We start from the raw sequence: 123,452 nt of genomic DNA, 5'->3' as shown, positions 1-123,452 counted from the left end.
CACTAGGCAGGACCCCTTGGCTGTGGCAGCATTGCCCCCGTGCTCAGCCTTTGACCCCGCTACGTAGGTCATGTGACCGGTGGCCATCGCTATGGCTCAGATGAGACCAGTCTCCCCGCCCCCCACCCAGGCGTGCTTTCTGTGACCCTTGAGCAATTCTGTGTTGTAGACAAGACACCTGCTGTGCATTTCCTCACTTAACCTTTACATCTACCCTGAGGGGTCTGAGAAACTTCAACCCGATTGTACAGATGGGAAATCACAGTCCGTGAAGAGAGGCGACTTCCCCCAGGGACAGACTTAAGTTGGGGGCCTGGGTCCAGCTGATCCCAAACGGATTTAGCAATTCTGTTCATGGCAACCATGACAGGGGCCACCATCATCTGACACTGAGGGGGTTTTCAACTGTCGCACAATCATGAAGGCTGTTGTAGTATAATGTTCCATTTGCTTCGAGCATGGTCCAAATCTTTCCCTTCTGGAAAGCTCCAGGAGCAGCGCCGCTGGCGCAGAAGGCGCATGTGCTTTGGAGGCTCTTAAGATTTACATGTATCAATCGCCCAGTCACCTTCTAAGAGGATTAGTCCCATGGAGACACCCCCTGGCGATGCCAGTGGAAACTCCTTCTGGCAACCAGTACCATCCACTGGTAATCGGGCTGCGTGGGAGGTAATGAGCACGCCGTCCCCGCAGGGGGTTAGGTAAGGGCCCTGTGACCCTGAGCTCAGGCTGCTGGAGTCAAGAGGGAACTTGCATTAGCTGCAGGTGAGACTCAGGCATCTTAAGGAACCACCTAAGTCTCTGAACCTGTTGGGCTAAGACTGAAAGTTCTGATTCTCTCCCCTTCCTCTTCTAAGTTCCCCCCTTGCTTCTTACTTCTGCCCGCACTTTCCCAGGTACCTGAATTGCTCCCAGAGCTGCCTCCCACGCCGGGGATCTCCTGAACAAGGGTGCTCAGGGCCAGGCTGCGCTGGCCTTATCTTTGAGTGATACAGGATCACGGTGGTGAAGGGGACTTGCTCAAGGTCACACACAACTGGGTGCCAATCCCATCTCTGCTTTTTCCCAGTGGGTGCTTCAGGGGCAGGTTGTGTCACCTCCCTGAACCTCAATTTCCCTATATAAAATGGGGATGCCCCCACAGGGCTGTTAAATGGAACAGGCATGGGGACACTCATTATACATGTAAGGCTTCAAATAGCGTCATTGCTTCTTTTTATTGGTTTGAGGTTTGTTCATAAAAGGCTGAGGACAGAACCTGCCTGCCTGTGGTGCTGTAGGCAGCTTCCCACCTGGTAGGAGCTGAGGATCCTTTCTCCTCCTACCTCCAACATGCAGCTCCCCTCTGCTCCCTAATATACTGCCTGGATATCCACCACTAGTCACCTAGGTGGATTAAGGCTGGTGGCAGATTGCGTTTTTCAAACACAGACACATCAAGAGCTCGCGTATTATTATGTGACACAGTGTCACTTGTACAGCTAAGTCATAAAAGGCAAGACGGCTTCTGCCTTGTGCCCTGGAACTGTCCCCCGGGTCCCTGAGCTGCCTCAGGTCCTGGCTCTACCATGTGAACGGTCCAGCTGCCCGAGGCCGCCATGCTCTGAAGAAGCCCGGAGATCAGCTCACGCAGAGGGATCCCCACGGAGACACCCAGAGACCCTGAGAAGAAAGAGAAATGGCTAGGATGTCCCCGCCACTCCGGCCTAGCCGCCCTTTGACGGCACCCACGTGACAGCCCTGGGTCAGGGCTGCCCATCTGAGCTTGTCCCGAATTCTTGGCCCACAGAAACTGTCACAGATAATAAAACAGCATAGCAGGCCTCTAGATTTGGGGGTGCTTTTTTACGCAGCAATAGATAACTGATACAAGCATGAAATTCTTCTTTCAAGGAAAGTAAATCAACATTTTCAGCTAGTGAGTGCCAGACACTGGGTCGGGTTCTTTCGCCCTCGGCACTACGAATGATGATAATAATAGCGCTTCCATTCCTTCCGCCTTTGTAGTACCAAGCAATGGGCTATGGGTTTTACACATATAATCTCAGGGCATCTGGAGCGCAGCCCTAGGAGTGGCCCACAGGTGCCATCATTAGCCCCATTTTCCAGACGAGGCTCCAGAAGATGCGATGACTGTCCAGAGTCAAGCAGCCAGTAAATGGCAGAGCTAGGATCTGGACCTGAGCCCGAGTCGCTGCTGGGGCTGCTCCTGTGATGTCAAAATGGCCTTTTTCAGATGAAAATAGGCCCTAACACTGGTCACTGTCCACCAAGGCAGGGGCAAACCAGGCTGTGTCCCAGGCCACACGTGTCTCCCCTCTCTGTGTCCACTGGTTCTTTTCCTTGGATCTCCCCAGGTTTCTCCGCACAGGCACTCAGTCTGCTCCCCTCTCCCGGCCCCTCCCTGGCCCCAGGGAGACAGGGAAGTGGTGATCTGCCTGCCCAGCTGACCTAGGATGACATCGAGTCCTCACCCTGCCTGGGCCCCTGAGTACCAGCACCAGGGCTCCTCAGGGAAGGAGGACTTAGGCTCCAAACCCAGCAGTCCTGGCGCTACTTCCCCAGGCAGCAGGCGACCTGGGGAGCAGCTGCCCTGGCGCAGGATCTTCTTCCCACACACCAGGCAGAGCGTCCGTGTTCCGGCTGGCTGGCCACAGGACCAGCCGGGCCTGCCCTTCACTGTGTGGGGCTCCCAGCTTGGTAGGGGGCAAGGGCAGGTAAGTCCCCCCATGGTAGGAATAATAGCAACACCAATGCCTTCCGTTGAAGGGTTACTTACTCTGCACCGGGCCTGGGGCTTGGGTTTATCCAGGGTTGTGTTTCATCCTGCAAGGACCCCATGACATGGGCACTATTGTCATCCCCGTTTGACAGGGAAGAAGACAGGCTCAGAGAGTCTAAATGTTTGCCGAAGTTCACACAGAACCCCCGTGCTCAGAGTTTCTCACCACGTCCTGTGGGGAACTAGAGGTGTGCTCTCCCTACAGGTGAGAAACCTTGGAGGTAGAGGGGCAGGGAGGAGGGTGGGAGACCACCTGGAGGCGGTGGCATTGGAGCTGGGCCTGCAACACTAGTAAGAGCTCGAGTAAGAGCTTGTCTGGAGGAGGGGAGGGCTGCTCTCCGGGCAGAGGACCCAGAAGGAGCAGAGGTGTGGCCGCGTGTAAGGAGCAGGGTGTTCAGACAGTGGGGGAGCCCTTCCCAGGCCAGAGCCAGAGCCGGAGCCGGAGAGGATGCAGGGGGCGGGGAGGGTAAAAGAGGAATCAGGAAGGGGCGCCAGGTGAAGGGCCCCAGACGCCAGGCTCAGAGCCGGCCTCGGTCCCGCAGGTGGTGCAGGAGGAAGCAGGGGACGTAGAGGTGCTGGGATTAGACGTGCCAGTTGTGGAGGCAGGTGCGCGGCTGGAGGGGCCGCCGGGAGGAGGCGCTGGCTCGCAGCTTCCTCACCCTGTTCCAGCCCCCGCGCTCCCCCCAGGCCAGTGGCAGGGAAGGCAGAGACGACCAGAACTTTCCTCAGGAGCCTGGGAAACGGGAGAGCGGGACCGTCATCGCTCAGGACGAGCAGATCACTAACTCCCCTGTCTTGACCGGTGTGCCTTACTCCTCTCTGAAAAGTGATGCTCCAGTTTGGGGGGCTTCTCCAATAGAGGCATTTCTGGCGGGACGGCGGGGACACTTGTGGGTAGGGAGGGGCCCTTCTCACCTGGGACCGCCTCCAACACTCCTCGTCACCATCCCTGCCTAGAGGCAGCCCGGCGCCTTCTCACCTACCCCTTTTTCGGAAATAGAACCCCTTAGTTTCACCCTCTAACTTCCCCTCTCTGGCCTCCTGCTGTCTTTACCCGTTTGGTTTCAGCTCCGCTTCTGCTTTACCGGCGAAAGCAGAACCGATGGGCAGCGGGCTCCGACGCGAGCGGCGGATTTAGACCCTCGGGGCCTCCGCACGAGCCTGTGCCTTTAAGGAAGGGGCGGGGCGAGCCCCAAGGGGCGTGTCCTCGGGCCTGGGCGGGGCGGGCCCCGGACCAGCTCGCCGACCAGTCCCGGAGGCTGCAGCGGGCGGGGCGCCCGGGCGGGCGGTGTCGGGGGCTGGAGGTCAGGCGGCGCTGACGAGCGGGCCGTGACGGGGAAGGCCGCGAGGCCCGGAGAGGTCGAGGTTCGGAGGTTACGGGTCCGAGGCCCTGCACGAGGTAAAAAGAGCCTGCCTGCGCGCCGGGGCGCTGCGGGAAGACCCGGCACCGGAGTTCAACTTCTCCACATCTGTTGGGACTAAGAAACTGAGCCCATCGATGGTCTGGGGATCGCGCACCGAGAAAGTGCAGCCGCGGCGGCCACGGAGGTCCCGATTTTCTGCGTCTGCAGAACTTGCGAGCGTCTGAGCGCTCGGCACCGCTTGGGCGCACCGAAGGCGCGCGATAAAAGCCCCCTTGCGAAGCATTCCCAGACCTACGCGGCCAACAGGGAGGAGACTCGGGCTGATCCTCAGGCTGGGGGCGCTAGAGGCGCGAGCACTTATTGAACCCTTACTGGATGCTCTCATGGGCCAGCATTTGTCTCCATTTTACGGAAGAATCGGGGGCTCAGAGAGGCGACGGGATCTCCCCGAGGCCGCACAGCTCGCTCAGTGGCTGGCACTGTATGGGGAACCGGGAGTTTCTGGTTGCAGGTCAGCGCTTCCAAGTCGGTGACAAGCGAAATTCCGGAGACCAACGAAAGAGGTGAGAGTCAACAGGTGAGGGTAAGGTGCTGGCACGGCCTCTGCCCACTTCTCTCCTTTTCTCCTCCTCGGGGCCTCCTGCCGCTGCCAGGACGTTGGGAAACAGCCGCCTGTGCAAAGGATTGCAACAACAACAACAACATCAAACGTTTTCTGGGCTGTGTTTTCCTATGGCAAAAATAAAACATGCTCCTTTACAACGTGTGGAAGAGCCAAAAGAAGGAAATGCATGTGCCAAATTTTTTTTTTTAAAGTTTAATTTCTTTGGAAAGAAATGAAGTCGTTTTTGTCCTGGTGTTGCAGGGGGCCGTTGGCGGCGGCAGAGTCCAGCCGAAGTCTGCTAACCGGCTGTTTGACTTTGAGCAATTCACTTCCCTCTGAGCCTCGGTTTCCCTGTCGACAGCGCCCTGTCGACAGCGCGGTTGGCTTTTGTGAACCTCCCTGCTGTATGACCTGGGGCAGATTATGGGTCCCTCCTCAGAAAAGGGGTGGGGACAACAACCTGTTCGGAGTTGTTCTCAGAGCTCCTCCAGGGAGGCGAGGCAAGAGTGAGGAACCAACCTGGCTCTTTGCCCCAGTTTGCTCGTCTGTAAAGGAGGAGGAGTAGCCTTGCCCCTCTAGGCACCTTGGAGAGATTGAATGAGGTCATTAGTGTTAAGAGCTTGACTCACAGAACAGCAAGATTGCTTAGTAGCCTCACACTGGTGGCCCGGAAGCCAAGTCCCCTCCCAGAAGTGCATTCTCCTTGTTCTGAGGACTTGCAGAGTCCCCCTCAGCGCCTTCTTCCTGTATTTCTCTCACCCAGCTGGGCCTGGAGGCAGCAATCTGGGTTCTGAATCTCAGGACCATCCCTTCCAGCCTCCTATTCTGACTTCAGTCTAGGGGGGAGGGTCCTAGGTTTCCATGGAGACATCTCCATGGCACAGGAAGAAGGGCATATCTAATCTGTTTACTGAACAAGCTGGGTGGGGGGGGCGGCCTGGGTTCCTCAGGCAACTTCCATCCAGAATGTGGGTTTCCCCGTTGGTTTCCTCTGGTGGGGCGAGCGGCGTGGGGGGAGGGCAGTGTCTTAGCTGAAAAAGTTTTCAGGCCCCTCCTCCCGGGTCTTGGGGTCTTCAGTGACACTGCCTCTCCTTCTCACCCCAACCTGCAGGTGGCTGGAGCTGCTAGCCGTTTGGGCCTGGAACACTGAAGAAGGGGAAGCAGAGGGTGAAGAGCAGGCCCCCAGGGGCTGATGGCCAGCAGACGACTGAATCTGCACTGGGTGCTGTGTTCACTCTGTGCGCTGCTGATGGTGGAGACAGTGCCCAGGACCAGTGGCCTGGCTACAGGGGCCCACACCAGCGCCCCATTTCCAGCCTCGGGTGTGAACCAGACCCGCGTTGTAGACGTGAGTATCCAGGCAGGAGGCTGGAATCATCAGGTGGGGGTGTATTCATCCAATCCACAAATATTTATTGAGTACCTACTATGTGCCAGGCACTAAGCTGACCCCTGGGATAAACCAGGGAAGAAGAGAGACAAAGATCTCTGCCCCCACAGAGCGAACAGTCTTCTGGGAGGTCAGATAAAGAAGTAAACACGTAAAGTTCAGGGGGTAAGATGCTGTGTATAATAGGATCGAGTGGTACTGGGGAGGTGGAGCTCTAAGGGGGAGGGTGTATTAACAACTGTTTCAGATTGGGTGGTCACAAGTGGCTTCTATGAGGAGGTGACCTTTGAGCCGAGAATGAAGAAAAGAAGCCACTTGTACGGACCTCTGGGGGTAGAACATTCCAGGCAGAAGAACACAGCTAGTGCAAAGTCCTTGATGCAAGAACAAGCGTAGTGTGTCCCTGTACCTGTGAGGAGGCCAGAATGGCTGGGACAGAGTGAGTGAGGGGAGGAGAGTTAAGAGGTAAGGGTGGAGAGGTAGTGGTGGCCAGATTATAAAAGGCCTCATATGCTGAGGCTAGGAGGTGAGGTTTATTTTACGATAGTGGGGAGCCAACGGAGAGTTTTAAGCAGAGAGCTGCCAAAATCAGATGTATTTCTTCAGGGGAGCTCTCTGGCTTTTCTGGGGAGACTGGATTGAGAGGAGCAGCAGGGGCAGCAGTGCGGAGCCCCCCCCCCGCAGCGATCAGATGAGCGCTGGTGGGGGTGTGGGAGACCGGAAAGGAGGGGTGAGATTTGGGATGAATGCCGGAGGCACAGCGAGTGAGATTTACGGGTGGATTAGACAGAGGGGCGTGGTGGTGGAGAAGGGGAGTCAAGGATGACTTCAGATTCCCGGCCTCAGCCCCGGGGGGACGGTGGAGGTGTGCGCTCGGCTGCACAGAGGGGGAAGCAAGGGGATCCCTTGGGTGGAAGCAGACAGGTTTCCTCCCAAGGCAGGGAGGGTGTGGGCTGTTGAGAACTTGCCTCCTTCCGTCCCGAGGTCTGTAAGGGGAGGAGCGGTCAAGGTGGGTCTGGAGGGAACGGCTGAAGGCGGGGGACTGCTCAAGACGAGCCCTGGAGTCCCCTGCAGCTGCGGGGGGCTGGAGTTCTGCCTTGTGTCTTCTTTGGCGGGAGAATGAAATAACACTCCTCCCCGCTTGTCCCCATGGGCTGACAGTGTTTAGCACCCACGCCAACTATATGGGGCTGCAGGGTGCTCTCATGCCCGCCCTCTGAGGCGTGTCATTCATGATCAGATCACCCTGTGGGGTTCCTTTCCGCAGAACCCCTTTTATCAGCCCCCAAGACCAAAGGCGTTGCCTAAGCAAATGCATGGCATGCCATGCAAAGGGCTAACATCCATTAGAGGGCTACTCCAAGCCAGTAAGAAAAAGGAACCATTCCAGCTGAAAACAAACAAACAAACAAAACCCTGGTTGTTCGAAGAAGGAATACCGACGGCCATGAACACAGGCAAAGAGCGCTTCACTTCACAAGTAATCAGACTTGCCACTGACCCTGGAGGTCTCTACTCCGCTGGCCTGAACCGGCGGGTGGCAGCTGGTGTAGACGCGCTCGTTTCCCATTGCCAGTGGGAGGGGGTGTGGGCCCAGGGCTGGGGAAGGCACTCAAGATACCCCTCTACAGCCAGCACTGCCAGAGCCCAGCCTGTGTCCTTGGACCCTACCATTTTGACAGGCTTCTGTTGACTTCTAGTTGCCAGTATCTTTTTCCAGAAGCACCCCTAAACAAGGGAGGCAGAAATGCCGGGAAACCCACCCCTCGCCCCCAGCATTCCTCCCTCATGACCCACAGCGGTGGGTGGATAAATTAATTCCCAGCTCCCTCTCCTGCAGGACGACTAGCCCAGGGCGGGAACAGCCTCCCTGCAGCCCTCGCTGGCTGTGTTCCCTCCCTGGTCCCACCTCCCTGTTCCGGGGTTTGTATCCCATACACCTCCCAAATACACCGTTTACCTATACAGACATACCTCAGAGGTATTGCGGGTTCAGTCCCTGACCACTGCAATAAAGCAGGCAAGGCAATAAAGTGAGTCATGTGAATCTTTTGGCGTCTCAGTGCACATAAAAGGTAAATTTATATTGTATTGGATAACGGTGGTGAAAAAGTTTGAAATATTGCAAGAGTTACTAAAACGTGACGCAGGGACACAAGGTGAGCAAATGCGGGTGGGAAAATGGCACTAATAGGCTTGCCCTACACAGGGTTGACCCCCAGACCTTCCATCTGTGAAAAAGGCACTTATGCAAAGTGCCCTAGTGTGAGGCATGCTTGTAAATTTTTGTCTCTGGGCTGCTTCTGGAGGAACCCAGATTAGGATCTGCTTTGACTCAGTACTTTCACTTCTAGAATTCTCTCTGACGAAATATTTTCACATGTGTTCAGAGAGTCATGTGCAAGGAGATTCATTGTTGGTATTATTGGAAAATTAAACACACCCAAATGCCCACTGGTGGGGAAATGTAATTGCCACTATGTATCTTTCATAGTATCAAATATACTTTGCTGCTGTGGAAATGACTACGGTGCCCTGGCCGGGGAGCTCAGTTGGTCAGAGCATCATCCCAATACATCAAGGTTGTGGGTTTGATCCCTGGTTAGGGCACATACAAGGAGCATCCAGTTAGTGCATAAATAAGTAGAACAACAAATCAATGTGTTTTTCCTTCTCTCTGCTCCTCTCTCTAAAAATCAATAAGTAAAAAAATTAAAAACGTAAGACTACAGAGAGGCAAGGGGGTGTGGTAGGAAGAGTACGGGTTCTAGAGTCTCCGGCAGCCTGGGTTCCAGCCCTGATTCTACCGCTGCGTGGAGCCAGGACACTGCCTCAGTCTCCTTACGTGTATGATGCGCTTGTTAATAGCGCCTTCCTCACAGGGTTGTTGTGCAGGATTAACTGAGGTACATTTAAGCTCCTTGCACTGTGCCTGCCAGGTAGAAATCACTCGGAATGTTTTTGACTTTTATCACCCTTTTCATCATTGTGGATCAATATCTTAATAGAAAGCAAATTGCAGAAATAAGAGATTTAGGAGGGATCCGTTTCTGTAAAGCAAACCAAACAGTAAAATAGTATACACATGCAAATGTTATCACACTGAGAAATGTCTGTAAGGGTACGCTTCCAACCGACCATGGCAGGACCTCTGGAGACAGGTGAGATTCTGGAGGGCAGGGATAAGAGGGAGGAACTGAGAAATCTTGATAGAGTTTTTGTTTTTGTTTGAAACAAACATATTCATGAATTGTTTGTGTTCATTTCTTTTCAAAAAATTACTTTTAATCCTCACCTGAGGATATGATTATTGATTTTAGAGAAGAAAGGAGGAGAGAGAGAGAGAGATGTGAGAGAGAAATATCGATTGGTTGCCTCCCGTACATGCCCAGACCCGGGATCGAACCCACAACCTAAGTACGTGTCCTGACTGGCGGAAAGGCGCCCTGGCGGCCTTTTGGTGCATGGGACGATGCTCCAACCAACTGAGCCCATTGGCCAGGGTGCCTGTGTTAATTTCAAACACAAGTTTATATTTAAACAATTAGAACGTGCAGCTGGTCCTTGGAGGGTAGGAGAGGCTTAGGGGCCAGGCCGAAGGAGGCTTTCCTCAGCTGCTTAGATGGGCCTGGGGTAGCCACCCTCAGAGTGTCAGCCCTTGCTGTCCCCCCCAACTCCCGCCTTTCCTCTCTGCAGTGTCGTGATGTGTGCAGCCTCAATGTTTCCGACCGCTGTGACTTCATCCGGACCAACCCCGACTGCCACAGCGAGGGGGGCTACCTGGACTACCTGGAAGGCATCTTCTGCCGCTTCTCCCCCAACCTCCTCCCTCTGGCTGTCACCCTCTATGTGAGGCCCTGCCTCCGGGAGCTGGTGGGTGGGCTGGTGGTCCAGCCTGGACTTAACGTTCCCTTCCCCCTCGGCCCCTCACCCAGGGTTTCTGGCTGCTTTACCTGTTTCTGATTCTGGGCGTCACTGCGGAGAAGTTGTGAGTTTGGCCGTGGGCTCACGTCCAGCTTATAGATGGGCACACAACGTCTTGGGAGGTTGACGTTTGGGCAACCCTAGATTTGGGGGAATGGTGGGAACAAAGGTCACTCACTGTGGGAGCCTTACCATTTGCTTTTTCTCTGTAGCTTCTGCCCTAACCTGTCAGCCATTTCCACCACGCTCAAGCTGTCCCACAATGTGGCAGTATCCTTTTGTCTGGAGCCTGCGCCCTGGGGGGAGCGGGGGAGGGAAGGGCGTGGCTGGGGTGCCTGGTGGCAGCACAGGGCCCCGGAAAGGGCTGGGCAGGCTGGGGCCTCTGCCCTGAATGCCCCCTTGACATGCTCTCCCATGGCGTCACCTTCCTGGCATTTGGGAACGGCGCGCCCGACATCTTCAGCGCCGTGGTGGCTTTCTCGGACCCGCACACAGCCGGCCTGGCCTTGGGGGCACTGTTTGGTATGAGCAGCCCCGGCTGTGGGTGGGGGGACAGCGGAGGAAGCGCAGGGTGGGCTGAGCTTGGCCCCCTCTCCTGCAGGCGCGGGCGTGCTGGTGACGACCGTGGTGGCGGGCGGCATCGCCATCCTGCGTCCCTTCACGGCTGCCTCCAGACCCTTCCTCAGAGACATAGTTTTCTACATGGTGGCTGTGTTCCTGATCTTCTTCGCACTGTACCTCGGCAGGGTCACGCTGCCCTGGGCTCTGGGTGAGCAGCCACAGGGCCAGGACTGGGTCATCCAGAGCTGGCGGAGGGTGGGGGGCAAGGGGACAGGAGGCGGTGGCCAGCGGGGCACAGGGCTCTGTTGGTTCCAAGCAACAGAAACCCTCCTCAGGCCAGCTAGAATCGAAAAGGGAATTTTCAGTTCAGATGACCGGAGGGGGCGGGGCTGAGCCCGGGGTGGCGGGGCGGGGGGCGGGGAGGGGGTGTTCAGGATGGTGACAATGTCAAATGTCACCAAGCAGTGGAGCCGGATGCTCACTGCTGCCGCATCAGGGCGCCAGCCGCATACACATTCCTTTCAGGCGGTTCAGGGGACACGGATGGAGGGACAGTTGGCAGAGGGCTGAGGAAGTCAGCAAGGCACTCTGAGATGCTCAGACACCCAGGAACCGCCACAGCGGAGCCGCCTCCCCACATCTGAAGGGACAGGGAATGTGGCGGCTGGAGCCTACTGCGGGCTGGAGGCCCAGAGCTGGTGCCGTCCAGCATGAGCGACAGTCACAGAGGGTCACAGGCCCTGCTAGAGATGGGGCATCATGGCAGGAGGGAGCGGGAAAGAAACATTCCGGACTCTTGCCGCCTGCTCCTTGGCTGCCAGGCCTCCCAGGACACTGACCCTTAGCGCCTGGATGGGGTTCCTGGGGGCCACCGTCTGTGCCGGGCATTGCGTCCGTGACTGCTGGACGATTGTGGCCTGGGAGGGGACGGGAGGGTGCATCAGGGCAGGGCGAGGGGGCCGCAGGAAATGGCCGCTGACCACCGACGCCGGCTGGGTGAGCACAAGGGGCCACCGCTCGGGCACCAGCGACGGAACTGGTAGCCCCTGCCCTCTGGGCCCTGCAGCCAGGCCGCCGCTTGGTGACAGCCAGCACCCTTGTCTGCAGGGTACCTGTGTTTGTATGTATTCTACGTGGTCACTGTGGTTCTTTGCACCTGGATCTACCAGTGGCAGCGGAGGAGGTCCCTGGTCTACTCCATGCCTGCCACCCCAGGTGAGGGTCTGTGTGGGACCCCAGAGGGCCAGGGAGCCGTCACCCTTTGCGCCCTTCGCTGCTGCCTTACGTCTCTGGAGGTCTTTGCCGTTGCCTGTCTCCCCCTCGTACTTTTTCTGCTCGGGTTACCAAGGTCCCCGCTCGGTGCTTCGCTTGTGCTGCTGAGGCCCCCTGCCACTTGCTTTGCCCAAGTTTACTAGCTACATCGTTGCGTGTGAGTTAGACTTTCTCACTCTGTAGGAATTCCTGAGCATGCCTGGTGATCACTAAGAAATCCAAAATAGGGAGGGGCTGGCCCCTTGCACCCTGCCGGCTGCCCAGAAGGGCCCCACTCTGCAGGCGGGGGAGGGGGCGGGGGGGGGGTCTGGGCGCCCTGGCTGGCTTGTGTGGCACGTCCCTCTCTCCTACAGAGATGCTGTCAGATTCCGAGGAGGAGCGGGTGTCTTCTCCTACCAACAGCTACGACTATGGTGAGTCCAGGGCCCTGTGCCCCGCCAAGGGTGAGGGGTAGCCGGCCTGGGTCGGGGGTGCAGAGGTTTGGCTGCCCACCAGCCTCCCCCCTGCCTGCACCTCGGCTGAGCCGAGGGCCGGCTTCAGCTGCCCCCTGCCCAGCGGTGGGTTTTTCCTCCTCCCAAGGGTCGGGAGGACTGTAGGGGGGGAGAGGCTTTCCTGAGGCTGAGCCAGGCCGGACACCTGCCCCTCCCCACCTTGCACACCCAGGGGAAGAGTACCAGCTGCTGCTGCTGTACCAGGAGACCACGGCTCAGATCCTGGTCCGGGCCCTCAACCCCCTGGACTACAGGAAGTGGAGGAACAAGCCGGCGCACTGGAGGGTCCTCAAGGTGTTCAAGGTAGGACGGGGACCCTGGCACTGGGCTCCTGGCTCCGTGGCAGCGGCCACTCAACCTTCTCTAACTCAACAAGGGGGAGGGAGGTCCGCTGAGACCCTCTTGGAATTACATCACCTGGGACTTGATGGGGAAACTGAGTCATGGAGCTCACCTGGGGCTCTCGGAAGGAGAGCATCTGCCCAGGGACAGAGACGGGGGAGGAGGGGCCCCGCCCGACTGGGTGAGGGCAGGGAGCTGGGGCTGGGCTGAGGGGCTGGGTCAAGGTGAGTTCCAGCGGGAACAAGGCTGAGTGTTCCTGACCACCTGTCGCTTCCCCGGGCTGAATGTCCCCTGAGGTCTGCATGTGAGCAGGACGGCCCAGGCCGGTGCACACAAGACCCAGCTACGGCTGCCTTCCACCCACCAGGCCAAAACGTCAGCAGCCTCACCTCACGGCCCTTCTCTCCTGCTGGAGAGAACTTGGAGGCCTCCGTCGTGTGTCCATTTTCGGCTTCCTCAGTCCCGGGGCAAATAATGGACTATGTTTGCACCCTGCGGTGGCTGTGGCTGCATCATGACCTTGGGCAAGTCCCTTCGCCTCCCTGAGCCTCAGCTTCCTCCACTGTAAAATGGGGATAATGATAGTGCCTTCCCTCTGCATGGTCGTATCAGTAAATTACTGCTGCAACAAGACTGCGTAACAAATGACCGCAGAATCTCATGGACTTACAATGACAATAGTTTGGATCATCTGGGGTGACTATTTTCAGGCTGTGGTCAATGTTCAGGTCTGGGGCCAGGGGGTTCTTGGGACTGTGCCGTTTTCCTGACAGAAGAGACCAAGGCAAACTTCACACGCACATTTTAAGCCCCTGTTCACATCACATTCACCAACAGCCCTAGGGTCAAAGCAAGTGACAGGACCAAGATCAACAAAAACAGGGCAGGGAAGTATATCCTGCAACTTTCTAGTCCCTTGACAAAATATGTGGGTGTTTAATTCTGTTACAGGAAGGGATTGAGGAATTGCAAATGGCATCCACACTACCACAGTGGATGTGACAATTTAATAAACTTGTACATGTAAAGAGCTGAGTCTGGTGCCTAAACACTCCATCAACGTTATTACTACTTTAGTAATTGGCTAAAAACAAGGTGCGGAGCCTGTTGGCGCTGGCCCTGTGTCCCAGCGACACACACCCTCCGTGTGGCTTTAGAGAGGTTCCTCATCGCTCTGAGCCTCAGTCTCTTCGTCCGTAAGGTGGGCAAGTAGTCCCCGTGCATGGGGTTGGTGTCAGCATTCGCGGATGAGGTGCTGTGGCCAGCTGAGTAACGCCCTCCCCGAGGACGCCCCTGTCCTGAACCCAGAGACCTGTGGACACGTTACCTTATGTGGCAAAAGAGACTTTGCAGACGTGAGGAAGGCCCTCGGGACGGAAGGATATCCTGGGTTACCCAGATGGGCCCAGCGTTAGCACAAGGGTCTTTGTAAGGAAAGAGGGAGGCAGAGGGCAGACCCCGAGGAGATGTGACTGCAGAAGCACAGGTTAGGGTGACGGGGAGCCAGCAGGCGCAGGCAGCCCCTCAGAGCTGGGAAAGCCGGGGAAACAGACCCCCCTCCTCCAGCCGCCAGGAGGAGCCAGCCCTGCTGTCGCTGTGGTTTGAGACCTCTGTCCTGCGGCGCCAGAAGGGAGGGCGCCGGTGTGGTCTGAGGGCGCCTGTGTGCGGCGACACCTTAGGGCAGCCGTGGGAGCCCGGCCTCTTGGCCCAGTTCCCGCAGCAACAGCCATGTCCTTGAGAGGCTGAGCTCAGCCGGGTGCGGCCAGCCCAGACCTGGGTCTCCCTGGTGACACCGTCCTGCCTTCTCAAACCTGACAGCTGCCCGTGGAGTTCCTGCTGCTCCTCACCGTCCCCCTCGTGGACCCTGACAAGGAGGACAGGAACTGGAAACGGCCCCTCAACTGCCTGCACCTGGTGATCAGCCCCCTGGTCTTGGTCCTGACCCTGCAGTCGGGGGCCTGTGAGTATCCCCTCCCCCTAACGTGCCGTGGACAGGATTTCGTGTATTTAGCCCCCCACATAAAGCTCGCGCCCACGGATGTTTGCACGCCAGTGAGCCCTGCTAAAACGACGGAAGGAAAGCCTTGTGGCCCGTATCCGGGTCGTCCCACCACCATCCGTTGCCCGTAAGACCAGTACCGACTCCAGAGTGGCGAAAAGAGTGGTGTGTGGAGACTTCTAGAGTGTCCTGCCTCCCTGCAGGCTTTCCTCCTGCTGGTGTTTTAACAGGACGCCTCTGGAACCTTCATAACTCTGTAATGGATTGGTCTGCGGAGTGGGCTTATCAAGAGAGCAGGTGCCGGCCGGGCTCCAGAATCCACGGGTGCAGTGTGACTGCGCGGTTCAGCCCGTGCAGCGACGCCCATCCATTGGCCGTGCCTGGCCGGAGGGTGCTGCCTTAAGCTCCGTTGGACAGGAGCATCATGGTCGATTAATGATGTCTGCCGTGGGTGTGGGGCAGGGTCAGAGCGGTGAGCAGTCCTAGCTCTCCCCATGCTAGTTCTGTATAAGAGAGAGCTGGAGAGGGTCTGTTTTTCACACACTTGTCTTTTATCTCCTGTGTGCTCCTAGCTTGGGGGCAGGAGCTGTCTTTAATTCCTCTCTCCCCGTGAAGTGCCTGGTCCAGGGCTGGGCACATGGGAGGTAACTCTTATATCCGAACAACTGAGTGTATGTGGGTTTTATCCATGGGTCTCACCCTCGGACCTCCTCAGTCATTCTGGGGGGGCCTCCAGGCGGAGGTGTCCAGCTGTAGCTGTGGGGAGCACCAGTTCCCTTTCTTTTCCTTCCACAGATGGCGTCTATGAGATAGGTGGCCTCTTTCCTGTCTGGGGCATCGTTGTGATCGTGGGCACAGCCTTGGCTGCCGTGACCTTTTTTGCCACATCCAACAGCAAGCCCCCCAGGTTCCACTGGGTAAGAATTCTGGGGTCTCCATGCTGGGACGGGGACACTGAGGTCTTCCAGATCGATGTCCTGTCTGAGTCTCTGGACTAGTTAGGCCAGTAATCACTTTCTGCAATGACAGGTCTTTAATGCCACTTTTGAGGGTTATTGTACCTCTTCAAGGTCCTCTTCTTCTTCTTTTTTTGTAACAGCTTTATTTTATTTAGATGTAATTCACATACCATACAAGACATCCATTTGAAATGTACAGTTCGGTGGGTCCAAAATAAATGGACCCATGTAGTTCAAATCCGTGTTGTTAAAGGAAAAACTACATTCTTGATCCGTAGTTGGATCGCCGTGGGTACGCTGTAGTTACACGTGGATTTTCCACTGCCCAAGGTCAGCGCCCCTAACCCCTGCGTTGTTCAAGGGTCAACTGTATATTCACAGAGTTGTACAGTCATCACCCCCCAAAAAATCGCATATCCGGCAGCCACACCCCATCGTCCTCTTCCTCTGTCCCCTAGCCACGGCCAGTCTGCTTTCTGGCTCCATAGATTTGCCTGTCCTGGGCATTTTATATAAATGAAATCCTACCATATGTGGCCTTTGGCGGCTGGCTGCTTTCACTTACTAGGAAAATGTTTTCAAAGTGTGTCCACACTGTAGCATGTATTAGCAAGTAGTGCTTTTTCATGGCTGAGTAATATTCCGCCATATGGCTGTAGTGCATTCCATGTATCTTTTCATCTGCTAATAGACATTTAGGGATGTTATGAATAGTGCTGCCTTGAACAGTTGTTTAAACATTGTTGTGTGAACATACCCTTTCATTTCCCTCGGGCGTATGTTTAGGGGCAGCACTGCGGAGTCCCATGGTAATGGCGTGCTGACCTTGAAGACCTTCCAGACTCTTTTCCGCTACAGCAGCCGGGGTGCACCTGGGTTCCTAACGATCTCAGGCCGGTGATGGAACTGTTTGATCTTGGTGGGGGCCTTTTCCCATTCTCTTCACTCTGTAGCACTCAAGGGAATTTTTTAGCAGTTTGTCCAGAGACATTTTCTTAAAAAACATACTTAAATTTTTTTTTTTTACATTTCCATTTTTACATTATAGTTTTTTTAATAAGAAATTGGGGGTTTTATTTTTAGAAACTCAGAATGGATGTACCACTCCAAAGGGGGTTGAATTTTCAGCAAATTGATCATTTAAAAATATGTTATTTATTTTTAGAAAGAGGGCAAGGGAGGGGCAAAACATCAACGTGCAAGAGAAACATTGATCAGAGGTCTCCCGCACCCTGTGCCCTGACCAGAATTGAACCAACGCCCTTTCGCTTTGTGGGATCACACCCAACTCACTGAGCCACACTGGTTTAGAGAAATGGTTTTCAGTCAGTGTTTCTAGCCAGTCTCTGAAGTCCTGACACGCTGCAACAGCGAGGTACCTTGAAAACACTGTGCTAAGTGAACACGTGGTCACAGAGGACCGCATATTGTACAAATAAATGAGGCCATTTGTATGCCATGCCCTAGACCAGGCAGATCCAGAGACAGGAAGTAGAGTGCAGGGGCTGGGGTGAAGGCTGGGGGGATGGGCGTGCCTGCTAACAGGGAGTTTTGTTTTGTGGTGATCGGTGGCGTTTGGTCCATAGACTGGAAATCCGCTGGAAGCTACGCGAATCTCTTCTTCACAAAGTAACGTTGAGCTAACGTTTTACTGAGTACTCACTAGGTGCTCGACTCTAATTTCTTTGCATCTATTGGCTCGTTCTGTGCTCACGACCACCCCATGAGGTAGGTACTGTTGTTGCTGTGTCTCTGCTGGGGGCCGGTCCGGTCCCATCCGCAGCCTGTTCCCTCCCCAGGTCTTTGCTTTCCTGGGCTTCCTGACCAGCGCCCTGTGGATCAACGCAGCCGCCACAGAGGTGGTGAACATCTTGCGGTCCCTGGGTGTGGTCTTCCGGCTGAGCAACACAGTCCTGGGCCTCACGCTGCTGGCCTGGGGGAACAGCATCGGAGGTGACTCGGGGCTGTGGGTGCGCACGTGAGCACAGCCACATCCCTGCCCTTCGCTCCCCGAGCCAGAATGGCCTTTGGGTAGGGGCGGCCAGGGCACTTGCCCTCAGCGTGTGCTGAGCGCCCACTGTCCTCTTGGAGTGACCATCACTGGGCATCGGGGCTGCCCCTGAGCCGGGAATTAAAGGAATTAAGGAGGGAATTGCGTCTCGCGGGACGCTGTGGCCGCTCACAGCAGCCAGCCAGCTAGCGCCACACCCAGGGGGTGTCTCCCCACGTTGGGTGACCCCCGAATGACGGTGGGTAAGAAGGAAGGAGGGAACAGTCCCGGGGGCCGGGAGAAGCCCCTTCCCCTCACGGCCCCTCTCGTTTCCACGCAGATGCCTTCTCCGATTTCACGCTGGCCCGCCAGGGCTACCCACGGATGGCGTTCTCGGCCTGCTTTGGTGGCATCATTTTCAGTATCCTTCTCGGGGCTGCCTGAGTCTTAGCACCAGGGCCGCGGGCTCTGAGAGCCATGGCCGCTCCCCCCGGGATTGGCTCTCACTGTAATGCTGGGCCCGGTGATGTGGCCGCTGGAGCCTCCGCTTCCTCATCTGTAAAATGGGACTGTTGAGAGGACCGACCTCAGAAGGGTTATTGGACGGGTTGAATGAGGTGGCAGAAGTGCTTGGCACCTGGTCAGCGCTGAGCGGCGGGCAGGTTTCCTTCAGGGCTCCTGTGAGAAGCAGATGCCCCCACGCTGGGCTGCCCTGAGCCTGTGGAACACCCTCGCCCTCTTGCTTATAGACCGCGGTCTACAGATGTCAGGAGTGAGTAAGCTTCTTCTCAAAGGGCCAGAAATGAAATAATCGTAGGCCGTAGGGCCTCTTTGGCAACCACTTACCTCTGCCACTGTCGTGGGAAAACGGCCGCAGGCAGTACCTAAACAAATAGGTGTGTCTCTGTTCCAATAAAATTTTATGTATAAAAGTGAGCCGGGGGCCTGCTGGGCCTGCACGCAGGGTCAGGGAGCGGGAGCTGCGAAAAAGGAAGACCTTCCAGACGAGACGGCCTTGGGTTCCGGTGCCCACGCAGGTCCCGCAGACCTCAGGGCTTTGCGCACATCTGTAGATGAAAAACAGGTTGCGCTGAAGGCTGATGAGGAAGTAAAGCGCCCACGACAGGCCTAGCACATGGCACATACTCAGCAAGTGGTTGAGATTTTTGGTTGTGAAATAAGGTGATGCTATTTAACGGCACTAAAGGGCCGCTCTCCCTAAGCTCCATGACAAAGGGACAGAGGGGCCCGTGGGGGGCAGGGGTGGGGGGCTGCGGGGCAGGCGGCCGGCACAGCGCGGCCAGAGTGGGCGGGGACCCTGCAGGCGGACCTGCGGGACCTGCCGTTGGAGCTCCCCGCAGCCCTTTTCTTCCCGCTGAGAACTGCTCCTGGCTCTGGGCTGACCGCCCAGGTTGGGGTGGCAAGGGGGTGCCCTACCTGGAGCAGGCCCTCAACAACCCCTAGAGGTGGCCTTGACCTGTGCTCTATCCCCAATCCCCCGATGGGCCCAGGGCAGTCACTTTATCTCACCCAGCCTCAGTTTCTCCACCACCTGAGTGCTTACCAGGTACTGAGCATTTCAGTCACCTCATTCGATTCTCAGATTGAATGCAAATGCGTACTGGACACTCAGCTTCTCAGAGGTGCTGAAACTGGCTAGTGTCCCTCAGGTAGGGCTTTGGGGGCGTGGTGGGGGGATAGGTCATAAAGAAAGCTGTGGGCTGTGTGGTCAGGGCCATGTGGTGGTTGGTGGTGCCTGCACGTTTCCTGAGCCAACTGCAGATATCCTGGTGGGAGTGGGGCTGGGCTGCCTGCTCCACATTTCCAGGGGCCACCCGGAGGTCAAGGTGAGTGGCCAGCCCTTCTGCCAGGGGCCTCCTTACGATGCTCTCTCCTGTTCCTTCCGGTCCCCCGTCTTCTGGACCGGAGGACCATTCACACCTGAGCACTGGACACTTCCTGGGAGACTTGTCTAAATTTGTGAGAAGTCTGATTTGTGGGTTACCTATAACATATGTTGCACGTAGGACTGAAGAATGTATTCCTTACAGATTCGTAGAGCAATGAGACGTAGCTTTGGGGAAGGGGCAAGAAGCCCCTGGATTCCGGTGTAGATCGCATCTGTTAAGTCTCTCGCTGTAGGACTTGGAATGAGTTAGGACATCTCTGAGCCTCAGTTTCCTCACCTGTGAAATGGGGTTGATGACTGCCCCTGACCCCACCAGTTTTCTGGATAAGCACGTTGAGGTCAGGGCCGGGCTGAACGCCGTATCCTGCCACGGCCCCGGCAGGGCGGGCCGGCAGGGCAGCTGAAGTCGCCCTCTGTCGAAGGCAGAAGGCAGCCCAGGAACGGGGAGGGCCCAGCAGGTTCAGAGAAGGTTCTGAAACACATGGAGGGAAAGAGGTCCTCACGCTTCAAGGGTATCTGAGAATTTCCTGGGGCCCAAGAGACTTCCGGACCCAGGATTCCAGGGGGTGGGGGCTGGAAATTTGCATTTGAAAACAGGAGACTGAGGAAGGTAAGACAGCCTTCTGAGGTGGAAAAGTTCAGATAATACCCGGGACTGGCAGGTCATCTAAATGCACAGGCGATACAGGTGAGTCCAGACTTTCTAAAGAAGCGATCAAGGTGGCTAGGTGAACTTTTTCTATTTTAGAACGTTGCACAGGGCAACTGCACCCCGCGCAGGGCCGCGAGTGTGCGCCCCCTGCCCCAGCATCTCCGCTCCTTGAATTCAGAGGCCGAAGGAGGGGGAGATTAAGATGGGGAGGGAGGGGGTCTAGTGGGGGTTTCTGGGCTCGGCATGGGAAAGCGTGTCAGCCTTGGAATGTCCCGAGGCTGACAGATGGCCTTGTGGGTGGGAACAAAGCCCCCCGCCCCCCAGCCTCTAGGTCAGGGCTGTGCAACCTTCTGGTGTGTCTGGGCCACAATGGAAGAAGAGGAGTTGTCTTGGGCCACCCATTAAATACACAAACACTAACGAAAACTGATGAGCAAAAAAAAAGGTCCGTGCGTAATTTTTGTGGTATCTACCACTAGAGATAAGCAAAGAAGTTCTCACATCATAACCCTAATTATGCAGCGGCCCTTTCCATAACTTTTTAAAATCATTGAGCAGGTCCCAAGTTTGTGATCACTAATATAGAAAACATTTAAGTAATAAAACTTAGTATGAAACTTAGCAATAAAACGAAGTAACATTTTAAGTAAATTTACAGTTTTGCATTGGGCCGCATTCGGCCACCCGGGGCCACAGGTTGGACACCCTGCTTCGGGCCTTGGACAGACCCTTGTGGCTGACTTGTAATTAGCTGGCAGGAGGGCCAGCCTTCCACAGTAGCTGCACCCAGAAGCAAATAGAGACTTACCCAAGCTTGACAAGTATGCTTTTCTCAGAGGTGAACACCCTCTGCAAAATTTATGTATCATCTTCATGGGTTTAATGGTTCCATGGTTCCTTTTGTTATCAGTTCTCAGGCGGTTCCAGATCATGGGGCTTTAGGGTGGGCCCCCTGAGGGGCCTATTTTTTCTTTTCTGGTGTTCCTCGTGGACAGCGTGTGTGTGTGCGCATGCACGTATGCATTCCAGCACTCCACCACCTTGGTGTTGAGTTCAGAACATACTCCTGCTGTTAATGAAGACACCGGCATCATAGAAGGTTGATGGCTACGGAGAACTGTTGGCTGCAAAACACAGGTTGCTCTTAACCACTCACTGTATGAGCCCAGTTCTCAGATTTGAGGCACAGGTCTGCACACATGTGTATCCACACAATGTGTCACTGTATGGGGAGCTAGGACAGGGTATTGCTTACAAGCTGGGACTTCCATTTGGGCCCTGTCACTTAACACAGGTTCCTCACCTATGGACTGGGGGTTGGGAAGATGAAAGGCTGTAAGTGTTAGATATATCCTCCGTCTAGAAGGCGGAGAGGTGGGTGGGACAGTCTCAGTTCATTTTACTTCTCTGTATCACTTGAGAATTTTTCAACAACTTCATGTTATATACGTGTGTATATATATATATAACATTGTGTTAGTTTTCTAGAGCTGCCCTAACAAACTACCAGCACGCAGGTGGCTTAAAACATTGAAGGTCAAGGCAGGGCATGTCATCCACGGGGCAGGCCTTCACTGGGCCCTAGCCAGGGGCTCTCGAGCATCAGTTGGCTGTTGGCCGCAGTGACTCACCTCTCTCCTTTGTCCCCTTGCCCCTCAGCTGGAGCCAGATGGCCTGTTGGTGTGGATCTTGGCTGGCGCCCTGGGCCTCAGCCTCGTCTGTTCCCTGGTCTCGGTCCCACTGCAGTCCTTTCAGCTGAACAGGGTCTACGGCTTCTGCCTGCTCCTCTTCTACGTGAGCTTCCTGGTGGTGGCCCTGCTCACGGAATTTGGGGTGATTCACTTGAAAAGTGTATGAGTGAAGCTGTTTCTGGGACCACCTGGTGGTCAGGAGGTATCACTGCAGGCGATGAGGTAGAAGATGGATCAAGATGAAGATGGAGGACTAGAGGCTGGAGGCGCCTTCTGCAGAGCTCGAGGCGCGTGCACGGCGGGAGAGAGCATAGCTCTCTCTGCTAAAGGCTCCCAGGCGCTGCTGCGGGCAGGGATGAAAGGTGGACCTTGTGCCTGGGACTTTGGAGACTGGGCTTCGTTGTGGGTGGACAGTTCCAGACGGTAGACTGAATTCTCTTCCAGAGCCTCTTGAAGGTTGAGGGTCAGGGTGAGGGGGTGGCTGGACTGGTGTTAGACGACTTGCGAAAAGTGTCCGGGGCTGGGGGCAACTACAGAGGCCCAGGCCCCTCCCCGTGTATGTCCCCTGCTGCTTTCCTGCATCTTCTCAGGGCTCAAATAGCTGCCAAACCCAGGTTTAGGGAGCTCGGGGGGCAGAGGCCTCATGTGCCACGGGCCAAGTTCTAGAGCTGCGCTGTCCAACAGATACGGACTGTGAGACACATGCCTAATTTTGAATGTTCTGGTTGCCATGTTAATAAAGCCAAAAGAAACAGGTGAGCTTTTCATGGTAATCTATTCGATGGAATCTAGTGGCTCCAAAATACCGGCCCTGGGTGCTGGCCCTGTTCACAGCTGCCCCACTGGACAGCACAGCCCTAGGCTCTGCCCCTGGCTCTGCGTGCTGGCTCTCAGCAAGCTCTGCACACCTCACCTCATTTTCCTCTTCTGCAGAACAGGAGGGAACTTGTGCCTGGGGCCTACCTCGGGGAGGGGGGTGCTGGGCTGGGGTCCCAATGCCTGCAAATTCTTGGGAGGACAAGGAGTCCCCACCCCACCCCCAGCACCTTCTGCCACCAGTGACCTGCTTCGATAAGCACCTGAAGGTTTGCCCCATTGCCTTATGTTGGCAGTAACGGGATTCAATTCTTTTTTTCCAATGAAGCATTATTAAATATTTCAAGTATACGGAAAATCACACACTGCTGTCTCTTACCAGTTCTCCCTTACCTGGGCCAGGTGACAAAGGGTTGGTTCCAGGGCTAAAAGCCCTTGGGTCTGATAGTTCAGCTTTGTGGCACGTCTGGAGGTGGGGCTGAGCTGGGGTCAGAAAGGCCACAGATGGGACGTCCCCACATCCCCCATGATACCAGAAGCCACAGAATGGCACCTGGCAGATGTCACGAGGCAGCAGCCGCACTTACAAAGCAGAGGCGCTTTATTAATATGCCAGAAGTTCAGGACACAGTGGGTTTTCTAGGAAACAAATCACCAATGTACAAAACTTCAGGGTTGTTCCCGCTATCCGTACAAAATGATTGTCGCATGGTGTGGAATAAGGCTGGGTGCGGGGAGGGAAGCAGGGAGGAGGGGCTGGATGGCGTCCCACACAAAGTGGGGCAGGGGCACAGGGCCGTCAGGGCCCCTGATGGGTTGCTTGACCCTGGGCACGTTGGCATCTCAGCTTGGCTTCACTCAGCTGACATGGGAATGAGGGCATCTGAGCCAGATGATGCCCTGGGTGACACCCAGTCCCTGCTCCATGAACCTATGTGCAAGTTTGGGGATCAACTTGACGAGGCCAGAGGTGGCCCTGTGGGGACAGCTGTTCTTGGCCTCAGTGACGAAGGAGCCAACCAGGGGCTGGAGTCTGGCCTGTCAGCACGATGGGCCCTTCGCATTCATCCCGTCTGAGCTAAAGCCAGGGCCTTTTCCAGGACAGGGTTAGGGGGACTGACCCCGAAGCCCCGCTTCCTGGCACCAGCCCTCACCCTGGGGGGGCCTTGACAACCCTGGTGCCCTCCCAGGTCTGCAGCCCCTGGGGGGGCGGGGGCTGGAGCGAGGCCTCAGGGGCTCAGGTCGGTGGACTCCCACTTCCAAAAGGCCCACCGCAGGGCACAAGGTGCCCAGTGTGCAGGCAAAGCTCCTTCTCCGGGCAGGGGCAGGGGTTCTGGCTGGGGCTTGGCGCCAAGCCGCCGTCATGGCTGCGGCCCTCCAGAGACGGACGGCAGCCTCCTGATCCCTGTGGGAATCTGGGCGATCCCTTGTTTCCCCAGAGGGCTGTGCTGTAACAATGAAAATGGCCGCATGTCCCCCCTGGGGAGGGGCAGGGCCTTGTAGTGCTGGCTGTGGGGATTGGGCTGGCCTTGGACACGGCCAGGAGGGTGGGGCCAGGTGCGTGCTGTACCCCCAGGCCAGGCCCCGTCCTGCCAGGAAGAGGACTTGGCGTGCGGAACCTCTGTCCCCTGACATCCTGCGTCACAGGAGGCAGTGCCAGCAGCTGGAGAGCTAGGGCTGGGCTGGGGCTGCCCCCGCCTCCCCGCTCCCCTGCCCCCTGACACCATGAGAGACGGGCAGCCCGGGGGAGCTGAACTGAGCTCCCTCTTCTGACCCTGCCTGTGGTGCCACCATGAACACACTCACCGGGGTGGCCACCCCCAATGGCCTGCCCTGGATTCGGCTGTCGGTCCTCACCAGCCACACTGATCTCAGGGACCACCACCCCCCACCCCGGGTGCCGGAGGCACTCAGGGAGCTGCACCAGCCCCTCCTCCCAGAGAGGCCTTGGCCAAGGAGCCAGGGGCCCAAAGGGTCCCACGGCAGGGCCGCCACAGGCGGCTGTGCTCTCCGCTGTTCCCAGCGGCGGACTCCAATGTCCACCTGCGATGCGCCCGCGTTGCCTTCAGCGGAGCCCTGAGTTAAGCAGCGTGCCTCGTTGCGGGGGCCGGACAGCCGCAAGCAGAAAACGGGAAAGCCTGTTTCAGGAGTCGGGCTGGGGCACAGCTATGGGCCGGCCCCTTGCCTGCCTTCCTCCTCCTGCTGGGCCTGGACTCCAAACGAGGCCACGTTAGGATTGTCAGCAACAAGAACCAAATCCAATCCAAAAGGGGTGTAGACAGAGGCGCACAGAGCCGGGGCACGAACTGCGTCCGTGCGATCTGTCGCTGCCCAGCCCTGGCTGGGGTCTGACCACACGCGGTAATCACGCCCCTCAATTCCTCTTTCCATTAGGGCCGAGGCACGGGTCTCCCAAAGGAACGTTCTGTTACATGATCATATATAGAAACACGAACCCCGATGGTGTGGGTTCTTTCCTTCGTAAGTGGTTTTGTCCTTAAAGCAAGACACAGACCCATGACGTGACCACAGGGGAAGTTAGTGGGGGAGCTGTCAGCGGAGGCGAGTCCTGAAGCGGCGTCAGGAAGGCGGCATGGGTGTGGCCGTGGCCTAGGAGGGCCGGCCCACTTTGAAGACGGGCCCTGCAGAGATGGACAGACTGTTCCAGCGGTCCTCTTGTCAAAGGGCCTTCCGGAGCTTTCTGTGCTGGGAAGGGCTCCTAGGGGCCTACCGCCCCTTCCAAGCAAACTGACTCCTGGGGTTAAGGACAACGGGGTAAGGTGGCTACAAACCAAACCCGACCTGGTCTGTCTTCCTTTTTCTCTATATAAATAGGTGCATATATATGAATATGTGCATATGTATATATACACATATTTCGATACATCATAGTAAAATAATACTATTGTGTTATTGCATAGAAGAGATGGCTTGCGTGCGCTGCGGTTAGGTGATGGTCTGGGAGCGCTGGCGGCCGCCTGGGGGCTGCGGGGTGGCGGGGGTGCCGCTGCCGCCGTCCCGCTGTCGCTGTTGTTCCTCCTGCTTCCGGGCGTGCTCCTCGTACCACTCCTACAGCACAGGGCGGACGGGGCGCTGAGCGGCCGCACCCCCCGGCCGCCCTGCAGTCCCTCCAGCCTCCGCCTGCCGGGGCCGGGGGGCCATCCAGGAAGCAGGAGCCAAGGCTGCCAGCCCCACCCAATGGGGACTGAAAGGTCTCCTCACCCCCAGAGCTGCTGGGAATTCTGAACGTGGCCCCAAATAGAAAAATTACAGTCATCAGCCCCGAATTGGTGAGAGGTTTGCACACCGCCTTGCACAGTGGGCTTGGCACATGGCAGATGATGACAACACCCTCTCCTTGTGACTGGGATCCTCTGCTGTTCACCATGGGCGTCCCTACCTCCCCTCGGGTCAGCCCTTTGAGCTGAGCGGCAGTTGTCCTCGTTTGAGGCTGAGGCTGCGTAAAGCCGGATGGGCGGCGGCTGTGCAAGCAGAGAGCAGGGGAAGGACACAGCCGCCAGATCAGGCCGCCATCTGACACTTTCAGGGACTCAGGTATTTGGGTATTTAAGAAATTACAAACTATACCGTAGGTTTTGAAAGGCACCCGAACCACAGAACTTTAGAGCTTAAAAAACACTGCGGGGGCCTAGTTCTGTGTCCCTTCGTCTCACGGAGAGGAAACTGAGGCTGGGAATGGACGGACGGGCGGAAGCCAGGGCACAGACAGGACAGCTCCTAAGTGCAGGTTCACACGCAGTTGTCTCCTCTGCTTCCCGAGGCAGACAGTCCCCCTTTCGCAGGTGCGAAGTCACTGAGTGACTTGCCCAAGGTCACGGAGCCAGGAATCAAACCCAGTGTTCATGACACCGAAGCTCATGTTAGTTACACGTCCCTGTGACACCCCGTTCAGCGAGCCACCGCATATCTGTGGCCCTCATGTTTTTACAGAGAATGCGGGGTTCACGTCAGGGTACCGCAGCCTCCCAGCCTTGCGGGCGTGAACATCGGTCACGACTGCCCCAGTGACCCAGGGTTTCCCCTGGGAGGGTGCCAGGAAACAAGGCATAATGGCTGGCAAGGGAGACCCTCCTCGAGCCTTGGGACCCCGAGGTGGGAGGAAAGGCCCAAAGCTCATCCACGGGCGGCCGCTGGCCCATGGGCTCTGTCCGGGATGCAGAGAGCCAGCCCTCATGGCCCTGCAAGATAGTTTACTTAGCTGCCAATGCAGAAAGATGGGGAGATTTGGCACCAAAAAAAAGGAAAAAAAGAGACTTCTCCTTTCTCTTAAATTAGAAAAAACCGAGTCAAAAAAAAGACCTGCCGGGCACAGCAGGCCTTATTCCCGTTGGCGACGTTTGCTGGGCCCAGGAGGAGGCCGCGTCCTGGCCCGCTCCCCAGGGCCCCGTGGCCCTCTGCCAAGTACGTCTCCTGTGCGTGCACCTCAGGGCAAGAGACCGAGATGGGGCCCTGGAGACCGCACAAGTGGCCGGGACATAAACGGAAGACCAGACAGGAGAGGTGACTATGCAGGGAAGGGCAGCCCCCAAACCCGACTCCCGACACCACTGGTAGTGGTCCCAACCTGCAACCCCGCGTCCCCCCACCGAGCCTTCCCTGCTACTTAAGGTGCGGCCGGAGCGCCGCCCCTGCCCGGGAGCGGGAGGGCCCCTTCCAGGCAAGGACCTGGGTGGTGTGGTCGGGGCGCGCCTACCTGAATCTCCTCTTGGTACATCTTCAGGCTCAGATCGCTTTTGGTCCTTGATCTCCGTCCCAGAAACACCACGGCGTTTTGCTGTGGACGAGCAGAGGCTGCATGCTCCACGTGTGGAGGCCTGGTCCCCACCCACTGCACTGGCCTCGCCCAATCTGGAGGGGATGGCTACACCCCGTGGGGGAGGGACCGCACTCAGCTACCACCCACCCCCTGACCAGACGGGGCCCTGTTGCTCCTCACCTCGTTTCTCTCCATCTGCGAGAGGATCTTGAGCAGTCGGGTGACGTCCGAGGTGGCTCCCCGCGCCTCCCGGTACAGCTTGAGGACAGCCAGCAGCTCGTCCTTGGACATTTCCTTCTCAATGGTGATGCCATCATCAACTGCAGGGGGCAGGGAGCCTGGGCTCAGAGCCTCCAGTTTGGCCTGTCCTGGGTTAGCCATCCTCCCTGCTGTCCCCACAGGGGTCCTAAGTTAAGGTTCCCTCTCTGAGGGACACGTCCTCAGCACGATATGCCCTCTGCCTCCTGCCGTGAGGAATTCTTGCCCCCCACACCCACACACCTCTGCCTTGGACTGTGAGGACCCACGGTCAGGCCAGCAGCTTCCAGGGGACAGGGGGTTTCGGGAGGGAATCTGAGCAGTAAGAAAATGGTCAGCCAGCCTGATACGACAGACTTGGAAACAGGGAGTAGCAGGTATGTGGCTGCTTTGACAGAGGGAAGAACAGAGGATCAGTGCGCAGAAAGCTATGCAACCTGGGAAAAGCGAGGCAGTCAGAAAGCGGGGATCGTTGAGTTGCAGAAGGAAGTTTATGGGCTCTGTAGTCTTCAAGATTTATACCCTTTAAGCCCAGAACCGTGGTTTGAAAATGTTATTTAGAAATGTGGAAATGATAACTAAAAGGAGAAAGAGCTAAGAGTGAGAAGCCTCTGGGAGATGGGACAGGAGGGACAGACGGCTGCTATGTCCACAATAAGGCCGTGTCTGCTGTGTGATTCTTCTTAAATGATGGCATGCATTGTTTTTCTTTAAAAACTGAGACCAAGAGCATGTTTCTGTCATTAAATATTTGAAAATCAATGGAAATGAGGTATCTAGAAAGATAAGCCAGATACATAAGCTGAGCCGTTGGAAGACTGGACAACCAGACAGCTGAAATGCCGGACAGCCCCCAGCTGACCCCTGGACGGACAGCCAGCCAGCTAGGCAGCAGGCCACGGATGCCCCTGTTCCTGGCACCGACCTTCTGAGTCCTGGTTCTTGCGGCTGAAGTTCATTCGGAAGACAAAGGCCTCGAGGATGAAGGCGACAATGATAGTCATCACCACCTGCCAGCCAGAGAGAGGGGGTCAGAGAGAGGGAGGAGTGAGGGGTGTGAGCTGCTTTGGGGCCTCGCCCCTCAACAGAGCCACTCAGATGTGTCCCCAGTCCTGTCCTCCCTGAGCTGCCATGACCAATGGGCAGAGGGGACTGGAGGAAGAGCACCTGTGGCCCCAGACCTACCATGGTCACGATGTAAAAAGTCATGAAGTAGAGGCGGCTCCAGTGGGAGGTCTGCGAGGTGACGCCTTCCTGCAGAGAGGGAAGCGGCCAGTGAGCGGGCGCCTGGGCGGGGGGGGCGGGGAGGAGGTCCCTGTCTCGCCAGGCTGATCCGTGGCCCCTGGCACTGCCAGGCTTTTTGCAGACCCTCCCTGATCTGCCTTTGGTTGTGAGAGACACAGGACAGGGACCTCGGTTTCCTGGGACTAAAAATTCCTCTGTGTTGTGTTTGGCCTGGGTGGCCCCCAGGACAGTCTTTGTGCTAAGTAGGGGTAGCCCTTGGAAGAGTTCAATGAATTGAGAACCAAAACCAACAACCCTTGCCACGCTGTTTCTTGATTGAAAAGCCTCTCCCAGTGGAGGCCAAAGGACAGAGACCCAGAGGCTAACTGGCAACTCCTGGCCGCTGGGGATGTGTGGGGAGCAGGGACGGAAGCCAAGTCCAGCCAAGGGGGGGCTCCTGCAGCCACGCTGCGGCCTCCCACCACCACACCAACCCTGTGTGCCCCGGGACCCCGCCCCTGCAGGCAACGGGGAGAGCAGCGTACGCCACACTGGGCGAGAGGCGACCCAGGGCTGGCCTCAGACGATGGTGGGAAGATGCCCCCCACCCCCCAGAACTGTCCGAGCCCTTACCATGATGATGTACCAGTTGTTGACAACTGTGAGCTCAAACAAGGTCACTGCCAAAGTGAGAGGAACAAGAAAAGCACCTTGATCAGACTCACTTTTTCAAAGTGAGTTTCAAGTGGCCTCTCCCCAGAGATCCTTCTGGGTGCCATGCACCTAAAGGATGGGGTCCCCATCTGCCAGCTTGGACTGTGAACACCAGAAAGATCTGCCAAGGCCCTCCCTGAGTGCCCGCCCCATGGGGAGCGCCACCATCCTGCCCGTCCCCTGAAGGGCGAGCCCTTTGCCTGAGCAGCCTGTGATGGGCCAGGGCTGGAGGCGAGCGCAGGATACTGCGGAAAGAACACACAGACCTCCGCCAGCGCAGATCTGGGGTGCCGTGAGGCTCTCCCCTCCTCCAGAAGCTGTGCCTGGCAGGGCCGCTTCCCTCACAGAACCCGGGGCAGAGCCGTGTGGCCTGATTCGAGCAATGCAAGGGCACTGTGGCAGGTCCATGTGGCTGGTTCCCACCCTGGGACTGCGGCGTTGAGACAAGGAGGTGGTTCCTTAGCATAGACCAAACTCCTCCCAGCATAGCATGAAGCTCTTCTGCTCCCTGACACTGACAAAGTACCAGAAAAGGGATAACCCTGGCGGCTGAGTGAGCGCGGGACCTGGCCTGGCCCGCACGCCTGAGGCTGCGCACACCACGCGCTCCCTCCGGGCCAGGGAGGACTCGTGGACGCGTGGCAAACAGCTGGGAGGGAGAGGCCGCGGACAGCTCTGCTCTACTACCTGGGACCTGCAGCGACGAAGGCTCGGGGGCATCCTGCCTGAGACTTCTGCACTCACCAAAGCTGTTCAGGATGTTGTCAAAATTATTCAGATAATAGTAGCCTTCCTCTACAACAGTCCTGTTGCCCACGGTGTGATTGAGCCAGCGGTAGGAGTCTGCCACTGTACTTGTACTGGCCAGGGACACAAAGGGGCAGAAGGGATGGTCACAACACAATCAGTCCCCTTGACAGAGGCCACAATGTTCAAGCAAACCAAGGTCTGACCACAGAGCGCTGTCCTGGCCCAGCCCGGCTTCCCGCTCAGCGCACCTCCCCGCCCCGCTGGCTCTCTTGGCGGTGTTTATGGCTTGAGGGGCTCCTCAGCCCGGCCCCCTTCTCTACCTCCACTTGGCATTTTCTCTGCCCTGGCTAGGTCTCCGCTCTCCGAGCTACTCTTGCAGGACACTGCGGGGTGGGAGCGGCTGCCCCGCCTCCGGGCCTCCCCAACCTGGGGCTTGCCCTGGAGGCCGGGCGAGGGGCAGGCAGTGACCTGGGGAGGGGAAGCTCCTTGTCGGGCTTCTTCCTGCACCTGGCCCTGGGTTCTAATATTGTTGCTTCTGTTCCAAGAGCAGATTTGCTACTTTTATTTAAATCTTTTATAGTTTATGAGTTAAAATCCAGGCTGATGCTTCTAGAAGTCTGGTAGTTGGGCCCCAGGGGTGTGTTCGGAAGGCAGGGTGCTGAGCCTCTGGCCAGGCACACACTGTCAGGCTTGCGGGGTCTGGACTTTGCACTTCTAAGCAGCTGCCCTGGTGATTCTGAAAATTTGTGACCCACTCTCCTAGGCTTCTGCTTCTGAGTTCAGCCTGACACTTAAAACAGCTACCAGTGTCTCTGGAAGGTGTTTCTTTATCAGCGTGTGAGGCCACGAGGACCAGAGAGTAATGAGAACCCCGGATGAAGAATTAGTGGCAGAGTACACTGATTTCATCCTGGCGGCTTGGAGGAAGGGAGGAGGGGACGGAGAGGTCATGGGGGGCTGGCTCCCCACTCTCCATCCCTGGCCCCACAGGTCTTCCCGTGGGTGTCCGTCTGTCTTATGCTAACTCGCTGCCCCGGTTGATGTTTCCGCCCAGGTCACCAGCTGCCCCAGGAGAGACATGGCAGGAAGCCCTGGGACTCTGGCCTCGGGCCGCAGGCCACGCTGGGTTCTCAAGAGGCCTGTGGCTCTCGGCCCAAAGGGTAAGCGGACAGAGGCCTGGTGGGAGTGCAGCTCTGCACCCTGCGTGGGGACAAGGAAACCTGCCCAGACACCCTCACCACAGGGAGCCTCTCTACTCGCAGGTCCCCGATTCAGCTACCGCCCTGAGCTGAGCCTGAGAGTAAGGCAGGGCGATTGCGGGGGTTCCACAGGTGCTGTGACTCAGACAGGCCTGCGCCTGGGGTCCCTGAGGCAGAGAGGGCCCCATCGGCTGGGCTGCGGTGGGCAGCCCGTCCAGGTGCTGATCCCCTGCACACGCAGGCAGCCCGGGACTGGGCCGGCCAGGGGGCCTGCGGCGTACTCACTTGCAGCAGTTGGGGTAGAGGATTCCACAGAAGAATTCCATGCCCACGATGGCAAAGGAGTAGTAGAAGATGAGCAGGGTGAGGGCCAGGCTGCGGAGGAGGGTCGAAGGGACGGGGTGAGCCAGGGCCGGGCCGGAGAGCCCGCCTCGTCCGGCAGCCCGGCCTCCTCAGACCCCCGGGGCTGACTGTGGAGAGGCATGCCCCTAGCCAGGTTTACCGACTGGGAGGTGCCTGCGGGGAAGGGGCCTCGTGGTTCAGGTCTGGGGTAAAAAATGTCTCGAAGGAGGACTCTCTGAACAGATGCCCCTTGACCAGAGATTCGCCCCTTACCTGTGAAGGTAGACTCACAGGTGACCCCTTACCTGTGAACGTAGACACAGGTGGTAAGTGAGTTGACAGCTCCCTGCCCTCCCTACTAAATATTTCGGACAGGTCAGTGGAGGAAAGTGCCAGGGAGACCTGTGGTGGTCAAGAGTTCAGTCTCCTCGAAGGCCCGTCAGACCCTCGACTTCAGTCCTTTCCGGGCCTCCTCCTCGCCCCCGCCGCTACCGCCCAGCTGCCCGCCCCTGGGGGCGCAAGCCTCAGGGTGCCTGGCCCTGGGGCCCAGAGGCAGGGCAGTACCTGGCCATCCGGGGCAGCAGCTCAAACATGGTGTCCAGCACGTTGCGGTAACGCTTTTTCAGCTTGAACAGCCTGAGCAAGGGAAGGAGGCCGGGTCACCTACAGATGCCGGGTGTGGCTGCGGCCGCATCCACCACAGCCCCAGGTGGAAGACGGCACAGGGCCCGCTCATCTGCAGGCTGCCCTCACTCAGGTGACTTGCGCCCCTGGCGAGGACATCAGGGCTGGGCAGGCCTGCCCCTGAAGGGACACCGAGCCATGCTGTGTCTCAGTGTCTTTCTCAGGTGAGGGGGAAGCAGTGTGGCTGTTCACTACGGTTCACAAATGCAGCCAGGAGGCTCAGAGCGGGCGAGGCCTTGCTCAGGACAGCGCAGCACAACTGAGGAAGAAGGGAACAACGGCCCACACGGCAGAGGGGCTGGAGCGTGGCGGCTCATTGGCAAAGGAAGGACGGCGGTGTGTGGGGAGCTGACATCTGCCTGGCTGCCCACCACCACCAGGGCACGGCAGCAGGCTCTGCTACAGAGGAACGCCACGACCCGCCCCCACCCCCGCCTCTCTTCCCAGGAAGCACGGGATGGCACAATGGGCATATGTGGGATTGCAGGTGACAGCTGAGAAGAAAGCCAGGCTCGTAAAGACACAAAGAGCTCAAGATCCCTAAGAAATGAAGGACACCGCCCCGGAGCCCTGATTTACTGAGTCCCTACAATGGTCCCTGGGAAAACGGTAAGACCAAGTCAGGGTTTTTCTTGACAAGAGGCTGTTCCAGAAATGCAAGGGAGGCCCTCAAAAGTCCCTTTGAACCCTCAGAGGCTGTGCCTTCTGGTTTGTGACTGTGAGCACATGTGTTTCTGTGACAGCACCAAAGGCCACATTCACGTGAGCCACGTTTCTCTTCCAAAGTGAGAGGTGGCCGGTCCCAGTGACACAAGACAGGGGCGCCCAGGTGCTTCTGCAGGGGGTATGGCAGTCTCTGACCCCAGGCTTGTGAGTCTTCCGGCTCTTCCTGGTCACTTCCCAGACCAGTCCCCAGGTGTTCCCCACCCTCCCCCTGCCCGCCTGTCCCCAACCCCTGCCCTGCGCGTCACCTCAGCAGCTGGAGAGGACGCAGAACCACTATGAAATAGAAGGGCTCCATGTTGAAGGCCAGAGCCAGCAGTCCCAGGAAGGCGAACGCTGTGACGGAGAAGTCAAACCTAGGAGGGAGAGGGAGAGTGGTCCAGTGGTCCGGCCGCGGCCTCTCTCACCGCGGCTGGCGTCTCTACCTGTTCTCTGCTTGCCCTGCAAGGCGCCCATGCCAACCACAGCAAAGCCGGAGCACGACCAGCAGGGTTCCGTGGCCAGCCAGGCGGGACACGGCTTCCTGCCACCCTGGGGTTTCTGAGGGCAGTGTGGCCAGGTGCCATCACAGCTGCATCTCGGGGGTCATAAGCGCCTGGCCCCGCCCCCCTCACCAAGCTCCCACACTGGTCTAACAGCTGGCACTGGTCGCACTGGTGACAGTCTGCCCTGATGAGGTCACCAAGGTAGGGCGCAGGGTTGGCAGATGCCACTTGGGGACCAGGGGCCCCTCCAGAGACCCGGGGCGCCCTGCCCTGCTCTCCTCTGTTTATTAGCTTGTTTCCCTCTCGCAGCCCAGACCTCGTGAGTGCAGCCCGATTTCACGGGCGAGTTAACTTTAACAGGCAGTCAGTGGCCTCCTGAGGTCTCAGGGGAACAGGGAGAAAGAGCCAAGTGAGAGGGCGGAACTTCCTTCTCTATGGGCACCATGGTTTTGGGGGAAAGAAGCTTGGCTGTCTTGGGGGTGGGGCACAGGGAAAAGGACTCAGGAAGAGCCCGCAGGCCTCGGGACCCTTAGGGGTCACGCGCAGAAGGAACTGGCATGGGTGGCCCAAGAGAGTGAGACCGGAGCCTGACCCCTGGGGAGTCCCAGAGCCACAGGCAGAGCAGCAGGAGACAGAGGCCGTGACCCACCCTCTGTATCTGCAGACCTGGCGTGTGTGCTGTGGGTAGGTAGGGGAGGGCTAGTGGCTTTCATTAGCATCTGAGGCGAGTGGAGAACCATGAACTTACAGATTCCATCCGGAGGACAGGTATTCAACAGGGCCCAGGCCGGCGACCTTCAGGAACAGCTCCACCCCGTAGACTGTGGACAGGAGCAGGCCATCAGCAGGTGCCCGCCACGGCCTCCCACACTTGGCCCGGCCCAGCTCCCTCTTTGAGACCCTTCCCCCTCAGGCTGTGTGACCTCCAGACAGCCGCATCGCACACACGGCCACTGTCAGAGTGCACGTTCTAGGAGAGGGCCTGGCCCACAGGCTGGCCAACTAAGGTGACTTGCTGAGAAGAGGCACTCCCTCCCCGTCCCTGGGAATGGCCCAGCCATTCTTCTGTCCACCTACAGGTCCTTCCTGCACCTCCCCTGTGCCAGGCAATGTGCTGGGTGCTGGGCGTGCAAAAGTGAGCAATGCAGAGCTGTGCCCACTCAACAGGGCTCCGAGTGTAGATGGGAGGAAGGAGTGTAAATGGGTCCTGAAGACACATTTTGCTCAGGGGCATAACCGGAAGAGGAGGAATGTCGGTCAGTGCAAAGGCCCTGAGGTGAGCAAGGGTGTGGGGCACTCGGGAGCAGGACCCTGCTCCGGGGGTGCAGGGTGGGGCACAGGGGGCAGTACTGGCAAAAGATGAGGACAAAGAGAAGGCTGAAGGGACCCCATGCGGCCAGGCGATGTGAGCACACCCAGGAGGGAGGCTGGATCTGGGGGACAGAGGAGAACGATGAGAGACTTGGAAATAGGGGCAGGATGGAGCCAGACACAATTTCTGCTGCTTCTTGGTAAACGTCCCTGTTCTAGAGCCATGAGGGCCTAAACCAAACGAGAGCTCTCCCAGCCTGAAGCTATGTCACAGACTTACTAGTCAGAAAGACGAGGTAACTCCACGGCACGTGCTTGGAGAAGAAGTTCCCGCCTGCAGGACAGAGAGGCAGCAGCTCAAGAGGCAGGCCAGGTGTGCCCACCGGATGGGCCAACCCCCCAGCCAGGCTCACCTTTCAGCATGAAGGTCTCCACGAGGACCCAGACCCCATTGACCGCCACCACCAAGTCTGCAAGAGACAGGCCCACAATAGATAGAGAACACACAGGCAGGCATGAGAGTCAACAGGCCGCACCGACAGCCCATGGCTAATTTCTGGGCAGCTCCGGGAGCTTGGGAGAGTGGCTGTTCCATGCACCCCAGTGACAGGTGACTTCTTTCCCCTTAGCGCTTTCACCATAGGAGCTAAATCCATGGGTGGTTTTGCCTAGAAAAAGCTACGGATTTCTACAAACACCCTCTATGTCACTGTGCGGATACCAGTTAAAATGTTTTGGTAAGACCTGCAGATCATTCTAAGTCAGTACAAAAGATGGACAATATACAAAGGGTTTGCGTGTTAGAAGCATTTGTTTTTCCTTAGAGATGTCTGATTTTAAAATGACTGCAGAGTTAGCAAAACGCACGTGCGTCTGGCCTTTCACCCCAGTGAGACGCCAGCAAAAACACAACACGACGTACATGGGAAGCTGTTCACATGAGGACTACCTGGGACAGCACAACACCAGCAACAACCTAAATGATCAGTAGGGCACCGGTTAGATAACCTAGGATACGGTCATGGAAAGGTGTACTGTCCACTAAAAAAGAAGTGAGGGACACCTCCATATATTATTATGGCGTGGTCTCCGGGATATACTGCTAACTGAAAAAAAAGGTGGGAAAAAGCGCGTAAAGCATGCTATCGTTTAGGTAAGACAGGGAGACATGCATATGTATGCATCTATTTAGTTTTTTAAAAAAGTGGAAGTATAAACCACATAAAAAGTGACCTCTTGGAGGAGGCAACAAGATGTAAACGAGGCTTCTTTGAAAGATCTGACTTGGAACCGTACAAATATTGTACAGAATTATAAAACAAAATTAAATGTAAAAAGCAATCTCTAAAAGTTAAAAATAAAATGAAATAAAGAAACCTAAATGTGCATTCAGTTGGTGACATCCCGACACAGAGGGGAACCATTCCAGGGGACCTGAAAGCACAGCGCTCTGCCTGTGATCCCTGGAGAGGTGTTTCTGGTCGCTACAGTGTCGGGGTTGTGTGGCATTGCTTCTCAGAAGCTGTTACGTGTGTGCTGTGGGATAAAGCAAGTGAGCAATTGCGTCAGTGTTGCTGGGAACCAGGATTTTAAGACTGTGAAGCTAGGCCCTGGCTGGTGTTCAGTCAGTGCTCAATCAGTGGGCTGAGCGCTGGCCTGCGAACCAAACGGTCACTCACTGGTTTGATTCCCAGTCAGGGCACATGCCTGAGTTTCGGGCCAGGTCCCCAGTTAGGGGTGTGGGAGAGGCAACCAATGGATGTTTCTCTCCCTCTCTGTCTCTCCCTCTTCCCATCTCTCTAAAAATAAATAAATAAAATCTTAAAAAAAAAGACTGGGAATCTAGACAGAGAAGGAAGCTGAAGTTAGGGGGAAAATCCATAGTCCTGAGTTTGAATTATGACTATCAGGATAAACTCATAATACAGTTTATCTTTAAGAATACCAAAACCCCACCTCTTTCCAGGAAAAGGCCTAGAAGCAATAATGAACTCCAAGCAACGAGCATCTCCAGCACCTCAGACAGTGGCCGCTAAACACCATCTCCTACTACGAGGACCAGAGCTCCTCAGAGAGACTGACTGTGGTCAAGCCTCTAGTACTGTCCACGAGAGCTTTCCATGACAACGGAAATTTCCTTATCCGTGCTGTTCCATTGGTAGGCATTAGCCATCTGTGGCTGCTAAGCACCTCAAATGTGGATACTTCAATTGAGAAACTGAGTTTTTAATTTTTTTAGCCTAAATGTAAATAGCCACCTGTGGCTAACAGCTGCCACACTGGACAACACAGCTCTAGAGACAACTACCGAATTACAGGAAATAACAGAGGAAATGCAAACGCGAGACTGAAGGACAAACAATCCTTTTTCTTCAACTATGGATTTCAAGAGGAATGAGGGAGGAACCTACAGATTAAAACGGACATGAGTGACATAACCACGCATCACACTCTGTGGTTCTAGAACGTTTCCAAAATATGCAGGTCTAGAGAGCATGTCATGAGCTGGAGGAAGGGGGCAGGCGCACCAGAAAGGCCGGCCACTGCATGGGGATTCAGTTGGCTGATGGGCCACAGGTGCCCGTTACGCTCCCTCCACTTTTCCGCGTGCTTGGGGTTTTCTACAGTGCCAGGTCAAAACCACGACTGCAGGACCAATCTCCTGCCTCCCCACCTTCTGGAAGAGTGAGACTCAGGAGGACAGGGAAGCAGAGCTGTGACATTCTGCACTTACACATGAAATACTGAAAGGCTTTGGACTTCACGAGGATGTTGATTCCTATTGGAAGAGAGGAAACATTAGCATCCACGTTTCCATATGCAAGTACACCTTCCCTACTACCCCGTGCATGCATGACAGGAACCAGGGTATTTATGCCCAGGGATGAAAGGGAAGGGCCTGTTCTGGGAGCGACACTCAGGCACCTGACCACAGGTGCTCTGGGACAGCCCGGGCACCGGGAGCCGGGACGAGACAGAACGAAGCGTTGCGCCCACTGCCGAAACCTGCGTTATTGCCGGCCTCGGCCGGGGACAGTTTACTCATCCAGTTGAGGAACTATCATCCCAGGAAAACTGAAAACCCTCTAGAGAATATGGACTAACAGCTGTGCCCAAAGCCCTGGCTGTGGGAGAAACCACAAAAAAGGATGCGCCACCTTTACTCATGGTCACAGGGCCCAGACCCCGGCTTCAGGCTTCTTGCCTGAGAAACTCCCTGCGAACTAACCACAGCCCCATGGGGAACCTCAAAACAGGCATTAAATAAGGGGGAGACTATTATAAACAATACGGGCACTCTGATTTAAAATGTTCGAATTTTATACTGTGCAAGGGATCATATACATGAGGTATATATAACCTGCCACAGGAAAACGGGCAAACTACACTGTTCGATAGAGAGGCAGGTTTCAGAACGTAACACATAACTCAATCCCACGACTGCTTTTAAAATGTGCAGGAAAAAATAACCCACATCACAAGGGAACACATTAGAAAAGGAAGCGTGGTTATCTCTGGGCGGGAAATTTTCATTTTCTTCTAATTACCAGATGTAGTCCATTTTCTTTAATAAATAAATAGTCCACAAATGTCCTTTGGTTCAGTTTTTAAGTTACCAGTTTCCTTCCTAGTCCAGCACTTGATTCCCTGCTGGGGTAACCGCATGTTCCCTGTCTCTTTTACACACACAGACATTCACTGCCCCCTCCCCGACAAGCATGCTCTTCCAGTGCTCGTCTGTGGTCTCTGGAAACTTCCATCTGTCCCCAGCTGCCAAGACATCATATTCAGGTGAACCTTACCTTTGAAGATGAGGAATGCTGTCCTGGGAAGCTCATCAAACCAGTGTTCTCTATTTCTCTTTGCCTGGCCAGGAAACAGGGCCGTAGGAGAGGATGTTAGGACCAGTGCTAGGGCAGTGCTGGTCCAGCCAGGAAAGAGATGGACCTTGGGCGCCTCTCAGCCTCACGGCCCCATGAAGCCATCTGCCCGCTCCCTCCCTGGTCTCACTCATGTACTCACCTTCCACTTCAAGGCGGCGACTTCATAGATATCGTAAAAGTCCTTCAGGCTGTCATAGCAACATGAAAAGGCAAAAAAAAAAAAATCAGAATGCCCCCACTGAGCTTCACTTCTCTCACCCACCTGCCTGCTGTGACCTGTGGTGACCTTTAAGGGGAGAAGGTGGGAAGGAGGACAGGACATCTGGGGGTCCCGGCACATTAGCGGCCAGGGCATCGGGTCTCCTCCTTTCTCTAATGGCTTGGTCTACTCTCAGTGACAGCTCCATTCCCCCGGGGTGACTAACTCGTACATGGACCAGGAGTGAGCCCTGTTAGCACAGGACTTAACGGAACAAATGGGCTGAGAATGTTCCTTTCCGTGGCCAAGAGGTGGCCAACTTCTGTTCGAATTGAGAAGGGTTTGGTCACCAGCAGTCAGGAGGAGAAGACTGCCCCTGGAGGTCTCGGGCCAGCCCTCTGAGGCTGCACAGATTGTGTGCGCACGCGCGCCCCGACTCTGCAGGGCTGCCCACGGTCAGCCACCCTGCCTCTCTCCTGACAACGGAGGCGAGCAGCGGGGTCAGTCCATTTCATCATCCGATAGATTCCGTTTTTGTCACCTTGGCTTGAATTAAATTTGAGTGGACTTTTGTGACTTGCAGAGACTCCTGATGAATATGGTCTACATGTATAAGAATCTCAAAGAAAACTAAAGTCTCTAAGGGGCTCTTTGCCCACCCACCTCCCAATGCCCTGGCACTCCCTGGCCCCCTCTCCTGAATGCGTCATTTGGCCACAGTGCCCCCACCTGGCCTGCGCTCTTACCTTAGCAGAGGTGTGTTGCTCTGATTCAGGGCCTTGAAAGTAAGATAGCGCTCACCCGCACTCATCCGGGGCTTGTAGAAGCGCATCAGACCTTCAAACTGCCTGTAGGAGATGCCGGCAGGCCTCTGGGGGACAGGAAGGATGGCAATATCAACACAGGAAAATACAGAGCCCAGACTGTCCCCTCCCTTGGGGACAGCTACTCTGGGTGCCCAGCACAGCTAGGAATCCAGGGTAGCTGGCTCCTTCTTGCCCTCCCAAGGGCAGGACTCCTGCCAGGCTTAGGGGCTGCCCCTGGCAAGGGAGCGGGAGCAGGGACCAAGCCCCTCCCGGCCCAGCCCCGACTCCTCCTTACCCGCTGGCTGATGAGCAGGCGGTAGGCGTGCTGGATGGCGGTTCGCTTATGCAACAGCAAAGACTTGAACTTCCGTTTTTCGATGTCATTGAAGGTGTCGAACACCACGGCCAGAAGCTGTGAGGGAAAAGCAGAGAGACCTGGCTCCCCTGCGTGGCTGGAGCTCAAGGAGTCGGGAGTGTACCCTCTGCCTCCAGAGGGCGCTCTTCAACACACCCCTGAGCTGGGCTTGGGGTAACCCTCCTCCCTGCCCCTCCAGGTGCAGGAGTTTGTCTCTAAGTCTCAGCAGGGGAAGGCCATCCATTGCCACTTGTAAATTTCCTCCCTTCAGATACATGAAGACATTGTTCTTACATTTTCCTGGAAACTTCTCTCCACCTACAACCTGTCCCTGGCTGGGCTGGGCAGCCTTGTAAGGTGAGAAGGAAGCAGGGGGGAGCACGCTGGGCTCTAAGCCCAGGTCAGCTCTGTATAGTGGCTGGGGGAGGCCGTGTGACCCTCCTGTGGCCTCCTGACCTAGGAGCAGGGAGGAGCATCACATGCCAGATGCTGCTGCCTCTGCTCCGTCCCCGCTCCCTCTCCTGGTGGGTCACAGCTTCATGCACTGGCCCTGGGAATCAGGGGGGTAAGGCGCCCTGCCCTTGAGGGGGCAACATCCTGAACTGCTGAATTCCAAGGTCACCATGTTAACAACACAGCCTGCATTCCCAAGGGGCACTGGCAGGGAGGGAGCAGAATCTGAAAGAAGTTGTTTTAGAAGCACTTTCTTTTTCTTTCAAAAATATTTTGGGGGAAACTCTTTTGTCCTTTCAACCCCTTCAGATTGCACCTGCCCCTCCATTTTCCCCCCCTTTAGATTAAGAAAAGGTCAGCAAACATTTTCTGTAAAGAGCCAGATAGCAACTATTTTAGGCTCTGAAGGCCAGATGGTCCGTGTTGAAACTATTCAACCCTGCAGTTGTAGCATAAAGTCAGCCACAGAGGATAGGGAAACAAATGGGCGTGGCTGTGTGCCAATAAAACTTTATTTACAAATGCAGGCTTTGGCCCACAGGCTGTGGTTTGCAGACCCCTACCCTGAATTTTGACAACAAATTAAATCAATTATACATAACACATCGTTATGTTTCAAAACTACAGGATATAAGAGCTGTAATAAAGAGATATCCAACATATTTCTTTTTGGTTTTGAGGAATTAAAAAAATATTTTTCCTTTTTAACTTGTGAATTTTTAGATTTCACACGTCTGCTCCAGAGACAGTGTTTTCTATTTCTATACCAGGCCTGACTATGACGACTGGTGCGAGGACGCTCTTCAGAAGAATAAAAATAAACACAGGACTCGATAAAGGCCTCGCCCTGATGATTCTGGCTCTGGCGTACGGTCTTGGCCCCGGCCGGATGGCGACGGGCTGACAGGAGGGGCACGCCGGGTGGCGGGCTGCGTCTCCTTGACCGCCGCCAGAGTTCCCAGGGTGCACAGGGCTTCACGTTCTCCGTAACCGAGTGCGTCCTGCATTGAATTTTCTGATGGTTCGTGATAAATGGGGTGTAGGCACACAAAACCTTCCAGGGCGTGGGTGTGGTGGGACTGAGCAGTTGAGAGCAGGGCTGAGACTCAGACCAGCTCACCTGGCCACCCAGAGCAGTGCAGCCATGAGCAAGTCGCTCTGTCCATCTGGCCCTCAGTTTCCTCATCTACGAATTGAGAATCACAACAAGACCTCCAGGGTTGTTGTGTTACATCACGAATCCACTTTGCATGGTGCCTGGGTTCGGCTCTGTAAGAGCCAGCTTTTATAGTTATTATGTTATACGCGTGCTGTGAGAATGAAGAGGTCCCAGCAGAGCCCTGGCTTAGACTCTAGCACTACCAGCAGCGAGGACAGTAATAACCCAGGGAGGTGGCTCGGCACCCCCAGCCCCTGCCACGGCAGCCCCTCCTTTCCCATTCCCGCAGCGCCCGGCACCGTGCAGGCTGCTCCGGCGGAGCCGGGGACATGGCCACTCACCAGGTTCATGATGAAGTACAGCTCGATGGAGAGGTACACGATGAAGAAGACGCAGGACCAGGGGTTCCGGGAGTAGGAAGGCATCATCACGTCTGGGAAACTGCGTTTGTGGGGAATTACTCGCAGGGCCCCGTGTCTGCCCGCATCCGTCTTCTCTAAGGGCACCTCTCTGTTTCCCACCCCTTCTTCCCCGGCTCTCAGGCGCCAGGCCGCTCTTGTTCCTCACAGTGCCCCAAGCAGCGGGCTGGGCACTAGCAGAGGGCAGGAGCCAAGCAGGGCCCAAACTTACTTGGCTGTGGTCAGAAGGACGAACAGACTGACGATGCTGCTCTCCAGGGTGCTGAAGTACTGTCCGGGAAAGAAGGCAGAAGGACACGCTGGCGCCAGCCAGAAAGGCTGCGATGGGCCACCTGGAGCGCCCTGCGCCTCTCCCTCCCCACCCCGCCAACCCTTCCTCCTGCCACGGAATCCCTGGGGGATGGCAGAGGGATGAGCAAACGTGGAGGAAGGACTCCACCTTCCTGAACTCTGCTTCTGGCAGAAGCAAACACATGACTTTGGGGCTTTTCTCCCAGAGAATCACATGTGTGCACAATTAGCTTGACTCCTTCACTGTAATCTCAAAACGTTCCCACGTTCCAAATCTGACCCTGGAAACATGACTCTCAGGATAGAATAACATGCCCCTTAATGCTCAAGGAAGGAAATGGCTCAAGTCTGAGTGACGGGGACCTTCAAGGTCCATAGCAGTGATGAGAAGCCAGGCAGGGCCTCCCTTCCTCATGTAGGTAGGGAGTCAGTCCAGCCACCTTGCCAGAGGGGAAAGGCCTCACATAAAGGAAGAAACAGACAAAACACGGTGATTACTTACAGGGTCTGAAGGATTAGGGGAGAACAAGTAGAAACCTACAAGGTAGTGGAAAACAGATTGGAAAGAGCGTTAGAGCAGTGGTCCCAAATCCAGGTGTTGAAAAGACTGGACCAATAAACATACACGAGAGCAGTGGGCCGGGGGAGACGAGAGGGAGTGGTGGGCCTGCGGGGCTCCGAGGAGCGCGCGCTCTAACGAGAACAGGTGCTGCTGCGCACGGGCTACGCGCAGCTCTCTGCAGATACGGCCTGAGTACCATCACGTCCAGCATTAAAAGGGCTAGAAATCTGTATTTTTGTGTAAAAATCCAATTGTAAAATGTCAGCTCAACATTTCCAGACCAAACCAAATCATCCATCAGCTGGATTTGGAATCCAGATTGCCAGTTTGGAACCTCTGGTTGTGAAAATAGGATGTGATGGCCAAGTAATAATTCCAAAGGGACTCCCTTGTTCCCCTACAGCCAAGGGTCCTGGGGTGGGAATGCCACTAATTTCCTCCCTCTCAGAATGGGCTATTCCCCCGAGTCCTTGAAATCCTGTAGGAAAAATGAGACAGTCTGGCCTCAGGGGAAGTCAGCCCTACCTTGGAGCACAAAGAAAGTTCCTCCGAGAGTGGGTGGAAGGGAGGTGGAAGAGGTGCCAAAGGCTTAGGACAGAGCAGTCACAAAGGCCGGGGGCAGGGGAGCCAGCCTTAGAGTCAGAGCACTGTGGTTCCACTGTCCTCACCACACCAGGACTGGAGAAGGGACCTCAGGCCTCCTCGTCGTGTTCTGCGGCCCTCGCCGTCTAAGCCCTACATCTGCACAGGACTGCTGCACAAATATGCGGCCTCATCTGAAGAGGCGAGGCCTCCTCAGGGTTAGAAAGGCCATGACCTTGTTTTCATAGCTCGTGATGCTGATGTGTGCAGACCCTAATGTACTCTGTACGCCGGAGAAACTCTGACACGTGTCTGCCAGGAAACACACAAAGGTGTTCACTGTGGGGTGACTTGTGACAGTGAAACATGCCGCCCACAGGACAGGTGAATAAATCTGGGTATATTTACTACACTCCAGTGAAGAGGAAGGAGTGCCATCCACATATGTCAGCATGAATGCAAGTTATATACCTAGTGTTGAGCAAAGGGCGCCTTGCAGAAGGGCACATGCACATTATGTAATCATTTATATAAATTTTTTGCAAATATGTAAAGCAATAACAGAATGTACGTGTTGCTTAAGGAAACATAAGTATAAAGTGAAACTATATGGACCTGCATGGCAGCGCTGAGCTTATGATGCAGGTAGTTTTGGGGGTAAAACTGAGCTCATGAAAGGCTACAAAGGGGGCTTCCACTTAACTTCTAGCTCTTCATTTCCTAAGTTGGAGTCCCTGGGTATTTATATCATTTGTAGAACCTTTCCAAATTTCCAAAACTGTCCAAGTACATTTTCCTCCCCGTGACTTTGCTTCCAGAGACCGCCTGGTCCCGGGGCGCAGAACTCACCAAGGATGGCGAAAATGATCATGAAGAAGAGCAGCAGCAGGAGGATGTCCATGAAGGGCGGCAGGGACTGGAAGATCTGCCGAAGGTTGCTGGGGAGACACAGGGGCCAGGGAGGGTGAATGAGGCGCAGCCGGGGGCGGGGCAGGGTGTGGGTACGAACTTACAGAGCCTGGGATCTGATGCTCCTGACTCACAGAACACTAAATCCCATTGCGCCCTGGCTCGTGGCATTACACATAGTGCTGTCCTGGACAATTTCCACTCAGTGGGTGACAGGGAGAACATAGGCAGGTATCGCTCAAACAGCCACCCTTCCTGCCTAGAGAACTCAGGCAGGCAAGCGCCCTGCAAGAGAGGGAAGGAGCAGCGGAAGGCCCAATGCTTGGCCGCAGATGCAAAGGCAGCTTCCACGAGAAGTGGGTGTGTGAAGACAGTTCAGGGCTGCCTAGTCTTCAGACACTTGTGCCTGGTTTTGAGGATGGGCACAAAGAATGAGCTGCTAGCCCATTCTTATCAACAGTGCCCCAGTCACAAGATTTTCCAGATGGAGCCTTCAAAGCTAAGTTGAACTCCAGGCTGGTGGCCTGGTTTGAGGGCAGTCCCCCGGTCTGCGGGGAGGACCAGGACAGGCTGCTGAGTCATGTGGACTTTTTGCCAAGTTGTCTGCTTTAGGTGCAGCTGCTGCTGTGTTCGGGCATATAATGTGCTCAGGGAGAGCGGCCAGCCCCAGAAGACTGTGAGTGAGATGGGACAGGGCCTTGGACCTGGAGTCAGGATACCTAACCTTCGGGTGGAAAGCCACCTCCCTCTCTGTGTGGATATGAGGGTGCTTAGATTCTCCCAAGTGTGGGATGGATCACAGCGCTACCTGACTCGCGGGGCCCAGGGGCCCAAGCCAGGCCCAGACAACAACTGTCGGAGCAGCTCCCGCCGCAGGCCTTACCGCCGGACGCCACCGCAGTACCGACAGTCCACCAGGAAAATGCAGCGCAGCGCCCTGGTCACCCGCATATGGGACGTCTGCCGCACCAACACCACGATGGCCTCGATGAACTGCACCACCAGCACAGAGGTCTGGGGGCGGAGAAACACAGAGCGCCGTCAGCTCCTCCACCCAGACACCCTCCAGAATACCCCGAACGCAGGGCTGGCCAAGGGCCGCCCCTTCTCCCCGGGCCCGCCCCCAACACCAAGCAGCCCGTGCGGCACAGATGTGCCGTCCCTGGAGACTGAGCCCAAGGCGAGTGCGCTCAGGAGCTCCTCAGGTGGTGTTCACAGAGCAAAACTGCCACTCTGCCCGGCCACGTCTACCCACCCCCTCTTTTCGGCTCTCCTGACTCCCACCATGAAGACCCCTGAGGTAGGTCTGCAGCATAGCTTGATCTCCGATTCCTCGGGCACTTTCTCTAGACAACTGTGTGTGCTTTTTACACTGCTGAGTGCCACTCTGACACATTCCTACCTGTGCTTCTCTCTGCTGCACAGAGAGAATGTGTACAATACTGACTGCAGATCAGCCAGCACAGACCTGGGTTTGAACCCCATTCTCCCTGGGATTTAGACCCCATTCTCTGCTGTCTGGCTAGATGTGAACTAGGAATAGTAATGCATCTCCCGCAAAGGTTACTGGTCCAGTGGTCGGTGCACCCCAAATACCAAACCACATTAGCTACGGTCAGCCTCACCATGAGTCCCAGAGCATGCAAGGGCCAGGGACCCAAGGTGACACTTCTGAGCACAGGGGGATTTGGAATTGAACTAAAGAGACAGGCTTGAAGGTGACCCAGGAGAAAAAGGCTGTAAGGAGATGGACATATCACCTTGACCATAGTCCGTCTGTGCCGGACGAAGGTGTGGAGGCCCAGCCACCGCAGCTTCATGCAGAGTTCAAAGACGACCACCGTCAGGGCGAGCAGCTCCAGGGTCGCGTGGACCTGCAAGCAAAGGGCGTGGAGACGTGGCATCAGTGGTCCCCTGTCCTCCCCACCGTCGATCACACCCGCCTGCCTTTTCCTCTGTGGTTGGAAAGGTGGGTGGGACCGCGATCAGGGGTGCTGCCCCCCTGGAGCCAAGGTGTGGCCACTGGTCCTAAGTAAGGGAGGCAATCAGACGGCACCCTCCCTGGGATTTCCAAGGGAGCAGAACCACAGAGAGACTGAGGCCCTCCTCGCTGCTCCCGAGGCCTCTGTGGCCTCCCAGGGCCTGTCTGTTTTAAATCCATTCCTGCTGCCTGCCCTTCCAGAATGCTCACCTTCAGGCCTGCATTATCTCAAGGACAGTTTCTGGTGCTTGCCCCCCAGAGAGGAGTGGCTCCCAGCCATCCGGACACTCACATAAATGCCAAGCCGGAGCGCAGGGACGGCGGGGGCCTCGCACAGGGACAGCAGCAGCAGCAGGAGGGCCGTGGACAGCTCCATCAGGTAGAAGAGGTGGTTGTGTGCAAAGAGGTAGGCCGCCAGCGCTTTGGCGTTCTTGGGGTGGGTGAAGAACTTGTCGTTATTCTCACCTTCCTGAGGAAACAAGAGCCAAGTGGGCTGGCGAGCCTCTGAGACACAGCCCCACAGATGTGCCGGGGGCCAGGAAGACAGGGGGAGCCTTGGCGGATGAGAGAAGATTCAGACCAGAGACGGACGATGATGGAAATTCAGAAGTACTATAGGCACAAAACCGTGCAGCAGCCAAGCCTCGCCCCGGCCTGCTGACGGGGGCTACAAAGACGTGCTGCTTCCTAAAACCACTCGGAGGAATCAAAGAATAAAAAGTGCACAGAAAGTAGAGAAGCGGGTGCACATGGGCCCTTGAGAGGCCAAATCCTCACTCTCAGAAATGCCTGCAGAATGTAAAGCCCTGGGACCTGGGGCGAAATGTTCCGGGGTAAACAAGCACGGGCCCCTCATTCCTCCTTGGGCAGCGCTGAGAAAGTCCCTTCGCCTTCTCCAGCTAGCGACAAGGTAACACTAGCCCTTCCTGACGGGGCTCCCGTAAGACATTTAGGATGGTGTCTGGTGCACACAATAGGCGTTTAGTAGATGTTTGGAAGATGAACCATTTTTTGCAAGAGATTGCTTGTCCAGGCCCCAGCCCAGCCCGGTGACTGTTCAGTAGCCAGGAAGTGGGGAGCTCTGACCTTGACTGTGGTTTGGAGAGGAACTGTGAGCAGATCACTTCCCTGAAGCCGGATACGTCACTACCCTCATTACCAACAAACAAAGACAAACCACAGACTCAACAGGGCCAGGCCCCACAGAGGGAACAAACAGCCTGGCAGTCAGACAGAGGGCAGGCTGGCAGGCCTCGCTCGCGGTCCTGTGATCTGTGCAGGGCTGTGGTTTCTCACCACTGCCGCTGTGGCCGGGGGACACCCACGGTGGCCTGGAAGCTTCTGGTTTGGATTACTCAAAAAATGCAATTCTTGGAAAATCTCCCCGCACAAATAGCCAGGAATAAAGGCCCGACTAGAGGAAACTACTGATGCAGCGGGGCAGGGGGCGTGGGATGGGGTGGCCCTGATTTTAACTGTGGGACTTGGAACTGCTACAGAGGAGGTGGAGGGTGAGAGCTCCACCAATAAGGCCAGAGTGAAATATGACCCACGTCACTGGATTCGGATCCAGACCCTAAGGAGAACACTGGCCTTGTTTCCTGGCTGCTGATCACGAACGAGATTAAGAAAAATAAGAAGGCAGGCCAGTTGTACGTGACTTCCAGGCCTTCGCTCTCTGCTCCCTGGGACAGAAGTCCACACAGAAAACAAGGCCGTCTTGGAGGCACTGTAACTGCTGAGCTCGTGGCTCCCAAGAGCGAGGGGAGTTAACAGATACACTGTGTGAAAAGAAGCTGCAGGGACTAGGCATCCTTAAAGCAGTGAGGGGCCAGTTACGCAGGTATGCCAGCGACTGGGCTCAGGGTCCGTGTCTTTCGGCTCAGCTGCAGCGCAAGAAAAGGAAGACCATCTGACCGCAGCTAAACCTGAGTTTCTGCTTTGATTTTTTAAAAAATAATGCATTTTTGGTAAAAATCATTCAAATAATTCACAGGATTATGAGGTTGTAAAAATTCCTGCTAAAGAAAATCCATCAGCTAAAAATTCCATCAGCTAAAGATAATCACCTTTAATACTGAGATAAACAACATTCCAGATATGGGTGGGTATCTGTGTAAATACACATACATACACAAGTATGTGCTGCTATATACATATATATATACCTACACATGTGTTTGCGTGTGTGCGCATAAGTGTTATACAAAAGCAGTCACGTTACACCTGCTGTTCTGTAACCTCTCTTCCTACAACTGCATGGTTTATTTGCAAGCAGATACATGTGGCAGGGTATAGAAACAAGGCAACAATGTATAAAAGAAAGAACACTATTGGGAGGCTAGGTAGACCGGGTTTAAATCCACACTCTGCAACTTCCTAGCTGGGTGGCTTTGGACTCATGTAGCCCCTGAGTCTCAGTTGCTAATCTATAAAGTGGGAGATGATCACACCACCTCCGGGGACTGTTACAAAGATGAGCCAGTGTCCACTTAAAGTTAAATATTGTTATCACTAATATTCCCACCTGCTTACGGAAAGAAGAAATTATCAGGTTTCTGAAATCTCCCAGCCCATTCTAGTTCTGGGTTTTGACCCATGCCACACTCTTATCCTGTGCCTATTCAACCTGGGAGAAGGTGACAGAGCCTGTGGCGGCCCTGGGCGACCCTGCCAAACCAACAGGCACTCCTGAGCTTAGGACGACGTCCCTAAAACACTCCTACTGCCTAACCCTGAATCAAAACTCATTGTTGAGGAGCAAAGCTGCGACACTGTGTAAAACCTAGAAACACACAGTTGGCCAAACAACCGTCAGATGAATGCCTGGTTTTAAGTAAACTTTAAAAAAAATAACAAAACAAATAGTTGCAATGGAAAGCTACTTCGAAGAAAAAAAGATTAGGAATAATTATCATTCAAATAATTTAAGAAAAATTCCAGTTCCTCCGCCAAACCTTATTCAGTGCACACCGGAAACTGAAATCGTACAGTGGCTGATGAAGGCGGCAACGTCACACGCAATGAGACTGGCAGGGAAGAGGCAATATCCCCTTTGGAGAGTGCTCAATACTCTACATCAACGGCCCTAAAAAATGTGGATTCCTTTCACCCAGCAATTCCACGTCTTGAGTCTTTCCTAATAAAATAATGCTAGGTATTAAAGACAGAAAGAGAAATCGCTTGATGCATAGATTGTCCTTGGACTGTAATTTATAATAGGGAAATACAAAATAAGGGAAAATATCCAACCTTGCCAGGATAATTAAGTAAATTAGTATATACTTGTCTAATATAATTATAAAATTCATTAAAACTTTTTTACAAGAGTTACAATAATGTGAAAAAAGCTTATGCTACATGTTATGAAAAAAGCAGGCTATACAACTATAGATACCACACAACTAAAATTGTCTTAAAAAAACACATAAAATCTATGTGTTCTCCTTAAAATAAATGTTGACAGCGCTTACCTTAGGTGAAAGGTTTTTTACATTCCCTTTTTACCTAAACTTACTGTAACAAGCATGTATTATTTGTATAAAAAAGGCGTATTTTTATTTTAAAAAAAACAACACCCAAACACAAAACAGGAAACACAAGAGCAGCAGCAAGTTAAACAGGAAAGAAGGAAAGACCCCTAAGCTCCCCGTGCCAAGGCAGCAAACCCTTGCCACAGGAGGAAGTTCGTGAAGGAGACCTCCCTCCTGAGAAGTGGCCTCTCAGTGTGCCTCTGGGAAGGAGGGTGAGGCAGAGAAGGCCAAGTGCACAGACTCAGGGAGCCTCAGGGGAAGGTGAAGCCACAAACTGGGGTCACATAAGAAGCCCTTCCAGTATGGGCATCATCAGGGGGCTCTCCCCACCGTACAGGTGAGAAGCTCACACGCACAGAACCAAAGCTGGAGCTGAACTTCTGGGCATGTGTCAGAGCCCCAGCTCCCCTCCTCCGCCCACAGGCGCCGAGAAGGGCCAGGCCCTGACCCAGCGGTACTCACCTGGAGGTAGATCGCTGCCTCTTGATAGTTCATCTCCCAGTTGTGTCCAGTGGGGCTCGAGGGGAAGCCCTCACCCTCTGAGCTCAGGCTGGGGGCCCGGAAGTCGTGGATGGCATAGCTGCCTCCGTCTGCATTGGAAGAAGAGAGAGGTTCGTGTACAGCCCAGGCTTCAGAGAATACAAGCACCGTTCACCAGAAGAGTGGCAGGTGCCTCGCGTGCTCAGACACATTTGCCATTACTGCTAGGTCAATGCTCCATTCCATGCGCTAAGATGGCAAAAATTAGTATGGCTGGTTAAAAATATTTTTCTTTCTCTTGTTAAGTGAAAAAAGCAAGTGCAAAAGAGCACATGCATCTTTTGTGTAAAAACGGGAAGAAACAAGAAAACATACAACTATCTACTTATCTTTACAAAAAAAAAGGGAGAGCTAAAATAGAACTCAAAGAAATTGGGTACCTACAAGAGAAGTGGGGAGGAGAGTAAAAGTGCCACTCAAAGGAAGTGATCTTTTTGTTTACTTTTGGAAGCATGTTAATATTCCACTCAGTGCAAAAAATAAAATAATTGGACTTGTCCCTTGGTGCAGGGTCCTCTGGTGCTGCTGCCTGCCACCACCAATGTCCGTTCCGCGCTGCCCCATCTGCCTACGGAGAACGTTCTTTGGCGCTGGCTGACTCCACCCCTAGCTCCCAGGCAGGTGACTCGGGTGCACCAGGAGCCCTTCACCTTGCCCTGGACAGGGCTGGGTTCAGGCATGGCGGCTGCCCCAAGTCCAGCCGGCAGCTGCCGGTGGCTGCCGCCGCCACCACATGGGGAAAGCCTGCGCCAGGAGGACGCCAATGGAGAACAAGATGGTAACAGAGCTTCCCAAGCTGCCCCCACCCCTGGGATCAGGCTCTGCCCGAAATCCACCTCTGAGCATGTCCAAAGCCTGATCCCATAAAGCTCCCTTTATACTTATGCCTGTTTGTCACAACACTCAAGTGTCTCCACTGATACGTGGTCAGCAGTGTCACCAAGAAATGAACATCTGTTAAAGCTTGTTAATTTATTAGGAAGAGGAATATCTACATTAAGAATCTGGTTCCCCATAATCCACACTCCTCATAACCCCTCGACAGGAGGATAAAGAATCCCATTTCAATCCTCTTCTGTGGTGGATCTTATTTTCCACAGACAGCCACGGTATTCCCTTTTGTCCCCACGCTCTTCTGGAACCTTGCGGCTTCTCTACCAAGAGGCGGAGCCTGTGTCTCCGCAGAGCCTTTGCGGCGCCTTGGCCGACGGAGGACATAATGCTTATGACTTCCGAGGCTGGGTCATAAAAATGCTTCCACCTCCTTCTCTGGGGGCTCTCGCTCTTGGAACCGTGCTGACGAGAGGCCCACAAGGAGAGTCGGGGTCCCTCGTCCACAGCGCAGCTGAGCGCCCAGCCGACAGCCAGCACCGACTTGTCCGTCAGCTGAATGAGCCATCCCCGCGCCAGTCAGGTGTCCAAACTGACACCGCAGGGAGCAGAGAAGCTGCCCCCCCAGCCCTGCCCACACAGCAGGTTCACGAGCGAAGTAAACGAGGGTGTTACCATAAGGCATAGGTTTCAGGGGGGGTTGTTACACAGCAGTAGATAACATACATATCTAAGGACTTTATAGCAATCGACCCGTTTAATTCTCACAGCAGTCCCATGAAGACGGTAACAGCATCAACCCCACCTCGGACTTGAGGAAACGAAGGTGCAGAAAGGCTGAGGGCCTCTCTGGCGCCGCGCGACAAGCGAGACACGGGGCTGGGAGACCAAGCCGGGCTGGTTAGCTCCTAAGAAGAAGGCTGCATGCCTCCCTCTTGAGAATCGGAAACTGAGAAAGATGACAGGGCAGTGCTAAAAGGACCCAAAATTAGCAGCAGGAATCACTGAAATGGAGTCACAGGGAGGACGAGGGACACCTGGCTGCTGCTTGCGCTCAGGATGCTGGCCCTTCTCTCCCCGGGGCCAGCGTTCCCCAGCTCCGGCCCCAGCGCCCATTTCTGAAAGAACTAAGCCGTAGCGCAGAGAGAAGGTCAAACTACCTTCCTCAATCTGCTTGTGGGGACCAGGGAAGCACGAGCCAAAAGGTGACTCGGAAGCAGCCCCCGGCAGGCAGCTGGGCAGTGCCGCCCTCTGGTGTGCCCGCGCCCCGTCCTCCGTGACCTTCACACACCGCTGCCGGGGGCCGGGCCACAGCAGGCCCAGGGAACACCGTAAGGGTGCCGGGGCGGGGCGGCTGCCACGCGCTGGCACAGATGGCAGCGGACATCAGGGTCACTTTCCCAGCACCTCCTGCTCCCTCCGCCCTTTCCCAGGTCGTTAACTGGCCGCCTTCCCCACCTCCCGGGGCCCACCGACCCGTCCTGTCAGAGGCTGCTTTGGCTTCCCCTGGGAGGTCACATCATCGTCACCCTCTCTCTCCCTCACGCTGCTCTCTCCCTCCTGGGGTTGGACGCCACCCCGCCCCCCTTCCCCACAGCACGTTTATTTACTTGTGGGCCTGCTGAGTGCCCGTGAGGGCAGGGACTTTAGTTTTGTCCACCGAGGTGTCCCGAGAGCCCAGAACAGTGTCAGGCACGATGCAGCAAGTGCTGACAAACATATCTGAAGGGAGGCTCTGGCACAGTTCCGCCAGCGGCTGGAGGGCACAGCAGGCAGGCGTGACACGCAGGGCCCGGCGGGTAGGCTCCAGCCCGAGTGCAGGCGCCCGGGGGTGTGAAGAAGGGGCTGACGTGGCCTCTGTATTTTCTAAAGATCATCCTTTTAAGGGCCTGCTAAAGAGTGACTATTTTGTATAAGGGTAATTCAGAGCAGAGCCTTCAATAGAAAAGAAAGGAAAACTATGACCGGAACTGCTGAGGGGAAAAATAGAGAATTCTCCCCTCCAAGGCGGACTTTGTTCAGGGCTTCTAACCATTCAACCTTGCACTTGCTCAGAACACAGACCTTGGCTTGCTGACTAGGTACCAAAAGGCAAAGCCCAATAGCTTGTTTGTGGCTCTTATGTGGGGAGAGGGCTGAAAGGCCCTGGTGACAAGGGAGACTAGGACCACGGGGAGATTTTCAAGAAAGCCGCACATGATTTCAAAGAGCCCCCTTCATGCCAGGCCTGAGCGCATTGAGGGGTTACAGAAAGGGCGCAGAGGGAAGGCAGGGAGCCCCGGTCCCTCCCATTCCTTTCATTCGTGGCCTCAAGCAGAGGCGGCAGCCCTGCGGCCAAGTTCAGAAGCACTCTGAATGCACCGCCGGAGGCGGGGCTGGGGGCCCCGCGTGGGGTCCCCTTCCCTGCCCACTTTCTCTGTTTCCCACTTCCTAGGTTGGCAAAGTGGCCAGAGAGGCAATGGACATGCTCCAAATCCCAAGTGCTTTATTGCTGCAGTTACAAGGAATGCTTAAAGGCTCAGCCGTCCCCTACAGGGAAAGGACAGTTATGGCCCATAAAAGAGAGGAAGGCAGGGGGCAGGTGGGGCGGGAGCTGGCCTCAGGGGCTTCCTCAGAACGAACTCCCTTCAAAGCTGGACGTGAAATCTATAGGGGACCCCCCCTGACCCCGACCCCCTGGTCACCACGGGGAACAAAGTTCCAGGGTCTGTCCCCACATCCCCATTGAAGCCCGCTGGGTCTGCGCCAGGTCGTCTGCCTGGGAGTCTCAGAGCCCTGTGACTGTTAGCACCTACCTGCCCCGGTGACCTGCAGCCCTGCCCTGATCTACTCTCGCCCACCTGGGCCGAATCTGCACTTCCTGGGAGAAAAAGTCCCTAGGCAGATGATGGTGCTGGATTCTCTCGGAGCTTTCCCTGCTCAGGAGGAGTCCTGGCCACCAAAGTGGTCAGGTGGGCTCTTGCCACAGCCCCCAGGTCCAGCCCCATCCTGAGTGCTGGACCGGCCCTCACTCTGGCGACTGTCAGAGACCAGAAAGAACCAGCATGGGCGACCTAGGACCCCGGCACCGTCCTTACCCGGGGCAGGGCGGCTTCTCCCAGGAGCGCTGGACGGGCAAGAGGGAGGCGCACCGCAAAGGCCCTGCTCCAGGAGACGGCATGGCCTTGCCACGGGGCTGTCGGGGAGCTGGCCCTCCGCTGCCTCCTCCAGGAGCATGGCAGCCGGCCCTCGCCTTGGCATTTCTGCCTCGGCAGCGGGGCTGGGAATGGAGGGAAGAAGCAAAAAGCCACGCAGCAGTCAGGAGGGCAGGAGAAGCTGCTGTCCTGGCCCGCACAGCAAGCAGGTTTCTCCACTTGCAGGAGGTTTCAAAGGGCCAGAGGAGGCTGACCAGGAACATTCTTGGCAACCAGGAAGTTCCCATTCTGCGCCTCTGGGGAAAGTTCCCCAAAAGGAAACATCTTGTTCTGCACTCCTGGTGCCCTGGGCAGAGAGCACTCCTGTGAAAACCAGCCACTTAAGATTTATGCAACACCCACCTTTTAACTACCCTCCCCAAACCCTGGCCATCAGCCCAGGGAGGTGAACTGAAATTACTGGCAGGAGAAGAAACTGGAAAAAAAAAAAACAAAACAAAAAAAACAACCAAACAAGCAAAAAACAAACACCAAAACCTGAACTGACAGGCATTAGAATACAAAACAATAACAGAAACTCTGCCTCAAAGTATGAGAGAAGTTCCCCATCCAGAGGACAGGCAGACAAACCAGAATGACCTGTTTGCACAGATGGCAGCGCTGATGTAACAGGGCCCAGACGCTCCCTGCAGAACAGCTGGCTGCTTTGCATGCAGCCTCTGAAACGGCCCTGCGGGGAATGCAAGGGTTCCATTCGCTGGAGCACAGCATGCAGCAGGGTCCTGGTGGTGCTGGGTAAATAGAAACAGTTTCCATATGCCAGCCATAAAGCCGCACGGGGAGGACGGGGAAGAGCCGGCAGGGGGAGGGCTTCTGCGACCCACCTCCCACCCAGCGAGTGTGGAGTCTGCTGGGCTGGGTAAGCCACCGGGGCCTCTCGGTGGGGCCGGGACAGGACGCTGCTTTGGATAAAAAGCCTTTGAGGTCCTTCCTCTCGGAAGGCAGCTTGGATCAGAAAGAACGCGAGGCAATGATCGCCCTGGACAGGTTTATACTGAATACGCAACTCACTCCCTTCCATTCTTTCTCTTATGTGTACACAACCTCACACACACTTTCACACACACACACACCCCCCCCCCACACTGTACCACACACAACCCTGCACATCCTCTTCAAGACAAAAGGTAGCTCTGTTCATCCAAGTTCACTCCCAGCTGTACCCCTCCCCTCGCCCAGCTCACAGTCCAATCCCCGGAGCCTCAGTTTCTTCATCCATTAACTGGGACCGGTGCCAACCGTGCTCTGGGCATGGCATAAACAAATGTCAGTACCCACACAGCTCTTGGAGCCCTCCGGAAGCCCGTGCCCACCAGAATGACAACGAGCATTCGCCAACCGTTTGCCAGGTGTCGCTGAGAGCCCCACTCCATGGGAAAAAGCTTGAAGAGGGGAGGAAAATAAACCAGAGTGACGCTTATGAGTGTTCCAGGCACGGTGTCGCCACACTGCTTCTGTGCCTGCTGGCTCTGCAAAGCCCCCAGATAAAAAATGGGCAAGAGACACTGTGCCAAAAGAAAGCAGAGCCCACGTTTCCTTCTGCTCAGGCCTTCTCTTGCTGGTGACTGGCTGCAAGACGGTGTGGGAGGTAGACCCACATTATCCACACATGTTAGTAAAGGCTGCAAACCCGGCAGAGTCCCGGGCCGATATACCAACCTCCAGAAAGGGGAAAACTGACACAGCCCTCCCAGCTGAATCGCTGGACTCAGGCCCAAAACCCGTCTTGCCAACAGCTTAAGCCAGAGGCAGAAAGGAAAACCAAACAGCTCACCTGGGCTGGTCCCATGGGTCAAGCACTTTTCTAGAAGGAGGGGGTCTGGTCTGAAACTGGTCAGGATAATGCCCGGTGACCTCCAACTTTGTTTCCCACCAGCTGACAGGTTCTAAGTGGCCAAATCCAGAGGGATTCCCTGTAGAGACATAAGGCTGGCCGTGGAAGGGCCCTGAACTGGCTAGAAAGCTGAGAGCAGTAACTAAAGAGATGAATGGAAAGGCAGGAGGGGCTGGGAAGTGAGGTCCCCTTAGGGAGCCCGGGGAGTGATTCCTGCCGCAGGTGCCCACTCCCCCAGTGGCCACACGGGAACCTCCCACCCTGAGGTTGCGAAGATGACCTCGAGAGCATCTGTCTAGTCTTAAGAAAAAATGCAACAATTTGGGAGAGAAAAAGGGGAGGGTGAAGTTTACAGAAGCTGCCTTTCCAGATGCAAATAAGCATGGTTTACTTTGAGGAGACATTGATTCAGCACCCACTGTATGCCAGGCATTGTGCTACATGTGGGATTTTGAAAACGTAAAACCATGAATTTTGTCCTCACAGGGTTCACTATCAGGAGGCAAAAGAAGAAATGCGATTCCAGTGCATTAAAGTCATTTGTTTGTTACAACAGCCTAGAGAAGGATGTGGCAATAGCTACCTTCCACTGGGGCCAGTGGACAGAGGCAGGGAGGGATTCAGGGGTGATGTCTGCGCAGGCTTTTGAAGGATGAAGAGGTGTCACGAAGTGGATAGGGTGGGGCCTTGAACTGGCTAGAAACTGGGGATACATTCCAGAACTGGGGAAGAGCATGCACAAAGCACAGAGAAGCAAACAGCAGGGCATGCCTGGGAACCCAGAAGGTTCAGTAATCCTGAAGTTTAAAGAGCCAGAGATCAGGCTGACATTCTGGGAATGGTAACGGGTACAGCTCACACTCAGCACTTAGTGGGCACCAGACAGAGTTCTAAGGGTGAAAAAAGCCCTGTGGACCAGAGACTGTCATTCTCCCCAGTTTACAGAGGGGAAAACTAAGGCCCAGAGAGACTAAGTGATTTGCCCAAGGTCACAGAGCAAGGAAGTGGCCAAGCTGAGGTTCAAGCCCGGGTAGCCTGAGCACTCAGCCTCTTCCCCCGACCTGCAGAGACAGCAGGTGGCTGTAAACCACGTTAAGGAGACTGGACTTGAACCAATGGGTTCTAACAGCAGGGCACTTGGACCACGTGCACCAATGGGAAATACGCAGCCAGGATGGTCAGTCTTGGTTAGCGTCCTCGTAATCCCATCGACAAACATCCTGCTTGGGCACAATGCGCGTTCCTCACCCAGGGGAGCCACAGTGAGCTCCCATTTAAAGGGCACTTAATCTGAGGAGCCACTGGGATAATTTCTATCATTTAACCCTCCTCACCACCCTTTACATAAAGAGCCCTAAATTGTCACACCCTCCTCTGGCCTGTGCAGAGAGGGAACAAGTGGTTTGCAGATGCCCACAGGTAACTTCACAGTAAGGCAGGACCTGATTTCTACCTTCTCTAGACTGTGCATTTCAAGGTTTCACTTGCAATTGTACTTCCCATTCCTGTGCTGCTGGGCTTACATGAAACAAAAGGCTTTCATTCCCACCAGTCACTCAGCGCACAGTATTTACTGAGCGTCTACCACGTGCAAAGTGCTTCAGGTGCTTTGAAAAAAACACTTGTAAAGACTACGCACATCTCAAAGGCCCCACGCTTCGGGAGTGTGCGCGTGTATACACACACACACACACACACACACTCAGAGGCATGCAAGCTCCACTCTGTTTACCCAGTGAAGAGTGCAGCACCTGTGCGAACATCTGTCCGTATTCACTTGGAAGCATCAGAAATGCTAATTGTGGACACACGGGGATGGGGCTGGGAGCAGCAGAGGAGCAAACGGAGATGAAAGGTATTTTTCACTGCACACGGGCACTCCCTGGGCCCCTGCACGGGGTCAGCAGACCAGCAGTGCTAGAGGAACAAGGCTAGCTGGGAGCCACGCTCTCCATGCAGCCACTGATGGGCTGCTGATGCTGTCCGCTCAGCACGGCTCAGAGGTCCGCTCTAGCCCCTACCTGGGAGCAGCCGGATTGTATAAACACCGGCCATGCCCCAGCACCTGGATCTTCTGCCGCAGCCAGTGGTTCTGCTCAGAAGAGCAGCGACAAGGAGGCACAGGCCCCTGGGGAAGGGACCGTTGGGAGGAAGTTTACATCCTGCAGAGAGCATGGTGGCTGAGGTGCGCCACCTCTCCAGGGACCGGGCTTGCCTGGCTGCGGCTCCCAGAGGGGCCGACAGGGCCTGACAGCCTGCGTGGTCAGCGGCCAGGCCGTGGGCTCAGCTTCCTCTTCCTTGTCCTCAGGTTCCCTTTCCACTGAGTGGGGGAGGCAGCCCAAAAGAGGCATCATGAATAAAGAAAAATACAAGAGAAATCCAGAAAGCTGTCCTAAAGAGGGGGCAGAAGACGGAGTTGCTGGAGTTGAATTATCTCTGCAAGGCACCCGCATGGTGGTCAAGGAAGTTAGCATATTGTTCCCCTGTTGGCCACAATCAGATCTTTAAGAAAATGCAAAAAACAGCTAATGTCCCTTAAGGAGAGGTCAGAGAATTTAATAAAAGGAAGAGGAAGCTCAAGTTGTCCATTCAGAGAGTCCTTAGATTACCTACTCGAGGGCTCAAGAAAGGGCAACTTTACTGCTATGGTGAAAATGGAACTCAGATATTTTAGTATTATTAGAATTTCCACTTACTGAGTTGGTGCTATGAAATGTTCTATGCAATTTCCCATTTAACCACTTAAAAAAATTTTTTTTTTAATTTATTGATTTTGGTGAGGTGGAGAGAGAGAAACATCGATTTGTTGTTTTACTTATTTATACATTCATTGGTTGATTCTTGCATGCGCCCTGTCTGGGGATCAAACCAGCAACCTTGGCTTATCAGGCAACATTCTAACCAACTGAGCAACCAGGCCAGGGCTCCCACTTAACCTTTATGTCAACCCTAAATGGAAACATTCTTATCCCCATTTTACAGATGGAAGAAACTGAAACTCCAGAAGAGACTGAAGCTCAGCTCCTCGTTCAGGGTGGCACAGCTACCAAGAGGTGGTGCCAGAAATTCAGCCCCGCCCTTTGCAATAGACAATGAGACCGGAAAAAAATGTTTGAATGCTGTAGAGTGTCAGCAGATAGACTCACTCCCCAAACACACACACATTTCTAACAACCTGACAATTCTCCCAGGCCACCCCATCTCCAGATCTGTGAGCCTGACAAACCCTGAGACAGTGTCTGATCCAACAGGAAGCAGTGCAAAACGACATGCGACAAAACCAAATGAGCCAACGTGCCTGAAGGCTGAGGGGACTTGGGTTCTGTTAAAATCTGAGCCCTGCCGAGGCGACCAGTCTGGCTCCAGGGTGCGCAGTAAAAGCTGTGATTCCAGACAACAAGGCAGTCTAGCCAAGTGTGAACAGCCGAGCCCGCAAGAAGAGGGGACCCTTGAGAGTCACAGAGAGAAGACATCACGCTTGTCGACGACCACCCACAAGTGAAAGCCAACGCATCCGGCAGCTTGGAGTGGCTCCAAGCCATTAGCCAGCACGGAGCACAGTCGCTCTGCCCGAGCTGATTTTCAGCAAGAGCTAAAAGAAGTAAGAAAAAAAAAAAAACCAAAAAAACCCCAACCTAACAAAAAGGGAGATTAGCAAGACAGAAAGGCAGCCTACAAATGGTAGGTGGCGGTGGCGGGGTGAGCTCATGTGTGAGGGAAGGTGGGAATCAGCCACCTGGGGCCGAGCGGGCAATTATGGGGCATGTGCAGGCTCCTGGAGAACTGCAAAGCCCTAAAATCGGAGACCAAAAAGCAGGCCCCTCCTGGGCTACTTCTGACCTGATCACATGTGAATGAGTCTCCTTGTCATCCCAGATGGCTCCAGGGGTTGGCTTAGTTATGACTGAAGAGTCACTTGGGACCCTGGGTGTTTTTAAAAACTGGTGACTCACTCCCAGCTATGTTATTTGACATCTATTTATTAAGTGCTCAGGGTATGTGTAGAAAAGACATGGTCCCTGTCTTTGCAAAACTCATACAACCAGAGAGAGGCACAGTTATATAAAATATCAGAACTCAAGACAGGAGCACCTACTCAGGTATTACATTGGTTTGGGCGCTACACCTTCCTTTTCCGTCCAACCCGGCCACTTCAAGTGGGCATCACAGAAGCACAAGAAAGCAAGCCACAGTCGGGCCCTCGCCAGGCAGCTCAGTGGGTTCGAGCATTGTCCTGATCGGTGGAGCTGCAGGTTTGACCCCGGGTCAGGGCACATCCAAGAATCAACCAATGAGTGCACAAACATGCATAAATAAGTGAAACAACAAATCAATGTTTCTCTCTTTCTCTCCCCCCTTCCTCTCTCTCTCTCTCTCTCTCTCTCTCTCAAATCAATCAATACATTTTTTTAAATCCACGAACATTAAACATTGATGGAAGGGAATGTGGCTTACAAAAAACCCACCTCGACACTGGATGAGCCACGGGCTATTAATCATACTATGAAAGGATGCTTTGCCAAACTCAGTCCGCCTGCCCATATTTTAAATTTTCTACTTCACCAAAAGTCCATTTTCTCACAGCCCTTGGGAATCCATCATGGCACAAAGCAAACCCTGACTCTGTACAGAAGACATTAATCAAATCTATCGCGTGTGGGTGCTGGGGGCGAGCAGGACTCAGCACACGGACTGCAGACACTGAGGAGCAAATAGTGTAGTTAGAGAAGGACCACACCCTGGCCTGTTAAAAGGGTTAGGGACGCCCCTCGGAAAGGAGGGCAAAGGTCTTCAACTGAAGTGGGGACAGATCGGAAGCAAGGGACAAGCAGCCCACAGGTTTGGTAGTGAAAGTGGTTTAACTAAGAAAATAAATGACATTATGTGATTATTGAATAAATGAGATTATAGGCGCAGACCCTGTTTTAGGATGTTTGACTACTGGTTCTGATTTCCGGGGTGGAGTAAAGGAATGGAGGACAGTCTGCCAGGAGTGTAACTCAGGCGAAATGTCTCATGACCTGGAAAGTCTGGGGCCGCTGCCAGGTGTCCGGGGCCAGGCAGGGAAGGTGGGTCTTCGTCTTCAAGGGCTCTGTCTGTCACTCGATCCAAGAACTTGGCCTGACTCTCACCAAGTGAGCAGGTCTAAGTTTATGGTTTCCTTATCTACATGCAGAGGCTAATGAAACTTTCAAGGCCACTAGAGCCCGGGCGGAGAAATGCTCCCCGCACACAAGGCCTGACAACAGAGGTGGCAGGGCTTTGTGACCAGGGCGCCCACCGGTACGCGCAGGCCATTAACACTGGCTGACTGACGCAGCCCACGGCTCCACCGTCGCCTGTGCGGGCCGCTCCCTCCCCAAGCCGCCAACGGCACATCTGAAAAACAGGGATAAATCCCATTACTTCCCAAGGCCATCATGTAGGATAAGCCCCCTACAGACACAGGACTGCACATACCCTTTATGACTGCAATTGGTCGCTTGCTGTCTCTAGTCAGAGGGTAACGAGACTGGCTCTGAGGGCTTTGAGGAAGACTAGTAACACTTTAAGGTGGCAGAGAGAATAGTCTGATGTGCGGTGACTGGGTTCCCCGCCAGGCCAGGGAGCAGGGGCGGAGCCCCAAGAGCTCTCGTGGGAGAGAGTTGTCAGCGCTCCAGATACAGGCTGGAGCCACCAAACCTTCACCTAGGAGAGTCCCCGAACACAGCTGAGTCCTCCACGGAAAAACAAAACCCCTAAGGCATGCCTTAAAACACAAACAAAAACCCCGCTGCAATGTTATGCTATTGCTTGCTTGTCCAGCTAAAATAGACTGAGAAAGAAATCCAAAATTTTTTTTTTTACTTTGTGATCCAAATACTCTCCAAGATCTGGATCCAACCGCTCATCCTCCCCTTCCAACCCAAGGACCACGCCCACCCGCCCACCCACTCCAACACTTCCACGCCCCTGTTCCCCGGCTCCTTCCTGTGGGATGGTCTTTCACTTCTTGTTCATCTTCTCTTTAAAGACTCAGAACACTCAAGTATAATCTAAAGGCTCTCCTGACACTTCCCCATCCCTGGATGGTGCAGAATGACTCCATATCCTGTTCTGAGTTCCAGCTCCTTGGGAAGCCTCTCCCACCTCCCCTGCCCATGCGTGCTCGCCCCTCCTCCAGATCCTTCCACAATTATAACATACACCACAAATGCAGCATGTCACATGCTCACTTGTCTCCCTGCCAACCAGACTGTGAAGCCATAACCACACCTGCTCCGTTTCTTGGAACGTCCACGGTAAGCACCAATGACCTAAGTTGGTTATGCCGTCCCCAAAACAGTCTCCAGACAAGTTCTGAGGTGGGGCCACCTGCTGCTGGGAACCTGTGACCTTGGGAGGTGCCCTCTCCAGAAACCTCAGCTGGCCTCCTGAGTCTCAGGCCCTGATCCAAGGCTGGTCCTCCTTTGTCCTTCCCTTCCCATTCCCAAATCTTGACTCCTGCTGAGTTCCCATTCTCAGCCCAAACTGTCTTGTTCCAACCACCATGATGTAAAATTTAGCCAGAAGCCTCTGGAGCGAAGAGTTGGGAAGGGCACACATTGAGGAGAAAGCTGCAGATTTCCTGGTGGGGTAAAACTGAGGCTGTCCTTGCGGTGCTTTTGTTTTGTTTTCCCCACTTGCTCATGTCTTCTAGTTTCTCAGTGATGATCCAGTACAGCTTGTACAATGAAACCCCAATGGTTTTGCTAGTTTTACTATAAGAAAGGGAGGTCTACGTACAGAACTCCAATTTAGAACAATTGCCTTATAGAAAATAAAAGTTTAACTAAAAATAAGAAGATGAAGATAAAGATGGATACCCGCTTGCTTTTGGCAAAGCCAAGCCACCCTGAAATTCTGCTGCTTCCCCAGAGCTTTCCTTCCTGGTGTGCAGCACGTCAGTTAAGAGCCTGAGTCCTGGAGCCGGAAGACATGGGTTCAGCGCAGCCACTGGCACTTCTTGGCCGCATGAGCGGGGTAAGCTCCAACCCCAGAGCCTCAGTTTCCTCGTCGTCTGATGAGGGTAATGGAAACACCCGCTGGGCAGATCCACAAGGGGGACCCAGTGAGAGAGACGGCACAGGAAAAGTGCCTTGGACACTGCCTGGCACATGGTAGGAGTTCATCTGAGCCATTATTTTTCTTGTACATGACCTTCCCCAGCTCAGACTAGAGGGAGAGAGTCGGGAAATGTCCAGATCAGGGAATTCACGGGCAAAGGGTTGAGAATGGGGAGCTGCCCTGTGGGCTCCCCGGGCATGAAGGTGGGATGGGGGCCGTCTCGGTCCCTTGGTGCTCCCCCTAGAGAGCAAGGACTTCCTTCCTGGGCCACTGTGCTGTACTCTAAGGCAGCCCTGGGGAGGGCACTGCAGCCAGAAGCCATCAGAGGCACGCTGCTGGGTGCCATCAGAACCTTGCCACGCTGCCTCCCCGGCTTGGAGGCTGAGAAGTTGAGCGTTCTGGCTCATGAAGCACTCTCAGAGCACATGCGAACTCAGACCCCCCTCAGGCGATGGGGAAAGAGCAGTGCAGCGGGCGCTCCCGCCAGCACCCAGCTGTCACTGCTGCCATTTTGACACGGCAGCTATCTGCATGTGGAGGGCAGAGATGGCATTTCATGGCGGGGGGCCCGAGGCAACAGACAGGATCCCCCATGAAGACACGGAGGGCCGAGGAAGCGAAGGGCTTCAAGTTTCGGTTATGAGGCTGGAACCCAGCATGCCGGGTGCTTGCTCATTTTAATTGGTGCCTCCACCGGCCTGGTGACACCCGGCAGTCTGCCTTGGCGAGGCCCTAAGAAAGCCAGGGGAATGACTCCGGCGGAGCCAAATGCCCACGCTCCGTGGGAGGCTGTGAAAGTCTAATTGCTGTTCGGTCTCCAGCTGCCATGCTGTCTCCGCTTCCCGGCTGGGCGGGGGCCCCTGCTGGGCCAGGAGGGAGGCACACAGGAGTCGGATCTTGGCCTGGGTTCAGGACCCCTGCCTGTGTGCCATGGTATCCCAAAGCAGCCCAGTCTCTGGCCACGACAAAAACGCTTGTGACTAGTCAAGCCCTTACATGGGCATCACCCACATGCGCTCACTAAATCTCCCCACAGCCCTCCTGGGAGATGCTCTCCGATCCCGCTGCACGGACCAGGAGGCTAAGGCTTGGAGAAGCCACGCCCCAGGCTTATCTAGGGTGGGAGGCCTGGCGCTTGACTCCAGTGCCCACAGGCCCGGCCACTCTACCACCCAGGATATCGCAAGCGACCAAAGCTATGCAAGTCTCTCAGGCTTAACTCTTAGGCAAGTACGCTGGGGACACTGGGTCAGGGAAAGAAGCACAGGCACAGATTTATGTGACAGAGCCCACCTGGGGGTGGGTCATCCTGGGACACGCGCCCCACCGCTCTCTCCAGCTCGCCCTGGCTGCATCTGCCCTTGGCCCGGAGCGCTGGCGCCCCTCAGGTGCGCCTGGTGCCCGGGGCTGCACGGACACTCTGGAAGGGGAGCCCGAGCGCCACGTGCTGGTCCGCCTGCAAAGGGACAGTGACTTTCCGCATTGCTACACACCACCCCGGGGTCCAGGTAACTGCCGCTGGCATACCAGACATCAGGATGAAGGAGGGAGATGTCCTCTTCTGCTCCACTACCTTAAAGCTTATCCAGGCGTGGCTTGTCACCTGCTAACCATGAACTACCAGCATCAAGGTAGCCCATGAGACTGAGTGCCCTGGTCAGGCCTCTGCCACCTCCCTGGTCCCCGAACCCTTTTTCACCCAGAAGAGGGCACAAAGTGCAGGCCCATCTTAGGCAGCTGTTGAGTTTAAGGGCAACGAAAAGGCAAAAGTTGAGTGTGACCCGAATTCCCTCGTAAAATCTCTTGCATTGCCCACAACACTCAGACTGGGTCTAGTGGCCATCTAGACCACAGCCTGACGCCCAACCTACGGGCCATCTCTAAACTGCACTGTCAAAAGGCCAGCCCCGCTGAACTATGTTCAAGGTTATTCCTAATTGCAGGCTTTAAATACCTCTCCTCATACCTGCCTCCTTTATCAACCTGGCGTCTCCTGCCTATGAGTCACTCATTAGCATTTGGGCAGCCACCATTATAGCCCGGAGATGTTTGAGTCTTGGAAAAATCCATCCTTGTCCACATAAGGGAAAAAATATATCCCAAACCCTCCCGTTTCCGTCAGGGATAATGCCCCATCATACGTCATCCCTAGATAGAATCAAAGGTCACGGGCAGTGCAGCCAGATTCCCAGGTACCTGCATCTGAATAAAGGGCGGGAGTGTTATGGGCTGAATCACGTCTTCCTGCAATTCCTATGTTGAAACCCTAACCCCTAGGACCTCAGGATATGGCTCTACTTGGAAACAGGGCCTTTACAGAGGTAATCAAGGTGAAATGAGGTCATATATATGAGCCCTGATCCAATCTGACTGGTGTCCCTGTAAGAAAAGATATAAGACACGGGCACACGGACCAAGGGGCGAACGTGTGAGGACACAGTGAGAAGGTGGCCCTCTGCAAGCCAAGGAGAGAGGCCTTAGAAGAAGCCATACCCGCTGACCCCCGATCTTAGACCTCCAGCCTCCAGAGCGGGGAGATGGTAACTTTCTGTTGTTCAACCCCCCCAGTCTGCGGCGTTCTGTCACGGCAGCCCAAGTAAGACAAGGAACAAGTCGGTACGGAGCCAGAGGCGGCGGCACTGGTGACAGCTGCTGGGTTAAGGCGGGGGCCAGGCTGGATCAAGGCTCTCGCCCTTAGAAAGCTGCTTAGTTCCCAGCGCCTGGTGCCCAGGCAGCGCCAGCCCTGCTGAAGGCTTCTGCCTGCATGGGGCCACCTCCTTACTACCCAACGAGTTACGCCAGCCACAGGCTGGGGGCGATGAGGGCCGCTTCTAGGACAAGCAGCTCTGTTGGGAGACTGAGACTCAAACCACGGGCCAGGAGAAGAGGCAGGAGGGGCGCTGCCCGCCTCTGACTAGGACCCTCAGACAACAGCCACTCCCGGGAGATACACGGCTCCAGAAACCCACCTAGATTTATTTTCACCGAGACTTGTTGAATGTATCACCGAGCTGGGTGATAACCAAGATGAATGGAACTCAGGCCCGAAGGTGATCAGATGGCTAAATAAGTAATTACCACACAGTAGGCTACTTGTAATAATGGAAGCCTAATCAAGATATCAAAGCAGAAAAGGGCAGTCATTAGCCCTGTCAGAGGGGGAAGGTTCAAAGGATGGGATTATCACCAGCAGGATTTTCAAGACAGAACTGAAGCTCAGGAACAAGTAAGAGGCTGGGAAAGGCATTCCACACCGAGTTACCAGCCAGGCGGAGAGGTTTAAGAAAGCACGGGCGATCACAGAACTAGAAGCAGTGTGACATTGTGGGCTAAGGCAGGAAATGGGACAGGTCAGGTCAGAAGGTGCAGGAACACAGGAGTCTGGCCTCCATCCTGTAGGGGACAGGAAGCTTCTGGGGAGCTTCAAGTTGGGGAAATGACCAGGTCGTATTTGTGTTTTAGACAGAATGCTCAGACAACAGGGAAGGGGGACATGGGAGAGAAGGTCAATGCCAAAATCCGAGCACGAAATAACAAAGGCCTGTACAAGGGCAGGCCTCCTCTGCCATCTCTTCCTTCCTCAGCGGGCCCCGCTGTTTTCCCAGCCAGGCTTGGTGCATTACACCCACTCATTCCTGGAGGTTTTTAGCAAATGTCCCAGTAAGAGGGTGAGACCAAACTGGGGCACTAACGCACTGTGCAGTTTTATATTTTGTTTCCCTTTTTTTAGAAGATCTTATTTATTTATTTTTAGAGAGAGGACAAGGGAGGGAGAGAGGGAGGGAAATATCGAGCCCTGGTTGATATGGCTCAGGAGACTGAGTGCCAGCCTGTGAACCGAAGGGTCGCCGGTTCAGTTCCCAATTGGAGCACATGTCTGCGTTGTGGGCCAGGCTCCCAGTGAGAGGCAACCACACATTGATGCATCTCTCCCTCTTTCTCCCTCCCTTCCCCTCTCTCTAAAAATAAATAAATAAATAATTTTTAAAAACAAATATCAATATGTGAGAGAAACAGCGATTGGTTGCTTCTCGCACACCCTCAGCCTGGGCTGACCTACAACCCAGGCATGTGCCCTGACCAGGAATCAAACAGACAACCTTTTGCTTTGTGGGGCAACGCTCAGCCAACTGAGCCATACTGGTTAGGGCTATTTTGTTTTTCTTAAGAAATAAACCCACCCTGGCTGGTGTGAGTCAGTGGGTTGAGCCCCGGCCTGTACTGAAAGGTCGCCAGTTTGATTCCCAGTCAGGGCACATGCCTGGGTTGCGGGCCAGGTCCCCAGTTGGGGGCATGCAAGAGGCAACTGATAGATGTATCTCTCACACATCAAAGTTTCTCCCTCCCTTCCCCCAAAAATAAAATAAAATTTAAAAAGAAAAGAAATAAACCCAAATAAGCCACCAATTTCACCAAGATAAGGGAAGTCCCACCAGCGGCCTACCCAAGGTTAGCTTCATTTTTTTTTTTTGGAATATTTTCCACTCACCAAGCTCTGTTTAAAACCTGATCTTGACACAGAATCAGGCTGCTCTTCCCATGTTGATCCCACAGGAGAGCTGGACACCCCGCCATCAGCTCTGATACTTCGGACTTCAAAGTAGCACCCACCACAATGTTCAGGATTCCAATTTCGAATCTCAAGCCTCTTTCCAGAATGACCCACACTCTTAACACAACAAGGGACCTCCCTTGCAGTCCATTCCCTTGTTAAAGGCATATGAAGAAAAAAAGAGAAGGAGGAAAAGAAGCAGGAGAAGATAAAAGGGAAAAAGTGTGGGGGAAGGAACTTGGGATTCAGACAGTCGTGCGTTCAAATCTCTGCTCTGCCACTTGCCAGCTGTGTGACATCAGGCAAGTTACTTACCCTCTCTGACTCACTGCTTTCTCCTCTGTAAAGCAGGGGTAATACTGCCTACCTTGCAAAAGGATCTTACTTAGGATAACAGATGAAAAAGAGCCTAACACTACGTTTTCAAGCTCTAGGGCATTTAAGAAGATGCCTGAAATCAGAGTCACTGCTTTCTCAGCCCTGGTTGGCATTCTAACCTTCCTGCACCATCCAGCCCTGCCACCCTAGATGGCGTGAACATGCCGAAGCAAGGAGAGGCCCTTGTGCAGGGAGCCAGGCCTCCCACGGACTCCCATCCGCAGAAACACCGCTCTCCTCATCACTCCCAAGGGGAGCCTGCGGAGGTCCCTGCGACCCAGCTGTATTCTCTCTGGACAAGGGAGACAGGACCCTGGACCCAAGTATCTTCACTTGTGACCTGGAGGGGAACAGTACCCCTCTGTCCTGGCTCAGGCACAGAGCTGGTGGCTCAAACACCTATTTGCTAAGGAGACCCTAAAGCGTTAGTCACTGACGTCTTAGGACCCTCCATAAAAGGCAAGTTATTTTAAGCCTCTTCTGGACCCAAGGCCTGAGCAAATGAGGCAAATGGCTTTGGGACAAGCACCAGAAAGGTTTTTAAGGCCTCTCATTCTGCCAGAAACACACTTAAACTTTAAAAAATTTAAAGCTCACCACCTCTCTTGGGCTCACTTTGTGCTAGGCTATGTTTTAGAGGAAGACAAAGCAAAACCCCAAACCCTCAAATCAATGGATCACGACAAGTGTTTGCCCCCTTCCACCTCGTCCTGGGCAATGCAGGGATGGAGCCCCAGTGGGGAGAAGCAGCTCTGCCTTCCTGCCAACAGTTTCTGATTGGGACAGATGGAGGCCAGGGTTGAGATCTATTTCTTTTTTTAACCTGGAACAGGTCAGGGAAGCTCGCCAAGGAGCAGGTGTGCCAGAGGGCCCCCCACCCCGCACTGAGCATCCAGGGGCAAAGCCAGGGCGCCTCAGGTGCAGAGGGAGGCGAGTGCCCCTGGAAGCATCCCTAAACTGGGGGTGCAGGATTAGGACCCCCCAGTCTCCCAGAAGTTTGTGTCAGAATCAGGGAGTCAAACAGAGTCAAGCATTTGCGTATACGTGTCTACTCTCAGACCACCAAGCCCACTACTCACCCCCTGAAGTTGCCCCCCAGCCCCCACGCCAGTCCACCCCTCCGTCTTACTTCTGCTAGGCAGCTCCTCTTGGCCCAGGCCATTGGAGGGAGCCAGGGGGCCACTGCCACCTTCATCCAAGGTCAGGATGAGGGGAACGTCGTCATCTAAATTCATGGCCATGTTCTTCTCTCCTGTTGTCCTCAGGATGTGATGCTCAGGACTGTAAAGAGTCTCTTCTTTAAGCTCCCTTTCAAAGCCACTGGCCCAGAGGTGCTTCTCAGAAACTCCTCCATTTGAGGCATCTTCTAGGATTTGGGAATAAAAAGAAAAAAGACAACTGTTAAAACACAACCACTACTGATGAAAATGTTCTGCAGTTAGGTAGTGGTGACGGTTGCTTAATCTTGCGACCACACTAAAAACCACTGAACTGTACCCCTTAAAATGACGGAGTATTGCAGTATATAATAGTGTGAAAAAGTGAGGGAAAAACTCTGCAAGGACCAATACCGAAGTTAATGGTAATTCTGTCTGGAGATTGAGATTATGACTAATATGTTCTATCTCACCCCTCTTGGTACTTGTTTGTTTGAGAGTTTTCTAAAGATTTTAAAGACTTAAAAAAAAAAAAAACCCCAACAATTAAAACAAGAGTAGATAATACTCAATGAGTGCTTACTACATACCAGGGACTCTTCTTGCAATTTTTAAGTAATGCTGATTGAAACTTCGTAATAGGTAGGATTCGTATCCCCCATTATAGCGGGGGAGACTTTAGGCTCAGAGAGGTTAAGTAACTTGCCCAAGAGCCTGCAGCTTGAAAGCCAAGCCTTGGACTTTGCAGGCTGACTCCAGCCCCGTGCTTCTAGCCTCGGCACTACAATTCCCCCAAGTCCACGTCCCGGTATCTAGGCAGCACTCAGCCCCATGACGGGTAAAGAGTGAGTGCGACAGGTCATCTACACTTGCCCATAGCATCCTCTGGCTTCCAGTCACCCAGCAAAAGCCTGAATCCTGAGTCCCCAATTTAAAACACTCAGAAGAGCCTGTTACAGTTCCTATTTATACACATTCCCATTTCCGCTGGGGAGGACCAAAAGAAAAGCCAGCACTCAGCAGATCTGATGGCAGACCTTTGAACTTGAAAACAACAGCAGGTTCCTTCCTCTGTGGCTCTCGGGCTCAGCGCACTTTGCCTCCAGACTGACCCGCTGAATGGCAACCCTGCAATTTACGTCTTTCACAAATCATCAGACTAATCCCAAGCAGGCCCTTGGGCGTCAGTGTCTTCTTAAAACAAGGCAGTTACAAGTGAGAACCCGTCCGCTGGCTGCTAAGCCTGTAGCTCTCTGCCCAACAAACTTCCTCCAAGATTTTTTTTACATTTCCTCCAGATCTTGGAATTTATTTTGCTTTTAAATCTGAGTATCGGGGACACAGAAGAGGAAATCCCCAAGTGAGACATGACCATTTGTCTGTCTTAAGAATTTAGGTTTTATTTATTTTGTGTTTTTTTTTTTTGTTTGAAACTTTTACCCCTGAGATTTCCAAACATACTCAAAAGTAGAGCAGATATGTAAATGAACTTCCTTGTAACTTTCACTCAGTTTTGACCATTAAAAACATTTCACTATTCTCTACTGTACTTATTTTGAAGGTGGGAGAATCTACTCACCCCCTCTACTCCTCAAGAAGTTTCCTAATTTTATCATTATTATCATTAGTGGCTAGTGGGTTTTATTTTAACTGTTTAATATGTGCCTATTTCCTTGCATGCATTGCCTTAGCTCATGGCTGTCAGCCGGGGTTAGCTTGCCCCCTTCCCAAGGGACACTAGCATTTCATGGAGACGTTTTTTCTTGTAACTCAGCGGAGCAGAGGGGTAGAGGCCAGGGTTGCCGCTCAAAATCCTACAAGGCACAGGTGAGACCCACCACAGCAGAGAGATCGGCGGCTCAGAGCCTCACTAGCGCTGCTGCTGAGAAACACCCACTTCACAGATGAGGAGACTGAGGCTTGGAGGGTTCGCTTCACCTGCCTGGTGTAAGTAAACCACGGCGAGGTGGTAGAGCCCAGACTTCAGCCCAGGGCGTCGGAATCCAGGGGCGCCCCGGCGCCGCCGGGCTTAACCCAAACCCTATGCCCCCTCCCAGAGCCAGTCCTGCGACCTGAGTTCATCCCAGCCCATCCATTCACGGAGGGAGCAGCGAGGTCCGGAGCGGAAGGGACTTGCCCAGGGTCACGCAGCGCAGGGCTGGGGGTCCCAGCCCAGCGCTCCTCCCGCGAGGCTGTACTTCTCGCTCTCCAGAGGGCACAGGAGGAAAGGGTCACCCCCGGGACAGGTCCCAGGAGAGGGCCAGCAGCCGTCACGCTGTCTGCGCGAGCAGCCCTGTCCGGCGCGAGTCTCTCGGCGGGGTCGCCTGAGGGCGCCAAGGCGAAGAGCTAGTGAGGAAGGAGGGGAGGGCAGAGGAGCGCGGCTCAAGCAACACGTGCGCCCAGCCCGGGTCTGGGCCCCACGAGGGGGTCGTCCCAGAAAGCTGAGGACGGGAGAAAGGGCGCCAAGTCCCGGCTTGGACTGGAGGGAGAGAAGCGCGCGGTGACTTCTCCTCCGGCCCGCCCTGCCCGCGCTTCCTATACTCCAGTACCCAGCAGCAACCCCTTACTCCTACTCCGAGCCCTCTGACCCCTGACCCCTGCCCTCTCCTCAGGCCATCCCTCGCACCCCTTAAATTCTTACACGCTGCCCCAGCAACCCGGATCGCGCGCCAGGCTCGGCACCGTGCAGCCCAGCCTGCCGGTGGCGCCGCCGTCGAAGCCCCGAGCCTGGAGCTGTTGCAGCCGCCACCTCCACTTCAGCCGCTGCCACAACGGCAGCTGCGCCAGTTCTCTCATCCACCGCCTACTGTCCCCTCACCCCGCCGGCCCTGCCTCTTTTCCCCTTAGCCGCAGCCTATTCGCTAGTTAGGCTGTCATGGTGAGCTCTGATTGGCCAAACCTCAAGTCCTTCCCCAGTTTTTGCCCTCTGCTAGTGCAAGACTCCTAGTCCGCCTCCTAGGGAAGGGGCAGGACTAAGAAGCTCCGCCCCCTTACCCTCCTGTTCTCCGCCTTACTCTCTCAGCCCAATGGAGAGGCAGTCCAGATCTTTCAATTGGTGGAAAGTGAGAAAAATGGTGCCTCTGATTGGTCAGGCCTCGAAGTGGGAGGAACTGAGCAGAATTGAATGGTGAAAAGGAAAATCAATCAGGCTCCAAGTCCCGCCTTCCGAGGTTGGCGGGTAACCTAGCAACACAGGCACCACTGGAGGTAACTTTGGGTAGAGAAACCTGGAGCCCTCAAAGCAGGTGAGTGACCAGCAGGGGAAGAGCTGAGGATGGGGCGGAGATGCGGAATGGCATCTAACCTGCTAACCTGTGGCTCTGTGAGCAATCAGTAGCCCCCATCGCGACCCCGACCCCGTCCCCGCCCCAGGTCCCTGCCCTCCAGCCCCAGCCTACAAGGACCCCTGGACATCTTCGCTGTCCCTTCCTGTACCCTGTCCCTCCGCTTATCATCTTCATGGTCCCGCTTCCTCATCCCTAAAAAGTGGAGTCAAATGCAGTCACCTCGTAGTTAACTATTCAAGTCAAACATGGGCGCTGGGGGCGAGAGGGTAGTCTCCAAGTCCCCTGCCATTTCACCCAATGGCCGTATATTCCCGGGTAAGTAGGCAATGAAAGGCATCTCCATGGGATGAGTGTTCGAATTAGTCATTTTGATTATGCCGTTTTTTGCCTTTTGCGCCAACTTTAGAACTTAATTCCCATCCCTATCCTTAAAATGGGATTTCATTCACACACCTAAGACGCAGAGTTTCTTGTGAAGGTTACATGAGGTTAGGCAATAAAGAGCTTAGCTTGGAGCTCAGGAACATACCTTAGTAAGTGCTCAGTGAAAAGTAGTATTTTTCCCCCTAACACACATCTGTCCTCGACTCTTCCAGCCTAAAGTAGCTCCCACCGAGTTAGCTCTTTCCATACCTTAAATAGTCATATATTCAACAAGTTTTTGCTGAGTGTCAATTACTGAGTGCTGGGGTGGAGCAATCAATCAAAGAAACTTCGTTCCTCCCCTCATGGAACTTGTCGAAATACTAATGTACAGAAAAATGTAAATTACACCTGCAGAGATTCACTCCCAGAACGATGGAGTCAGGAGTCAACAAATCCTCTCCTCAGAAAGCAGTGAGGGCAGCTGTGATGGCTGCATTTTCTAACCAATCCAGTCAGGGAGACTTTGTTCCTTAGTCTCCTTGTAAGGTGTTCAAGAGGAAGTGAGAATAAAAACTGAGATAACCAGGCCAAGGACTGAAAGTGGTGGGAAAGTCAAAGATGAGAAGGGGCGAATTCTGAGGTCACTGTTCCTGTCTTGTCTGAATATAAAAACGCTGTCAGCAGAAGGCAAGAATCTAGCACACCGTTCCCTTTTCCAGGTGTCACCTGCCACTCCGAAAGCCTTTTGATTGAAAGCATCTGTAACAGAGGTTGCGGGGTCATAGCATTAATCTCCCCACCTCCGAGCTGGACCGGCTACCCAGGGCATCCCAGACAGAGCCCTGCCCTGGCTCCCGGAGGAGGTGTCCCTCTGGAACACATTCCAAGCATATGCAGTCCAACATAAAGGCCAGTTTTAGCTTGGGTTTTCACTTGGTTTGCAGGAGGAAATTGTATTAAAGGGGTTAGTCTTCCGTGCCTCTTCAATTGCTAGGTACCGCCATATACTTTCCTTTTTCCCTAGGAGAGAAGAGCTCAGGGCAATGAGGCCAATGTGCTACCTGAGTCATGCCTGAACTTATTATACTACTTCCCTTTGAAGAGGGCTTTTAACTCACGAAAGGGCTTCCCGTATATCAAATCATCCCTCCTCCACCCAGCTCCCTTTGATGTGGCTAGGACAGGTGTATCACCAGGTGCCAGAGAGATAAAGAACTTGCCCAGACTTATTCCCAGAGCCACTGACAGGGGCAAGTCATGCACCCAGGTCTCCCAACATCAGCTCGTAACCTCTGATCTTGATTCTGTAACTGGTGGTAGCTTCATTTATTTATTTATTGATGAGAGAGAGAGAGATTGATTTGTTGTTCCACTTACTTATGCATTCGTTGGTTGATTCCTGTATGTGCCCAGACTGGGGATTGAACATGCAACCTTGGTGTATCGGGATAACACTCTTAACCAACGGAGCTACCCGGCCAGGGCTGATGATGACTTTAGATGGCACAGATGTCAGCTCATCAGCTAGACCTGGGCCAGACTTGGACAGGTGTTCCTTTGAACCTGGTTGGAGCACTAGACTCGGGATGGGGAGGCCAGGAGCTTTACAGCAGAGCAAGGCCGTTGTAACCTAGACCAGTACTTCTCTAGACCAGGGGCACCCACCCCCCACACTCCCACCCCTTCGGGGACATTTGGCAAGAAACTGGTAGTGGGAGAAGGATGTTATGGCTTGGAGTAGGTGGAAGTCAGGGATCCTGCCAAACATCATACAATGCACAAGACAGCCCCCACAAGAAAGAATTATTTGACCCAAAATGTCATTAGGGTGGTGGTTGAGAAACCCTTTTCTAGACTGGCATTTTCATGCAAGGCAAACGCTACACACACACACACACACACACACACACACACACACACCCGCCCCCGCCCCTTCCCCTCAGGTCCTAGTTAGTGGAACAGAGGACAAAAATGACTACAAATCAAGATCATTTGAAATACAGAGAATCAGAATAAAGTATCTCTTTGAACTTAGCCCTCAGATAATAGCAGCAGGTAATATCCTACAACCAATCCACTGCCCTTAACACGAGGGCTTTTGAACACAGGTTGTTTTTTAACCACAAACCAAAGACATACATTTATTTTCCTCCTCAAGCCAGCAGACACATATTTAATTACAAATGAATACTCACTACATGCCATGCCCCCTAACAGTTTTTATTCTCTTTCATTTATTTTTTAACTGTCAAATTGATTTCATTCACTGAAGGGGCACAACCCTCATTTTAAAAAAGACACTTCTTCCCCTAGCTGGTGTGGCTCAGTTGGTTAGAGTGTCATCCTTAAGTGAGAGTTCGCAGATCCTGTGAGAGGCAGCCCATGGATGTTTCTCTGTCACATTGATGTTTTTCTATCTCCCTTACTTTCTCTCTATAAGCCATGAAAAAATGTCCTCGGTGAGGATAAAAAATAAAAATAAAAAGGACACTTGTCAACATAGTCTGTCAACCAGGAAAAGCTACTGTTTTGCATTTTATAAGGTTACAACTTAAATATTTTTTAAGTAGGGGACATTTATTTTAGAAGAATTCTAAAATTCACTCACAGAAAAACATGAAAAGGCAGAAACCAGAAAAATTAAAAAGAGAAATAGGAAAAAGGAATAAACAGTGGTTCCATTTTTGGCTCCTTATAAACCTTTCTCACAAAAAATCTTTGTATGTACACTATTTTAAGGGAAAATACTATCTTCTAATTTAAGAAGTATCCAAATGTTAATATTAAATTACATCTCTTTTGAGGTCATAATAAAAGTGATAAAAGCTAAACATTATTGAACCAGGACTTTATTTCCTGCTCACAGCAGTTCCAGCAGGTGTGGGTCCCCTCACTGTCCCCATTTTGCAGATAAGAAACCGAAGCGTATAAAGCTTGACCAACTGCCTAAAACCAGCAGTGAGGAAATGGGTGTAACCAAACAGCAAGAGGGGTCCTGCGCCTGCCGCCACCCTCTGGGCAAAATTCCAGCGGCAAAGGTTTGGTCATAAAGAAAAGGAGTCTCATGCAAAGCTTCACAATTTTGGAATAACAGCTTTCCACAGGCTTCTGGTCACTTAAGCCTATCCATAGGGCTAGACGCTTTAACTCTTTAGTCAAAGCTTAATCACTTAAACCTGTCAATTAAGGCTAAACTCTTAACACCTGAGTTCTATCAGTCCACCTCTTAGTTTTAATTATCTTATTTCTATAGGGTTAGTTTACAAAATAAAATAATCTAAAATACAAAAACTACATAATTTTGGAAGAATGGCAGGCTCCTGCCTCAGAGGTCGTTCCCTCTAGGACACCCAAAAAATAATGGTGCCCCCTTCCCCCCGCCAGGCCAGCCCGACCCCAGGCTGGGCCTGGAGTTCCTTCCCACCCAAAATACCTTGTTTGGAAACGCAGGCAGCTGTAGCACCACCATCCAGCCACCCTCAAGGCAGAAGCCAGGGAGCGCCTGAGAACCAACACATCCAAGGGCCCAAGGACCCTTCTTTTATCTAAAATCTTCTGGCCCATAATTCCAAGCGCTCTGGAAGCATTCAGCACCTCAGCCAATCCCGTCCCAGGCTGTTTCCCATCACCTGGGCAAACTCCTCCTACTCCTCCCTCCCTACTGCTTCCCAGTCATCTGCTCAGATCTCTCTGTATCATGGGGAGGCCCTGGACTTGAACTCCAAATTCATCTGACACCAGAACCCACAAACTTAATCCCTGTGCCACAGGCTCATGTTTTTCTTTCCCACTTCAGAGATGAGGGCCCAGAAGTTCAAGCGAATTTGCTCAGGGCTACAGCTGTGGCCATTGGCCGGCAGAGAGATGTTCATTGCAATGAGCATTTTAGAAATCTGTCCCAGGAGCACGTTCTCTCCCAACCTCGGTCACTACTCAAGCGTCCTGTCTCCGAAGCCCTGGATAACATTGGAGCCGCGGCCACAGAGCCATCACCGCAGTTGAGGTCCCATCTGTTCATACCTCCAGCATTCACTGCTACAGCCCCCGCCTGGGAACCATTTGGAAATTCAATATAATCCCCACAATATGGGTTCTCAGAAAGGGCAAGAGAGGATTGGGGAATAGTTCAAAAGCAGTGATAGTAAAAATACAACTAAACTCTGAAAAAAACCCAAATTGGTTTTAAAGCTTTTATTTTAAAACACAAAGCCCTGAGTACAGGGATGGGAAACGGCTCACAGGCCACACCTTGGCCTGCTATTAAAATGTGGCAGTATTTTCTGGTTCTAACTCAGGCCATCACTATTTTGTGAACCAACATTCTCCTATTGTGCCAACATCTCTCTGTGAGAAAGCGGGCCTATCGGGAATTCTGGACTTGCCGCCTCTTCATATGGAGAACCTATTATTGATAGATACTTGTGACAGCAGTCCTTGTCATGAATTTTATGCCCCTTTCTAGCCCCTGTCCTCCTTGGAAGGCTCAGAGAAAGCATCTCGAGCTCTCCTGAAGAAGGCTAGATGTGTGGTTTGCCGGCCGTTGGGGGCGTCCTGAGGCCAATGGAAGATTTCTGTGCTCAAATGCAACTTCTACCTGTTGACTCAATTTGAGACTATTTTGCATCTATGTTCATGGGATGTATTGATCTGTACTTTTTCTTTCTCGTAACATCTTTGTCTATTTTGGTATCAGAGTATTGCTAAACTCACGGGATCAGTTAGGAGGGATTCCTTCTGCTGCTGTTTTTTGGAAGAGGTTGTAGAGAATCACTATAATTTCTTCCTTAAATATTTGGTAGAATTTACCCGTGAAATCATCTAGGCCTGGTGCTTTCTGTTTTGGGAGGTTATTAATTATCAATTCAGTTTTTTTAAATAGATATAAGCCCATTCAGGTTATTTCTTTCTCCATGTATTAGTTTTTGGTAAATTGTATCCTTCGAGGAAATGGTCCATTTCATCTAGATTATCAATTTGTGCCATACAGTTGTTCACAACATTTTCTTATTGCCATTTTAACATTCATGGGACCAGTAGTTATGACCCTTTTTCCCTTCATGATATTAGTAATTCATTAGTATGTCTCTAACATCTCCCTACCACTTGCTAACCTTGCTTTTTGACTACAGATCTCTGGTCTCAGACTCATTATTCCTGCTGTGATAGTATCTAGGTAGAATGGAATAATATCAGGATGTAGACATCCTTATCTTCTGCTTAAGGGAAGTGATAAGATCTTGTAGTTACAGAGTGGATACAAAGTTTCCCTTTTAATGAAAAGTACTTAAGAATGAAAGTATGTATACTTTACAAAGTTAAGTTGATAATAGCACAACTTGGGCTCTAGAGCTGGCAGGAATCACGCAGTGGCGTGCTGATGAGAGAGACTTGGGCAACACTGAACTACAACTAGCCTCGCAAAGGCCTCTCTCCTGACCCCTGCGGTGTGGAGTCATGCTGCCCGGTGATCTCTGCGTCGTGATCAGTTACGAGGTGTATCTTGGTAGTCGTTGAGAATAAGTCCCAAAGCATGTGAGTGATGGCCTCAAAATATACAAATCCATGAGAGATGATACAGAGCTTCCCCTAAAATCATTCAGTCGCTCTCACTCACTTGCATTCAGCCTGATAAGCTTTCTTAAGGAGAAAGGGATGGGATGACATCTCTCTTGTTACAAACTGTGTCTAATACTAGGTGTCCCCATGAGAACATGACACCAATAGGAACACCTTGTGGCAGTAGACAGATCAAGTTGTGTGTGTGTACACTTCCATACATAAAACAAATGCAAACATTCATACTGTAGTTGTTAAGTAGATTGACTGCTATAGGAACTGAATCTTCAACACATCTGCTCTCTAAGTCCCTGGTTGGCCTGACTCATTGAAAAGGGACCAGCAAAGAATCATTCCACTGTGTCCACCACAGGAGTCAATGTTGACATTGGAAGACTGGGCGGGACAGTGGCTATGCGGGCGGGCTCATGGGACAGACTGCCGTGGCTGGAATCCCAGCTCTATCGCCTACTAGCCCTGAGCTAGTGAGGACGTCTAACCTCTCTCTTCCTCTGTCTTCTCATCTACAGAATGGAGGTAAGGAAAGCTCCTACCTCATTAGGGTCATGAGGAATAAAGGAGTTAACTCATGGAAAGCATTCAGAGTAGTGTTGAGCACATACTATGTGCTCAAAAATCAGCTAATATTAAACTGACATTCCTTAAGGTGAGATCCCTCCCCCTGTGCACATACATACTCCAGTTTTCTTAACCCCCTCTGACTTCTCCATGCACCAGAGTTGGATTCATAAAGCTAGATTTTCTTCCTCTTTTTCTCCCAAGGGGAAAAAAATATAATTTACATCAACCCTTTTTTTTTCCTTCAAAATGTTCAGAGAGTGAAAGTAATAAAATATCCTACCAGCCCACTTGAATGAAGACGAGGCATAATTTGCATGATAAAGATATATTTCCATTTATAAAGTTCATCAGCAGAATTAATGACAAATAAAGGGAAGATCCAATTAAAGTTCCCCATCTATTAACAATCTTGCTTCAACTCTCAGGGCAGGAATTTTCAAAGGAGAGGCTGAAGTTGGAAATGATTTAAATATTAAGGTTGGTGGCATTAAAAAGGACACGAAATGATCATATTAGAATTCAAGGAAAAGAGATTTTCCAGTGATTTTTGTCATCAGAGTCAGACGCATTTTCCCCCAATCCCAGTTCCACAGGCGTTTTCTTGTTCACCCAAATGAGCTGTCAAGAGCTGATGGGCGTCATCATAATCAAAGAAAACAAGTTTGCCCTTTAAAGCATAAGAGGTAATTTGGCTGAAAGCAAATTGGAAACATTTCATAACACGTTGCATTTCCAGCCGCCGTCCCTGAAGAATTCGGGAGTTTTGATTTATGCCTGGGAGCTTTGGGGGACAATGGGAAGACGTGCATGCATTAAGCACTTTAGTCACATCTGTCCTGTGGCCGTGGGGCAGAGGTCCTTCATCCTCAGAGAGGGTGGTCCGTGGCTGCCCAGAGAGCGTTCTTTTTGGGAAAAGCCTTGATGGAATTCGCAAGACTGAAAAGGAGCCGGCTTTGGGCGGGGATGGCAGAGGTGCCCCCCGGGCTGGGCGCTCAGTGGCCAGAGGCTTCGGATCTGGGACCGCTCTGGCTGGCCCGGAACAGGGCAGCCTCTGCGCCCGATCGGGCTGCCTGTCTTCCCAGTATTTCGTCACGTGGGGTGTTTCTTGGATTCCCTCTCCTCCCCTCTGTTTACACTTCGGTTTGGAGGGCTTGAAGATCTCCTCTGTGACTTTAGATAGCACTTCCTTCTCCTTTGCGTTTCTCTCTCCCTCCCCACGGGGCTCCCTGGAGCCCCCTTGATCTTGTGTTGTCAGGTGTCTAGACCATGTTCGCCAGCTCGGGCTCTTTGATTGCGAGCACCGGCAGCGGACCCGGCTAAACAAGATGGCGATGGGGAAGCTGAGGACTAGGCCTCAGCCAGGAGCGCAGCGGAGGGGGTTCTGGGGACGTCGGTAGCACGTTCTTCAGGGACCCACCACTGGCACCCATCGGCCCCCACCCTTTCCCCACCACGGTCTCTTTTCAGAATTCCCAGTGGAGAGAAAGCAGGTCCCACCAAGACTGCGCAGGATGGGAGAGACGACGCGTTTCTCCAAGGGGAGCTGGGCCGCTATCACCCGACAGAGAGGAAATGGGTTCTAGGAAGGCCGGGACGTCGGGTCCACTGTCCAGTCCACTGTCCGCTCTAGTTATGGCAGCCTCTGGGCGCTGAGCACCAGGTCCAGAGGGCATCTCTCTCCTTCCCACCCAATGCCTGTGCTTCTTGCAGAACTCCGTGGGTTTCAAACTGAGCTCTTTGTCCTCCCTAGCAGACTTCCTCCCCCAGTTTCCCTAGTGACTCGAGGGCCCCAGCATTCTCTCCCAGCCAGCCGCGCTCCAAACTTTCTCTCAGCAAGTCCTGTGATCCTTCCCTCTTTGGATTTTCATTGGCTTGAACTGCGCCTGTAGCCACTCCTCACAGTAAAGGAGGCTGAGAAGGGGAGCAGGAAGTATTTCCAGCCTCTACACTGCGGGCAAGCAAGAGGGGAGGGGCGTGGGATGGGGGAGGGCACCTGCTTAACATTCTGACAACCTGTCGTGAGAATTCGACCAAGGCTGGAAGCCCAGGAAAGTCTTCCCTGAAAAAGTGGCGCTTGAACTGAGATCTGAGTATGAGGAATTAATTTGGCAAGAAAGAGAGAGAGGTGCATTTCAGGAAAACAAAACAAAACAAAACAGGAAGTACAAAGGCCCTGAGATGGAAGGTTTATAGTAGCTCAATTTCTCTTCCTGCCCCCAGCCTTCCCCTACAAATCATCTGTACAGCAGATCTTTTTCAAAAATCTAATTTTATCTTGTCACACTTTTCCTGCCGTCACTCCAGTGTGGAATAGGCCATCATCTCGTCCTGTTCTGTGACTACAACTTTATTCCCTTCCTCCTGCGGTTGTCGGCCCTTCACATGTGCCTGTTTTATATATCCCGAACTAGGTTATAAACTGTGGGAGAGCAGGAGCCAGGCCTCGCTTCTCTTTCATATCCCCAGGGGCTCAATAAAGACCAGAACAGATGACTCTAGGGAGCATCTTTACTTCAGGGAGCAGGAGCAGATGTAAGCAGGCCAGTTAAGGAGCCCTTTAATCATCCCAGTGAGCGATTACAGGCCCTCAGTGGCAGAGAGGCTGCTGGGAAGGAAGGATATGGATTGGGAGCCTTCAAGGAGAGAACACAGGTGGAACTAGGTGGCAGATGGGACATGGGGGTAAGGAGGAGTGAGGGGTGGCACTCAGGTTTCTGACTGTTGCAGCCAGGATGGCTGGTCATCAAGACAAAGGATAAAGAAGGAGCAGGATGAGGGATGGGCACGTGGTGGGGTCCGTGTTAGACATGCTACGCCGGGAGCCCGGCCCATCCTGGGCAGTCGGCGTCCGTCAGACACACCCGGACCTCCAGCGGGGCCCAGGGACTCAGACTGGGGAATCACTGAAGTCCTGGACTTGGGATTTCAGTTTCCCTAATAATATTAGGGAAATAATAATATTAGTTACTGTTGCTTGAGCACTCACAATGTCCAGGCCCTGGGCCGGAAGCTTCCCATCCAATCTGAAGATCCCCGTCCGATGGCCGATGAAGCCCAGGCTTAGGGGGATTTTAGATAACCAGCCCAAGGCCCCCCAGCAAGGAGCTGAACCCAAGTGGGGCCACAAAAAGATGGTTCTCTTAGCCATCATGCCAGGTAGGCAATGTAAGTGACTGATCTCTGATTGCCCCCATAGATTTTTCTGAAGCAGTCTTTTAAAAAGGCTTTTTATTTTGCCATAGATGTAACTTTACAGAAAAGTTGCAGAGTATGGAATTCTTGTGTGCCCTTCATTCAGCTCCCCCTACTGTTAATGGCTTACATAACCAGGGCATGTCTGTCCAAACTAAGAAATTAACATTGATACAATGCAGTTGACTAAACTATCCACTTGATCTGGATTTCACCTTCCAGAATCCAACCCCTGATGCAATGTACACATTGTATTTTGGAGGCATTGTTCATCCCACTCTGATTTTTAAAATCCACAGTTAGCCCTGGCTGGTGTGGCTCAGTGGTTGGACGCAAACTGAAAGGTCGCCAGTTCGATTCCCAGTTGGGGCCCGTGCCTGGGTTGCGGGCCAGGTCCCCAGTGGGACGCGTGCGAAATACCAGGGCAGGTGTGCTGTGCTGGTCCCAGCCCTGTTTGCTCTGTCCCTGTCCTGCTCTGCAGCAGGCTGCCTTGCCCAGGCCCCCTTGTCAGTTGGTTCCTCAATGGCTTTGACCAATGGGAGACCCTGGTATTAGATTGGGAGGGTGGGACTTAGGAAGAAACCAAAGCATTTCTTCCCTCTTTGCATTGGCTCCGTTTCTGGCAGTGGTCACAGGCCCTCTGGTACTGCAGCTCCTCCTGGACAGGAAATGACTGTGGTTCCAGCTTCCGCTTGGTGGCCACAATCCTGAAGCTCACCACCTCCTCCTTCGGAGTGGCTTGCTGCCACTAACAGTTGCTGGGCTGGGATGAAGGGTGCACCCCACCTTGCCCCAGGTGGCCTCTCAACTCTTCCATCTCCTGCATTTAAATACTTAGAATGACGTCAGCATCCTGGTGGGCCCCGCCTGACCCGTGTGCCCAAGACCCACCTCCACACTTGGCTCTCCGGCCTTTGTAGCCCAGACACAAAGCTACAAACTGCTTCCAGTGAGAAGTTCTGTATAAATCTGCCAAGCGCCTAAGGTGAATCCCCAATGTCAAGTTTATGGTTGCTCTGGCCGAATCAGCCATGCCAAGGTCTGCACAGCCCTACTAACCGCTACCTCTTTCCTTTTTCAGGATATCTAGGGACACCAAAACAGGAGACCTGTCTAGTCTACCAACGTCTCAATTTTCCAGGGCAGACACAGAGAAGGCTGCTCATAAGATGGCTTTGGACATCCTTGCTGTGGGCGCTCTCTACCAAGGCCCTAACATCAACAGAATAAGGCCTATGGCAGAGGCATCCAAAAAGCCGGGCTCCCCGCTTAGAGCCCTGGTCCCCTCTAAGACCAAACTCACCACCATTGAGACCAAGAGGATCATGTCCATACTGGATGAGACCATCCACAAGGTGGAGCTGGTGACCCTCCTCTCCTGTGTGACATCCAATAGAGAAGATCTGGAGGGAGGGCTGGGAAGGGACATTGCGAAGGCCGTGAGGGAGCATGAGGACCTCTGCCAGGCCCTGCTGGGCAAGGTCAGTTACCTGCGGGATGAAGAGCGGCGGATGCAGGAGGAGGAAGAGTTCGAGGACGAAAGGTGGTTCCGGGACCGCCGCCTCTCCCTGGAGCAGCAGAAATCCCACCTCCTGTCACTAATGCAGCAGATCAAAGAATCCACCAAGAACGTCCTGCGACTCTTGCTCGGCAACCCACAGGCTGCCCGGCTCTTGCAGATGCAGGCACCGGGGAGAAGCGCAGGAGCCCAGAGCTTTATCGATAGCCTGGTAGAACTCCGGGGCTTCCTGTTTGAGAAACTACTCACTAGTCCCATGGAAGCTAGGGACAAGGCTCAGTTCATACAGGATGTCACCAGACGAAACAAAAGGAACCAAGAAACCATTGCTGCTCTGGAGAGCGAAGTGGCGGCGAGAATGAAGGACAGGGATACAGAGGTACGGCTTGCAGGGCTGGTCAAGTTACGGAGGGAGCCACGCCGGGGAGCCCGAAGCTGTGGGCAGTTGGGTTTTTCCCCCAGTGACCTGAGTAGATGTTTTCATTCATTTGTTCCATAAATATGGTTTTGAGTCCTTAGTAGGTGCCAGGTCTCATAAATAAGCCCACGTGGTCCCAGACTCCTGGAGTTCACAGCAAGGAAGGTAGGTCTCAGAGAGCTGATTTAATTAGTTTTGAGACATGCAATGATGGGTAAGTATAAGACTCTATAAGGGAGGGCTACAGGAGGGCTGAACAAGGAAGGTGAAACCAAGGCGTGAAGAATGAGGAGGAGTAAGCCAGGCAGGTGAGAGAGGGCGGAAGTTTCTGGGCCTGGCTAGGCACACTTTTTCTTTCTTTTCCTTTCTTTCTTTCTTTCTTTCTTCTTTTTTCTTTTCTTTTCTTTTCCCTCCCTTCCTTCCTTCCTTCCTTCCTTCCTTCCTTCCTTCCTTCCTTCCTTCCTTCCTTCCTTTCTTCTTCCTTTCTTCCTTTCTTCCTTTCTTCCTTTCTTCCTTTCTTCCTTTCTTTCTTTCTTCCTTTCTTCCTTTCTTTCTTCAAATACATTTGTCTCCAGGCACACTTTTTCTTCCAAGGTCTGGATAGTAAATATTCTAGGTTTTGGAGGCCAGGCTCTCTCAGATGCAACTGCTGAACTCAACTCTGCCATTATAGTGTGAAAACTGTAAGCAATCTGTAAACAAATGGGCTATGTTCCAATAAAACTTTATTCACAAATACAGGCGGCCAGCCAGATTTGGCCTGTGGGCCTTTGTTTCCAGGCCTCTGCCCAAGGCCTGATCAGCCTCTGAAGTATGTGTACAAAATAGCCCCATCCTCTTCCCTCATTTCTATTTGTGAATGAACTGAGGGCAGGGGACAAGCCAGGCCCTCAAGAAAGAGCGGGTGGCAGTCGTGCACCTTCGTGCATCACGCTGTGTTTCCGCCATCTGCATGCCCCCAGCAGGAGTGTTGCTGCTGTCCCCAGCCTCTCCTGTGGCCTCGCCCTGCATACCTGTGCCCTTCAGTCCTGCCAGGAAATAGAGGGCGGGGACCAAGAACCGGGGCTCTGGATCACAGACGGACCGGGCTTCAAATGCTGGCTCAGCATTTGTGATTCATTGTGTCCCTAGACACAAGGCTCAACCCCCTTCAGCCTCAGTTTCCTCACCTGGACTCAGGGGGGACCCTGTGCCCGTCAGGGCTGGGGTGGGACCAGCGAGGTGATGACGCAGTGACAGCCATCTTCTCCCTGTGGAGATCCATGGTCATGCAGGCGTTAACGGAGCCTCTCTTCCTGACCCAGGTGGAGAAGGAGAACTTTCTAATCCAAGAACTGAAAAACGAACTGCACCAGGTGCTCAAGCTCTCGGATGAGAGCCTCTATCGCACCAAGCGGGAGGCCGAGAAGCAGCAGAAGGGGGACTTCCGGGCCTCCCAGGCCAGGGTGGCCAAGATCCAGTGGGAGATCCAGCAGCTGCAGTCCCAGTTCCACAGCCTGGTCATGGAGAACCGGGAGGCAGAGCAGGCGCTGCGGAAGGTGCCCTGGGAGGCGGGGAGGAAGGAGGTCCAGTGTGTAGGGCAGGGCTGCCCCCGCCACCCAGGGAGCCCAGGGCTGAGCCACTGTCCCTCGGGAGGCAGGAGGGTGCAGCACACAGGCCCAGGGGCAGAGGGACGGGGCCCTGTGCTGCTGCCCCAGCTCTGTGACCTTGGGCACGACCCCAACCCCTCTGAGCCTTGCAGGGGCATGAAACCCACCTTGCCGGAAACCGTGCAAGGAACAGAAGGAACACATGAACCTCAGGCCATTCTCCCTCCGAGCCTCTGTTTCCACATTTTAAAAATGAAAGCGATCAAATGCGTCTTCACGGGTTACTGTAAGAACTGAAGGAGAGGATAGGCAGAGGGCTGGTGCAGAGTGGGTGCTCAGTAAGTACCATTTCCCCATGGGTCTTCTCTGTCAGCTCAGCCAAGAGCCCGGCCCAGTGGGTGCCAGCTCGATCCTAAGTCCCTTTCCTCACGAAGGGCCCCTTTCTCATCCTTGCTCCTGGTTTCGTTTGGTGTCACGACTCTTTTGAGCATCTGATGGAAGCCAAGGGCCTCCCCCTGTAAAAAATGGTAGCGCGTATTCACACTGGCAGACAGTCCTGGGTGGGGGTCGCAGGCCCCCTATGCCCGCCCATGCATGGTGCCCACGCTACGGATTCTGGCTCTGCAGCATCAGGAAGCTGATTTATTACTATTTTTAAATTACGGAGAAATTCACATGGCATAGAATGAGCCATTTTAAAGTGAACAGTTCAGGAGCATGTAGTACATTCAGTGTTGCACAACCACCACCTCTGTCTAATTCCCAAACATTTGTATCACCTCAAAATAAAAGCCCACACCCATTAAGCAGTTCCTCCCCTCTCCCCCCACTGCAGCCCCTGACAACCACTAATCTCCTTTCTGTCTCTATGGATTTGTCAGTTCTGAACATTTCATGCAAAAGGAATCACACAACATGCAGCCTTTTGCGCCTGGCTTCTCTCACTTGGCATCATGTTTTCAAGGTTCATCCCCACTGTAGCATGTACTGGTACTTCATTCCTTCTTGTGGCTGAATAACATTCCATTGTGTGGACAGGAGCTGATCTTTCAAAAGCAAAATTAGATCACGTCCCTCGACTGCATCTAAATCCACCTAATGGCTTCCCTCCCATCCTCGCTGGGACCTCGCTCCTCAGCCCCTTCATTCCAGCCAGTCCGGCTCCGTTTCTGTCCTTTAAACACCACAAGCTTGTTCCCACCACAGGGCCTTTGCACCTGCTGCTCCCTCTGCTTAGAACGGGCTGGAGCCAGATGCCGGCTTCGCTCATCAGCTCCATGACCCTGCGGCCCGGAGCACGCTTGTTTGCGCGCTGCCCTTCAGCATCCTTGCCTGTGAAGGGGAGGGGAGCCTGCGCCGTGTGGATTCATAGGCGAGGCATGCAAAGCACCCACCTCAGGCCAGCTGGCATGGGGAGTGCTTGGTATTGTTGGTCGTTAATACTAGTTCATTAAACAGTGACTAATGGGAGTTTTTAAAAAATTCTTTTAGAAGAAGTATAAAGTGGAGACAGAAATCGAGAACTGGATCCAGAAATACGATATGGAGATGGGCGAAAAGCAGGTATTGCCGCTGCATGAGTCTCTCTCAGTTGTATTTCCCAAGATCCTCTAGGAATGCGGGGATGGGAGGAGAGGCCCCCGGTGGGCCATGGTCTTAGCCAAGTTCTGGGCCTCCCCAGAGAGGCCTTGGAACAGGGGCCTGCCGCAGGCCCTTCCCTGCTCCCTCCTTGGGCTCCAGGGTTTGTCTAGCCTGGGGCAGTGAGGGGAGAGGTGGGAAAGGAAGGATCCAGAAGCTGTGAGCCACCAAGAAGTGCTCGACCGTGGGCCCAAGGAGCATGGCTCCATCTAGTGTCCACTTCCCGCGCTCTCTGGCCTTCCTTGCCCAGCCCCTACCAGCTCCCAGGCCAGGGCTCACCCCCGCAGGACTCAGCCGAGATCCTGCCTCCACCTCCTCACGCCAGCGCTCAGAAAACGTCCTCTTGAATGCCTGGGGAGTGCCAGGTGCTGGGATACAGCAGGGAAGGAAGGCCCCGTTGCCAACCGGAGGTTCTGCTCTAGTGTCACTTACCAGCTGCGTGACCTTAAGCAAAGGGCTTGACCTCTCTGAGCCCTTCTCTGCACGTTATCAATAGAGGCCATCATACCCATGCTGGGGCCGTGGTGGAGATGCATGAGGCGCCATTGTTGCCAAGTGCTTGTACCCGGCACGGGATCTCTGGCCTGAAGGAAGTGCTCAGAGAATGGTAGCCTACGATGCGGGGTGTCCCCAAGCCCTCCACCCAGCTCTGTGATCTGCTCGGTGGCCCAGGGCCTCCACTTTGGGGCCAGGGAAGGAAGCCTGGTGAGCGTTGGAGGAGACGCCAGCCCCTGAGCGGGCCCAAGTCAGGCATGCTGCTCAGAGAGGGCACGTCAGGGACTGGCTGGCAGATCCTGAGTGCTCCAGGGCGGGGACACCTTGGAGGCTTGCTCTTATTTCTCTGGTCCCAGTGAGGGGCTTGGCTTCCTGGTCACCTCTGTGCCCTCTGAACGTGCTTCACTTCTGGCAGATGCTTGGCAAACGTTAGTGGAAGGGCAGCTACAGTTAGACACAAGGAAGAACTGTGGGCCTCGGTCCCCGGGGAAGGCTCGACTCACTGTATCTTTGTGAATCGGACAGCCTCAGTGGCAGCGATTTTATGTCCTCGCGTGTGCCTGTCACTGCACACAGTCATTGTGACCATCCCATCACTTAATCCTGGAAACAGCCCTCACCCACCCCCTTCCTGGATGTGGAACAGTCCCCGTGTTTCAGAGAAGGAAAAATGAAGGCCTGAAAGGGGAAGCCCATCCAGGCATGGCTGAGCTGGGGTGTGCGCTCCCTCTGGCCTACCCACAAGCCGTGTTTTTCCCCATCCCAGAACTATTTCAGTCCGCTCCCGCCCCGGGCTAGGACGGACCTCCTCTCCCACTCTCACCCGGGCCTTGGGGGCGGGAAGCCTTAGTGCAGGTGGCAGCGCCGGGGCGGAAGCCCCTTTGGGAAGGGTGGGGGTGCACTCAGAGGAGGGGCAGGCGGGCCCGATGCCTGGTGACCCCCCCAACCCTCCCCAGGACGAGTACGAGGAGCTGGACATCATCCACAAGGAGGAGAAGGTCCAGCTGGAGGAGCTGCAGCAGAGGCACAACGTGCTGGTGGAAGAGTTCGCCCAGATCCGGGCGGAGCGGGAGGTCAACTCCAAGAAGAGGCTGGAGGGTGAGCAGGAGATGGTGCGCATGGTGCGGGCTGCCACGCTCATCCAGGCCGTGTGGAAGGGCTATCTGGTCCGCTCCATGCTCAAGTCCAGGAGAAAGAAGCGTGGCAAAGGCAAGGCCAAGGCCAAGGCCAAGGCCAAGGCCAGGGAGAAGGCCAAGAGCAAGAAATGAGCCCTCCTCCCCCAGTCCTGCTCTGACCCCACGTCCTCACCGTGCCCACCTCCCGGAGAGCAGGCCAGGAAGCCACTGGAACAGGGAGGCCCTGTGATTGTGGTTTGAACACTTTTTCACAATTAAAAACCATCTTAAACCACACCCTATAAATAAACCTCACTTTACCCAGGGCTGTTGGCCGTGTGCATGTCCACGTCTGCAAATGCCATTTCCGTGAGTGGGGCACGTAGGCCGGGTGTGGCAGCTTGTAGCCATCCCTTCCTTTAGCCTCCATGAGAAACCAGACCCCAAGGCTGCAGCCCCCTGGGTCCCAGACTGGAAGTGGCCACGGCCATGGCAAACAGGCCACTGACCGCCCACAGAGGCCAGGGGCAGGCAGAGAACCCCAGGAGGAACAGGGCTTAGGCTGCCCTCAGCCCCTGCCCCGGGACAGTCCATTTGCCCACAACTTCTGCCCCGTGCAGCACTGTGAAAGCTCAGGGGTCCCAGGATTAGAAACCAGCAGCCTCACATCGGCTTTATTTGGTGCCCAGCTAGTCAAACAATGCACCTTTTTAAAATTCGTTGTTGGCATTAAAAATAAGTCAGGGGCCACTACACAGAAATCCAGCTTCCTGCCTTTTCTGGAAACTTTCAGGTATGCTGGGCGTGCATGTCTTCCAGAGCTGAGCCGTAGCACCTGTTAGGTGGCAGAGACTGCAGGTTGCCTCAGTCCCCGCCACTCCCTACAGCCTTCCCAGACCCATGGCCTCCTGTCAGTGTCCCCTTACATCCATCACACTCAGGCTCTTGCCTCTTTTAGTCTAGTCGGGAGGAAGGAGGTATTCCTGGCCCATGTCTGTTAAAATGGGAGGGAATAAAGGCAAATGAAAGCTGAGAGGGAGGGAACTAATTCTTTAGGAAAGTTCTAGAATGTTTAAACATCCTACACATTTAAAATGCAAAGTGCTTGTGCCAAGAGAGCAGCTGACTTGCTGCCCTCATGCCCCTCCTGCCCTGTGTAGGTGCCCACACGGGTCTCCCTGGTCCTGGCCCCCGTGGGTCCCTGCCAGGCTGCTACCCCATGCCTCTGCTCTTCTGTGCCAATGACAGGGCTTCCAGCGGGCTCTCTGGAATCCTTGTGCTTCCTGCAGGTGCATCAGGAGAAAATAGGGACAAGGCGAAGCCCCAAGCCCAGGATGCTGGGGCTCTGGGTGCAACTCCACCTGAGCAAAGGGTTTGCTGTCGTCTGTACGTGACCCGACCCAGGGGGTGCAGCTGACAAGGAGTGAAGCAGGAAAGGCCCAGCCCCTCAGGCCTCGGGGCTGAGAGCTCTGCAGATGCACGTGTAACATCCTGGTCTTAGACCCCACCCCTTGGTAAAGTCCTAGTCCCTGTGCTCTGTTTTTGAAAAGGTGGGAAATGACGAAACTCGCGCCCACATTCTGAGCCCAGGAAGAACAAGCTGACCCACCAGCTGGTGGCATTAGCCGACATCGATGGGAGGAGGAGCCCAGTGTCGTCGGAGGCCCATGTTCTGGAACTTCCGGTTGCCCGCTCACCACTGTCATGGTTTCTGCCACTGCCTTGTCACAGCAAACGTTATTCACATCAGCCCAGGGGGTGACTTCCAGGCAAGATGGCGGCGGAGGCAGACATGGCTCGCCTCTCTGCACAACCGCATCAAAACTACAACTACAATATAGAACCACCATCACTCAGAACTGTCAGAAATCAAGTTGAAGGGAAGTCAGACAACTATGGAATTAAAGAAGCCACATCCATCCAGGCTGGTAGGAGGGGCAGAGGGGAGGCCTGGGCTGGTGCCACACCCACGTGTGGTGGATAAAAACACGGGAGGGACAGCTCCGGGGCGGGAAGTCCCCGCCAAGGGGCTCTTTATTTTTAACCTCATGAAAAGCAGGGACCTACAGCCAAGATTGCTCTAGCCCGCAAAGCTATCATTTAGAACTGAAAGGCAGATAGAGAGCTTCCCTGACAAAACTAAAGGAGTTCATCATCACCAAACCGTTATTACATGAAATGTTAAAGGGACTCATTTAAGAAAAAGGTCAAAACTTTGAACAATAAAATCGCAATAAATACATACCTATCAACAACTGACTCTAAAAAACAAACTAAGCGAATAAGAAGAACAGAGACATAATCCTGGATACGGAGAGCGTTTTGATGGTCGCCAGATGGGAGGGGGCTGTGGGGGACGGGTGAGGAGGTGAGGGGATTACGAGGTACGAATAGGCAGTTACAGAACAGCCATGGGGATGTAAAGTACAGCAGAGGAAAGGGAGCAGCCAAAGAACTTATCCACGTGACCCGTGGACATGAGCAGTGGTGGGGGGGTCGCCTGAGGGAGGGGGGTGCTGGGTGGAGGGGGCAAAGGGGGCAAAATTGAGACAACTCTAACAGCATAATCAATAAAACATAATTTGAAAAAAAACAAATAAACATGAAGGGCTCTTCTGGAACAACAGAATAAATGAGTTTCATATTCACCAAAAATAAATAAATAAATAACAACAAAATAAAATAAATCTACTCAGGCCTAACGTTGGCCTTTCCGCTAAGGAAGAAATTAGTAACTAAGTCGTGGTTTTGATAAGCTACTGACACATTTAATACATGACCATAAACACATGATTACTAAACAGCGCCCCCCCCCTGCCCTCCCCCAGGCCCCGGGCCGGGCGGTGGCCCGCACACCACGCCCGGGAAAACTCCCGCGGCCTCCGGACCCTGCTGGAAACTCGTCCTCAGCGGCGGGTCTGGTTGGAGGGGCAGAGGAGCCCTCCCGGTTGGCGACCACACCTTTCACTCACCCTTGGCGGCAGGACAACACGGGGGGATGACGGGGGGGGGGTGCAGGGCCCTTCTTGGGGGGCGTCCCTGGGTTGGCACTGACACAGCGCGTGGCTGTGATGGGACCGGAACAGCCACTGCCAAGGGGGGCCTTCACATCCACGCAGGGGCGGTGGGAAGCAGGGCGCCCCCAGAGGTGGTCAGGGTAGAGGGGCCCAGGGCAGCGGGGTCCACCTTCGCTGAGTCGCCTCCATGGGCACTTCAAAGCCTGGAGTGCCCCTGAGAATCACCCCACCTGTGCCGCCCTCCGAAACTGGGGCCCTGGCCGTGACCTCTCGGGCAAACCTGACGACAGGACTAAGAAACTCATTTCCAAGGGGGCTTTGGTTTCTGGGGGGCCCCACCTCGTTGGGGGGTAGCGGGCACCGAAACACTGCCTGAACGAGCCCTGGGAGTCACCGGGGGGCTCCGGAAGGTCACCCCCAATGGGGAAGGCCTGGGGTCCCGAGCTCTGTTTGCGTGGGGGCCGCTGGTGGGCGGACGGCCAGTGGTGGGGACATGCAGGCGGGTGAGGGAATGGGACGGCTCCCGGCTCCCTGGGCGTGGAGAGTCTAACGCACCCACGGACAGCTGCCGGGAGTCTGCCCCCACCCTGGGCTCTGTCTCTGAGGGACCGGCTGGGTGAATGGCGCGCAGGGGGGTCTCCCTGGGCTGGGGTGAGTGGCCCCTTGGGGTAGCCGGGGGTGTCCAGAAGAGGGAATGGAGTTTCGCAGCCTCTCCTTTTGCCGTCCATGGGGCCCCCAAGCTGGCGCCCTCGGGTCGGGAGCCAAACAGGGACTCATCACAGTAAGACGGAGTGTGGCTGATCAGTCTGGCAAAGGGAAGAGAAACACAGTGAGCCCATGCAGTGAACAAACCCTACAACCTTAACCCCCGCCCACCCCTGCCAGGCGCCTGAGAGGGTTGCCGGTAGATCCCGGAAGTCCCTGTCTCCCAGCCTGGCACCCACGGTGAGGCCGCAGCCCCCTCGTGCACCACCGCCCCCATCTCTGTTAATATGCCACGCATCCCGTCTCCCCATTCCCTGGCAGGTGCCCCAGGCCTGGTCATTTGCATATTTCACCCTCCTGGCCACATGACCTATTCTGTCCAATGAGAGTCTGCCTTAGGACTTTTGCTGAAACTACTAGGAAAGAGATGTCTTTCTGTCTCCTGGTCTTGAAAAGCTGGCAGATGTAAAGACAAAGCAGCTAGTGGCCGTCTCCCCAGAATGTGTGGCGGGGCAGGGGGGAGCCACACTAAGATGAAGACACTGTCCCTAGTGATGGTCTGAGCCCTTGTTACATAGGCCCAAGCTCCTTTTTCCACTGAAACCAGTTTAGGGGAAGTTTTCTATCACTTGCAACCAAGAGTCCTAATTAAGATAATGTTGGTCTTTATAACCATCACCTTTTCTATTAACTTCCACTTCTACTTTTTCCTAGTAGCCCCATCAGCTGAAACTTTGCAATCCCATGGCCCTTCCAACTTGAAAATTTTGAATATTCACTGATGGCTCTTCATGTACAGACCCTGGACTCAGCACATCACATACAGTATCTTATTATTTCTCACAACATCCACAGGAGGGAGATCCTGATAATCCCGTTTTACAGACAAGAAAACAGGTATGGGGAGGGTAAAGCCCCACAGCAAGAAGGACGGGAGAGGCCAGATTCAAATCCAGCCTGGCTCACGACTCAAGCGCTCCATCAGGGAATCAGACATTCGTACATGCCTTCTAGAACTCTGATCAGCAATTATTTTTTAATTAATCCCACAGGTGTTCCCAGCACACCCATGCGGTCCACGGGTTCTGGCCAGGACTGAAAGTGCTCCAATTCCCAAACTTTGAGTCTTTGAAAAGTCAGCCTGTTGCTGCTGAACTTCTCAAACCATATCTCGCTTCAGCACATTATCTGTCTGGTGCCAGTTTTTGCTCAATAACATCTCTATCTCTTCTGCACCTTCTCACGGACACCCTCTACTTGTCTGCATCCAGCACAAAACCGCATCCTCCAGCAGAGCACGTGGTTAACGGTAACCTCCCTCATCACACACACCATACCTCTGTTAATGCAGCCGGCCCTACATTTACATGAGCATTTTCGGCCACGTCCTGGGTGTCAGTGCTGCTAATGTCAGGCTGACCCTTGTCCGGCTGTGGCGCACAGACCTTGTCAGGAACATCACCCCCGATCCGACAAGCCTTACTTTTATCTTGTTGATTTTTACCTCCTTAAATAGGCATCACTCCCTTTTCTTGACTAGAGTACGTCCCTTCTGGCTCCGGAGGGATCATAGCTATGATTGCCTAGTTGTTAGGGACTGAATTGTGTCCTCCCAAAATTCATGTTGAATTTTAAAGAGGTAATTCAGGTTCCGTGAGGCTATTGGGGTGGGGGGGCTCTTTAAGAAGAGGCACCAGGAGTACACATGCTCACAGAGAGAGGCCACGTGCGGATGCCGTGAACAGGCGGCCATCTGCAAGCCACAGAGAGGCTTTGGGAGGAGCCAACCCTGCTGGCACCTTGATCTTGGACTTCAAGTTTCCAGAACTGTGCGAAAATAAATTTCTGTTGTTAAGCCCCTCGCTCTCTGGCATTTTGTTGTGGCAGCCATAAGTAATTACCACACCAGTCTCCTGTGTCTTTGTCCAAACCACTGATAAACAAGGAGCCCTGTGGGCCACCACTAGGTACCTTCTTCCAGGCTGATGTTAATCTGGAATATTCAAATAATATTCAAGATAATCTAAAGCTAATCTAATTATTTTTCAACCATTAGCATTAGCTTCTGGTTTTCTAACTTGTTCAGGAAAATGCAGCAAGAACCGTTTTCAGAAGGGCTTGCTGAAATCTGTGACCGCCACACCTGTCATTTCAGGAATCAACCACGCTAATAATCTTATGCAAATTGCTCTGTAATCTCCGGCGGATCCTGACCTCTCTGGGTCTCAGCAGCCAGTCCGTGACATTTCAGGATGGGTATTCCACCATCACAACCACCATCACTACCGTTCATCCAGAGCTTTCTAAGCGTCAGGTTACCTAGCCAAGCACCGTACCCACCTCAACTCATTTAATCCTCTCCATAATCCCACGAAATGCCCTTTTCCACGCAAGGAAACCGCCGCTTGGACGGGCCAAGGTGCTGGGCCACAGTCACACGGCAGGGAACAGCAGGGCGCGGACAGGAACCAAGGTGGCTACCGCGGGTGCATCTGCCCATGCCGTCACCTGTATTTGTTCTTCTTCCTGTGTGTGAGGGTCGGGGTGCAGCCCCTGGAGGAGGTGGTCTCACAGCTCCCCGGAGCCCGTGAAGCCTCTGCGCCCACTCCTTTGGTTCTGTCGGCCTTCTCCACCCAGGGTGGGTCAAAGTCTGGCGGTGTGGGCCGGGTGCCTGAAGCGCTGCCAAACAGAGTCTCATCCACGTACGAGGCCCTGGCCCTGGCCTGAGAGCCGCCCCGGCAGTGGCGCTGACGGTGAAGGGTCTGCATCCCACTGACGGCCAGCGCCACCGGGGTCTTCATGCTGCCCATGGTCTCGGGTGACCGCAGGCATGCTCCGCCCACCAGGCCCTGCCTCCAGGGCTCCCTGTGAAAAGGGCATCAGGATGCCATCTCTCGGTCATCTGCAGTGCCACCGCAGAAAGACTGACAGTCTTTTCAGTCCCCATCCCAAGGGCAAAAAGGTCAGGTTTTCCCTCAAGCAATTCTCCTCAAAGGGGGACTGCCAACCTCAGGGGACATTTCGGAAATTTGTTCAACAGGTTTTTTTTAGTTGTTAACAGTGATGGGGAGACGGGTGCTGCAGGCGAATATTTAATGAATATGCTTTCTTAGCACAGTGTGCTCAATAAATATGATAGAATGCTAGGGGACGAAGGAGAGATGGGGCTTGTGTCCCCTTTGGCACCAACCACCAAAAAAAAAAAAAAAAAAAAGACTGGTCGGGGAAAGTCAGGGCAGGAAATAATCAGTTTCAATCTCATGCCTACCTCGTGCAAAGAGCTTTCGAAACATTGTCTCATTTAATCCTCCCATTGGACCTGTGAAGTAGCTTTATGTCCATTCTGCAGATGACAAAACTGAGGCTTCAAAAGGTGACGTCACATGTGTAAGTTACAGCGATAAAGCTAAAATAGAGAAAGAGGAATTTGAACCTGCTAAGAGTCCAGAGCTTGTGCACTTTACCATTCTACTCTAGGGGATTACATGACCCCGACTGCTGCACGTGCCCCGATCCCCACATCAATGTCCGGGCCGATGTCCGAGGAACACGCATTCTTGGGGTATTTACTACCTGAGCATCGTGGCTCCCGGACGTCCGTCGGCTGGCTGCAACACTCAGTGCTCCCCCTACCAGGTCTGGACTTTTGTGCGCGGGTACTCGGGCACCCGCGGCGCGCGGTGCATCCGTGGTTCCGGTCTATCCGGGGCCTGGAATCACGGAGCTCTGGACCCCCGGCTGCCCAGGCCGTCCCGGGTTTCTGTCCGGAGCAACGTGCGTACAGACTCGCCCGGGACCAGCAGGCCCTAGCGACGTGCGCTCCGCGCGCGTCTCAAACAGCAACCAGCCAGCGTCCGGACGGGGCGGGGCGGCGCGGCCGGAACCATTCGCGCCAGGGGGGAGGACGCCAGTTCCAAACGCCTCCACAGTTCCCCAAAGCCTAGGAGAAGGGCCTCTCGCGCCAGTCAAAGGAGCTTGTGCGCGCGCGCGCCACGCCTCCTGGGGCTGCAGTGGAGCAGGGAGTGCAGCCGCGGCCGCATAGACGCGTGTTCCCCCGGCCGCGCCTTGGTACGACCCCAAGACTCCGCCCCTTCCCGTTTTCCAGTGCCAGGGTCCGCATGGCTGTCCGAGAGCACCAGGTGGCCAGACCGCGGTCGCGACCTGCCATGGCCCAGCGGAGGAAAAAGAAGGGACTTCGGAGGCGCCGGGGCGCGGCCTCCCAGGCCCTCAGCAGTGACTCGGAGGACGGCGAGTTTGAGATCCAGGCGGAAGATGACACCCGGGCTCAGAAGGTAGGAGCGTGGGGCTGGGACACACGTTGGCGCCCGAGTCCGGCTGCGTGCGGCCCTCCGTGGCCTCATTTTTCCCAGCTGGGGAGTGGGCACTACCGAGGGTGGGGAGAGGTCAGCTGGCAGGGGTCGAGGGCACGATCGCCGGCCTGAGCGTGTGTCTCGGAGCCCGTCTTGCTCGGGGTCTATACGGCCCAAGCCATAGAGTTCTAGAGGCTGGGGCCTGCGGGTCTTCCTGGCTGGCTTTGGGCTGAACGCTCCTCATTGGCTATCTCCTACTCAGGGGGCGGGTCTAGTTCTCTTTCGTCCAATGAAAAGTGCGAGTGCGGAAGATCTGACTTTCGAGAGTTTAGGGGATTGTTGAGAGTTTGAATTAAGGGGTGCCCGGACCCCGTAGCTTGGGACCCCAATGCGTCCAGTCCTCTGGGAAACTAGGTAATAAATTAAATTTGGGTTTGTTGACCAATTACTATGTTCCAGGCCCTGTGCTGAGAGCTTTAGGAACCTTATTATTTAATCCTTAGACCAATCCTGAGAACTAATTATTGTCGTCCCATATTCCAGAGGAGGAAAACTGAGGCCTAGATTGATAAAGGAACTTGACTAAGACCTCTCAGCTTCTGAGAGCCAGGATTCAAACCCGGGACCGCCTTGTTCCAGGGTCTGTGCTATTTCCAGTACTGAGTGCCAGCTGTGTGCAAATGGGGAGGGAGGTCTGTGCCTAGCGTGACGGGTGCAGCGTAGCTCTGGATAAGTAGGTGAATGAGGGGGTATTTATATGAAGAGCGGGTTCTACACTCCTTCAAGGCAGGGCCCAGACCTTATCCCACTGTTTCCCCAGCCTAGCTGGTACCTGGCATGCAGTAGGTGCTCTATAAATGTGGAGAAACTGCGGAAGGTAATAAACAGGAGAGCAGAGTACTAATGCCGAAGAGGAGCCTGTGCTGTGGATCAGACCAGGGGCTTTGCCCTGGCTCAGCCCAGTGTTGAAATCTGGCCCAGACTTGGACTAACTGGAATAGTGGAGGAGTTGCTTACCCTCTCTGAGCCACATCGGTAGAAGGCGGAGGTTTCATGCGGGAAGACGGCTAGTGATAACATGTGCCTCACAGACCGTGGAAAAGATTAAATGACATGTTTCTATATTCTACTCATTCTGTATAATGCTGGGCACTCATGTGTTCCAGGCACTCTGTAGTTATGTGTCGAGAGCAGAGAAACTTTTCCTCTAAGGACCAGATGGTAAATGTTTTAGGTAAATATTTTAGAGGGTGAGGCCCCATACGGTCACTGTCTTCTTTGTCTGAATTTTTGGCGGTCTTTTAGTATAGCTCATGGGCCACACTAGACAGGCTGCAGCTCTGACCTAGTGCTGTAGTGGACCATAGGGAGTCACAGTGGAAAGAACATAGACTCTAATCCCCCACTGGCTGTCTGTGTGATCGTGGGCAGATCACGTCACCTCTGTGGCTCAGTTTCCTTCTCTGTAAGATGGACAAGATAATAGCACCCACTTCCTGGGGTTGTCCTGAGGATTAAATGGAGTAACTGATATGAATGCTCAGTAGCACCTGGGTTAGAGTGAGAGCCATATAAGTGTTAGCCATTATTATGACTTAGTGGTCCATACATGTTACTTCTGAAAGGACAGGGACAGCTCTGTAGTCTGAGAAGGCTCCCCAAAGGAGGCGTCTGGGTTAGACTTAGCCGTCCTAGGATAAGTGCGTGGGCAGAGAGGAGGCAGGCCCAAGAGAGACCAGAGTTGGGTAGATCAGAAAGGGGATTAAGAAGCGGGGGGTAGGGCGGCCTGGAGAAATCTAGTCCCTCGCACATTGTAGACATTGTGATTGGCTCTCTATAGAGTTTTTCATTTTGAGGGCTTTGAATGACAGGCCAGGATGATGATGGTGGTGGTGGTGGTGGTGGTGGTGATATCATCACCATTTACATACTGGGCACTGTTCTGAGCTTCATACTCACCGGTTTAGATTTCACAACACCCTCTGAAGCCCGGGACTTGTCATTGAAACACAGACGCAGGGAAGGTTAAGTCTCTTGCATGAGATCTCCCAGCTGGTAAGTGGCAGAGTTGGATGGAAACACAGGCAGTCCGCCGGCCGAGCCCACCCTCAGGCTCTCTGCCCTGTCCTGGCCCAGTCAAAGGAGAACCCTGTCGCCGAGAAGTCATGTGATTGGGCAGGGGCGTCATCAGCTCGAATGGGGTGCGGACTGACAACCGGACAGCCCCCCTCCCTGTCCCCAGGGGTCTGATGGTGCCCGGAGTGATGCTGCCCCTCCGTTCCTCCCTCCCAGCTGGGACCTGGCCGACCCCTGCCCACCTTCCCCACCTCGGAGTGCACCTCGGACGTGGAGCCGGACACGCGGGAGATGGTGCGGGCCCAGAACAAGAAGAAGAAGAAGTCAGGAGGCTTCCAGTCCATGGGTGGGTGAATCAGGCCGCAGGGGGCCATCACGCCTCGGAGCCCTGCTCTGGGCCCAGCGCTACGGCAGGCGTTGGGTGGACTGAGGCAGCAGACACCGTCTCGGCCTTCGCGTGGGGTGATGGGCCTGACACGGTGGGAGGGCAGTTGGAGCCGGACGCAGGGCAACGCTGGTCAGGAGCAGGCATTTGGGGAGTTCCTGCGTGGCGACAGCATTTCAGAGCCGGGGTTGGGGGTGCAGCAGTCAGGTGGGATTGGAATACCCGGCTACGTGGAAATGAAGCCGGACTCTTGCTGTTTACAAATCAGTAGCCTCTGGAGCGAAGATTTAAATATTATGAACATTTTTCTAATCTTAGAAAGGAAAAGAAGGCCTTTTTAAGTGCAACCCGAGCCCAGTGTGATTTTTTTCTATTAGATGCGTGTATGCCAAAAAGCGCTGTATACTAACTTAAAGTAAATGCTGTTTTGGGAGCATATTGGCAAACTATGGGATAGACAAAAGGGTAAATATAACATGCAAAGAGCTTTCACAGATCGGTAAGAAAAAGACAGACACCCCGATAGAGACTTGGGTGAACAATGTGAGCAGTCAACTCACAAAAGGAATCTAGGCAGCCAATATACTACATTAAAAATGCACTAAAAATTTATCAAAACTGAAAGGAAAAAAGTAAATACAAACATTGACATGTAGCTATTTTTTTGCCTTTCTGAGTCACCAAGATAACTGAGCAGAAAGCAGCCGCAGTAGACGGTGGTGCCGTCCTGCCTCAGGCCTCCACTCTCCTCCCATCTCCACACGCCCGAGCCACATCCTGTCACCCAAGGCCACCTCCTCCCCTTCTAGGACCGCTTGCCTCATTGGTCAACACTCGTGCTTGCACGTGTCATGGGCCCGTGTCACGTGACACCCTTTTCCTCTGGTTATACATTTCAAACATATAAACAAAAAATAGAACACAGTGAATCTCCACCTACCCATCACCAGCTTCAACTGTTTCCAGTCTTATTTTAGCCACGCCTCACCCCCGTGTCCCCAGCATCCCAGGGGATTCGGCAGTGCGTCCCAGACATCCCCTCTTTGTGTTCCTAAACACTTCCTGCTTACCTTCAAGGAGAGGCAGGGCCTTACATACCTGAGACAAACTCAGTCCTCAGTATCATCCAAGACCCTCGTCACCATTTGGACCCCCAGCCGTCTCATGATACTAAGACTGTGCTCACATCAGAACCCACCTGAGGCTCATATTCCATAACCTGTAGATTTGTCTCAATCTATTGGGTCTGCTCTATTGCTTTTCTTTTTTTTCTTGCTATTTATTTGACGGCATGAGTCATTTGCCCCACGTGGTCCCGTGGGGGCTCCCCGGGCCCCCGGTCATTCCCGTGTCTTTCCCAGGCCTGAGCTACCCGGTGTTCAAAGGCATCATGAAGAAGGGCTATAAGGTGCCCACACCCATCCAGAGGAAGGTATGCGGGGTGTGAGGGGGAGGGCTGGTGGGGTTGGGAGGAGGGGACAAGCGACTTGGCCCTTCTCTCGGCCTCTTGGCAGACACCCCTTGTCCCGGCTGTCACATCTGTTGTCCCTCTTATTCTGAAACCCCACAAGCTCGCCTGTTTCACAGGTGGAGAAGTTGGGCCTGGCAGAGAGGAGACTCGACTCTGGGCCTCTTTGCCACTTAAGCCTGTTCACTGCCGAGGCCCTGCTGGCAGCTCGCAGGCCCCCTGTTATCTCCCGAGGCCCGTGACGGGTGTCCTCAGACATTTAGCTGCAAGGCGGACACTCCTCTGGGGTCCTGAGGAGGAAGAGTAGTCAGGGAGGTAGAGTCTGGCGGGGAGGTAAGCTGGAGGCAGATGTTCAAACAGGAGGAAGATTTGGGTGTGATGAGCTGCTTGTCCCTGGAAGCATGCAAACAAGCTTTGGCAAGAATGGGATCAGAGCTGGACGACAGGCCCCTTCCCCTTCACTGGGATCCCCTAGGTCATCTGTTCCCCAGATCACGTGGTGTTGGGGTACAGGGGCCGACTCGTTTCTCCGCAGACCATCCCGGTGATCCTGGATGGCAGGGACGTGGTCGCCATGGCCCGGACGGGCAGCGGCAAGACAGCCTGCTTCCTTATCCCCATGTTCGAGCGGCTCAAGACCCGCAGCGCTCAGACCGGGGCCCGAGCCCTCATCCTCTCGCCCACCCGAGAGCTGGCCCTGCAGACCATGAAGTTCACCAAGGAGGTCTGTCGAGGCTGGAGGGGTGCAGGTGGGCAGGCTGGGCTGGGGCCCGTGGCGAGGCCTGAGGGGACCAAGTCCTCTCCCCCTCACCCTCTCTCAATCTTTCTCTCCCCACAGCTGGGCAAGTTCACCGGCCTCAAGACTGCCCTGATCCTGGGTGGGGATAAGTAAGAGCCCCCTCGTCCCCCGCCACGGTCACCCGTACCCTTACACCCCCGTGCAAGCATAGCCCGTCCTCCAGGGTATCAGAGTGAAGGAACCGTGTGCCTTATTAACATAGCAAGTTCTTGGCACATTAAAAAAACCCCAAAAACCAAACAAGGGAAACATGCAGTAAAAGACGGAGATTTCTCACACAAGCACTGGCGAGGTTCCGATGCTCCCGAAAGAGAGCTGGTGGCACACAGGTCACCCGGACAGGTAGCTTAGTTGTGAATGTTTTAAGGTGCCTACTTGTGGGTTGTTTAAAGTGGATTGCACAAAAACCAGTTTCCAGCTGTTCCCCGGCCCCATCCCCCAGTGCCTCCTTCACAGGGCAGCCCCTCCCTTTTTCCCACGGTCACTGTCATCTGTCACTCTCTGTTTTCTGAGTGTTTGGCTGTCCAGTGCTCTTTTGTCTACATTGTGATTTATTATCTCTGTAGTTCGTGATTGTGAACTGTGCCTCCCTGGGCTAGGCCTGGCCGGACTTCTGGCTTCCACAGGTGTCCCAGGGGTGCGTCAGAGGATGACTAACGTTAGGGGTGTGTGTGTGCTCAAAAGGTTTAAGAACAAGGACAGAGAGATCCAGGAAACTGGATTTTAGGGGCCACTGGCCGTTCCTAGGTTAGTTGCTAGGGGGTGCTGTGGGTCAAAGGCAGCTTTGTTGCAATCTGGACAGAGAGTGAGGTGGGCTCTCAGGCTGAGCCCATCTCTTTGGGGAACTCTTTGTTGTATATCAGTCGTCTTGTATATTTGAACTTGTATCTCCTGTCAGGGCAGTGCCTGTCCCCAGTTGCAAGTCTGGGGAGTGGGACGCACCTGGGCATTTGGTACGGGGAGAGGGAGGGACTAGACAGAGGCCTGTTCTATCAAGCTGACACCTCCCCTTCTCCCTAGAATGGAGGACCAGTTTTCAGCCCTGCACGAAAACCCGGACATGTGAGTTTGGATTGGGAGTCATGCTCTGGGGTCCATTCCCAGAGGGCCAGCAGCTGGGGGATCAGAGGAGGGCACTGCTGGGGGCCCTGGGTGACCTGGCCTGCACACCCCTTCCAGAATCATTGCCACCCCTGGGCGCCTGATGCATGTGGCGGTGGAGATGAACCTGAAGCTGCAGAGCGTGGAGTACGTGGTATTTGACGAGGCCGACAGGTGAGGCGGCAGGTGCGCCCGGTGCAGTGCCCGGAACGGTCTGCCTCAGGGCTGGGAAGTGAGAGGGAGGCGGGCTGCCTGGGAGGAAGGGCCCTGCCAGGAGAGACCTGTGTACCGGGGTCGAAGCAGCGTTTCCCCAGGTTTCACCAGAGCTGAGGGGCTTCCGGGCCAACAGTTTTGCTTTGTGTTACTTTTGGGACTATCAGGAAGAGGAATAAAACAAATGTGATTTCAAAGTTAGAAATAGCAGCACAAAGTTGAGAACTCAGGTGGCATCAAATCCCAGGTCTGGGAACTTGGGCAAATCACAGAGGGTCTGAGGGGCCCTGGGGGGACCTCAGCTATAGAGTGGGCATAAGAGAGCGTGTGCCTCCCAGGGGGCCGCGTGGACTCCGGAGCTGATGTTGGTCAAGAGCTCAGGACAGTGCCTGACAGGGCAGGGGCTGCCGTCATTTATTTCAACGTGAGTTAGTAGGAAACGGAACAGATCAGACCTGAGGTTTCAAGGTTGTTACTGCTTGGGATGAAGTTGTCAGGTAGAGAAAAAGCGAGCTGAGTTAAAGAAACGTGAGGCAAACACCAGTCCGCAGGGGAGACAGGGTGGTGGGGGCGAGGAGGACAGAGAGTCTCGGAACTCTCTGGAGTGGCAGCCCCTCTCCTGACCCCGTCCTGCCCTCTGTCCTCCTTCGTCCCAGGCTCTTTGAAATGGGGTTTGCGGAGCAGCTGCAGGAGATCATCGGCCGCCTCCCGGGGGGCCAGCAAACGGTCCTGTTCTCCGCCACGCTGCCAAAAATGCTGGTGGAATTTGCCCGGGCTGGTGAGTGAGCTCGGGCTGGGGCGGGGGTCTGGGGGCCAGTCCTTGAGTAACTGAATGCCCCCCCCTCCCCTGTGGCCCCGCTTAGGCCTCACGGAGCCCGTACTCATTCGGCTGGACGTGGACGCCAAACTCAACGAGCAGCTCAAGGTGAGGCTGGGCCTGTGGAGTCTCCAGGTCCCTGTCCAGGGCCCTGAGAGCCACACCCACATGACCCCTCTCCCTGCAGACCTCTTTCTTCCTGGTGCGGGAGGACACCAAGGCTGCCGTGCTCCTCTACCTGCTGCGCACTGTGGTGCGGCCCCAGGACCAGACGGTGGTGTTTGTGGCCACAAAGCACCACGCGGAGTACCTCAGTGAGGTGAGAGGGCCTGGCAGGAAGACGGCCCACCTCAGGCCCTCTCCTGGGAACCTGCCGTGTATTAGCTTGGGCTGCAGTTCCATATATGGCCACCAGAGGGCAGCACCAGAGCGAGACAAGGGCCTGGCCATGGCTTGGTACTTTCTTATTTCAAACTTCTTATAAAAATTTTAAATGCATACTACAGTTAGAAAATAGCATAATGAACTCCCAGGTACTCAGTTATCAATTCATGGCCAGTCTTGATTCATCTATCACTCCCCTCTCCATCCAGGTTATTTTGAAGTATTTTCCAGCCATCCTATCATTATTCTATAGATTTCCAGTGATTTCGCAGCAACCTGTGTACAGAGCCTTAATCTTACATGAGAAGCCTGATGAGTGTTTTGTTTTATTTTTCTGATTTTTAGAGAGAGAAAAACATCAATTTGTGGGTCCCCTTATTGATGCTTTCATTGGTTGAGTCTGGCATGTGCCCTGACTGGGGATCAAACCCACAACCTTGACTTATTGGGATGATGCTCGAACCAACTGAGCTAGGTGGCCAAGGCCTTTAAAAAAAGAAAATTCTTTTTTTTACATACTGATTTTTAGAGATTGGTGAGTTTTTCCATACATGTACACCTGTGGCCTTCGGCTATATCAAAGCGTGGGGGTCCCTGTGCCCCAAAGGCTGCTGGGGCGCCTTCTCTGGCCAGCCACACCTGGGGTCTGTTGTCTGAGGCCACAGTTCACTGGGTTTCACTTAGCTGTTACACATCTAACAGTGCTTCCTCCTGGTGTGCAGCTGCTGGGTCACCAATGAATGAGACCAAAATAATAATTTCCAAAAAGCAGTTAACACTTTCACGGTGCTTCCTACGTTCCGGTCTGTTTCTCAGGACTGTGTATGTATTACCTCATTTAGTCCTCATAACAAAGCTACAAAGAGGGAACTGTTTTCCCCATTCTATGGGTGAGCAAAATGAAGGCACAGAGAGGTTAGGTAACTTGCCCAGGGTCAAGGTCGTGCGGCTTCTTAGTGGTGGAGTCCGGGTGAAGCTTACCACCAGGCCGTGACATCCCGACCGTGGCCCAGACCCCTCCCTCTCCTGCCAGCCTCCTCACCCCTCTCCCTCCATCCTGTCTTGGCTGAGCAGCTGCTGACGGCCCAGCGGATGAGCTGCGCCCACATCTACAGCGCTCTGGACCAGACGGCCCGCAAGATCAACCTCGCCAAGTTCGCCCACGGCAAGTGCTCCACGCTCATCGTGACCGACCTGGCCGCCCGAGGCCTGGACATCCCGCTGCTGGACAACGTCATCAACTACAGCTTCCCAGCCAAGGGAAAGCTCTTCCTGCACCGTGTGGGTAAGGAGCCAGCGGGGGTGCCGCGGGTGGAGAAACCGAGGCCCAGGAACTTGACCTATAAATTAGGATCCGGGGAGGTGGGGTGCCAAGGTTCTGCCGGGCAGCCTCACAGCTCTGAGGAAGTGATTGTCTGCTGCTTGGATTCCCCAGTCCTGGGCTCCTCTTTCCTGTCATGGTACTTGAGGATGTGGCCCCTCAGCCCCTCCTCCCTGAAGTCCTCTGAGTAAAACTGTCCTTCTAGCTCCTTTTCCTGGGGACCCTTGCCCACCGAGCCCTCTGCCTCCAGTCCCGTCACGCAGGCAGGATCTCCTGACTCCCTTCTTTGTTGGGTCAGCATGTCAGGCCCCCCTTCCCCTCAGCCCTGCCAGGCCGGGATGCTGCCTATGATTTTCCAGTTCTGCAAGTAAGATGCGCACATGGTAGGCATGTTGGAAAATGAAGCAAAGCAGCAGGTCCCGCGCCCCTGCCTGGTGACAGTGACTGTGGCCGTGCTCCCCGCGGCCCTGTCCCGCCTTTCAAGTGTAGCAGCTCCTTTTGTTTCCACAACCGCCCTGTGTAGCAAGTCCCACTTTGCAGGCGAGGACCCGGGGTCTTCTACAGGTGGCAAGATGGGGTGGCTGGGGTTGGCACCCCGCCTTCACTCTCATAGCCTCTCTGATGACATGGACGTCACTGTGGTGTGTTCTTTCCCCCGGCCGCCACCTTTTTCTTTTTTTAATTATGGTAGAAGAGGCACAGCGTATGATTATTGCGGGAACCATTGCTGGGTGGAGCGGCAGCGGCATTAAGAACGTTCGCACGAGTGAACAGCCGTCGCTGCTGCCTGGCTCCGGACCGTCTGCGTCTTCCCGCGCTGGACGACCCTCCCAGTGCTGGCCCTCTGACCCCCTCTACCCAGCCCCTGGCACCCACCACTCTGCCTTCTTTGCCTTCCTTTAATTCAGAAACGCGTTTATAAATACAGGTCACTTACTGTGTGTGTGAGAAGCAGCTAGCAGGTGGGGTCCCTTGAGCTGTTCCGGCTGTGACGGGACATCGCTGAATAAGGCGATTCTGGCCGCCCATGGGGGCCCCAGAGAAGTGGCTCGAGGGCCAGTTGGGGCGCAGGGGAGGCCTCCTCCTGGGTCTCCAGCCCAGGTCCCGTGTCCTGTGCCCCAGTTCCCACTGCACTGGGGACCCAGAGCTGGCTCTGTGCGCTTGGGGACCCCAAGACCCCCAAAGGGAATTTCTCATGCACCTCATGACCGACAGTGTAAATCACACCACCCCAAGTGACTCTTCCAAAGGTGGTGACACTTTTGTTTTGCAAGCTGCAGAAACAAGGCAACATGCGATGCTACGCATGGATTTACTTAAAGCAAACTTAGCATCACGCAGGCGGCTCTCTCCTCTGACCTTTTCCTTGCATCATTGTATGTCATGCAGGTTTTCATCCATTAACTGTCACTCCGTGACCGGCCGGCAAGCTGGTCCTATAAAGGGCTGGAGAATAAATACTTCAGGCTTCGGGGGCCGTATAGTCTCTGAGCTTGGCCCTTACAGCCCAATAGCAGCCACAGGCGATACGTAAACGATATATAACTTCATTTACGCAAACGGGTGGCTGGGGGGATGTGGTGTCTGGGCCCGTTGCTGGCCCCTTTCTTCTGCTGTAGAATCCCTGTCATGGGTCACCATCCAATTAATTTATGAGGTCCTTTCTGAGGGCGAGCAGCCCCTTGTCTGTGTTTCTGCCAACTTCCCGGAGCGCTGAGTCGGCGCGTGCACTCTCGTGCAGCTGACCTTGGCGACCTTCGGTGCCCCTTCCCCTCTCGTAGGGCGGGACACCAGCTCAGCCGAGGTGTGGGCTTGGCCTGCTTTGCACCCTGAGGGGTGGGCTGGAGGAAGTTGTGCTGGGCTTTTGGGGACTTTTCCTTTGCTGAAGCTTGGCCACCTCTTCCCGCAGGTCGTGTGGCCCGGGCCGGCCGAAGTGGCACAGCCTACTCCTTGGTGGCCCCAGATGAAGTCCCCTACCTGCTGGACCTGCACCTGTTCCTGGGCCGTGCCCTCTCCCTTGCCTGCCCCCAGGAGGAGCCCTCAGGTGGGTGGAGGCAGGGTGGGGCTCTTCATGTGGGCTTTGGTCGGTGTGGGGCTGGGTTTGACCCCCAAGAAGATCCCTATACAGTTCTCCCTCAGTGTCTGACGTGGGTTAGTTCTAGGACCCCCTCGGATACCAAAATCTGCAGATGAGTCCCTTGTGTAAAATGGCAAAGTATTTGCATATAACCTACACACATCCTCCTGTAACTTTAAGTCATCTCTAGATTATTTATAATGATACAGTGTGAATGCTGTGTAAATAGTTGCTATGCTGAACTGTTTATGGAATAATGACAAGAAGAAAAACTGTACACGTTTAGTACAGATGCAGCCAGCGCGGGCCTGACTGCGGACACTCGTCAGCAGCCGCAGGGGTAGCTCTGTGACGAGCGGGCAAGCGCGGTGTCGGCGAGGGGAGGCCGGGCGGGGGGGCCGGCGGCAGGCCTCTGACAGCACCGTGTGCGGGGCGGCAGGCGCGGGCGGCGTGGATGGCGTGCTGGGCCGGGTGCCGCAGAGCGTGGTGGACGATGAGGACTGCAGCGTGCGGAGCACCCTGGAGGCGTCGCTGGAGCTGCGGGGCCTGGGCCGCGTGGCCGACAACGCCCAGCAGCAGTATGTGCGCTCACGGCCGGCGCCCTCACCAGAGTCCATCAAGCGGGCCAAGGAGCTGGACCTCACGGGGCTGGGCCTGCACCCCCTCTTCAGTGAGTCCCCGCACAGGGCAGGGGCGGCGGGCACCCCGCAGAGCCGAGCCCCGGCCTCACGCCCTCCTCCCCTCCAGGCTCGCGCTTCGAGGAAAAGGAGCTGCAGCGGCTGAGGCTGGTGGACAGCATCCAGAAGTACCGCTCGCGGGCGGTGAGCGGGGGCCAGGCGGGGACCACACCGCGGCCGCAGCGGTGCCAGGACTCTGACTGAGTGCCCGAGCCCCAGCGGGACCCCAGCAGGGACTCCCGTCCCCGCTGGCCGCATCTTCGTCTGTACCTCTGGTTCTGTCGGCATCTCTAGAGACGCCACTGTTTCTGGAACCATCCCTGCTTGTCTCCAGCGGGTGCCCCATGTGGCGGCTGGTCCTTCCCACTTACAGATGGGTAGACTGAGGCTCACAGGAGAGTGACGTGCCCTGGGCCTGTTAGCGGCCTGGGGAGCCAGCCTGCCATTGCCGATCATCTCTGTCGACTCCCGCGGAGCCCCATCCTGTACCCAGGGGAGGCGTGTGCCGAGGCAGGGGAAGGCCCGCCCGCCGGCCAGTGTCAGGGAGAACGCGCTGGAGTGTCATGGTCAAGAGCGCTGGGTTCAGAGCCAGGTGGCCCTGAGCCGAAATCCCAGCTCTGGCCCATCCCAGCTGTGTGACCTCGGGCAGGTCACCTGCCCTCTCTGGGGCTCCCTTTCTAACTGAACAGCCAATAGTGAGGGTGTTCCTGGAAGGACTGAGAGCACTCAGGACGGGATGCCGGCGTGCCCACGGGCTGGGGGCGCGGAACCAGGTCGGGGAAGAGGCTGGTGGGTGAAGGACTCGGGTGTCCCCCTACAGACTATCTTTGAAATCAACGCCTCAAGCCGGGACTTCAGCAGCCAGGTGATGCGTGCCAAGCGGCAGAAGGACAGCAAGGCCATCGCCAGCTTCCAGCAGGGGCGGCAGAGGCGGCAGGAGGGCCTGCCTGGCCCAGCCCCAAGCTGCTCAGTGCCGAAGGAGGAGCAGCCTGAGGAGGAGGAGGCAGCGGCGGCCGCGGGAGAGAGCGTGGAGGTACAGGCCCCGCCCCGGGGACTTGGGGTCCCGCCAGGGTTTGGGGAAAGGGGTGGGCCAAGTCGCAGCAGCCATGGGGCTGTGCCCAGGCTTCGGGCAGTTGCTGGGGGTGGATTCGGGGATTCCAGTCCCAGGTCTGACACTTGTGGAAGTCGGCGACTCCCCTGTCTGGGGAGTGGGCTCATGGTGCTCGTCCGCCAGCCCTAGCCCGACACGCCAGGGACCAGATGCGTGTGGGGATTCTGAATCCTTAGGGTGGGTGTCCTGTGTGGGACATAGCACCTCAGCGGGGTCTGGGGTGTCACTGCCATCAACTGCATCAGAGCTCCTGCCGTGGGGCACACTGGTCCCTGAACTAACTACCCAGCCCCTTGTCGGCTCCGGTCGGCATCTGCCACCGAGGGGATTTCGGGAAAGCCCATTTTCTCGGCCTTGCGGACGAGGGCACCGCAGCCAAGTGACTAGGGTGCTGGGGCCCCCCGGGGCAGATGCAGGCGGCACCCGGCAGATTCCTGGTGGCAGCCACGTTGTCGTCATCTTGAGGGCAGTCTGAGCCCGGGGTCTGGGGCAGGCCGAAAGACAGAGCAGGAGCTCTTGGCAGCAGCGAGGGCACGACCAGGCATGCCAGACGCTGGGCCCTGGTGCCAGAGGCAGGGCCGGGGGGCCACACGGGGGGCCCCCTCCCTGGTAGGCAGGGTCCTGCGCCTGCTCCCCCACCTCCCTTACATTTGATTTGGATAGAGGCTCAGTAGCCAAAGCACAATGGCTGGAAACCCTGGACCAGTCCCCCCCCACACAGAGCAAGGCCCGGGCCGAGGGGGCCCGGGCCTTGCCTTGGTCACACAGCCGGGGGGACCACGCTGGGGCTGGAACATGAGTCCCTCCCTGGTTGGCACCTCGGCACCGCGCCCCCCTTCCCTAACCCTGCTGGTGCTCGAGGAGGGTTGTACTGCACGAGCAGAGGAGGAAATGGAGGGTCTACATGGCAACACCAAGCCGGACAGGTGTTGGGGGCAGGTGGGCTCGCAGGGGCTGCAGGTGTGACGGGGCCTCCGTCCGCCAGGACGTCTTCACGGAGGTCGTGGGCCGGAAACGGCCGCGGCCAGGACCTGACTGTGGAGCCAAGAGGCGGAGGGAGGAGGGCCGGCAGCGCGACCAGGACTTCTACGTCCCCTATCGGCCCAAGGACTTCGACAGCGAACGCGGGTGAGTGGCCAGTGCGCACGCGTGTGTGCATGCGTGTGCATACAGACATACGTACGTACGGCAGGTGGGGCCTAACGGCCCCGTCAACCCTGTTGTGTCTCCCTACTTGGCCTCCTGCAGCCTGAGTGTCGGTGGGGACGGCGGCACCTTTGAGCAGCAGGTGGCTGGCGCGGTCCTGGACTTGATGGGGGACGAGGCCCAGAACCTGACCAGGGGCCAGCAGCAGCTCAAGTGGTGAGTGGGCTTGTCAGCACAGCCTTCCAGGCCCGCCTGTCAACACGCGGTCCCACGCAGCTGGCCCGTGACCCCCAGAGCAGGAAATACACTACCTCCACCCCCTCCCTGATCCTGCACAGCACAAATTATGATGTGACCCCCCCATCCCGTTTCCATGTGACCATGCACAGTAAGGATGATGAACCCCTCCCCACCCCATTCAGAGCCAGGAGGTGGCTGACCCAGGCAGGGCCCCCGTTCCTGATGACCCCCACACTGCCTTTGAGGCCTGGGCTACCAAGGAAAGGTGAGGAAGGGCAGGGGGCAGGCCTGTACTGAGCACCTACTGCATGCGAGGCGTGCCACGCTGCTTTTCTGGGGTCCTCCAAGACCCTGGTGAGAGTGTCAGAGGAGGGAGGAGGCCACTGCAGGCGACCTCTGTCCATGGCAGCCCACCCGACTCTCCTGCAGGGACCGGAAGAAGAAGCGGTTTGTGGGACAGACAGGACAGGAGAAGAAGAAGATCAAGACAGAAAGTGGCCACTACATCAGCAGCTCCTATAAGCAGGACCTGTATCCTAAGGGGCGGGGCTGAGTGGCTTCTAGCCAGTTATTGGGGGCGGGGCCAAACACAAGTTTCCTGGGGGGGGACCTGCATTTGCTGGAGGGGGCGGGGCCTTTTCCCAGCCCAGGGGTCTCACAGGCGTCAGGATCCCACTAGCAACCTCCTTAGCAAGGTTTCCCAGCTATAAGAAGTGGAAGCAGAAACAGAAAATCGACGACCGCGACTCGGAGGAGGAAGGGGCATCAGACCGGCGAGGCCCAGAGCGAAGAGGTTGGAAGCGGGGCCGAGGCCAAGGTGGGATGTACCTCAGAACACAGATCAGTACGTGGTACATTTGGTCACCTGGGAACTTGGTCTCCTGACCCTGCCTGGGTCCCTCAGGTGACAGGCCAAGGGGATACGAACCATTGTCTGCCAGAGCCCGTGCTCCCTGACCGCAGCGTGGGCCGGCTGCCCCGCATGCCAGGACCCCATCCTGCCCCTCAGGGCCGATGGGCTCTAAGCAAAGGGGGCGGGAGCCTGTCCCGCCCCCTGGCGTGCTGTCAGAACGGTCCCACCTGCTGTGTGGAGGCAGGTTCCGCTAGACATTCGCCCCACGTGACTGGGGTGATCCTACAGGCCAGGACGCCCACGTGGGTCACAAGGGCGACGGCTGGCCCTGGGCCACCCAGCTGCCTGCCACCACCTCCCACCTGAGCCTCCTGTGGGGAGAAGGGAGCTCGGGACGGTGTCCTGGGCTCTCAGGTGGCCCTTAGCCCTCCTTGGCCTTCCTCCCCCGGGCCCTGCAGGGCTGGTCCCTGCCTCGCCCATGTCTCCACGAGTCTGCGCCCTTCAGCCTGCGGCCCGTTTCAGTCACGCCGCTGGGGCTCGTCCCCTGCCGCCCCAGGCGCCTCCTGCACCCTCGGCCTGGCCTCTCCGTCTCCAGTGGCGTCTCCGCTCTCCCTCTCCAGCTCTCTCTGTGTCTGTACTTGATTTTATCTGACGCTTCCTCTCGGTCATCCCCTGGGTCTCTTTCTCTCTTTCCATCTGACTCTGTGTCCTTGTTGTTCCGTCTCTTCCTTCCTGCTCTCTGTTGTCCTCCATTGTCTCTCCAAATCTCTCCATCTGTCTCATTGTCTTGTTCTTCTCTACGTGCGCACACGCACGCCTCCCGGCCTCTGTCTCCCGTGGTTGGTCGGTGTGTGTGTCTGTCTCTGTGGAGAGCCACCCCTTGGCCCCTCGTTGCCGCGGGCCCGCTGGGCCTGGGGGCTGCGGGTGGCCTGTCGCTCTGGGAAACGCAGCTGTTCTTTCCCTGCCTCGTCGTCGCTGGAGGTGATAGGTCCCTGTGACCCAGCCTGGCCCAGCGGAGACCTCCGGGGCCGCCTGAATGATCACCCGTCTGGGAGCCCTGCAAAGGCCGCTGTGGGTCCAGAGGAGCCGGGCAGGGAGAGGGCGAGGGAGAGGACGCGGGGCTCAGAGGGGAGCCAGGGACGCAGGGCAGGGGCCGGGCGGGACGCGGGCCTCTGCTGCCGCCCCTCTGCTGTGTGACCTTGGGCAAGCCCCTGCCCTTCTCTGGCCTCTGGTTTCTCTCTGGCCGAAGGAAGGTTATGGTACAGACTTTTTTTTTTTTTAATTTATTTATGTATTTTAGACAGAGAAGAAGGGAAGAGGGGAGGGAGGGAGAGAAACAGCAATGAGAAACATTGATCCATTACCTCCCACACCTGGGGACCCGGCATACGGCCCAAGCATGTGCCCTGACCAGGGATCAAACCAGCGACCCTTCGGTCTGCAGGCCGCGCTCAGTCCACTGAGCCTTCCCACCCACCGTGTGCAGCCTCTTTTCACCTAACAAGCCTAGAGCGTGCAGTCCAGAGAGACGGGGTGGAGTCCGCCTCAGCCACTGCTGGGGACCCGGGCGGGCTTAGAGGAGGAGTCGGGCTTTGTTGAAGTATTTATCATCACAATTGTCACACCTAGGCTATGGTCTCTCACTCTGGGCTATGCCTTCTTCTGAACACTCTACACATATTAGCTCACCGACTTATTAAGACCCATGAGTTAGGTGCTACTACTCCTAATTTACAGAGCGGGAAACTGAGGCACAGAGAAGTTAAGTGACTTGCCCATAGCCTAAGAGTTCACAGTTGGGATTTGAACCCTGGCAGTACTGGCTCGATGTTCAATGCTGTCAACCAGTATAGTAGACTACTTAAGCTTTTTAAGCACCTACTATATGCCAGAGGCTGGGGCCACAGTAGCGAACACAGAATGGGAGTGGGGGGCAGGGGAACAGTCGGGAGGCTTCTGGGAGGAGGAGACATTGAAAGTCAACCCAAAGGCTGAGCACCCTGGCCCCCTGTCCCAGCAGGTGCCTCCCAGCCCCGCACCCCAGGCACCCCCACAGGCCACGTGCGCTCAGAGCTCAAGACCAAGCAGCAGATCCTGAAGCAGAGGCGCAAAGCCCAGAAGATGCGCTTCCTGCAGCGTGGGGGCCTCAAGCAGCTCTCCGCCCGCAACCGGCGCCATGCCCAGGAGCTGCAGCGGGGCGCCTTTGGCCGGGGCGCCCGCTCCAAGAAGGGCAAGATGAGGAAGAGGATGTAAAGATGTCCCAGCCCTGCGGCCCCTCAGTTGGTCTGAGCGTGGATATCAGCAAACACTCCTGGGTGCCACTGTGTGCCTGGCCCTGTGCTGGGCATCCAGGAGCTCCTGTGCAGCCATCGTCCATGAAAAGGGGTGCTGGCCACAGAGGGCGGCAGCTGCCTCTGCCTAAGATGAGGACACTTGAACAGGGTCTTGAAGGGTGCATAGGAGTTTGCCAGCAAGGCCAAGCAGGCCCAGACCTGAACTGGCAACTCAGCAGCTGCTGCTTCCACGTATTCTGGGTTCAGAGGTGGCGGCCACATGGGTCTGAGCCGTGACTGCGTAAGGCCCAGTGATGTGTTTTTCATGTAATAAACCTTTATTGAGCTACAGTTCACTCGAGCAGTTGGAAGGGACAGACCCAGCCACTAAAGTCCCAGCTAGTGTGCCGGGGGGTTGAGAGTGTGTGGGCAAATCAGGGGTCCCCTGAGGGTGGGTTCTGTTGGTGTCCCCATTTTGCAGATGAGGAAGATGAGGCTCGGGATGAGCCAGCTGCCAGAAGTGGGATAGCCCCAGAGCTGGCGGCCATCCCCCTCCTCCTGCCAGGCCGGCCTCACAGCTGGGCGTGGAGAGCCCCAGGGAGAAGGACGTAGGGTCAGGGACAGAGGGCCCAGTGGCTCCTTGGCCTATGAGGGGACCCGGGTGTCAGAACCTGGCCTGGCCTTGGCCCTGCTGCATGGCCTGTGCTCCTCAGCCCCTGTGGGGTCCTGGGAAGGTCAAGGGCATCGTCCGGCAGCTGGATCATCAAGCCTGTGGTTACCGAGCACAGTGGAGGCGCCCTTGTGAGCAGGTGTTCTGTGAACGGGTGTCTGTCTCTGAGACCCTCTTGCTGGTCCTGTTGATTTCACTGGACTTACCAAACACTCGTCTAGAATTTACCAGAATTTGCACCAGGCCCCATTGCAAGCACCTGACACACACCTGTTTCCTGCCCCCAGCCACCCTGGAGGGAGGCCCTGGCCCTGGGTAGACGTGGGGTGGGTGCCCCCACACAGCCCACGTGTTTTGAGTGCTTTCTGTGTGCCCCTCATGGCCCACCACAATCTGAGCGGACACGACTCTCCCATCTTCAGAGGAGAGCCACTTGGCCCGCGCCCCGCAGCAAATGTGCACCTTGTCTCCGCGGAGAGGTCCCCAGGGAAGGGGGTCCCCTCCCCTACGGCTCACCTGGGTCAGGCAACGGAGCGGGGGGCCGCGGGCTCGGCCCGAGGAAGGCTGGCCAGCATGGCAGAGCGGTCCCGGATGAACAGCTTCACCTGGGGACCCCCAACACAGCCAAAGTCACATCCCAGCCCTGGGTGTCCAGCGCCCACCGCTGTGCCTGGGATGCTGAGAGGAAGGGGTCGGGGTGGAGACCCCTCTTAAAAGAGCAATGCTGGTGGTCCCCAGGGTCAGCAACTAGGCCTGAACTGTTCCGAGTTTAAAGCCTCCATCAGCCTCCTGAACGATTCCTTAGCAGATGTCCTCACAGTTTGCTAGCTGGCTATCACCTGTATTATAATTAAATTTATATTTTCACTTACATCGATTCATTTTTTTCCCTTTTAATTGGATCAGTCATATTCATTGGCGTATGACTTCACGCTCGTCTTCTCCATGGGTGGCCCTCCTTTATTCTGTTTTAATTAACTTACTTATTGATACGAACTTAATGAGCAGCCTGGATCCACTGCCAAGAGCCAGCGCACAACAGCGCACTTGGCGCTCCCCTTGGGCGCTCCCTTCACATTTGTCACTGAAACACACGGCTGAGAAGGAAACAACGTCTGCCCCGACACGGGAAGAAGTTTGTTGCCCGGGCCCAAGTATGGGTGACTGGAGAGGAACTACAATGAGAATGCAGCCACGTTACCGAATTTGTCAGCTGGTGTTGCTGACAGGGTGGGTCCCCGGCCTGGAGACCAGGGTGCACACATGGGGGCGGGGGGAGCCTAGTCTTCCCCACGTTGCCCTTTCTCCATGTTCAGATCAGAGCATTGGTCGAAAGGGGACCAGCTTTTGCTGTTACTGCATATCAAGCCCCTGTCCCTCTTGGTGTCATCTGGGTATATACCTTGGTCCCTGAGCCCCACTTGGGGGAGACAGTGGTCCACACAAACCCACCCAACTCAGGATGTGACACAAAGGAGGGCTCCAGGGACCCTTTGGTTGGAATCCTGGCCATGGGGCGCAGGGCGTGAGATGGGTGGGGGCAAAGGTCGCTGCCTCCCTTGGTTTCCCCCACTTCTCAAAGGGTCATGCTTTGGGAACCCCCCAGAAACATAACGTGTCTCTGAAGTCAGAAACCCCCTCCTGCGGCTATGAGCCTTGCAAACCTAATGACTAGAAAAACTGCATGTACTTGGTCCACAGCAACACGCATGATGCCACCATGCAGAAGGGCCACTACACAGCCCTGCACTCACCCTCTAGGCGCGCCACGCCTGCCCGTGTGGGGAGCAGGAGGGTCAGGCGACAAGTAAGACTCTGGAAGGTAGAGGAGTAGGTAAACGACACTCGCCTCCTCCCACAACCACGGCACAATTATAACAGAATTACAGAACAACTATCGCTCAGAACCGTGAGGAAGTAGAGCTGTATGGAAGTCCGACAGCTAAGGAATTAGAGAAACCGCATTCATCCTGATGGGCAGGAGGGACCGAGGGGCAGAGAATCGGAGACGCGGAACCAGCGTGCCCCAAACCCACGTGCGGTGGATATAAAACGGAGGGATATCCCGGGAGCGAGCCATCCCACCCCACACCAGACCACCCAGCCCAGGGTTCCAGTGCCAGGAAGATAAGTCTCCATAACTTCTGGCCCTGAAAACCAGCGAGGGTTGGATCCGCAAAGAAACTGGGATTCTCAGGCCCCTCCTCTTAGAGGGCCTCGCGCCACACACGGACTTACTCAGACTCACTCCCTTTGGGCTCCAGCCGCGGGGCAGCAGCTTGAAGGGCACCAGTGGCACATAGGGAGGAACGGATGTGTCTGCCACCAGGACAAGAGCTGGGCAACAGCGTCCTCTTGGCCCTTGGACCTTTTCTGAGGCCTCCCCCACACAGAGCCACAGTGCAGGGCACCATATCTGAATCGCCATCGACCTGGCTCAGCTGGTAAGCCCCACCCTGACAATTACCTAAGGGTCCACCCCATCCAATTTAGGGGCCCACCCAAGCAACCCTCCCATCCCGGTAACAGTGGCTTTCCTGTAGGAAGGGCTGGGCTAGGCGTGCCCTTCCCCCCCTCCTAAATCCACTCAGATAAGCCACAGCGGAGCCCAGCCTCCACACCGCTTGCGGAGGCCCCAGGCCCCGTGCTAGCAGCAGCCCCTCTGCAGGTCGCTTTACAGCTTTACGCCAAGGGGCCCCAGACAGAACCCAGGTGGGGGCTGACCTTGGCTTGCACCACCCGGGGAACCCCAGAGCCTGCGCACCCAGTGGACAGCTGTAGGCCATGCCAGGGCACCATCCAACCACCTCCACAAGCCATGGAGACAGGTGGTTGCTGGCCAGGGATCACAGCCAGTCCTGCCAGCTGTCGGGCCTGGGTAAATCCCTTCCATTCACCTGCTGACAGCAATCAAGGGTCACCTACAAGAGCCCTGGCCGGTGTGGCTCAGTGGATTGAACATCAGCCTGCAAACCAAAAGGTTGCTGGTTTGATCCCTGGGTCAGGGCACACGCCTGAGTTGCGGGCCAGGTCCCAGGCTGGGGCTGTGAGGCAGCTGCCTGATGTTTCTGTCCCTCTCTTCCTCCCTCCCTTCCCCTTTCTCTGAAAATAAATAAACAAAATCGTTTTTTTTTTAAAAGTCAGTCTTGACCTGGTTTCTTATTGATGTCACTTGTTTGTGCTGTTTGATCGTGGGACAAAAGAGGGACTTAGTATAAAGGTACACCCTGCATAAGCGGGGACACGGAGACCCACAGCGTCACGACTTCCTTCTGGCCACACAGCAGATGGCTGTCAGAACCAAGACCAACCCAGGGGACCCACGCAGCCACCGAGCCCATATCGGTGGTGCTGGGAGCGTGGCCTCTGATCACAGACGGCCATGCTTAACGCAGAGAGGCGCGATTCCAGGCACTGTGATGTTCCCAAGATTTGGGGGCTGGAGGTGACAAAGGAGCCCTCACCTGCTCCAGCTGCCCCTCGGTGTCCTCGATGTCCAGGACAGGTGGCTGCCTCTGATGCTGGCACACCAACTGAAACAGGTTGAGCGCTGACATCCTGGCGCGTCCCAGCAGCAAGGTCTTCTCGGCTGCTGCGTTCTGGATCTGCACCCACTTGGATTCCTGGAGAACGCCCCGCCCTTTCCGGATTAAGGTGAGCTGGCCGGCGGAGGGCGGGGCCTCATCCCCTACCGCCGGCGCTCTCCGAGAGAGGCGGGCAGGCCCCGCGTCCGGCACAGACAGGACTGGCCTCCGGTGCCCTAAAGTGCTTTCTGATGACGGAAACCCGCGCGTTAGTGCCGCTGCCCCTCTGGAATAAGCATCGCCCATCTGTTCTTATCAGCCCTGGCGCTCTATGCCGGCGGTGGGAGCCTGGGGTCCCGGCGCCCGCTGGGCCCTACCCAGTGCAGCGTGCGCTCCCGCGCCGCCTCCAGGCGCTCCAGCAGCTGCGCTCGCCGCTGGCTCTGCTGGAGCAGCTCGTCCCGCCAGGTGTCCCGCAGCCGCTGCAGCCGCGCGCGCGCCTCCTCCAGCTCGGCCAGCCGCTGGCGCTTGGTGAGCTTCAGCGCGGCCAGCGTGTCGGCCAGGGCGTCGAAGCGCGACACGAGCTCGGGGATCTCCTGGAACTGGGACAGGGTCCAGAGAGCGACTCACCGGGCCTGCAGCCCGCCTGCCCTCCGCACCGCCACCTCGCTTTCCGGCCCCTCCCCACTTAGCCCACCTGTGAAACGGGGGCAGCCACAGCCCCTGCCCCAGAAGTGGGGATTACTCCACCCCTACCCATTCGGCCTAGCTAAACTCCCTGCCTGTGATTAATATTGATTCGTTGTCTCATTCAACTAATATTTATTGAGTGTCTGGATCTATCTGCCTCCGCCTGCCTGTGTGTCCTTGAGGACGAGTTACCTTGCCGAAGCTCGATTTCCCCATCTGTAAAATGGGGTTGACAATAATAGGGGGGAGAATTCAAGAACAAAGCGCGCCCCTGGCATACAGTTAGTGCTCAGTAAGTGGTGATTCCTGACATACAATCAGCGCTCCAGTAGTGCACCCTTCCAAAGCCGCCCCTGAGGCCACTCAGCGCTGCACGGTGGCCCTGAACCCCAAAACTTCCTGCAGGGCACTCACCTCGGGCAGCTGCTCTAGCGCTTGCTCCAGCAGGCGCGCGCAGGGCTCCAGCCGCTGCAGCCGACGCTGCAGCCGCGCGCGCTCCCGCTGCAGCTCCTCCAGCTGGGCCCGCAGCCGCAGCGCCTCGGCTTCCTGGCGGCCGGCCCGGTGTCGCTCCTCCGCCGCCCTCCGCGTCGCACGGCTGCGCCGGGCCTCGGAATCCTGGGAGGAGGGATGGGAACGGGGCGAGGATGCTCAGGACTCGGGAGCCCGCAGAGCTCGCGCTTCCACCTGGCCCCAGCATTAGCGTGTTGAGCCTTGGGTTGCAAATAGATGGCCCGCGGGCCACACCCAGTAAGAACCCGGTTTGCAACCCTCACCGCTCCCCACGGTTTTTAAACTCCTTCAGACAGTGCATGACAAGTCTGGCCCCGACAGAACCGTGACTTTGTGACCCCGTGACCTGCCTCCCCCGCACCCCCCGCAGGCTCCACCTACCTGCAAGAACTTGTCAAAGCGGTGAAAGGACCCCTTGAGCTCCTGCTGCTTCTGTTGCAACCGGTCCCGGCGCTCTTTCAGGACAGCCATTCTGGTCTGGAAAGCCTGGGGTGTGAGGAGCGGGCCGCTGGGTGTGTGTTGGGGGTGGGGGTGGGGTTCAAGTCCTCCAGCACCTACAGGTTCACATTTAAATCCTCTCCTCTGTTGTCGCTGACCTCGTCGCTGCGCCCCTGCTCAAATCCGCCAGTAATGGAGGCCAAGTGCCCTCCTGCAGCCCCTGAATGTCAATGTCCTTGCCCTTCCTTCAAGCCTCGTCCCACCCTCTCCCCTCTGACACTCTGTCTTCCAGCCACTTGACCACCTGTGTTTTGTCCTTGCCTTCCAGTCTTTGTATACACAGGCTGCTTTCTCTGTTTCTTCCTTCTCACAGTCCCCCTTTGCTGGGCAAGCTGACTTGCCCCTCAGCAATCCCTAAGGCATCACTGCCTCCAGGAAGTCCTCCTTGATCACCCCCATGTGGAAATAGGGGCTTCCTCTGGGCTCCCACAGTTCTTCTCAGTGCTTCCCTCCTGACGGCATCACCAGCTGGACACTGGCCTGTGTCCTTCTCTAGACTGCAAGCCCCATGGGGGCAGGGACCATGGCGAGACCTCTAGATCCCAGTGCGGTACCCTGCACAGAGGTGCTCGCTCAGTGCACACTAATTCGCACCAACAGCCGATCTCATCTGATCCCCATTTGACAGATGAGGAAACCAAGCCTCAGAGTGGTGCAATGACTTGTCTAGACCTTGGAGCTAATAAGTTGGCTCCATTGTTTCCCATCCTCTGCTCACCACCATTTTTTTTTGGTCTGGGGTCCCCCAAACATCCCAGGGCTACAGTGGGGACTCACCTCCTTCTGGGCCTGCAGGCCCCGGTCCGCATCTGCCAACTCCTGCCTCTTCTCCAGCAGACTCAGCAGTGGCGGGAAGTGGTTGGGATTCTGTTCCGGGATCTTCCTGGAGGGGCTCAGGGAAGAGGCGGGGGGTGAAGAAGGGAAGAGCCAGGGCTCCCAACTCCTCCCTCATGCCTGAAATGCCCTCCTTAGCCACCTACTGGCTGCTGAATTCTTCATTCATTCAACAAATTGTACTGTGCACCTAGTAAGGACCAGGCACCATTCTAGGTGCTGGAGCTGCAGCTGAGAACAAGATAGACAGAAACCGGTCCTGCAGGAGCTGGTACCCTGCTGCAGCCACAGGAAATAAAGCTCATGCATAATAAGAAATAATGCCAGGACACGGGGGGTGCTAAGGTGAAAAACCCCTCAATGGGGAGGTCAAAACGTCTCTGTAAGGAGGTGACAGTTGAGCAGAGATTAGAAGGGGGAGAGGGAGCGAGCCCTGTGGATATCCGCAGGGAACAGATTCTAGGCCAAGGGAACAGACACTGCAAAGTCCCCGAGGGAAGGACCTTGGTGAGCAGGAGCAGGCGGGAGGGAAACGGGGAGGAGAGAGGTGAGGGAGGACTTTGGCCTTGGCTGTGAGTGAGGTGGGGCCCCCTGGCCGCTGGGGGTGGGGCAAGAACAATAGGAGGGGCAGAGCAGCTGCAGGAGACCAGTGAGAGGTAACAGGGGAACAGAGGTACTGTGGCTGATCGGGGTGCCTGTAGGGCCCAGGTGAGGAGGGCTCAGTTCTGGATGCAGTTTGAGAGCTGAGCTGATGGAGTGATGAGGGAGGTGAGAGAGGGGTCCCAGGCGAACCTAGAACTAGGAACTGGGAGGATGTTGGTGATGGCATAAGGCTGAGTGGGGGCGGGGGAGCTCAGCCCTTTGCTATGGCCAAGTTGAGCTGAGGCACCTGTTAGAGCTCCAGGGGGGTCCAGGAGGCAGCCCCACAGGGTCGGCTGTGTAGGGAGCAGAGAGGACACACTAACCCCATTTGGCAAGGCTTTCCCAGCTCCGGTTCCGGAGAAACCTTGCCATTTTACAGCTTCCAGGACTGAGGCTGGGCCCCTCAGTCACTCTGCCAAACACAGAATGGGCATGCGACAAGCTTCCTCCACTTTTCCTTTAAAATGCAGTTCGCAGGCACAAGGGGCAAGAGAGTTCACAGATTAATTCCTTCCCACCTGGTTTCAAATGATTTAATCTCAGCCGGATGTCAGCTGGGGGTGGGAATCAAGGGCAGGTTAGAGACCTTGGGGAAGTCGCTGGTTCTTTGAGCCTTGTTTCCCCTGCCCCCGGCCCTGCCTGTGAAACGGGGGCAAGGATCTCCCACCAGGAAGAGTCCGAGGAAGCCAGGACCCACAGGTGGGGGGCTCCACCCACGCCTGCCCTCCTTGCCACCCGGCACCACTCACGGAGGCAGCTTCTCTTGCGAGGCCAGTCGGATGTACTCCTCCCAGGGAACTGCCATGCTCCCGGCGACTGCTCCCGTTTGCCGTCCACCGGGCGGGAGTTCTGCGGAAGCCCGGGAGGCCCTGGGGGCTCCTGATGGAGGGCGGTGCGACAGCGCGTTCAGTACTCCTGGAGGCAGCCACCAAGCAGGCCCTGGTTCCCCAGGCAACCGTCGACACTACATTCCGTTGCCTGGCCGAGGCCTGGGAAATCCACCCGGGAGGGAGAGGGAGGGGCTGCCGGGAGCGGAGCAGCCTGTGCCCCTTGGGCGAGAAGGCTTCCGCTCCGGCCCGACTTGGGTGCCTGAGGAGAGGTCATGGGTCCCTCGGCCAGGAATTGACCCCTCTTGGCGCCCGTGTCTGGTCGAGCCTCTTCCTGGCTGGGTGGGCATGGGGTGGGACCACACCAACGTGACCACAGGTCTGCTCTAAAAAAAATTATTGGGCACCCACTGTCACGAGGTCGCCCGTGGGGCCATGTACTCCCTGGCAAGGTGCGGAGGGCTGGCCGTATTTCAGCCCTTTGAGGGTCCACTTCATTTGCTGGCCTCGTTTCCCGGAGCCCCCGGCCTGGTCAGGGAGATAAGGAAGGCCAGCTAGAGGCCAGGTTGGAAGAGACCCACGGTCTAGATTTGGAGGATGGGGGGGAGGAGT

The 123,452-nt window shown here is 55.0% G+C and overlaps 6 protein-coding genes across 8 annotated transcripts; 3 read left to right on the top strand and 3 right to left on the bottom strand.

The window, feature by feature from the left end:
* The first annotated feature begins 4,042 nt into the window (after positions 1-4,042).
* Positions 4,043-23,092, top strand: SLC8B1 (solute carrier family 8 member B1). Of its 2 annotated transcripts, none has more exons than XM_054594338.1 (16): positions 4,043-4,709; positions 5,862-6,098; positions 9,837-9,989; positions 10,076-10,128; positions 10,277-10,335; positions 10,482-10,586; positions 10,666-10,833; positions 11,733-11,840; positions 12,251-12,310; positions 12,561-12,691; positions 14,549-14,690; positions 15,525-15,646; positions 17,488-17,641; positions 18,019-18,099; positions 19,461-19,525; positions 21,899-23,092. In XM_054594338.1, the coding sequence occupies exons 2-16, from the start codon at positions 5,943-5,945 to the stop codon at positions 22,094-22,096; spliced, it is 1,755 nt and encodes a 584-aa protein (XP_054450313.1). In that variant the 5' UTR covers positions 4,043-4,709; positions 5,862-5,942; the 3' UTR covers positions 22,097-23,092. The 2 variants fall into 2 exon arrangements, with proteins under 2 accessions (XP_054450313.1, XP_054450314.1); XM_054594339.1 differs by having other exon boundaries at positions 4,043-4,723.
* A 255-nt stretch (positions 23,093-23,347) lies between these two features.
* Positions 23,348-72,723, bottom strand: TPCN1 (two pore segment channel 1). The gene is made up of 28 exons (XM_054594368.1): positions 72,560-72,723; positions 69,891-70,127; positions 50,809-50,936; positions 47,106-47,282; positions 46,593-46,706; positions 45,716-45,846; positions 44,773-44,861; positions 43,282-43,316; positions 42,700-42,758; positions 42,411-42,510; positions 40,398-40,514; positions 40,043-40,167; positions 39,237-39,285; positions 39,017-39,080; positions 37,948-37,992; positions 35,627-35,683; positions 35,494-35,547; positions 34,651-34,723; positions 33,666-33,773; positions 32,575-32,646; positions 31,954-32,043; positions 30,464-30,579; positions 29,639-29,685; positions 28,967-29,035; positions 28,707-28,791; positions 27,704-27,843; positions 27,461-27,541; positions 23,348-25,815 (listed from the first exon to the last, which is right to left on the bottom strand). The coding sequence occupies exons 2-28, from the start codon at positions 70,000-70,002 to the stop codon at positions 25,693-25,695; spliced, it is 2,460 nt and encodes an 819-aa protein (XP_054450343.1). The 5' UTR covers positions 70,003-70,127; positions 72,560-72,723; the 3' UTR covers positions 23,348-25,692.
* An 11,347-nt stretch (positions 72,724-84,070) lies between these two features.
* Positions 84,071-89,828, top strand: IQCD (IQ motif containing D). The gene is made up of 2 exons (XM_054594063.1): positions 84,071-84,799; positions 89,517-89,828. Exons 1-2 carry the CDS (start codon positions 84,071-84,073, stop codon positions 89,826-89,828), a joined length of 1,041 nt encoding a protein of 346 aa, XP_054450038.1.
* Positions 89,829-92,876: 3,048 nt separating this feature from the next.
* On the bottom strand, positions 92,877-97,245 carry RITA1 (RBPJ interacting and tubulin associated 1). The gene is made up of 4 exons (XM_054593907.1): positions 96,971-97,245; positions 96,666-96,803; positions 95,906-96,262; positions 92,877-93,498 (listed from the first exon to the last, which is right to left on the bottom strand). Exons 3-4 carry the CDS (start codon positions 96,205-96,207, stop codon positions 92,994-92,996), a joined length of 807 nt encoding a protein of 268 aa, XP_054449882.1. The 5' UTR covers positions 96,208-96,262; positions 96,666-96,803; positions 96,971-97,245; the 3' UTR covers positions 92,877-92,993.
* A 246-nt stretch (positions 97,246-97,491) lies between these two features.
* Positions 97,492-115,783, top strand: DDX54 (DEAD-box helicase 54). Of its 2 annotated transcripts, none has more exons than XM_054593956.1 (20): positions 97,492-97,689; positions 100,000-100,129; positions 101,530-101,600; positions 102,172-102,360; positions 102,475-102,524; positions 103,456-103,497; positions 103,615-103,710; positions 104,406-104,527; positions 104,613-104,674; positions 104,754-104,885; positions 106,025-106,235; positions 108,181-108,315; positions 108,788-109,018; positions 109,096-109,169; positions 109,846-110,058; positions 111,122-111,264; positions 111,385-111,498; positions 111,952-112,053; positions 112,227-112,315; positions 114,393-115,783. In XM_054593956.1, exons 1-20 carry the CDS (start codon positions 97,516-97,518, stop codon positions 114,626-114,628), a joined length of 2,616 nt encoding a protein of 871 aa, XP_054449931.1. In that variant the 5' UTR covers positions 97,492-97,515; the 3' UTR covers positions 114,629-115,783. The 2 variants fall into 2 exon arrangements, with proteins under 2 accessions (XP_054449931.1, XP_054449930.1); XM_054593955.1 differs by having other exon boundaries at positions 112,227-112,339; positions 114,396-115,782.
* A 56-nt stretch (positions 115,784-115,839) lies between these two features.
* On the bottom strand, positions 115,840-122,983 carry CFAP73 (cilia and flagella associated protein 73). Its single transcript, XM_054594019.1, has 7 exons — positions 122,763-122,983; positions 121,315-121,420; positions 120,421-120,525; positions 119,944-120,144; positions 119,220-119,441; positions 118,783-118,941; positions 115,840-115,923 (listed from the first exon to the last, which is right to left on the bottom strand). Exons 1-7 carry the CDS (start codon positions 122,816-122,818, stop codon positions 115,840-115,842), a joined length of 933 nt encoding a protein of 310 aa, XP_054449994.1. The 5' UTR covers positions 122,819-122,983.
* Between the last annotated feature and the right edge of the window lie 469 nt (positions 122,984-123,452).

Source organism: Pteronotus mesoamericanus, unplaced genomic scaffold (assembly GCF_021234165.1).
Source record: "Pteronotus mesoamericanus isolate MK-2021 breed Mesoamerican mustached bat unplaced genomic scaffold, CSHL_Meso_final scaffold_507, whole genome shotgun sequence".
In the NCBI taxonomy this organism is placed as follows: Eukaryota; Metazoa; Chordata; class Mammalia; order Chiroptera; family Mormoopidae; genus Pteronotus; species Pteronotus mesoamericanus.
Note: the sequence above shows the minus strand (reverse complement) of the source record. Positions and strands in the feature narration are given on the sequence as shown.

Bases quoted from the DNA above. Each gene is read 5' to 3' on its own strand.
- SLC8B1 (XM_054594338.1), top strand. From the start codon at position 5,943: ATGGCCAGCAGACGACTGAATCTGCACTGGGTGCTGTGTTCACTCTGT. The intron at 10,587-10,665 runs GTATGAGCAGCC...CCTCTCCTGCAG, and splicing joins GGCCTTGGGGGCACTGTTTG to GCGCGGGCGTGCTGGTGACG. The intron at 15,647-17,487 runs GTAAGAATTCTG...TTCCCTCCCCAG, and splicing joins AGCCCCCCAGGTTCCACTGG to GTCTTTGCTTTCCTGGGCTT.
- TPCN1 (XM_054594368.1), bottom strand. From the start codon at position 70,002: ATGGCCATGAATTTAGATGACGACGTTCCCCTCATCCTGACCTTGGAT. The intron at 45,847-46,592 runs GTGATATGTCCA...CTCCGCCCCCAG, and splicing joins ACAGACGGACTATGGTCAAG to ACCTCTGTGCTGGTGGTGCA. The intron at 39,081-39,236 runs GTGAGTACATGA...TTTCCTGGCCAG, and splicing joins TCGCCGCCTTGAAGTGGAAG to GCAAAGAGAAATAGAGAACA.
- IQCD (XM_054594063.1), top strand. From the start codon at position 84,071: ATGGCTTTGGACATCCTTGCTGTGGGCGCTCTCTACCAAGGCCCTAAC. The intron at 84,800-89,516 runs GTACGGCTTGCA...AACCCTCCCCAG, and splicing joins TGAAGGACAGGGATACAGAG to GACGAGTACGAGGAGCTGGA.
- RITA1 (XM_054593907.1), bottom strand. From the start codon at position 96,207: ATGGGCAGCATGAAGACCCCGGTGGCGCTGGCCGTCAGTGGGATGCAG. The intron at 93,499-95,905 runs GTGACGGCATGG...TCCCTTTGCCAG, and splicing joins AGGAAGAAGAACAAATACAG to ACTGATCAGCCACACTCCGT.
- DDX54 (XM_054593955.1), top strand. From the start codon at position 97,516: ATGGCTGTCCGAGAGCACCAGGTGGCCAGACCGCGGTCGCGACCTGCC. The intron at 102,361-102,474 runs GTCTGTCGAGGC...CTCTCCCCACAG, and splicing joins CCATGAAGTTCACCAAGGAG to CTGGGCAAGTTCACCGGCCT. The intron at 104,528-104,612 runs GTGAGTGAGCTC...GGCCCCGCTTAG, and splicing joins GGTGGAATTTGCCCGGGCTG to GCCTCACGGAGCCCGTACTC.
- CFAP73 (XM_054594019.1), bottom strand. From the start codon at position 122,818: ATGGCAGTTCCCTGGGAGGAGTACATCCGACTGGCCTCGCAAGAGAAG. The intron at 121,421-122,762 runs GTGAGTGGTGCC...GAGCCCCTCCAG, and splicing joins TCGCAAGAGAAGCTGCCTCC to GAAGATCCCGGAACAGAATC. The intron at 120,526-121,314 runs GTGAGTCCCCAC...CTCACACCCCAG, and splicing joins GCCTGCAGGCCCAGAAGGAG to GCTTTCCAGACCAGAATGGC.